The sequence below is a fragment of the Rattus norvegicus genome, chromosome 5 (assembly GCF_036323735.1).
Source record: "Rattus norvegicus strain BN/NHsdMcwi chromosome 5, GRCr8, whole genome shotgun sequence".
NCBI classification, from domain to species: domain Eukaryota; kingdom Metazoa; phylum Chordata; class Mammalia; order Rodentia; family Muridae; genus Rattus; species Rattus norvegicus.
The window spans coordinates 102,851,429-102,995,607 of NC_086023.1; the positions used below are offsets into that span (position 1 = coordinate 102,851,429).

At 42.1% G+C, this 144,179-nt stretch overlaps 3 protein-coding genes and 1 long non-coding RNA gene across 34 annotated transcripts in view; 3 read left to right on the forward strand and 1 right to left on the reverse strand.

Annotated features, from left to right (window-relative positions):
• Nucleotides 1-12,438: 12,438 nt before the first annotated feature.
• Snapc3 (small nuclear RNA activating complex, polypeptide 3) lies at nt 12,439-39,145 on the forward strand. Of its 4 annotated transcripts, none has more exons than NM_001013212.1 (9): nt 12,439-12,756; nt 13,386-13,463; nt 20,241-20,325; nt 26,850-26,954; nt 28,804-28,953; nt 33,900-33,982; nt 35,542-35,706; nt 36,758-36,865; nt 38,850-39,145. In NM_001013212.1, exons 1-9 carry the CDS (start codon nt 12,455-12,457, stop codon nt 38,995-38,997), a joined length of 1,224 nt encoding a protein of 407 aa, NP_001013230.1. In that variant the 5' UTR covers nt 12,439-12,454; the 3' UTR covers nt 38,998-39,145. The 4 variants fall into 4 exon arrangements, with proteins under 4 accessions (NP_001013230.1, XP_063144012.1, XP_038966191.1 ...); XM_039110263.2 differs by lacking the exon at nt 12,439-12,756 and adding an exon at nt 14,653-14,902 and having other exon boundaries at nt 13,398-13,463; XM_063287941.1 differs by lacking the exon at nt 12,439-12,756 and adding an exon at nt 14,720-14,902 and having other exon boundaries at nt 13,413-13,463.
• A 2,355-nt stretch (nt 39,146-41,500) lies between these two features.
• On the reverse strand, nt 41,501-73,763 carry Psip1 (PC4 and SRSF1 interacting protein 1). Of its 9 annotated transcripts, none has more exons than XM_063287634.1 (16): nt 73,623-73,763; nt 73,071-73,280; nt 69,567-69,643; nt 62,782-62,920; nt 60,489-60,593; nt 59,120-59,182; nt 53,423-53,516; nt 52,522-52,597; nt 50,603-50,828; nt 49,104-49,222; nt 46,822-46,877; nt 46,097-46,167; nt 45,795-45,896; nt 45,487-45,700; nt 43,990-44,101; nt 41,501-42,923 (listed from the first exon to the last, which is right to left on the reverse strand). In XM_063287634.1, exons 2-16 carry the CDS (start codon nt 73,140-73,142, stop codon nt 42,863-42,865), a joined length of 1,587 nt encoding a protein of 528 aa, XP_063143704.1. In that variant the 5' UTR covers nt 73,143-73,280; nt 73,623-73,763; the 3' UTR covers nt 41,501-42,862.
• A 1-nt stretch (nt 73,764) lies between these two features.
• Nucleotides 73,765-80,842, forward strand: Psip1l (PC4 and SRSF1 interacting protein 1 like). Of its 2 annotated transcripts, none has more exons than XR_010066541.1 (2): nt 73,765-73,904; nt 75,347-80,842. It is a non-coding gene; the product is annotated as a PC4 and SRSF1 interacting protein 1 like (long non-coding RNA). The 2 variants fall into 2 exon arrangements; XR_005504821.2 differs by lacking the exon at nt 73,765-73,904 and adding an exon at nt 73,912-74,313.
• A 33,492-nt stretch (nt 80,843-114,334) lies between these two features.
• Nucleotides 114,335-144,179, forward strand: part of Ccdc171 (coiled-coil domain containing 171) — a 483,978-nt gene continuing 454,133 nt past the window's right edge. For 14 of the 19 annotated variants that reach the window (XR_010066462.1, XR_010066463.1, XR_005504531.2 and 11 more), the window contains exons 1-6: nt 114,375-114,704; nt 123,528-123,671; nt 128,210-128,345; nt 131,371-131,545; nt 135,762-135,952; nt 138,865-138,996. Coding sequence is in view for 16 of the 19 variants with exons in the window: in XM_039110659.2 (XP_038966587.1) it covers nt 123,625-123,671; nt 128,210-128,345; nt 131,371-131,545; nt 135,762-135,952; nt 138,865-138,996 (681 nt within the window). In the remaining 3 variants the exon portion in view is untranslated. Of the gene's footprint in view, nt 114,705-117,092; nt 118,252-123,527; nt 123,672-128,209; nt 128,380-131,370; nt 131,546-135,761; nt 135,953-138,864; nt 138,997-139,697 lie in introns of those variants that run through there. The other 5 variants (XM_039110667.2, NM_001134641.2, XM_039110657.2 and 2 more) reach the window with 5 other exon arrangements.

The following is a 144,179-nucleotide window of genomic DNA, read 5'->3' on the forward strand; positions in this document are numbered from 1 at the left end:
AAGGTTACACTTCAAACTTAATGGCTAGGAGTATTAACCTTTAAATCTATTGGCCAGCAAACATCAGTCAGTACATTCTGAGAATTTTCTACTCAAGAATGCTCCTGGGGGTGGAGAATGGAACCTGGCCTAGCCTCCACCTAAGGCAGGAAGCTGGAACCTGGCCTAGCTTGACCTGAGGCAGGTGGGTGTAAGGCTGGTGAAAGCCCCTAGGGTCCTTAATTCCCATCTCCCTCACCCCCTCTCACTGATTTAATTTTTTTTCCTAACTAGTTCCCATACTTAACTCCAACCATACTAGAATGGTCAAGGGTCCCATCTTGTGGCAGGCCTTCTGCTAATAATCACACCAGCCGAAAGTTCAGGTCATGCGTAAAACATGATAGTTCACAACCACACTGACTTTTTTTTTCTTTTTTGGCCAAGTGTACATAAACTTTAGTCATCTGAGGGGAGGGAACCTCAACTAAGAAAATATCCAGCCTCCAGACTATCTGGGCTTTAAACAGACAAGCTTATGGGATACTTTCTTAAAAGGTGATGCATGGTGGAGGGCCCTTGAGATGGTGGTCCTGAAATCTATAAGAACACAAGATGAGCAAGCCTTGAGAAAGTTAGTAAACAGAACTCCTCCATGGCCTCAGCTCATGCCTCTAGAATCCTGCACTGCTTGAGTTCCTGTTCTGACTTGCCCTTACATTCCTCTGTCCCTCTTCACTGATATTCCCTGACACTTGCAGTAGGTAATACAGCTGTCTTATTTGTTTTGGTTTGATTTTGTCATTTTGGTTTGAGACAGGGTTTCTCAGTGTACCCCTGGCTATTCCAGAACTCACTCTGTAGGCCAGGCTGGCCTCAAATCCAAAGATCTGCCTGCCCCTGCCTCCTGAGTGCTGAGATAAAGGTGTGTGCCACCACCACAGTTGAGTGGAATGTGGTTGTCTTGTTTGAGACCATTATAATTGAGAAAGCTCACAGGCAAACTTAGAGGGCTCATGGGTATCTAGTCTTATTCACCTGTTGGTCTTTTCTTTGATAAAATGACCAAGCCAGCTCACTCAGTCTACAGGATTTCAAGGGAGGGAGTGGGGATTGAAAATAAAAAGTTAATTAGACATTATAACATGACTCCAGGGTTGGGGATTTAGCTCAGTGGTAGAACGCTTGCCTAGCAAGTGTTCAGTCCCCAGCTCCAAAAGAGAAAAAAAAAGAAAAAAACAAAAAAAAAAAAAAACAAAAAATGCAACGATAACATGACTCCAGCCAATGCTGAGACTGAAGTGAGTTTATTTTTTTCCCAGTCTGCTTTTCTATCATTCTAGGTACATACAAAGAATGTGGTCAGTCCTATGGCATAAACAAAGTAGTTTACAAACAAACAAAGCATAAACAAAGGTCCCACGATTACTGTATTCAGAGTCCTAACAAGACCCATCAAGATACAATGAACACAGTCCTCAGCTGTACTCATCTTGAGCCGACTTTCCTGTCCTTGCCCAATGTCAAATTCTTGCCAAATTTCTAGATGTGGCCCCAAGAACTCTCCACAATATAAGAGTTAGAAAATCAAGAGCCAGATAACATTCCATGACCTTCTTGCCTTGTGCCAGTACTCAGAACTGCTGACTCTGAATTCCACACCGTGATCACAACACAGTGGTTGGTTCCAATAGCCACAAATATGAGGTCATGAGGTTGGGTTTATTTGTTTTGTGGGTTTTTTTTTTTTTTTGTCCCTCCTTCCAAGTTAAGGATAAAGGCTAGATCAAAGAACTATAGGGACTAAAGCTATCCTGGAAGTGGGGCTCTTCCCACCTCGTTCTGGTATCATCTGGTCCTACTGCCAGGCTTCACAACCCTCTTTACCATAAGGCCATATGGCCAGAAGATGTCTTTGCTGCCTCTTCCTAGGAAGGGACAGCAACTGACTAAACCCATCTGGTGAACATGTGGAGTTTCCAGTGATGTTCATCATCAATCTTCTCGGCAGCTTCTCAAGGTGCAGCTTCCCAATAGGAACCTTGAAGTGACACTTTCCCCTGCTTTTCTCTGATGGCGCCCATGCTGCCACAGTACCGAGAACCAGGTGTAGGCCTGTGAGGTGTAAGAAAAAACACATACTCGGGTCATTCATGTTACAAGAATGTCAAAGCTTTACTGAGGTTCACAGAATATATACCCAAAGTCCACCAGGTGGAAAATTCCAGGAAGTAGTGGAAAACGGGTTTATGCCCTCAGGAACAAAAAACAGGAATTGATTCAAGGATGTTACCGCCCAGGCGTCAAACGGAAAGGTCAGGATGCTCCTTTGTTAGGAACAAAAGGCTTCCACATGCATCAGCAAGGCTCAGCAGGGGGCAAACATTGACAGGGCCCAGGACATCCGACATTTCTCATTCTGACCCTGCCCTCACCCACTTTTGTCCACTTCTCTGGTCCCTATTTCTGAAACAAATATTACTGTACCTTCAGATAATATGAAAGAATTCTACTTGAAAAGTATATCTGGAGTGAGAGCTCCCTCTGTTGAGAGATCTGGACCAAGTCTTACAGACCCTGAGATTAAAGGTATGTTCCACCATGCCTGGTTCATGCCCTGCTTTTAAGAAACAAGATCTCCAGCATATCCTATTTGTGTAGGGAAACCCTGTCTCAAACAAGAAAATCAACAACGAAACAGAATGGGAATATCCCCTTGAAAGATCTTTTCTCTTTTTTAAAAAGATTTATTTATTTATTATATATAAGTACACCGTCATTGTCTTCAGACACGCCAGAAGGGGGCATCAGATTCCCATTACAGAGGGTTGTGAGCCACCTTGTGGTTTCTGGGATTTGAACTCAGGACCTCTAGAAGAGCAGTCAATGCTCCCAATCACTGAGTCATCTCTCCAACCCCCTGGTTTTCGTTCTTTTCTTTCTTTTTTTTTCCCCTGGAGCTGGGGACCAAACCCAGGGCCTTGTGCTTGCTAGGCAAGCGCTCTACCACTGAGCTAAATCCCCAACCCCCTCCTGGTTTTCTTTTCTAATGAAGAAACTTTTTGCCACCTAAGGTATGTGAGCTTTTCTGCATGATCTGCATTCCAGTTTTCACAGTCAGCAGAAGTCCAGGTTTGGTCTGCAGCTTCCCTTTAGCCAGAAGCAGCTGAAGGAGTGAAAGACCCCCGGAGAGGACCTTTCCCTCAGGAGGAGTCCCAAGCGCCCAATGACTGAGCCGAGTCCACCCGGATGCAATCAGCAAGAGGGTTTATTGGAAAACACAGGTACCTGCGGGCACACAGTCTCTTCGGAGGACTTGCGTGCCCAGCAGCTCCAGCATGGGGCTTTTATAGGGTTTGGGGAAGCAGGAGCGGGCGTACAGAAGCAGATGCATAGTTACGGGGATTGGTGGATTCAGACGAGGCACATAGACATGTTCACATATGATTGGCTATTTCACATGATGAGGTAATAAGGTATAGCTACACACATTGGCAGATTTGAGGCGTCCTGGATGTCGGGGGCTGGGGGCTTATCTCTTCCTGCCAGGTGGCCTGTGAGTCAGATCTAGTACTCCTGGTCTGTTCTGCATTCCTTTCCTTTTATGGTCTGTTAGTTCTAGCAGCAGGGCGGGGCTGCCTGGACTTGCTTTTCACAGTGTTTAGTCCTGAGTCTGTGAACCCTGAAACACACTCTTCCAACTCCATATTTTTAAACCCCAAATCTGTATAATTTTCCCTTCATTCCCCTCTTCTTCTATTAAGTAATTCTAATCTTAGAATTTTGATATCAAGTCTCGTATTTGGTCTCACCAGTTGTCCTAACTGACTGGTACTGTAGTCTCAGAACCATCAACCACACAGCACTCACTCGATTTTTAACAAAAGCAATTAACCTGTTTGTCACGCAGGGTCCAAAAACTAAAACCAAGAAAATTATTAGTAATGGCTCAGCCATGTAGCAGAGAGTAGGGTAGTCATCCAGGGAGACTGAGTGAACCAAGACTCAAACCAACCTTGTTGAGCGTCTCTATCTTTTTGTAGGAGTCAAACCTATTAACTAGTTTCTTTAACACACATGGACCTATAATCAGAAGCAGAAGCAAAACTAAGAAGGGTCCCATAAGGGAAGATATCAGAGTAGTCATCCAAGGAGATCTACTAAACCAGCTCTCGAACCATCCCTGATGCGCTTCTCTGTCTGCCTTTTGTCTAACCTTTCTTTAAGTTTATTCATGGAGTCTTTAATTACTCCTGAATGGTCTGCATAGAAGCAACATTCTTCTTTCAGTGTAGCACACAGACTCCTTCTTTAAGGAATATCAGGTCTAATCTTTTCCTATTTTGAAGGACTACCTCTGAGAGGGAGGTTAGGTATTATTGGAGGTCAGCTAAAAAGTCTCTCACTCTTTTTATATCTGAGTCAATGGCAGTTCTGAATTCTCTATAAGCCTTGCATTGCAACAGCACCTAGACAGCCTTAGCCCTAAGTAATTCTCAACTCCTTTTTTGTGACTTACTAAGTCTTTAGTATCAGGATTCCAATCTGGATACTATCTGAACCTATACACCAAGGTCATGACTGTCTTTTAGAACTTCTAAACTTATACAGGTTGTGATCCCTGAGGCACAGTCCCAAGAACTGTTAGGAGTACTAACATATGCAATGTTACATCATTTGCAATAGGGATCAAGCCTATTCCCACACCTATCTCGATGGAACCCAGGGCAAACATGAAATTCTTGTTTCTAAAGCACACTTCTCAAGTGAGCATTATAGCAACCTCCCAGTCAGTCTCTGATGTATCCACTTATCTGATGTGCAAGTCTAGGGAGCTTTTTGAAGATCTGAGTGTCCCTCTAGGTCCCAGCTCTCAGCCCCAACAGCTAGTACGCGGCTGGTGAGGGCTGAGACTTGATGGCTGTCAGGGTGGTCAGCAGCACCAGGTATGGTCCTTTCCAGCGAGGCCCCAGTGTCTGGGCTCCGTGTCATTGTATGTAGCTGCAATCTCTGACCTGGAACTTATGAGATGTCTTGGGGGTCCCCGGGGCATAGGCTGCTGTCAGCTGTGAGCAGATTTCTTTCTGTATCACCTGTAGGTCTTTTAGCCTGGCATACAAATCATTATTACTATGACATGTTGGTTCAATAACATCATCTAATACAGTCAGGGAGGAGCTGAGGCCCCATATAAGATCTCAAAGTGGGTAAGGCTGAATCTGGAAGGAGTATTTCTTGCTCTGAAGAGAGCAAGAGGGAAGGAGTGTCACCCAGTCTGCACCAGTCTCCATGGTCAATTTAATTTGGTCAGGGTCTCTTTTAGAGTTTTATTTATTTACTCTACCTGTCCTGAACTTTGAGGTCTGTAGATACAATGTAATTTCCAATCAACCTCTAAATACTTGGCCACACCCTGGCTTACCTTGGCAACGAAAGTAGGGCCGTTGTCTGACCAGATTACCTTGGGCATTCCAGACTGGGGGAAGATTTCTTCCAGTATCTTCTTGATGACTATCGAGGCCATCTCTTGCAGTTGTTGGCTTCACCAGGGCATCCAAGAGATGGTAACGGCATCTGCAGTGCTGATGTGCTTCATTCATGAAGAGAACTGTTCCCGTCTGTTTCCTCCACCCATGGGCTTCTGCCAGTGCTTGACACTCATGTTACAGTGGCTCCAGGTCAGGATTGGGCAGCAAGGTGACCAGATTGCCCCCAACAGGTGGAGAATCTAGTCCATGGCAGCTGACCAGTGGTCCCATCTTTTGGGACACTCTATTCAAAGGCAAGACATCAGCCACTCTATCACAGTTTAAGTCCTGGATTGGGTGATAATTGTTAGTGCCCGGCTGGCAGGAGTGATGTGTTCCAGGCAGAAATGCACTAAGCCACACATCTCCCAGCATCAGGTACTGGTGCACTGAGACAGGTCTTAAGCTCCACATTCACAGTCTGCAGATATGCATACACATGGCCTCACCCAGCCATTTCAGCCCACGCAAGCCATTTTGGAGAGCAATTTTCTCATGAGCAAGGGATAGGGGCAGTCAGGGATGACTATGAACTAGTGGGTTACCCGGCCCACGCCAAGGTCCACTGTTCTTCGGGCAGTCCATAAGTATTGTTTGTTGCCAGTAGCCCCTTGCACTCAAGGTCTTTGGATATTGGCCCACTGTGGGGGCATAGGAGCACAGAGCATTGGGTCCCTGTATCCACACTTCCCTTCTATCTCTGTACATAGCCAGCACTCTAGGACCAAGAAGCTCTCCAGTGGCCCCTCTTGTTCTTTCTTGGGCAGTCCCTGACCCAGTGTCCTTTTCTTTGCATTAGGCACACTGATCTTTAGCCAGGAATTCTCTTCTGTTGCCAGGTACTATCTTCCTAGGTTCCCTAACTACTGTGACCAGTATATGTTCCTCTCTCGTCTTTTATCTCTCTTTAGCTCTCTAACTTCTTCTTTCCTAGCTTCCTGCTCTTTTTACCTCTTTTCTCTTTTAACCTTACTTTCTCTGTAACTTATACTAACTCTCAGCAACTTAGCTTAACCCTTTAAATTTCTGTAACTTTCTCTTCATATCCTTTCCTTATCTTAGCCAGATTGGTGGGGCATTTTCCAGCCCCTCAGAGACCCACCCCTGGAGCCGCGCGGCAGACCTGGCACTCCCTACCTTTAGGTGTATTGAATCCAACAGGCAGAAGTGAGGGCCTTCCATCCATGTCTGGAACATTCTTTCTGGCCTCCAGTAGGATTCCGTCTTTCCTCAGTGGTAAAGAAGACCTGTAACAGTTACTAACAAGCATCTCAAATGGGATGGTGAGAAAACAAGAGAATCTTGAGAATAGAGGTCTACTGAAGAGGGCAAACAGCATTTAGTCACACAGCTAAACCAGGAGGTTCTCTTGGGACAAAAAGGCCATTGTACAAATAAGCACAAGCTTTGTCTATGAAACAGAAAGGCAAGCAGAGAGGCAGCAGATCTGTTATCGACTATCTCTCTAGACTTAGATTTTCCCTCAAGGAGTATCTCTCTCTTCAGTGTCAGCTCTGTGGCTTTGCCTCTCAAGAGAACAAGCCTCCAAATGACACTAGGCTAACAAAAGGATGGAGAGATGGTTAGAACCTGGGTGCTAGATGCCAGGTGGCTGACAAAAGAATCGTAACCAGTTCACTTGGGGGTATCAGGACCTTAGTAGTAGCCCTTTACCAAACTGTCTCACTGGGTTTAAAGGCCCATGGAAAAGAAAACATTAATCCTGACCTTGGCCACCGCCAAAGCCTGAATTCTAAATCTTGACTGGCAAAACAAAGTTTTTCACAGTTTGTTGTAGATTCTTTGAAACTATTTTAGGGGCTCTTTTTGTCCCCCAACCTGGGGCATTTTGACCACAGGGGCAGGAACTGGCTGCTGTGGGAATAGGATCAAAGGCACTCTCCATGTTAATGATGACCAACGAGAAAAGTAATTTAATGCTGGAGACTGACTCCTCCCTTGGAATAAGGCCAGCAGATAAGGCAGGCTTCCTTAAAGAACTTCTCTTAATGAGCACTCTCCTTCTGTGAGCAAATGTCAGAAATTCCTTTCTTGTTCTTGTTTTCCTTATCTTTCCCAGTTCATCACAGCTGGCTGCGAGCACAAGCACAGATAAAACACTATGTTTTAAAAATTGACTTTGGCTATCAACCAACACACCGCCACTAGATCGGGGTCCACAAAATTAAGTTTCTTACTCACTAAGTGTTAAGGGGACCAAGTAAAACTCTTCGACGAACAAAGCAAACAGTTTCATGATTTCAAACACGGTCGTCGGTCCAAGATTTTAAACACAGTTGTCAGTCCAAATTCAAACACGAAACAAAAGTAAAAAGACACTCGACAATATCACAGAAAACAAACCAGAGAAACAAGACCAAAACAAAGCATCCTATAACCAATTCCCACAGATGCCTGGTATTTTCAGTACCTGGCCCAAACTGCAGCTTAACCTTAGTTACTTCTGGGATACCAAACACAGAAACAGAACCAAACAACAGACACCAACACGTCCAGAAAACCACAGTCAGGTCACAAAGAAGACAAACAATTCCAACAGTCAAACAAGTAACAGACACGCCGCGCGGCTTCGGTACCAAACTGAAACCAAAAAGTCAGACGGAGTCAGCGAGGGTCTTGGATCCTCTACTCCAATAAAATTCCGACGGAGTCATCAAGGGTACGGATCCCTCCGAAAACGGACGGAGGTGCCACGGATCCGGATCTCCCTCTCCTCCAACCACCCTTGGAACGTCTTCCAGGGCTGCGGGGGAGAAGTCCGAGCTTGTCAGCTCCTTCTCTGGCACTCCCAGATAGTCCCCAGATCTGAGCCTATTGATCGATCATTCACAGGTCAAGACACAACAGACAAGACAAACGCCGGCCGGCTTACCTCCCGGTGGGTGGTCGGTGATCTCTGGGTGGAGGATCTCCGAATCCCGGACGAGCCCCCATAATGAAAGACCTCCGGAGAGGACCTTTCCCTCAGGAGGAGTCCCAAGCGCCCAATGACCGAGCCGAGTCCACCCGGATGCAATCAGCAAGAGGGTTTATTGGAAAACACAGGTACCTGCAGGCACACAGTCTCTTCGGAGGACTTGCGTGCCCAGCAGCTCCAGCATGGGGCTTTTATAGGGTTTGGGGAAGCAGGAGCGGGCGTACAGAAGCAGATGCATAGTTACGGGGATTGGTGGATTCAGACGAGGCACATAGACATGTTCACATATGATTGGCTATTTCACATGATGAGGTAATAAGGTATAGCTACACACATTGGCAGGTTTGAGGCGTCCTGGATGTCGGGGGCTGGGGGCTTATCTCTTCCTGCCAGGTGGCCTGTGAGTCAGATCCAGTACTCCTGGTCTGTTCTGCATTCCTTTCCTTTTATGGTCTGTTAGTTCTAGCAGCAGGGCGGGGCTGCCTGGACTTGCTTTTCACAGTGTTTAGTCCTGAGTCTGTGAACCCTGAAACACACTCTTCCAACTCCATATTTTTAAACCCCAAATCTGTATAATTTTCCCTTCAGGAGTTCAGAGCAGAGAAAGTAGACTGAACAAGACCAGCAACTAGACAGGGACAGGGCTATCTTCGGTAGAAGGGAGAATAGCAGAGCATAGAGAACAGAGAAAACATGGTGATAACTCCAGGAGCAGAAGTCTAGAGAAAGCATGAGACTAGCAAAGTAGTAGGGAGAGTAGCTGTGGGGAGGAAGAGTCAAGAAGCGGAGAAATGTCTAAGTAAGGGAGCCTGAAGAGTAGCGTGGACCTTGATGTACTGATAGCTGACACTGGTATATGCTAATTGGAGAGCCAGATATCCTATTGTCAGAAGTAAGGGAAATGACTCCTTTGGTGACTCCTTTGGCAGACAGAAATGGCTTCAAAAGTTCCTGAGGAATGCTGGATTTTATCTAGTTGCCAGAGACCTTCTTACGGTCCAATTTGAGCTTATTTCTGGTTTAGACTGCCTTTTGGAGTTTGGGGAATTGACAATTGCTTTCGAGTTTCATTCTGACTCCATTTTTAAATTCTTTACTCTAAGAGACTAAGCCTATGAAAAGGCACTGTATCTCCCAGTGACAAAACCATACAAAACTTTGCTGGATGAATGCTGTTAGCCATTAGGTAAATGCAAATGAAAGGAGCAATGAGGTGCTGTTTCACACTTGCTAAGATGGAGATGATAAATTCAGATGGCATTGTGTTGGAAAGGTTATGGAAATTGGAACCCTCTTGTGCTGCTAAGAGGAATGTGAAATGGGGTAGCCATCTTGGAAAACCTTTGCCAACTAGGCCCTGCCAACAGGTTAGCACAGGGAGGGACTAAAGAATGCCCCTCACCCTCAAAACAGGAAGGAAAGAACAATAGAGGGTGGTGGCTGCTTCTCCTGGCCAGTTTAGTTCAAACTGGATCAGTTCAAATTTAAATCAGGGACTTCTTTCTGTAAGTCTAAAAGGAACTCAGGACAAACAGCTTACTGTGGGGCTTATTAGAATACCAAAGCACAGACTGGCCTTCAGGCCCTCTCAGGGTCTCAAGGTATCTGTAACTGAGTACGTGCTGACATCCAGGCCCCTCTCACCCTGAACCCTATCCTAAACTTCTCATTCCTACAGGCCCTACCATTTCCCCTGTGCCTTGGTCTCCTTTGCCCATATTCTTTTGTCTGTCCGCTTTTGTTCTTCCCCTGTGTCTTAGGGTTATTATTGCTGTGATAAAACACCATGACCAAAGCAACTTGGTCATCTGCAAAAGAAGTCAGGAAAAGAATGCAAGCCCGGAAGGAACCCAGAGGCAGGAGCTGATACAGAAGCCATGGAAGGGTGCTTCTTACTGGCTCACTCCCCACAGTTTGCTCAGCTTGCTTTTTTATAGAACTCATAACCAGTAAACCAGGGGTGACCACACACACACACACACACACACACACACACACACACACACACTCACACTCTATGGGCTGGGCCATTCCCCAACAATCACTAATTAAGGAAATGTTCTATAAAAGTAGCCAGCACCCCACCTGGTACCACCCTCTTCTTATGGCTCTCGTCAGTCTGTTGGTCATGTTTACTACTTTCTCTCCCTGCTCTGGACTCTTCGAGGTGCCCTCAGCTCTACTCTTCTTCAAATCTACAAGGAAAGCCTTCTTTCTTCTCAACCATCTTTTTGGAGCTGTCATGTCCTCACTTTCTGCACCTCTTTCTTTTTTCAGATACTTGTCAAAGCCTGGGCATATTTCCCATGATGCTCTGGGCATTTTTATTTTTTTCCAGAAGCAGCCCCCACTTCTCCCCAGCTCCGAAGAAAAGAACCAAAAAAAAAAAAAAAAAAAAAGAACTGCTATGTGGTTGCTAGGAACTGAACCTGGGTCCTCTAGAAGGTAGCCAGTGCTCTTTAGCCTCTGAGCCATCTCTCCAGTCCTGCTTGTTTTGGAGACAGGGATTTATGTACCCTAGGCTTGCTTCAAAACACTCTCTGAAGCTGTGTGACCTTAAACTTCTGATCCTTTTGCTCTCCCTTGCAAGTGCTGGGATTATTGATCCCAGGACTTCATGCACTTGAGCCCAATATTCAATCAGTTGAGCTGCGTCCCAGCCCTTCCAATGACAGTTTTAATAAATAAAACGTATAATATCCATGCGTTGCAATTTAACTCAACCAAAAAAGGAATAAAGCACCGAAATCTGCTGCAACATGAAATACTGTACAATATTACAGAAACCCATTGCAATGGTCATATTTGATCCCATGTATCTTCTTTTTTTTCTTTTTCTTTTCTTTTTTTTTTTTTTTTTTTCCGGAGCTGGGGACCGAACCCAGGGCCTTGAGCTTGCTAGGCAAGCGCTCTACCACTGAGCTAAATCCCCAACCCCGATCCCATGTATCTTAAATGCAAAGAATAAACTGCGTGTGATGCAACAAACTGTTAATTCCAGGACTCAGGAGGCAGAAGTAGGCAGTAAATTCAAGGCTAGCCTGTTCTACATAGATCCTATTTCAAAAATCTCAGGTAGCAAACCTTTACAGACGAAGAGTCTGTGAATTGTTGGCTAAAATTGGAAAGGTTTTAAGTCATAACTAAAGGCAACAGACTGATTTTTCAGGAGTGGTGAAAATGTTCTCAAACCAAAGGTTGCCCCATTGTGACTATAACAAAAGCCACTAAAGGAATAGCTCAAATGGGTGAATTTATACAACATGTGTTACAGAACAGTCATACAAGCCAAGGATTGTCCAGCACACCCTGCTATGATCTTTGGAACAGCTGAGCAATAGCAAAGCTTCAGAAGCATCTAGGCCCACTGGATTTCAGGCTACTTCCATTTCCTAGTTTACCGGTCTACTACTTTAACAGTCACATATGGCTCTTTCCCGGAAAAGTGGTGGGTGACTTTTCAAAATATACATCATGAATAGTGTGTAAGGCACAGCCGACGTTCGAAAAGCTCGTGCAGGTATACAGCAAAGCATGCATACAAACACGCACGGGCCTTTCAGAAGATTCTGGACGAATCAACCTCAGTGCCCCTGGTCCTTGTCCTCCAGGACTCTGTAGCTCTAGGATAGGAGGAACAGCACAGGAGGAACAGCAGAGCAGTTAGCAACACCAGTGGGCAAAAGTCCCGCCCCTACGAACCAGATTTGAGGAAACTCTGAGAGAAGGCCCAGTGATTGAGTCTTTAGGTAATTGTGGGTCACAGTGCCAGGTCAGCTCCGCACCCAGCAAGCGGCACCGCCCTCGGACAAGCCAAGAGAACAATGCACCCAGCCCTGCCCACAGCGACCGAGCCTCGCCCAGGCCGTAGCCAGCCTGCCGGGAGATGTAGTTTCTGAAGCACAGCTCACACAACCGCCTGCCGCCCGGGAGCCCCGCGAAACTACAAATCCCGTCACGCCCCGCGACGCCTGCTAGCCAGCTTTTGCCGGAAGGGATCCTGGCTGACATGGCGGAGGACCCGCAGGGCGGCGGTGCGGGTGGCCCACAGCACCCAGTCCCCAGTGGGAGCCACAGCAGCTTTCCAGAGTACGAGCTTCCCGAGTTGCACACGCGCGTGTTCCACGTCGGCGCTTTTGGGGAGTTGTGGCGCGGTCGACTAGGAGCCCAGGATTTGTCGCTGAACGAACCGCAGGCAGCCGCGCAGCCGACGGACGGAGAGGCATCCAACAACGGCTTTGAGGATGCTGCGGTAGCTGAGGATCTGGGTTGCAGTCTGGAGGCGGCGGCAGAGCTGAGGGTCGTGTGCGGGTGAGTGTGCGGCCTTGGGGACTCTGCGTGGATCCGGCAGGGCGCAGCCTCGTCCCTGCGCTTCCCGAGGACCCTTAACCTTCCGGAAGGCCGGAAGAGGTCCTAGGGTCCAAAAGCACTTTTCTGAGGGTGGATCTAGTAACGGTACACTACAACTGCACAAAAGATTTCTATTCTCTGGTCTTTAAGGTGCTTGTTGAAGTAACAGCGTCTATCTGTCACTGATATTTGGACAATGGAAGCACGTAAGGATGGAGACTTAACAGAGCTGGGTTTAAAACCTTTATTAACCGTGGCCTCTAGCGGTCCTCATGAATATGTTATTATTAAAATTTCCCCAAAAGTTCCTTCCCTGGGGGAAAAATTATAAAACTACTTTGTAATGGTCCTTCTTCTATTGGCAGTACTGGCTGTCCTCAGATGAACATAGATTCTTTTCAGTATAACATTGGCACAAAAACCATTGTCTTGAATTCTGGCCTCCTTTGAGCCGCCTGCTGGATTTCATAAGACTTAATTATTCAATGATGTATTTAGGACAAGCTCTGACCCGCTCTTGAAAAATGCATGGCTGATGATAAAACGTGGCTTTTCCTTTTTCCCTTTTCCAACCCCTCCCTCTTTCTAAGCCTTGATAAATTGAGATGCCTCGGTGAAGATGAAGACCCAGAAGTCATCCCAGAGAACACCGACCTAGTGACTTTATGGTATGATTTCGTTTTGTTATGTGCTATTTGTTTTGGTGCTGGAGGTGAAGCACGACCTCCCACTAAACCAAAGTTAGCCCTTCTCCTATTTATCTGAACACTGAATATTTTACTTTGGAAAGTATTGTATTGTTCTCCACATCTCTACCACTTAAGTTCAACCATTGGCTTAATGTACTGGCTTTTGGCTGTAGTCCCAGCACTCAGGAGGCTGAGTCAGAAAAGTTGTAAGTTAGAGGTTAGTCTTATCTACGTAGTGAGTTCCACGAGGATTGATGAGTGATTGCTGTTGTTTTAAACATTTGGACATGCTTTCTTTAGCTCTGTGAGTGTGGGATACAGTTGTGGGTGATAATTTACCCATTAGTATGTAGCTTCAAAAGTGCCATTCTACATAATCAGATGATAGTCTTATATCTAAAGAAAGACATTTAAGAACACAGAAGCCCTAAATCCCAATACATATTTGAATTTGCATTTATTTTTTAATGTAGACTTTATCTACTTTGATTTGGAATGCAAGCCAAATACTCGGATAGTCATTCTCAAAATACCTGTGGTAAGGAACCAGTTGTGGCTGGGAACGAATTCCTAATCTTGGGGTGGTGGCTAAGCACTCAGGAAGGCTGATCTAAACAAATTACCATGAATTCAAGGCCAGACAAAGTTCCAGGCCGGCTTGAATTAAATGTGAGATCCTGTCTCACATATAATAATAAAATAATATATCCTTCTTAAATATAATAATAACAATAAATTATTAAAGAAGAAAAAATTAAATCAAAATAATAGAAGTCCAATTTTTTTTTTAGAAATATATATTTATTAATGTATACAGTGTTCTGCCTGCATGTATGCCTGCAGGCCATAAGAAGGCACCAGATCTCATTACAGGTGGTTGTGAGCCACCATGTGGTTGCTGGGATTTGAACTCAGGACCTCTGGAAGAGCAGTCAGTGCTCTTAACCACTGAGCCATCCCTCCAGCCCCCTGGCTTTCTTTTCTAATGAAGAAACTTTGTCAGGCATTGAAGAGGGAGAGAAGACAAATGTTAGGAGTTGGCTCCTGCTGTGCGCCATCCCTTTTATCATAACAAGCTAAAGAACTTTAATATTTAAGATTTTTGTTAAAGATTGCTTTGGCTCGTTCTTTCTCTTTCTTCTTTCCCCTTGTTTTGTTTTGGAGACAGGGTTTCTCTGAGAGGACCAAGCTGGCCTGGACTCAGATAGATCCGTGTGCCTCTTTCGTCTCTGCAGCTCCCAGTATTTCCTCAAGACAGGTGTTAATTCCTGCAGGCTGTGAGGGAGTTGTTAATACCGCCCATGTTAGCGGTGAACTCTGTTCCCTCAAACCTTATACCTGTCCTCCTCACTGGTGTGGCTTGGAAAGCACTGTTTCCTGCTTCGACCACCATTTAAAGGGTAAAGGAAATAAACTAGGTGAGTTCTGGAAGAAAGAGCCACAAAACTGTAAAATTCATAACTGTCACCCAAACTGGGAATGTTTTTTTTTTTTTTGTTTTGTTTTTTGTTTTTTTTTCTTTTCTTTTTTTCGGAGCTGGGGACCGAACCCAGGGCCTTGCGCTTGCTAGGCAAGCACTCTACCACTGAGCTAAATCCCCAACCCTGGGAATGTTTTAAAAGTAGATTTTGAGCCACCGAGATACATTTGCCACTAGACCTAACAACCTTAGTTCAGTTCCTGGAGTCCTTATTGTAAAGGTAAGAGAACCAGCTCCCCATAAATCCTCTGACCTCCCTACGTCCATAGCATGAGGTCACATACTCGAGTCCACATAGTAAACAAAGAAGTGTAAAAACTAAAGTAAATCAAACCTTGGATTTTGTGGAAAAGTAAAACTTTAGCCTTTGTTAGAGTGACAGAAGAAAAGCACCATTGAAATAGGAATCTTGTAAACCAATCCAAATACCACAAAGAACAGGAAGAAATGAGGCTCCGAAGAGAATTTACTGCAGGAAGAGACTGAGATCGGCTGCAAGATAGATCTGAGTGGAACTTAAACTCACAGAAAGTGAAAAGAAATGGATAGAATGTTTACGTGGCAGAAGCAGACAAAAACACCCCACAGGAAAATGAGGGGAAGGGATATGAACCAGTAATTTACCTTTAAAAAAGTAAAAATATATTGTATGTGGACCACAATTACACCCCCTCTAGTTCTGAGAGGCTGAGGCGGAAGGACCATTGCCTGGACGATGGAATTTTGGACCCTGTCTTATAAGACCCCCAAATAAAGATGTAGTTGGTGGCAAAACTTGCTGAGCTTGCACAAGGCACAAGGCACTGACTTTGACCCCCTCTGACCATCTTAGGACGTAAAAACAAGAAGTACGGCCACAGCAGTGAGGAGTCGAGAATGCTACACGTTTGGTCCCTACTAAGCTGTTCCCAGTCCCTCATTTCCTACCCACTGACCCCTGCAGATAGCCAATCTCTCCAGCATTTGTTTAGTGTTTGTCCAAATCAGTGGACGCTTGTGCATTTTATCTCCTATGGCAGTCAGTCCAATCTAGAGGCTAAACCTGAGTCACTTTGATGGAGGAAGTTTAATCTAAAGGACTGTTAATTTTATGGCTGGGCATAGTAGTTCACGCCTGTAATCTCAGTACTTAGGTATGAGAGGCAGGAAGATCACTGTAAGTTTGAGACGAGGGAAGTTCCTGTACAGCCTGGGTTATTCATATAACTTAGCAATTTCAAAAACAACTAAACAAACAAACTTTCAGGAAGGATCAGAACAGTAAGGCACTGACAGAAACTACAAAGGGAATATGACTAAGTGGTAGAGCAGATAGAAGGAGCCTCCCACCCTGGGACTGAGAGTGCTGGAAGAGATCCTTTCTTCCCCTAGACTTAGACCCAGTGCCATTAAGAGAGGGCCTGCCTGTGTTTCACTGAGTGGCAGTGATGTTGCTTTGGTAGAAGTCCATGTGCCAGAAAAAGCTATTGAGGGAAGTGGTGGGAGGAAGCCGCTGGGTGCTCGGTGCAGCGAAGGAGCTGGGTACTGACACAGGCAGCTGTGCACTTTAGGACTCTGCTTCACTAGCTTGTTACTAGGAAGCAAAACCTTCCCTCAAGTGCTACATACAATACACGTTCTCTCCTGTATTTATACATTTAACGAGTGCCAGTTGGCAAAAGAAAACTTTTTCAACTGTAAAGGTTCATCTTTACAGAACAGGTTAAAACGTGTGTTTGCAGATATGAGCTGGTGAACTGTACCCAGCTTACCTCCTTCCAAGGTTACCATGGTGGCTTTGCTTTCTTCACTCACAAGTACATCTTGGAAACCACTGACTCATCCTTCATCACAGCCTCATTACCCACTGTGTGGACCTCCCATAATATATTGAGTACTCACCTATATGGATGTGTTTAAGATAAAACAAATATTTTGCAAGTTGAATGGGGTGGCTTACATCTGTAATGCTGCACTTGAGAGGTTAAGACAGAGACCGTGAGTGTTAGGCCACCCCGGGCTAGTGAGACTTCATCAGAAATAAAAATAAACTAAGCAGGGTGAAGGTGGTACATGCCTTGAATCCCATACTTCTGAGGCAGAGGCAGGGAGATCTTTGTGAGTTTCGGGCCAGCCTAGTCTATATAGTGAGCTCCTGGATGATCTAGAGAAACCGTGTCTCAGAAAACTAAAAAAAATAAAATAAAACTTAAAAAATGGATAGCTCCCGAGGAACATCACCAAAAAATTGCTCTTTGCCTTACACACACACACACACACACACACACACACACACACACACACCAACAAAGGACATGTATGCCTACGTTTGAGTACATAAACCTAAAGTAGAATACAAAAAAGCAGCAAGAGAGCCCATGTGTTTTACAAATGTACACAACACCAAGGAGGATGCAGAGAGCTGCTCTGAGTCTGCATGGTGGTGATGATGTAAGGCTGAAGGAAAAGGCCCTTCTCACCTATTAGTGTTTATCAGACTGTAGGTAGCAGCTGGGAAGCTGATGTACACAATTACTGCACTTGAATAAAGAACAGTTGCCAGTCCTCTGAGCCATCTCCTCACTTGCACAGAGAAGTTGAACACTATGAGTCTTGCACTTGGGTTTTTGGGATTTGAATTATCCAAATAGAAGGCTTCAGAGATGGCTCAGCCAGGAAAGTGCTTGCATGAAGACTGAATTGGGTCCCTAGCACCCATATTAAGAGGCAGCGGTGCACATCCTGGGGTGCGTGAAGCAGAGACATGGGCTCTTGAGAGCAATACAGTAGAGGGGTGGCTTGGGTTTAGAACATTGGCTGCTCTTCCAGAGGACTGCGTTCGATTCCCAGCACTTCCATGGCGCTTCACAGTCATCTGTAATTTCATTCTTGGAGAGCTAATGCTCACTTTTGGCTTCCATGAGCACCAGGCACTCAGGTGGTATACAGACATGCATATAGGCAAAAGTACCCATACTCACAAAATAAAATTTTAAAATAATAACAAGGTATAGTCAGGTGTGTTATGTGCCTTGAAGTGTAGTAACAGGTAGAAGATCTCCAAGTTCAAGGCCAGCATGGCCTATAAGTTCCAGGCTAGCAGAGCTATATAAGACCCTGTCGTGATTAATTAATTAATAATTAAAAGAATTAAGCGTGGGGTTGGGGATTTAGCTCAGTGGTAGAGCGCTTGCCCAGCAAGCGCAAGGCCCTGGGTTCGGCTCCGGGGGGAAAAAAAAGAAGCGTGATAAAGACCCCCTTTGTCAACTTCTGGCCTCCATACACAAACGTGTATCCACACATACACGCCTGTACCACATGTACATAAAAGTATCCATATCTTTTTTTTTTAAGATTTATTTATTTATTTATTATATAAGTACACGGTAGCTGTCTTCAGACATACCAGAAACGGGTATCCGATCTCATTACAGATGGTTGTGAGCCACCATGTGGTTACTGGGATTTGAACTCAGGACCTCTGGAAGAGCAGTCAGTGCTCTTAACCACTGAGCCATCTCTTCAGCCCCAAGTATCCATATCTTAAATGCACAACAAGCACACCAACAATAATAGGTGTTTGTGCATGCATGGTTTAACATCCATCCATCCTGCCTGCCTATCTCAGCTGAAAGGCTTAGAAGCAGTAACTCTGCTGATAACACGCTGTGCCTAGATACTGGTGAAACAGATAGACAAAATCTGTCTCCCAAGCTGGGCATGATGGTGTAATCTGTAACCCAACGCTTGGGATATAGAGGCAAGAGTATCAAGAATTCAGTGAGTTCAAGCCCAGATTGGGCTACCTGAGACCTTAGTTTAAAGTAACATAAACCCCACTCTAGAGAAGGAACTCAGGTTCCTTAAGTGTTAATGCCAAGGTTTGGATAGGAAAAGTAGAAAATGAATTTTGGGTGTCTGTGGTTCCACAAACCAAGAAGTGCATGCCCTACTTCCCTATCAAAAATAAAAGATCACAGCCTATTGCATGTTTGGAGCAATTTATGACTATTTGAGCAACAAAATAATAGATTTTAACCCATGGAATAAAATGAGTGAGTGGAATTTGTATGACTAGAAATGAGCAAGGGAGTAGGGACAGGTTATTTGACTATAGAACTTCTGTGGTGGGGAGGAACACCGTTAAGTACATACCATAGTAAATGGTGTTGGGGATGTCAAATGGGTGCTAAAATTCCTGCATGAAGAAGCTGTGTTTGCATGGTCTCAAAAGTACCTCCCTCCAAATCTTTATCCATTTCAGAGAAAATAAAATAGTGCTGTTTCTAGTTGAGCCCCTTGGCAGACAGAACTGAACTGAGGCTAACATCCTTAGTACCGGGGACTCATTAACCCTAGATTCCAGAGATGGGCGCGCCAGAAGGTCATCAGTCTTGTAGGCAATCATCTCAAGATGCTCTTTACTCCAATCTCATTTAAACTGGTCACCCAACTTAATGGGCATTCTGTAAATTGAATCAATTACACTCTTCTGCAGTGTCAGGATCATGAAGGGATCTAACAGGCTTAAAGAGACCAAGGGAAAATAGTCAGTGCACTGCAGAATCCTAGATAGAAATCTGGAACAGGAAAAAAAAAGCTCTAAATTAAAAATTGTGTGTGATGTGGAAAACATCTGTAGCTAATAATTATTGTGCTGATGTTAATTTCTCTTCATGATTTTGTGATCATAGAAGACATTAGGAAGAGGAAAGCTTGGGGAGAGATATAAGGAATATACTCTTCCCCACCCCCCCACCCCCCACACCCCCCGGAGCTGGGGACTGAACCTAGGGCCTTGCGCTTGCTAGGCAAACGCTCTACCACTGAGCTAAATCCCCAACCCTGTTTTTTTTTTTTTTTTTTTTAAATATATACATCTTTTTTTAGGAGTATACTCTTGATGTTATTTTTGTAATTTAAGTCTAAAGGAAGTTTAAAATGAGAAGTTAAACGATTGGGGCTGTTAGCATAGCTCAGTAGTAGAGTGCTTGCCTAGCATATATGAAGGTTGGGTTTGATTCCCAGCCCCTGTATGCTAAAGCTTAGAGATGGAGAGCTCAGTTTTTAGCTGCACCTGCCTCTCTAGACTCAGGACCTGGTACCCACATAGAAGCTTGCAACTCTGTAACTCAGGTTCCGAGGAATCCAGGGTTGTCTTCTGCCCTATAGGCACCAAGCACAGGTGGTGCAGACATGCATGCAGGCATTCACACATTTAAAATAATTTAAAAAGATATTTAAGTAACGATTGTAGAGAGCATGCTGACCATTTTATCTCCCTATGTCTCTGTCAGTGTGAGGAAGGGGCTCTTAGACTATCGGGAAGAAAACATCACGATAGATCGTGCCTGTAGACAAGAAACGTTTGCTTATGAAATGGTAAGTCTTGCCTTTCCACCCCTCCCTGAGTATGTCATTGACTGTTAGTGACAGAGTCTTACCCACAGAACTGAAGGGACCACTCTTCTGACTCCTTCGGCTCTCTGCCTGACTTTTCCCTTTAGTTCAGTCTCACTGTTGGCGGTAGACCAAATTTACACCTGTCTACCACCCTGTTCCTGGAACTCTATGTTCTGTTCCTGATTTTATTATCATATATTTTTGGGAGGCAGGGGTCAGATTTTGGAACTTGTTATGTAGACCAGGCTAACCTTGAATTCTCAAAGTCACCTGCCTCTATCTCCTGAGTGCTGGAACTAAAGGCATACACTACCACACCCAGCTTTTAAAACCATACTCTTAATCTATTGCTTCATGAGTGAAACGCCAAGTGAAAGTGACAGGTGTTAAAGAATGCGGTGGTAGGAGACATGATAGTTCAGAAGCAGTTACATGCCACTCTTCTGGGCACATGATAATGCCCAAGGGCAGCTGTCGGCTTCCACCTTTCACCATGTAGTAGAATTACATAACAAATACCACGTTGGCTGGTCATGGTTGTGCATGTCTGTAATCTGAGCACTCTGAAGATGGACTCTGAAGATGTCCCTGCAAGTTCCACTCTAGCCTTGTCTACATAGCCAGCCCCTGGGAGGGTAGGATATGGGGGTGGAACATACTCAAAGTACACTATACATTAACTTTGTTGAAAATACCCTAATGAAACCTAGGATCATTTATGAAAATAAAAAATATGTTAAAAATTAGTAAAATGAAAACATTTTTGCCTATTTCAAGAGCTCAGTAAAGTGATACTGGGGCTGGCAAGATAGCTCTGTAGTCAGAATGCCTGCCACTGAGCCCCACAATTTATCAGCTCCCCAGAACCCACATGGGAGTGAAAAAGAACTAATCTTCAAAAGTCACCCTCTTGCTTCCCCACTCTCACTGTGGCATGTTCTTGCACACATGCACACATGCACAGACGCACACACAAGATGTAGTAAATATTTGAGGCTATAGTGATGGCTCAAATGGACTGCTCTACCAAAGTACACAGATTTGATTCCCAGTACCCAGCCACATGGTGCCTAACAGTGGTTTATAACTCCAGTTCGGGATGGGGTGTAGGGGGAGTAGATATCCTCTTCTGGCCTCTGCAGGCATTACATGTACATGATACAAGGACATACTTGGTGGCAAAGTACCAATATATATTAAAAAAGAAAAGAAAAGGAAAAACAATGTAACACAAAAAAATGTTTTAAAGAAATTTTAAAACAAGGCATGGTACCTTTAAATCCCAGCATTCGAGAGGTAAAGGTGGACAGATTTCTGAGTTTGAAACCAAGCTTGTAGCAAGTTCTAGGCTAGCCAGGGCCACACAATGAGATACTGTCTCAAAAAAAAAAAAAAAAAAAAAAAAGTCGACTGACCAACTATTAGGTACATTCACCATGATGTTTACTGTTCATTATTTCCAGGACATTTTTATTATCCCAACACAAACTTTGTACCCAATAAGGAATGACTTATTCTCTTTTCCTGGTGACCTCTAGTCTGCGTTCTGTCTGTATGAAATTGCTATTCTATATATGTCACGTGAGTGAACCTACATAATATTTTTCTTTCTCTTTTGCTTTTCTTGAGACAGCGTTTTTCAGTATAGCTTTGACTGTCCTGGAACTAACTCTGTAGACCAGGCTGGCCTTGAATTCAGAGATCTGCCTGCCTCTGCCTCCCAAGTGCTGGGATTTAAGGTGTGTTTCTTTTTGTATGTCTCCTTTAACATAAAGTTTAAAGGTTCATCCATGTTTTAGCATGTGTTAGAACTTTATTCTATGGCCAAATGAAATCTTTTGTTGCATATACTCCATGTTTTATTTGTTAATATGCTATTGACTTTTTAGTTCTTTGAGTCTTTTGATTATTATGAATTACTGATACTGGAGTATAAATGTTTGGGTTCTGTTTTTGTGACTCTGTCTTAACACTGCTGTCTTCCATAAAAAGCTGCATTTTCTGTTCCCATTAGTGATTGGGGAAGCTTACATTTCTCCAGATCTTTTTCAATTCATACATTGTTTGTTTAGAATAACCCTACTACTTATTTTATAATTTTGATTTGTATTTCCCTAGTGGCTAATGGTGCTAAGCATCTTTTTATTTAATTAGTAATGGTTGTATATCTTCTTTGAAAAACATCTATTGTAATTCTTTACAATTAAAGTACCTTGTCTCATTATTGGGTATTCTGAGTGCTACAACTTTGCCATATTTTTGCCTTGAAAATATATTCTCTCCTTCTGCAGATTGTCTTTTTCACTCTTTTGATATTGCTAGGCATTAAACTTTGATGAGATCAAGAATATCAATTTTTCTTTGTTCACTGACTTTTGGAATATTTAAGAAATAGTACCTAACCCAGTACTGTGAAGATTGTCCTTTGATTTTTCTGTAGAGTGTTAGCGCTTTAGTTTGTAGGTTAGCTCTTTGATTCATTTTGATTTATTTTTATTTTATTATTTAAACTTTTATGTTTGGGTATTTGCCTGAATGTAGGTCTTTACAGCACGTGTATGCCTGGTTTCCCACGGAGTCCAGAAAAGGATGCTGGTTCCCCTAGAACTGGAGTTTTAAAGATGGTTGTGAATTGAACCCTTATATAGTTATTGGAAACCAAACCATGGTCCTCTACAAAAGCAGCAAACACTCTTTTTTTTTTCTTTTTTCTTTTTTCTTTTTTTTCTTCCGGAGCTGGGGAAAGCGCTCTACCACTGAGCTAAATCCCCAACCCCAGCAGCAAACACTCTTAACTGTTGAACCATTTTTCTAGCCTCAGTTTGAGTCAATTTTAATATATGATGTAAAATGGTTAGCCTTCATTCTGTTGTACATAGCAACCAGATGGAGTACAAGGCATCCTTGCCCCCCAAAAGCATGGTTTCAGAATTACATAGATATTGTGTGTGTGTGTGTGTGTGTGTGTGTGTTTTATTAAGACCTCAGGGCCTCACTGTGTAGCTCTGGCTAGCCTGGAACTTTGCAGACTGATCTTGAATTGAGAGATCAGCCCGCCTCCATCTTCTCAGTGCTGGGGTTAAAGGCCTGTACCACCCCACTGCCATTCAAAATGATACAGAATAATAATACATGGGAGCGATTCAATATTTCTCTAGCGTAGGCTGATATAAAGATAATAAGACACTTTAGAAACAGCAATTTCAGAAAAGGGTGACAAGATGAGTTATATGTGGCTAAATCAGTGGTTTAAAGATTCCATCCATCCATCTCTGTCCCATCTCCCTCCCTCCTGCCTATGTTTCATCCTAGGGGGCAGCATTGAGGGCCACATGATCCCTTTTGTGAGCAGTCAGTCAGGAAGGAACAGAGAGACAGATTTTGTCTGGGCTGAGTGCTTGCACACTGTGTTACGGGTTAGACTTCCACCTGTGAGGAATGGGATGTCTCACTGGAATCACCATCTCGATCTCATCACATACAGTGAAATAATTAAGACATATAGTTGCCCAGTCACCTGAACCCAAAGACTTTAGCATAGAATTGGCCACCTTTTTAGCACCTTCTAGAAACGCCCTTTCTGCTTAGCTGCCTTTCTGCTTAGCTGGCGTTTGCTGCAGTGAGGCTGTCAGCTGTCAGCTGTCAGCTGTCAGCAACAGTGCCTTCCCCCACTGAGCCATCTTTACAGCCCCTGCTTTTACTTCTGATTTTAGTAACTCAGTGTTTTTAAAGAATTAACTTTTGTGCTGAACCAGTGGTTCAGTGGTTAGAAGCCCTCCTTTACTTTTCCCAAGGATCTGAGTTTGGAAACCAGCACCCACGTGGGGAAGATCACAACCTCCAAGGAATCTGACACTGCCACAGATATACTCACTCAAAATATTGCTTTTGTTAACTTTTCTATTTTGTTTTTTCTACCTTATATTATTTCCTCTTTTCTGCTAACTTTGGAATTGGTTTGTTCTTTTTGTTATTACTTAACACAGTTATTTTATATGTAAATGTTTCCAGATATAAATTGCCTTTTTACCATAGCTCTTCTGTCTTTTAAGTATATCTAGGCCTCACAATGTCTTCTGACTTCCTCTGTGTATTTTTCGATGACTCACTGGTTGTTTTAAAAAAGGGTTTTTTGTTTAGTGTTGTGTTTTTATTGTATTTGTGTGTATATGTACGTTGTGTGGCTTTATGAATATGAGTGCTGTGCCCTTGGAGGCCAGAGAGGGCATTGGACTAGAGGAGCTAGAACTGTAGGCACTTGTGAGCTGCCCTACTTGAGTGCTGCAAGCCAAACCCCAGTCCTCTGCAAGAGCAGTACATATCTTAGCCTCTGAGCCACCTCTCCAGCCCATTTTGGTTTTGGGAAGGGTCTCTGGATAGCACAGGCTTTGAAATCTTCCTGCCCCAGTCTTCCCTGCCCCCACTTGTGACAGGGTAGCAGACACATGCCACCATGTAGAGCTGTACTATTATATTTCTAAGATTACCAAGCATTTGGGATTTTGAGCTTGCCTTGTTACTGATTTCTAGTTTTATTGGTGATCGGAGATACTTTGTATGATTTTAGTTCCTTGAAATTGGTGGTCTGTCCTATAGAGTGTTCCTCTGCACTTTTAGGATCTTTTTGTTCAGTGTATGTCTGTAATTGTATGTTCACTGTGTTTGGCAACATTTATCAGCATGCAAATACCCTTAGACTCATCTTAATGTAAAGTCTGTTTTGTCGGAGAGTAAAAGAGCCTACAGCAGTTTGCTTTTGTTACAGTATCATCTCCCCTTTTACTTTCAGCCTATTTGTATCTTTATATCTAAAATGAGTCTCCTGTAGATAACAAAGCTGAATAAAGTTTTTGTAATCGTCTGTCAGCCTTTCAATAAGAAAGTGTCCTCTATGTACAACCATACTAGTTACTGGGGAGAAAGGGCTTGCTTGTCGTATTCAGCTCTTTGGCTGTATTTGTTCCCCTGTTTTCCTGTTATCTCCTTGTTTAGATTCTGATTTTGTCCTGCATATTTGATTCCCACCTCCTTCCTTTTCTGCATATATTGAAAGTATCTTCTCAGTGCTTACGGATCTGTGCGCCTTCAGTCTGAGGGTCTGCTGCTGCAGGTGCTGCCTGTGCCTGTCCTCATCTCCTCTCCGTCCCTAGGGAGTACAGTCTTGCCAGATCTTGACAGAGTTCTGGGTAATGATTTTCTTCCGTGGTTTGAAGTGTTTCTGACTTATTTCTTGTCTTTTTTTCTGCTGAGAAATCTGCTGTTAAATCAGTTGAGGAAGCTGATTTCCTATAGTTAAAGGAACTGGTTTCAATTAGTTAATTGGCCATGCTTATAATAGCTGGCTTAGCATCTCATTTTATTTGCTTCTTGTCTTAGTTAGGGTGTTATTGCTGTGAAGAGACCATGACCGAGGCAACTCTTATAAAGGAAAACATCTAATTGGGGCTGGCTTACAATTTCAGCGGTTTAGTCCATTATCACCATGGTAGGAAGCATGACAATGAGTGGACAAACTTTGTGCTGAAAGAGCCAAGAGTTCTATATCTTGATCTGCAGGCAGCCAGGGATGAGAGTCTGGATCACACTGGCCAAATTTGAACATATTTATGAGACCACAAAGTCCTGCCTCCATAGTGACACACTTCCTCTAACAAGGCTATACCTCCTAATAGTGCCATTTTCCATGGGCCAACCATTTACAAACCTCCACACTTATTCAGTAGACTTGTATTTGTGTGTGAGTTTAGACTTTGCTTGTAGGAATAGTTAGTTACCATATTAGATTTCTTACTAACATTATTGAGAGAGTGTGTGAGACTGTTGGGCGGGGTGTACATGTATATGCATAGCGGCTACAACTTACACTTCTCTCCTTCCCTGTACAGGTCTCTGGGGTCAGGAACACAGGCTGCCAGGCTTTTCAGCAGGCTCTTTACCTGCTAAGCCTCTGCCAGCTCTAATAACTCTTTTCCTTCAAGACACTGTTTAGTTCTGCCTGTCCTGGAAGTCACCATGTAAACCAGGCTGGCAAGAGAGAGCTCACAGAGATCAGCCTGACCATGCCTCTGAGTGCTGGGATTACATGTTTTATATACACATTTTCAGGAACAGTGCTGTAAAGTATTTTCTGTTACTACAGTAGGTAAGACAGAGCATAAAGAGAGTAACTGTTCGCCCTCACCATCCAGGAAGCAAAGGCAGGTGGGTCTCTGAGAGTGAGGCCAGCCTTATCTACAGAACTAATTCCAGAACAGTCAAGGTTATACAGAGAAATCCTATCTCAAAAAATGAAATGGGGGGGAGGGGGCAGAGAAAGAGAGACAGACAGACAGACAGACAGATAGTCAGTCAGTCAGTCAGTCAGAGTCAATCCAATCAGCCATTCTTCACTTTGAATTAGACATCAGACCAAGGTTGACTGGAGTCCTCAATGATGGCTCTGTTATGTTGCCTCTTAACTGCGTTACAGTGGCTGATTTCAAGGTCTTGTTTTCTTTCTCCAGGAATCTCATGCACTAGGAAAAAAACCTGAAAATCCAGCAGACATGATTGAAGAAGGAGAGTCTATCCTATCTGTGAACATCTTATATCCGGTTATATTTAATAAGGTCAGTGGTGAAACCTTCTGGTTTTCATGGCTAAGTAACTTTGAGTATTAAGGATAGAACCTAGGACCCCAAGCATGCCTCCTAGGGAAGTACTTTATCACTATGACCCCACAAGTCCCTAAAAGGACCTTTGACAAAGCATTTAATATTTGAAGTCCTATCTCAGGCTTCAAACTAAATATTGGCATATACAGTCTGACATCGTATTTTTTAAGACAAGAAGATGTATTTGTGAGTCCTTTGTTTTAATAAGAAATGTTCTGGACTGGAGAGATGGCTCAGTGGTTAAGAGCACTGACTGTTCTTCCAGAGGTTCTGAGTTCAAATCCCAGCAACCACATGGTAGCTCACAACAATCTGTAATAAGATCTTATGTCCTCTCCTGGTGTATTTAAAGATAGCTACAGTGTACTTATATATAATAAGTTAACCTTTAAAAAATGTTTCAACAATTCCAAAAGTTAAATTTACATCTTTTTACCAATGAGTATTACATTTGTGACACTGGAATGTGTAGCTGGTTTTGTACTAGAAGCAACTGAAAGTATGCATACACTTCCTAGATTCTCATTCTGTGAATTAATGAGTTTTTGTTTATTGGTTGTTTTTGCTAAATAGTTTGCTGGTAGAGGAGTGGAATGAACTTTGTTCATCAGTTGAGATGCTAGAGACGTTCCTTTTTGTTACAAATACGTCACAAGGATGCCAGTGTTTCTTGTGTATTGCTGTGAGGCAGCAACTGTGATGGAGACAGTTCACAGTTCATGGAAGGGCTGGCTAGATTAGCTTCTGTATCAGAGAAGCAGAGGCAACAGGGAGCAGACATGGCTCCTGAAGCTGAGGGCTCACATCTCAGACAACAAACCAGAAGCAGAGAGGCTTGGGGCTGGAGAGATGGCTCAGCAGTTCAGAGTACGTACTAACTACTCTAGCAGAGGAAGTTCGGTGCCCAGCACACACATATCAGGTGTCTCACAACCACCTGTCCCTCTGGCACCAGAGAATGCAACATCCTTTTCTGGCCTCCAGACAACTGCAGTCATGTACGTACTCTGTAAAAATAAATGTACAAACATCGTCAGTGACACATTTCCTCCTCAAAGCCACACCTACTACCTCTCTTAACAGAACCAGCAATTAGGACCAAGCTCTCAAATGCTAGAGACCCTTGGGGACATTTCTCATTCAAGCCAGTAATTTCTTAGAAGTTCCTAATAAAATTATTCTAGCTTTACATGTATATATCCTTACTCCTCCCCTTCTTTTACAGGTGAGAATTGAAGGCCAAGCTTTGCACATGCTAAGCAAGTGTTAGCTTTTATATGTTTTTGCTTCTTCACAGAGGTGTGTCTGTGGAACTAATCCCATAGTTTATGTATACACATAGTTTGCACTTACATAGGCTTTTATGAAGCATCTTGGTATTACTTACTTAAGTGCATTGCTTGGTATCTCAAACCGCCAGTTTTTAAGAAGTTTTGGGGGTTTATAGCTTGGGTTAGGATGTAGATTGCTATCTTCAGTGATATGTAAGTGTCGACTTCTAAATGTGATTTGTTTGTTTTCAGTACTCCTGTACATACTAGGCAAGTGCTGTTTACTACTGAACCCTGACTCCAACCCTAAAGGATAGGTCAAATTAAGAAATTATGCCTGGCAACTGCACCTTTAATCTCATCACTCTGGAGGCAGAGGCAGGTGGATTGCTTGAATTTGAGGGTAGTTTGGTCTACAGAGTGAGTTCCAGGACCAAAAGAAAAGAAGAAGAAAATCAGTGACTTTATCAGGTCTTGGTGGGATTTGTGTTAACTGGTTTTTCAATGGGCACTTATTTCCTGTTTGCCTTTAGCACAGAGAACACAAGCCATACCAGACAGTGTTGGTATTGGGCAGTCAGAAGCTCACGGAACTGAGAGACTCAATTTGCTGTGTCAGTGACCTCCAGATTGGTGGAGAATTCAGCAATGCCCCAGACCAGGCCCCCGAACACATCAGCAAAGTAAGATGACCTCCTCTTCCTCCTTAAAAAAACAAGGGAGTAATAGAAACGGAGACAGTGACTGCTCCTTAAGTGAGTGTTGAATGAGTGTCCTTACTGTCTGTGTGCCGCACTTGTCTCTCCATCCGCCATCCATAGAGCCTTCCGAGGCAGGAGTCTGTTCATTCTCACTTCCCACCATTTACAGCTGTAATGACACCACCCTTCTGAGCTACTGCTGGCCATCTGGCTGTAACCGGTCGCTCTTTTCCCTTTTCTCACAGTCACAATGAAGTAGCACTGTAACTTCCTTATTCACTCATTTGTTGGTCGTAGGGATTAAACCAAGTAAGCACTTTGAACTGAGTTATAGCCTCAGCCTTATTGTTGCTTTGGTGGTGTTCTCCATTCTCTTCTGTTTAAAATGCTGTGAAAATTTCAGTCCACCTTTACTACCTCCAGGAAAAGTTTGGGATTGGCCAAGAGCCTTGGTCATTTGCACCTGTTATTCACTGCTTGTAGGGCTGAAAAGTACAGGGCCGATATCAGACAGGAGGTGGCACAGAGTTGATCTTTCCCGTTGCTTCCTGGTACTGGCACCCCCAGTGAGACAGATGCCTCCGTATTCTTGAAGAGGAGCTTCGGGCAGGCTGCCCAAAACATGTTTAAAATTGAGGGTTTACCTAAGCTAACAGAACCACCTGATGCTGCTGAATCTCAAGACAGGAAAGGATTGCTCTGGTTCTTTTTTGTGGTGCAGCCTTGGCAGAGGACCCTGGGTTTCCTTGCCCACTAAGGAGAGGGCATCTCTACAGGCCCATAAAAGGACATTAAAACAAGTAGGATGAAGGTAGAACTTGGAGAAGGATCAAGTCAGCCTCCTGGCTCCATCAGCAATGTACATTTTTAGTTCTTTGATTTTGAGTCCCATTAACTAACATTTCATTAGTGAATTTGTGTGTCTTCTCCATGCATTCCATGCTCCTGTTTCGAGCATTTCAGTGTGGTAAGAAGCATATCACCATGCATCTGGGATGGGAGTGGGAGTCATGGTCACATTTCCAAACTTGGTTGCAGGCATTTCGTGTCTGTTGTAGTGCGTATCAGAATGTCCTGGTGCTGTTTGTGTCTGCCCTACAGACCCACCATGTTCTGTTCTTTTTAGTCTGATGTCGAGATGAGCATCATGGCTCATGGAGAGATTAAACAAATCTCATGTGGTTGTGTTGAAATGGTTTTAAGATACCTAAACTCAACTGAACTGCCATGTCAGTGCTTGTGGAGATAACTGCAGTGCTCAAGAGAAACAAGTGGAATTTTAAGGAAATAGGTTTATATTTTCCTCAAGGAAGAAAGCACTGATCTTTTGCAAGCTTTCTTAATACTACCAAAAAGGAAGATATAGCTATAAATAAATTAATGTGAGCTGGGTGTTGGTGGTACATGTCTTTAATTCTAGCACTCAGGAGGCAGAAGCAGGCAGATCTCTGATTTCAAGACCAACCTGGTCTGTAAAAGTATTTTTTTAGGGCTGGAGAGATGGCTCGGTGGTTAAGAGCAGTGACTGCTCTTCCACAGGTCCTGAGTTCAAATCCCAGCAACCACATGGTGGCTCACAACCATCTGTAATGGGATCCGATGCCCTCTTCTGGTGTGGCTGAAGACAGTGACAGTGTGCTCATATATAATAAATAAACAAATCTTTTTTTTAAAAAAAGTATTTTTTTCTCTCTCCCAATGACGTAATGTCATCTCTGAGACTCACGGCCTCTGTCTGCTCTTGTAAGCCTTGTCCTGGAAGCTTTAGCCTCCGTGTAGTCTAGTCTAGGCCTAGAGTGTTTTTGCAGCCTCTGAGACATGCTACTGAGCACGTTCATCCTTTCTTGTTCTTTCTGATCTCTGGCTTGCTGTTTTGCCTCAGACTCTTCTCTAAGTTGACTGATTCAATCTGGTTTCTCTCTCCACCTCTGCTGAATGGCTGTGCCTGACCTCATAGCAATATGTTCTGATCTTCTGTCTCCTTGTCATTCTATGGCTCTTTCTGCCTTCAACTGTGTCTAGCTTATACTTTTCAACCTGTCTCTTTAAGACTTTCCCAGGAAATCTACCTGTTTCCTTTTCTGCATTGTCCCTTTCTTCCCTCCTTGTGAGAGGCAGACATATCCTATTCTGTCAGATCTTTCTCTGATATGTCACTTTGTCTGCCACTCACTTTCAAACATGGCTGCTTCCTTTTACAAGGAGGCTTCCTGTCACAGTTCTCAGTGAGCTGGACTGTTAAAGTCCTTGCTGATGTGCATTTGGATAACTCTGATGTATTTAATTAAGTCTCTCTGGCTTTAGAATGGAAAAGGATTTGCCAATAAGTCCTTCCTCCTCATCCTTTGGGATTAAAGGTGTGTGCTAAGGGCTGAGCCACACACAGCCAGTAATTTCCAGTAAATGACACAGTCTCAGGTTCACAGTGTGATCAAATATCCTGTAACACTGGTCTGCACAGCAGATTCCAGGAGAGCTAGAGGAAAAGAGATCTTTAAAAAAATTTTTTTATCTGAAGAATCCCTCTTTGTAGTAACCTATCAGCTTGGTTAGAGCAGTTATGAGGGTGCTGGGAATGAAACTCAGTTCCTCTGGAAAAGCAGTAAGTGCTTGTAACTGCTAACCCAGCTATCTAGCCCCTATTTATTCTCTTAATATTTACATATCTGTGGCTATTCTTTCTGTTCTCTACTAAAATAATAGTGTGATAATTGAGCACCTGCCATGTGCCTAGTATATGTTGGCCTTAAAAAGAATTGTCACTATTTTTATAAGAAAAAGCATAATCCTGAGCTGCTCAAGTTCAGCAGTCAGTGGTGGAGGCTAGAGTCAGATTCTTGTTTCCCCCTTCAAAGCCCACACTGTTTCTTTGCCCAGTGTGCTAGCTGTGGATGGCTTTGATGAATCACAGTGTGATTAACTCACCAGCAGGCTTCTAGCACAGGACCTTGTGGGAAATGTATCTGTTCAGAAATGTGTTTTGCTTTTTGTTCTTCAGCAGTGTCTTAGAAATATGTTTATGATGGTAAAAGCATTTAGAAAGGCAGATTCCTATGAATGAAGTATTGACTAAATTTAACATCTTTTTGTTGTTGTTACTGGGCTTTTTGTTTTTTGAGACAGGGTCTCTCTATATTCTTGGCTGTCCTGAAACTTGCTATGTAGACCAGGCTGACCTTGAATTCATAGAGACCTCAGTGCCTCACCTTCTCAAATGTTGGAATTAAAGGTGTGTACCACCACAGCCTGGCTTGAGCCTACCTTTTTGTTGTTTGTTTTGTTTTTTTCAAGACAGGTTTTCTCTCTATCAGTAGTCTTGGCTGTCGTGGACTTGGTTTGTACACCAACTGGCCTTGAACTCAGAGATCCACCTGCCTTTGCCTCCTAAATATTGAGATTAAAGGTATATACCCGGCTGAGGCTAACATCTTTATGAGCCTTAGAAAGACCATTTCACTGACATTTGTATTTTACAGTACTGTTGGCTGTTGGGTTTATTTTGTTCTCCTTTGTAAGGCTTCTGATGGAAACATTTCAGCTCTGTAGAGAGTATTATAATGAGCCTCATGCTCTCATGGCCTATGTCCAGTACTTTTTAGCTTTTTCCAAAACTGTTTTGTGTGTTAACACCATTGCACCCCAAAGAAAAGTAAAAGGCCCTGTGTTGATGTCTTTGTTGGTTCCATGGCACCCCACTAGCGGTCGTAGACTGGTTTTCCGGTGAGTAGCAGCTCTTACAGTGAGCTAGACTGTTATGTCACTGTTGACGTGCCACAGCCTGGATAACTCTGATGAAGCCAATCAAGTCTCTCTAGCTCTAAAGTAGAAAAGTATTTGCCAATAAACCCTTGGGTTTGGGGTTTTTAATAATTGCTTTGAGAATGGAACTGTGTTTTTAAAACAAACATGTAAACAGTACAAGTATTTTCTGATCTAGTATCAAAAACATTGTCTTCCAGTGTAGCCCACACTGCCTTGGGATTTGTGATTCTTCTGCCTCGACTTCACAAGTGCTGGGATTGCATGTGGGTACTACTGAACCTGCCTGTCTGCTATTCCTTGTATAGTGAGGAACAGTTATTAATTTTTTTTTTCCGAAGCTGGGGACCAAACTCAGGGCCTTGCGCTTGCTAGGCAAGCGCTCTACCATTGAGCTAAATCCCCAACCCCGTGAGGAACAGTTATTATTAGTGAAAACTACTTTTGTTCTAGCGTTTTCTTTGTAAATAAGCAATTATGTGAGAAGGCATTAAGTTGTGCAAGTCATTTCTAATGGGGGTTTATACAAGTGTTGTATGATTAACAAAACTGAGTGTATACCAAACTTGGTTTCCAAAATGAGGCAATAGTTAGTTAGAGCATGCATGCATTTATCTATCCCATCCATCCATCCATCCATCCATCCATCCATCCATCCATCCATCCATCTTAAAAAGGAGAGTCTCACTGTAACCTAGGCTTGCCCAGACCTCACTATGTAGCCCAGACTAACATCAAACTCACAGCATTCTTCTTGCCCAGCCACCTTAACAATAGGATTATTCTTAGGCATCGCTATGCCTAGCTCTGGATCATTTACCTTTACAGTGACTTTCTACCTTGAGTGCCCAGTGATCAAACCTAGGTACCCAGGCTTGTCAGCAGTCACTTTACCTCCTGGGCCGTCTCACTGTCCCTTTCTCAAGTCTTAGAACACACTTTAAAATCAAGAGTAATGATTAAAATAGCAGTAGAATAAAGCTGGAACAGAGCCATCTCTCTCCCTCCTCTGTGTGTGTATGTCCAGGAAGCAAGTTTTTATTGAGTGGTATCAAAGAAGTCCATATATCAGTTTTCTGGTTTGTATTCGAGTGGTCTTATGGTGTGTTGTGAATATTTGAATTATGAACAGGTTTTGATTAAACACTATATATCTTGTTTTCTTGTAGGACCTATACAAGTCAGCTTTCTTTTATTTTGAAGGAACGTTTTACAATGACAAAAGATACCCGGAATGCAGAGACTTGAGCAGGTACTACTCACAAAAATCTTTTCAAAGTTTTTAGTTTTGTTTTGAGGAAGGGATTCACTATATATCCCTTGATGGCCTACACCCAGGCCTGTGTCTGCCTCCCAAGTTAACATGTACCTATCTTAACTATACAAATGTCTTCCCTACCCATTTACCTCTGCCTCCTGAGTGCTGAGATCTAAGATGTGTGCTGTGACAGTTTATTTCTAACTCTTAAATTGGTATTTCCATTACTCTTACTGTATGTATGTTTAAGGATTCCATCCCCCTACCTCAAGGAACTGTTAACTTTGGATGGCTCATGCCTCTAGAAAGATTAGGCCCACGAAGGTACTGATATTCTCAGATAACTGTTCAGTAACTTTCTTCAGTTTTAAAGATTTATTACTTCCACCCAGCAGCCACCATTCTCTTCAGTATTTTTCTGCATGTCCCAGACATATGGATATGTGTGTGATGTTTGAGTATCTGAATATGAAAGTCTATCATCTCTAATAGCATTTTGTTAACATTGTTTTGTCATCAGTGACCATGTCCTTCCATGCACTGGTTCCAGCCATCTTTCATCCAGTTTGATTGCCGTTTTCACACTTGTTCCAAAGAGCTGTAGCTTCTGTGGGTCATAGTGCTCAGCACTTGCCATGAGTTGTGTCCATCGTCTTGTCCCGCCTTCCCCCAGTTTTTCAAGACAAGGTTTCTCTGTAGCACTGACTGTCCTGGAACTCACAAATCAGCTGGCCTCTAACAGAGCTCCACCTTCCCTGCTTCCCAAGGCGTGCGTCACTGATGCCACCACCCAGCACCATAACTAGAATTTGAAGCTAAGAAATACTAACACTCTAATCTCAGTATATGTTAAGTTTCTGTTTAAAAAAGAAAAAAAAAAAAAACCCTGTTGTCAAAAAATGAATGAAATGTGGCATTGTAGCCACATTTAGCGACTAATGTAGCATGCATCATACAGCCTTCCAAAAAACTGGCCTTATTGAGAGAATAATAGATCAATGGCAGACAGATCTTTCCCTAGTGGACCAGACTTTAAAAAGGAACCAGGCATGGTGGCTCTCACCTTTAATCCCAGCAGTTGGAAAGCAGAGGCAGATGAATTTCAAGTTCAAGGCCAGCCTGTCCTACATAGTGAGCTCCAGGGCAGCTAGGGCTATATATATAAAATGAGACCCTGTTTTAAAACACAAACATCCAAAATGCAAAGAATAAAAAAACTATTACACAGATGCAAAGTTCAGTGTCTAATCCTCCTGAAAACCCTCCCTCCCCACTCCTAGCAGAGGACATTTCTTTTCTCGAGAATTTGGGTCTATGTGTATGCTATGGCATGGGAGCAGAGAAGGCTGGTGGGAGACTTGCGGTGTGAACCCAGGTCATTAGGTTTGATGGCTACTGGTTTGAATTCACTGTTCCTGCTCCAATATTATTAACCACTATAAATGGCAACCATCCATTTAATTAGTAGGCCCGATTGTGTGTAATTGCACTGTCTTTTCTTTCCTGCTCAAGTTCTAATAACAATGCTTTATCCTTGCCCATCCCCAAAACAGAACTATAATAGAGTGGTCAGAGTCCCATGACCGAGGATATGGAAAATTTCAGACCGCTAGAATGGAAGACTTCACATTCAATGACTTGAATATTAAACTTGGCTTTCCTTACTTATACTGTCACCAGGGAGATTGTGAGCATGTTGTTGTCATCACAGACATAAGGTATGGGACACCATTCAGAATAGTTTACCTTAAAGCTGTCTTTAAAAAAAAAAAAAAAATTTAGTCGGAAGGGGAGGATACATGCTACAGCTGGAGTGTAGACAGAGGACTATTGCAGGAGCCTGTCTTTGCACCTTGTCAGTCCTGAGGGTTGAACTGAGGTAATCATGCTTGGCAGCATCGAACTACTTTTCTTTCTCTTTAATAGTACAAAAGTGTAAGTAATTTACTAATGTGGCTTAGCTTGGGTGCAACAAATATACTTTCTATGCAATTGGAAATGGGGACTTTTTTTTTTCCAGAAAAATCTAGACATGGTAGTGTGGGCCTTGTCTTAGTCAGGGTTTCTATTCCTGCACAAACATGACCAAGAAGCAAGTTGGGGAGGAAAGAGTTTATTCAGCTTACACTTCCACATTGCTGTTCATCACCAAAGGGAGTCAGGACTGGAACTGACACAGGGCATGCAGCAGGAGCTGATGCAGAGGCCATGGAGGGATGTTACTTACTGGCTTGCTCAGCTTTCTTTATAGAACCCAGGGACGGCACCACTCACAATGGCCTGTGCCCTCCCCCCTTGATCACTAGTTGAAAGAATGCTTTACAGCTGGATCTCGTGGAGGCATTTCGAGGCTCCTTTCTCTGTGATAACTCCAGCTTGTGTCAAGTTGACACACAAACCCAGCCAGTACAGGCCTATAATCCCAGCACTTGGGAAACAGCCTGGTCTACATTATCAATCTCCAAGTCAGGCAGAACTACATAATAATAAGAGACTTGTCTAATATATGTATATGAAAGTATTTACTGGAGGATTGAATTCTTAAGTATCTCAATTTAAACAAAATCATAGTCAAGCTGTCTGGGGAAAGTGTTTAGTGATGCAGGTGATTGCTCATTAGTAAGCAAGCCAGACAAGATCTCTACTGAGTTACATCCCCAGCAGTGGGTATTTTGTAAAATACTGCCTGCGTAAATGACAGGTGAGCCGTGCTCCTAGAGAACAGGTATAACTGCATTGTAATAACTCCATGTATTTTCCTCATAAAAGGCTTGTGCATCATGACGACTGCTTGGATAGAACACTTTATCCCCTTCTTACCAAGAAGCATTGGCTATGGACTAGAAAATGTTTTGTCTGTAAGATGTATACAGCTAGGTGAGTGACGCTTTTTTTTTCCTTTAAGAAATTCTGATTTTCACAGTATTTAGTACTCTGGAGATCTTTCAATTTTAGATTTCAGTGTTTTATCTACTAGAGTCAGTGTTCTAGTCAGTGCAGTTTGCTTAAAGTTAGCATGTTGTTTTGAATAAAGAATTGAACCCAGGGGGTTGGGGATTTAGCTCAGTGGTAGAGTTTGCCCAGCAAGTGCAAGGCCCTGGGTTTGGTCCCCAGCTCCAAAAAAAAAAAAAAAAAAAAATAGAAAAAGAAAAAAAAAAAAGAAATTGAACCCAAAGCCAGATGCCTGTTAATGAGTTTGTTTACATTAGGTGTACACATGGCATTTTAACACAAGGAAACATACATGAAGTCAGAACAGACTTCAAGGTTGTAAGGAACCATGCTTCTTGCCTGTTACAAAATCAGTTCCAGCCATAAAGCCAATTAAGCTTTTCTGTTTTGAGCAGTTATTGTGACATGGACCTGTAATTGTAATTACTCATGAGGATAAGGCAAGGAAAGTTTGAATTTAATGTTGGCCTAGGCAACTTAGCAAGCCCTTCCCTCCTGGATAAAAAGTGAAAAGGTGGGGGTACTGCACACGGTAAGCCTGCATGTGCAGGGTCTTAATCCACTCTGAGGCTCTCATGCAACCTGGGCTGACTGTCCTCCTCAAACCATCTGTGTAAACAGACTTGAACCTTGGATTCCTGATATTTTTGCCTTGACCTCTTGAATGCATCACTGTCCCCCAACTGATTCTTACTATTTTTAGTATTAGTTGGCTTTCAGTTTCTTACCACAGTATTAAAAGATTAGGAAGATAGAAATGAGTTACCAAAATGAAAATCCAGAAACTGGATCAGATTTTCAGAAAAGACTTAATAAAATAGAGAAACTTAAGAGATTGTGATTTCATGTGACCAGTGTGGCTTCCGAGGCATGAAACAATCTCAGGTGAATCTTATACTCCAACTGCTGTATTTTTTTTTCTTTTTTTCGGAGCTGGGGACCGAACCCAGGGCCTTGCAAGCGCTCTACCGCTGAGCTAAATCCCCAACCCCTCAACTGCTGTATTTTTATCCTCACATCTCAATTAAAAGCCTTGTGTTCTCCAAATGACCAGCCTTTGCTAAATTAAGGATAATATTGTATGGCTCCTGTGCAGGGATGAAATGCAAATTTAGGCATGTCTGTATTTTAATGGCACAATAAGGTAATGTCTCCATTCATCCGCTACATTTATTGTAAAATTACTGGAAGAGCATGGATATGGTCCCTCTAATAAAGAACACTGTATGTTATACTCTCCATATATTCTATACTAATGTGTAAATTTGCCCCATCTTAAAGTAAGTATCTGGGTATATGGACACATGTTTATAATCCCAACACTGGAAACTGGGGCAAGGGCAGGGTTAAGGCAACCCTGGATTACATCACTAAATTAAGGAAGTCCTTCAGGGTCTGTAGCATACGGAGTGGACTAATAGAAAGTAATTGAAGGAGAACTTAAGGACAGTTATCTGGGCAAGTGTGTGGTGCTTTCTAATAGATCAATTCCTTACCTTATGAAGAAATCTCAGATACAGTTCTGTAGCATTTCTTGTTGGTGTCCCTACTGTGTTGGTATAGTCTGTTGAGGCAGTAGTGAAAATGTTCTTTATGTATTTTTATAGGACAGTAGTTCTCAACCTTCTAATGCTGTAAACGTTTAATACACGTCTTCATGTGGTAACCCCCAACTATAAAATTTGTTGCTAAGTATAACTGCAATGTTTACTGATATGAATCGTAATGTAAATATCCGATCTGCAAGATAACTGCTATGTGACCCCTATGAAAGAGTCCTTCAAACTTTGCCTCCAAGGGGTCATGACCCACAGGTTGATAACCACTGTTAGAGAACACAAATTATACAATGTTGAAGCATTTAAAAAAACGCTATAATATACTTTTTTTTTTTTTTTTTTTACTACAGATGGGTGACAAACAATGACACCTTTGCACCAGAGGATCCATGTTTCTTTTGTGATGTTTGCTTCAGAATGCTCCACTATGATTCCGAAGGCAACAAACTAGGGGAATTCCTTGCTTATCCTTATGTTGACCCAGGAACCTTTAATTAATACCACTAAAATATATATACATATTTTTCCTACTGCAGTTTAGTTAAAATTACATTATTTATTACAAGGGGTTATGGCTTTTTACTTCAGTTGTTTGTTACTGAGATGTAGAAATGTTTTGAATATATAAACATTGTCAGAAACACAACTTCTGATTCTTTTCTCTTGAGTCCTATGCATTTTGTACCCTGAGTGGACTTTGCTAATGAAAGAATGCAGTTAATAATGCATCCTCTGGGGTAGTCTATTGAAAGAAATCTTTGAAGGATATAAGAGCTACTCCTTCTACTGTGAAGCTTCCAAGGTAAAGACCCTTTAAATATCTGTAGTAAGGAGGAATTACAAACAAATTATTTGATAAGCAACACAAAATCAAGAAGAGTTACAATTTAACATTGGGCTTTTATCTTTAAAGCAGACATTAGGCACACGAGATGACAAAATGAATCTAAGTCACACAGTATAAGTGAGGCCTCATTTCTTGAAAGAATCACAGAGATAGGTGCACCAAGTTTTGATTGTCATTTAAAGCCATGGCTGGAGAAAACAATGGCAGACTTACATTACCATGGACATGTCAAAATTGCTAAGAAAAGCTTTTTCCTGGCTCAGCTCCTCCATTCTTCTGTCCCCTTAGCATAGCAAAGGCTTCTCATTCTGAGCTATAGAAAAAGAACACTTCTAAACAAATCTAACAGAATATTTTATGGAAACTTTTGGGGTAGAAAATTATGTGTATAATAGTAATATAAAATAGACTTTGAACTATTACTTTCTCTGTCCTAGGTTTAAATTAGATTCAGCCGAATCCTTTCTCTGGATGGCTAAGAACAATTATCATAAATAAACCAATGAAGCCTAAACATCTGTTTAAAAGATTGTGAAGTTTAAAAGAAGGTGAAGCACGTTTCATGGATGTAAATGTTACAAATCCAGTTATGGCGACTACATGGAGCTGACAAGTTCCTGCTTGTGGTATGTCTAGAAGTATTCTCATTTAGTGCTGTAGGCAACACTGGGTGCCATCTACTTGCCAAGGCTAATTTACAGTGTGCCTAAGTTTCTTACTTTGTTTTGAACAGTGTTAAGTACCCTGAGAATTCTGCTTCATCATCACACATTCATGATGAATGGTTTTACTCAGTCCCAAGATTAAGATGGCGGTTCATGTGGGTCTTGTACTAATGGTCATACTGTCCTAAAGTAAATTCCAGCAAGTTACACCTAATGCATGTATAATGCCAATTACCCCATTTTATTAGACAAGGATGACAGATAAACATAACTCTATGGAATCCTTATTTATTTATTGAGAATGCTATTCTACTTCTTCCATTTCTCTGATGGTGAAAATGAAGAAAGGCTAATCATGTTATTGCAGGTATTTCTTATATATCAACTAGCTCACGTCAAAAGAATTTCACCTTTATACTTACAAGCTATAAAGTCCCTGACTTCAGTTTTTCTTTATGTCAGTATCAATCTCTTAAATATAACATATCAAATTTCATATGTCACTTTAAGGACAGAGGTAAATATGAATGGAACAGTTTTATCAGTTGCACATCACCTGCATGGAAAATAGCTGTTTCCTCAAGCTTCTTGCTTATGCTTCACAGTTCTTTTAAGGATGATTATACTTTGCAGTTTTACAGCAGGGGTCAGTCATCTCTAATATTTGTTGAAGAATTACACGACACAAATTTAAATTTAAGTATATTTTTTTAGTTAACTCTCATTTCTTAAGGGTCTCAAGCTACAATTTTGCTATTTTCATATTCTGACCATTGAAGCCCAGATCTGTCTTCACCTGCATCTTTACTCAGGTAAGTTAATGGACAGGAACATTTTTAGTGTATCGCACATGGCCTTGGTGACATCTATTATTCTATTGAATTCCTAACTAGAGTAGCAGATGTAGTCAGATGAGCTCTGATCAAATTGTTTATACATACTGGCTTAACACCAGATTCTCATTAGGGGCGATATCAGAAATTGATCCAAGCAACTGAGAAATCAAAATAGGTGTCCATACATGCACACGATACATGCACACTATACATGCATACTGGGAAAGGTGGCTATCTCACTGTAGCACTAGTTCGCTTAATTCAGAAAGTGTTTAACCAAGTAAGGTCTAAATAAGTTTGGTTATTAGTTTTGAAAGTGATAGCTTGTCTGTGAATAAGCTTGACAGACAGACTATTCCAAAATGAACATACATGGTCAGAGCAAGGCAGCCTCCCAAGTAGGCTCATAACTCAGAAGTGCCATTAATGTTCTGAGGTTGGATATTCTGTAGCTCACTGATGAAACTAACACCTGTGGTTAGGAAAGAAAAGGGAAGTCAACACGAGGCAAGTGACAGTTCTTTCTTGAGCTTACTACTATCGCATAGCTCCTGTCTCCCCTCATAGGGTCTCAATGAGAGCTAAGGAGAACACAATTACTTCCTCAGCAGGAAATCCACATTCCTTTAGTAATAATAATTTACTAATAAGAGTTTGGTAGAAAAACCTTTTAATTAAAACAATTTACACATTGACACTTATGGCTTAACTAGGATAATTTTTGTCCAAGTTAAAAATGTACTAAGGACAAAACAGAAGACTGGCGTAAATAATGTACAGCACTTGCTCAAAACAGTAGTGAATTGTAAGAGCTATCAAAGCAAAGTCCAATTGGAGTAATTAAAGTTTTACATAGGTAAAAATAACTATCTGAGAAATCAAGAACATATTTAATCGTATCGCACAGAAACACTGGTATTAAGTCACCTTCCTACAAAATTTCAAAGCATAAGGATAAACTTTTCTACCTACCAGAGACCAACAACTGACCTGATTACTCAGAATATCTTTGAAATGTTATGCCTTAATTTAACAGAGCAATAGTCCATGTTTGTGTATATGGACTATCTGGTTACTACCTTGGAACAACTGATGTTTGTTTTTTCTGTAATCATCTGATTATGTTTGATAGAGAAACAAAAATCCCATTACAATATGGCCATGTCTTCAATTAGGTTAATTTCCTTATTTATTACTTATAAGCATCATGGATTGATTCTAATTAAAAAAGAAAGAAAAAAAAACACACCTTAATGAGTATAAGATTAAAACAAACTAATTTTAGGTTTGTGTGATTAGTACCTTTATAAAGGATTGTAGATGGACTTCCTATATGTATATATAACCAGTCTGTTCTCTCTAGTTCTAACACCACTGAAATCCCAGTCCTAAAACTAAATTACTTTTAAAAGTAAACAAATTTGTACCTTCTATAACAACCCAATAGGCATCTAGCTGTCATACTACACATTATTACAAAGAGGCACGCTAATGTAGCACAATGGACTGAGGTTATAACTGTTGATAAAAGGGAGTGAGTACTTAGAAGTAACATTCATTTTATCATCCATAAAAATGCTCAACTTCTAAAACACCCACACAGTGAAAAGACAGTCTGGTAAATCCAATATTTGTAAAAACTATGCACAAAACGCACAGTATTTGGGAAAAGAGGAAAGATTTATACAAGTAGCAGTTTTAAAATGTAACTGCCCTACTACTAATTACACATTGACACACTAACCAAAAATTCACTACAGTCATGTCTATAAAGCAGGTTAACCTTTCTAAGTAGGTTTCCTTACTCAAACTAGATGGCGGAGCTGTTAATACTGCACACAGAAAATTAGCAATAATTGACTTTTACACAAATATAAAGGGTTTTTCTATCCCCCAACTACTTAAACATCAAAACCTATGCTTATAAAACTTTAAACCTTTCAGCAGCCTAAGTATTTCAAATGAAGCCACTCACAACAGACTTCTCACACTCTTTACATCTGAAGTCTGCAGACCTAGTTATCTAGGGTAGACTCCTTCAGAGATACTTCAGCCTCTCTCTCTTCTCCAGGTGTCCTAAAATAAAGGAGATAAAAGAAAGTCATTACAACTAGGCTTGGGGGTTTTTCTCTTGAGCAAGAAGGGCATTAAATCTGTGTCCTATTTAATTTAGAAATAGAAAAAAAAATCACAAAATTGCTACCAATGTAATGCACAGATCTGGTGAGATAATCTTAGGAAACATTCTAGATCTGGTGCTAACTTTTGTGATGCATAAAAATTGTTTCCTTCATTGTGTTCCCACCTAAATCCATTTTCCTGAATAAATAAATATACAAGCCAGCTGTGGCTGGAGGACTGCTACAAGTTCAAGGCCAACCTGTACAATACAGGGAGACCTTGTCTCAATAAACCTTTTTGGGGTGTTGGAGATGAGATGGGTTCTCACTCTGTAGCTTTCTGTCTTCTGATGATAGGGACTGAACACAGAGCCTTAGCCAAGAGCACTACTAAACACATCCAGTTCTTCCTCCTGCCTTTTTGATTCAAAGCTTTTTTAAAAATTAGTAAGGCTAATGATGATGCAGTAGCATGCACCTCTAATTCCAGCACTCCAGAGGCAGACATTTCTGTGGGTTAGGACTAGCCTGGTCTACATGCAACTTCCATGACAGTCAGGGAAATAGACAATCACAAAATACACAAGTGAGGTCTTGTCTAAAAGGAGTCTGGGGGTAAAGGCGAGTAAAACAAAAATCACTGGGTATAGAGCTCAGTGACAGAGTGTGACTACCATGATTGAGTCTCAGGGAGAAATACAAAATAAACACTGATTATTTTCTTAATACTAATAAACTTTGGGGCTCTATTGTGAATGATGAGCAAAGCACAATAAAAAGTACACTTCTGTAGGATGGCAGTTGCGAAAGCCAAGGTAGGAAGATGATCTCTAGAATCCAGGAGTTTGAAGCCAAATTCAGCACCAAAGCAAGAACCTTTACATTTTCCTATCATGTCTGAGTATATGCCACAGACGGCTATATGGTTGCTAGAAATCCAGGGAAGAGCTAGTACTTTTGCTGTGAGCCATCTCCAGCCTGCCTCTGGCTTAACTCAACGGGACTGTCATAACATGCCTTACTTTGTCTTACTGCCGGCCTCACGGCTGTCTTTGCTTTCTTCCGCACTGTCACCATTATGTTGTGGATGATTACTTTCCTGAGCATCAGATCCTCCATTTAGGCTCTTTGTACCTTTAGAATGGAAAAACTGTTACTACAATACAAAATGGTACACTGAATTATCTTAAAAAGTCAAAGCATGGCCCTCACGGTGCTAACGATTCAGCCTTTGAATGAGTGATTAGGTTGGAGCCATTTCAAACAGCAATGAAAAGATGGACTACTAATTCATACCATTCAAAGTCTACAACAGCACAATTAGGATTTTTTAATGGACTTACTACAATGAGGAACAACGTTAACTCTGTAGGACACTAGCATGTAGTTTTGGGGTTTGTTTGTTTTACTTTAGGAGAACCAAATTTTGTCTTAATAGTAGAGCACAATATGCTTAAAGTATCCAAATGACAAGACTAGGGAGGACAGTTTCCTGTAAAACCCACTAATACATCTCTTAAAAAAACACAAAACTATCAAATAAATGAGATTTTTTTTTTTTTTTTTTTTTTGCTGTTGTTTTGTCTTGAAAGATAAGTATAAGCCTGTTAAAGTGTTTTTTAACATTGAATCGGGAAGGCTGATAATGGTATTCTATCCTTAGGTACATTCTGAACCATTTAATGTACTTGGGTTGACACGAAAGCCATACAAAGACATGTACCACAACATGTACATACTAAGCAGCCCTTTACGCAACACCTTTGGAGCCTGCAGTATTGTATCTTGACTACAACTCAATTTAATATGCACCCCAAACTCCCTTCCTGGCAGTTTTATTCACTGACACAGGTGAATTATTTATTTATATCACAAAGCACAGGTGGGTGTCAGCAGCCATCTATTTGGATAATTTGTCATCACTGTTCCTCCTGACTATTTAGATGCTACCCATTGCTAACCAACTATTTTCTTATAGCACAATAGAAAAGTACAGCTTATATCAACAAGCACATAACCATGTAATTAAAAGTCATATATTTTATTAAAACATTGCCCAAAATGGCTATTGGCTATAAGAAAGAAAGAAGCATTTTTAACTGCCTAGGATGCTGCAATTCTGGTCATGTGCATATATAATAAAACCAAAGATCAAGGGAAGAATATGTATGTAAAATATATACATACTTTCCCCGCCCCCTCGCTAAAGCAAATTAAGGAGGGAATTGGTTGGTTCTCTAGGAAACATCCTGATTTTCCTCAGAAGTAAACTGTCATTAACAGTGTTTCTGCTAGACATTTCCTTCACAGTGCCCCTCTAAACCTTCTTATAGGTCTTAGACAAGTACTCTGAGCTAATGGCGTCCACATGGTTGTTTCCAGTCAATGACCATGCAGTGTCGCTTCACTAATGGTAGAGGCTTCTTCATTTCTAACACATTAACAAAACCATTTACAAAAGCAGTTCTGGCAAATAACTGACAAGCAGGACAGCAGCAGCTTACCGTATCACCACATACCTGTTTGTTCCTTTTCTAGCTTTTTGTTTGGCCCTTTCTTCCCTTGATCTTTGGTTTTATTTGCTTCCTCATGCTGTCTTTGTTCAGCAAGAGATTTGTTTAGCACTTGGGTGATGACGGAATCCCCTTCACCAACCAAAAACATATTCTTAAACTTGTTATACAACATTGTAGACTTCTCCATGATAACTTGACTGACTTTGAACCGCCGGATCTGAGAAAACAACAGTCACAGTTATTTTCCCTGGTTGATTTACACTTCCTTTAAAAGTGAACTGAGAAAAGACGTTACATTTGCAGGCACTTACTTTCTTCAGGGTTGTGATCATCTCTGTGTGTTTCTGAGCTTGTTGCATTGTTACCTGAAGTGAAGCGAGTTCATCCAGTGCCTCAATGCATCTGTTCACATCCTTCATGACAAAACAGCAATGTCACAACTGTTAATTACCACAGCATCTTGTACTCTACTTCTGAAGATCTAAAAGCTCTTACGGTGGTACAAAAATGGCCAGGTATTGTTCCTTTTATCTTAAACTTATACACTTAAGTCATGTGAGAATATATATAAAGCTGTTAAAGCAGTGTATTTTAAATGACGTTAAACACTTACTAGATTATCAATTTTGAGTGAATTTTTAATTTCAGCATGTATCCTTTGAAGTCGAGAATCCATTGATGTTTCTATAAATTGAAATATGTGAAAAACAGTAAATAGTTTTTCCCCACACCATATCTCTGTACATTTAAACACATAAAAGTAATGGTGTTATAATAATTCTTTCATAATCTTTAATAAACTCATAGATGGAATAGTGTAAAAGTTACCTGCTAATTTTCATATATGGTTTGGAGAACAAACATGCAGCATAAAAGCACACAATTACAGCATGCTGCATTTGTTCGATCTCAGATGATAAGCTTCTACTCCTACAAGTCAGCTCTTAAACTGCTGTTTCACCTCATGCATTTAACTGCAAGGTATTTATCAAAAGCCTCCAGCTCTTAGCTGGGCTGCACAACTGACACCAAATAAGTATTAAGCTGTTAGCAGGTTTATTTTAATTGCTTAAAATGCAATTTAATATAGAATCTAGTATGTTTGTGAGCTCTAAGAACACGAAATGGGATTCCAAGTCATTTTTAAATTTTGTGTCAATTTACTGTATTTTGTTTTTTTAAAGTCAGGATCCCACTTTGTGTCCCTGGTTGGTTTGAAACTTGAGGTTCTACTGGGTGTGCTTCCATAGATGCTAGGGTTACAGGCTTGTGCCATCTCATCCAGCTTCGGTAACTTTCTGTGTAATTCTGTGTGTCTTAGAAAGTAAAATAACTAACCTCGCTTCTTCTCCACTTTCTTAACTTCTGGCTTCTTTCCTTCATCTTTAGTCTGCCTATCAAATGTTAACACAAATATTTCAAAACACTGTAACTTTGTGACTGAGGTTAGCAAATGCCCATATTCCCGTGTAAAGGTTTAAAAAAATGTTCCTTAAAAATAATACATCAGCCTACAAAACAGGACGCTGATTAGTTGCTAGAAGCATATAATGCTGTATAGCATTAACATAAATACAGAAAAAACTCAAACATGCTAAGGTAGTCTTTCAGTCACAATGAAATATTCCAATTTCAGGATCACTGGATAATCCACAAAAGATGGTCTACAAACCTGTAATGAATTTTAAATTAACTTTCTTCACTACATTTTTTTAAAGCATATTAAAGTAGACCAGTTATGTTGTACCCCACATCTCCAAAGAACAGGTAACTCAAGGGCCTTATCAATTGGCTCCAATTGTAAATAGCCCTGCTTTAAGCTAACACTATATTGGTTTTGGGTTTTTTTAAGTTGTAGAGGAGGCCATTGTTTTCGAGGTAAATGACATCCACAAGTACCACTTTACTAAGATTAACAAAAAAAATAACCATTTGAATTAGAAATTTTACTTTCTAGTACCTTGGCTTGGCATTCAGGGCCTATTATGAACCAATTAAAATAGACAAGAACAAAAAATACCTAAAAATCAGGTTTTTTTTTTAAAAAAAACTTTATTTTAAAATTTTGGTTACAGTTTCATATTTTTACTTAACAAGTCTACTGTTTAATCTCTCAGGATTAAAAAGAAAAAAAAAAACAAGACTCTAAAGAACTTAACAACAAAAGAATGTCAAGGGAAGGGCACACCTGCCCCATTTTTCAAGAACGTAATAGCTATTTCAGTTTAATACCTATCTTCAAAACAAAATGAGTTTTCATATTTTCTAAATGAAATAATGTACAACCACCGACTTCATCTATGTTTGTTATAACTTCAAACACAAAGCTTCATTTTAAGCTTGGCTAAAAAAAAAAACAGGAATGATGGCCAACCTTAATATGTAGTGTGTACCTTACAGGATATTTTGTTAACAATCATAACACAGTTAATAATGCCATTAATAGTGAAGTCCTCAATTTAGAATCTGGAACATTTCTTCCATCAAGGGGGGAGGGGAAAATTCAGTCCAATGAGTCTGTCTCAAGATCTTCATCGCTTGTATGCTCCACTCGTATTCTCTTTTCAGTTACTGGATTAATGCTTTGAGCCCAAAATGAGATATATTTTTATTACTGTAGATTACATGTTGTTTGGCTGGGAATACAATACAATAAACTTTATTTTGCATAATGCATTTCACACAAGTTGCATCTGAAATGCTTTACAGAGCAAAACTGTCCAAGTACAAAGTTTGTAATAACAGGAGAAGGAAAGAAAACACAAATATTAGAATTTGAGAAAGTTACATTGGAGGACATTCAAAAGAAACTGAAATACAAAAAAGATAACTTGAGATTCTGAAGAGAATTGGGCTAGATTCACTAGGCAACCACTAATTTATGTCTGAATTCTGGGAGCACAAAGTTAAAAAGCAACAACAGTCACAGTATTCAGTGGAAAGAAAGGACAGGAATAATGGCATTTACAGATGTGGCCATAATTTGGCATTTTAATCACTTAAAAAAACTTCCTCAAGCAGCTAAATTGCTCTGTATCCTCCAAATAGCTACAGAAGCAGAGAAATGTTTATAAGTAACTGTCTCCTCACTACCAATAAAAAGCCCACAAAAGTTTAGAGTAGGACACTTTAAAAATGAGAAAAAGTGACAGTGATAAACTAGGAAAACAAGTGTGTAAGAGACATGAAGTCTAATCACTGCAGTGACCATTCCTTGCTGATAAACTATTTACTGTATAGGAAAGAGGAAGAACATCCTCGTGGTAAATGTACATATCCGAGTGTCAAAGGTGCCCTGTCAGCCGTGGGTTTACTCTCACTGGCTTCCAGGTTTCCAACTGGGGTTGCACTCTTTCACCACCAGCATATTTTCATAATTCTGCTTAGCATGTTACACAAAACCTAATTGTACTTTCATTTATATTATAAAGCAGTTCACAAGAGGATACCTCAGTGAATTTCATCCTCTTGAAAAGTGAATAGAGCATGAAATAGCACGTGTGTAAGGTTTTTTAATATGGGAATTCACTTCAAAAGGCTTCATCAACTCTGGAAAGTGAGAGGCTAAAGGCCACTACTCTTTAAAAGGATGCAGACTGAAAACTAAAAAGAATACTTACTGCTCAGTCTCCATTTGTTCCTCCTGCTTGCGTTTCCGATCTGCAGCTTCTTTCTCATGTTGGCCTTTTAGCATGTTCCTCCTGTGAGCAGCCTGGAAGTTTCTTCCACCCTTTCTCTTCTGCTTGAGAATGAGGATGTATTTGTTAACTCTCAAGTTAGTGGTTTGAGACTAATTACACTTATGGTAGGTAGGAAAAAAAGCAACTAAGCTTAAGCCCATGCTTGCTTAAACAAGAACACAGATCTAACTCTTCTGAGTACATAGGAGTCCATTACTCCCCTTTAGAAGTGAGCTGAGAAGCTAGCCAATTACAGTTTTTGGCTTTGAGCAGTTCATGGTGGCAGACACCTTTAATCTCAGCACTTGGTAAGCAAAGGCAGATAAGCCAGTCTGGTCTGCAAAGCAAGTTACAGGTCAGCCAATGATGAATAGTTAGACCCTGTCTCAAATCCCTCCACAAAGCTAGGTTTCTAAAATACTGAAAAATAATCAGAGAAGCCCAAATATACGACTCAAGGCTATTAAAAAAATGTATTTTTCCACAAAAAAGATAAAGCTAATAAAATTTAATGTCATCTAAATAAAGTTATACTTCACTAAAAAATTACAATAGGAAAAGATTTAAAGTTTAATGTATAAATGCACCTCTTGTCTTTGATCCCAGTCATCTGGATTATCTACAACCATTGTTTATATAGCAGGGGTACTGGAAGTATATCTAGTTTCTAGAAATTAACTATAAGGGGGCAGGATAAATTCAAAATATAAAAAAAAAACATTTCAAACAAGCCTTAATTGGAATTCTATTAGGAAAAATAAAGAAACCCATAAACCTTTAACAAATATTAAACATTCACTAAATAAGATTTTAAAAAGTACCTAAACTATCTAGCAAACAAACTTACAATGTATTTAGGGAAATAGTTCAGTGTTTTAAATGCTTCCTGTCCAAGAACTGCCTTCAGATCCCAAGCACCCCTACTAAAAGTTGAGTATGTTTTTGGGGTGGCAGGGATGGAGGGTAGGAACACAGGTAGATAAGCTAACCAGCCAATCTAGCTTCATATTCATGGAGAGCCTCGAAAACATAAATGTGACAGGGCCAAATAGATGACATCTCTTAGGCTCAGTTCCCAACACCCACATGGAGGGAAGGCCATCTCCAGTTCCAAGACATCTGTCTATACATTAGCATGAGGAAGAGGGCTCAGCAGTTATGAGGACCAGAGTCTGAATCCCGAAAACTCAAAGATTACACATAATTGTGGTGGCCCACCTATAATTTCAGCCATTGTAGGCAAATACACATGGCCTCCAGATCAAAGTTGCCACCAGGATTCACCACATGAGGAAATTGCTTGAGAGACACTTCAACCCTAGGCCTCTACATACTATATGCTGAACATGAACACCTCATACAGAAATACATGGGGAGAGGTCATTTTACCAGTGGGCTGATTTCCATACACAAAGAGGAAAGAAATGTCAATTTTCTACCTTTTCACCTTCTTGATCATCATCTTCTTCTGAATCAGAGGTTGACGTAACCCCTGGTTTAGCTAAATTTTTCCGTTTAGATTCGACTTCTTTCTTCCCCTCTTTCTTATCTGGTTCTTTTCTTGGCTTCTCTTCTTCCTTTTGGCCTTCTTCCTCCTTTTTAAGCTGCTTTTTGGGTGGTTTTTCCTCTGGCCCCTTTTTTTTACTTTTGTCTTCATCAATAACCCTATATTAAGAGTGCAACAGTGGAAGATTCATTTACACTGTTTTGAAACAATTACTAGTCTTTATTCACGTGGGTGTGAGGAGGTGAGCTGCTGGATGTGGGTGCTGAGAACCAAACTGGGCTCTACTGAAGGACAGCAGGGCTATGAACTGCTAAACCATCACTCTCTCCTTTACTAAACAAGCATTCCAGCCGTAAAAATCATGGCAAAATTTATGTTTAAAAAAAGTTTAGGGGTTGGGGATTTAGCTCAGTGGTAGAGCGCTTGCCTAGGAAGCGCAAGGCCCTGGGTTCGGTCCTCAGCTCCAAAAAAAGAACCAAAAATAAATAAATAAATAAAAGTTTAGACAGTTTGCCATCCATAAGATGGAATTTACATTATGTACAATTTTTGGATGTTTCTTGCAACTATTTAGCATATATTCCAACACTGAAGTATAACCCAAGAACCCCATTTAGTAGAATTGCATTGTAGATGTTTATAAAAATATTTGTTTTAGAAATAAAACCTGTCAGTCATTTGTAGGGATTGAAAAACATTAAATAAATAAATGTTTACCTTCATTAAGCAAATCACCATACAAGCCATCAAGTAGCAGCCACTCAGAGTAGTGACACAAATCTGTTTTCTCTGCTACAGTCTAGTGACTGTTACTAAATCTACATTTTGTTGTTTTTAGAGACAAGGTTTACTATGTTACCCATGCTGGCTGCAAATGCCAAAGGTAAACAGTCTTGCAAAACAAAACAAAAAAATCTTGTTTTGGTGGTGGTGATGGTGGTTTTCCTCTTTGAGAGTACCTGTAACAATTAGCTTGGAAAAAAAGCTCTTGAAAAGTTCTATTTTAGTTGAAAAGTACCATCTCTCAAGCAGTATTTCAATAATCAATAATCCTTCAAATTCAGGTGTGGAAAAATGGCTCAGTGGTGAAAAAGTGCTTTTTGCTCTTTTAGAAAACCAAAGTTTACTTCCTGAGGCTAACCTCAGCTGGTTCACCACTGTGCCTTTCAGGTCTCATACCTTTCTTAGACGCTAAGAGCATTTGTGGTGTACATGTGCACATACATGACCACAACAGATCCATTCCTAAGTCACAATCAACACAACAGTCTCTCCTTTTCCTGATTTATATCCCCACAAGTTTCTCAAAACAATGCAAGGTGAACAGATTTTCTATGTGGAAAAAGATAACTAGCCTAGGAGATGGCTCAGCAGGTACAGATGCTTGCCATTGAGGCATAATTACAGGATCTCAATTCCCAGGAGCCAAACTTTAAAATGACCATAGGCCTTGCACACATACACAAAATAAATAAAATGTAGTAAAAATGATTTATAAGAAGAAAAACAATACTTTCTTTGGTAACTAAGTATCATTCTAAAAATACTTAAAATTAATTTTTAAAATAGTATAAAGAACCTATTACACAGAACAGTAGGTCTCTGGACACTACTCAAATATAATCAGCACAGAAATTTTTTTAGCAACTTTGCCTAAGTTCACAAAAAAGCACAAATGAGCGGACTCTGAATCCCTTACACACAAATGCTGCTCCAGTCTCTCATCAGTTTTAGAATAGAACAGTGACAGAAACAAGTATCATATAAGACAAAAGAAAAAAACCTCAAAAACACAAACTAGTTTCTACTATGCACAGGTCTCAAATAATTTTGTATTCAAAGTAAACTCACATGTCACTTTCTGACGGACAGGGCTGTTTTACCACTTTAGGTCTGCCTCTTGGTTTTGGAATCTTGACTTCAGTAGCTAGAAAAAAGCACGATTTTTTTCTTGAATGCTAGGCTCATGTGGAATACAAGTGTTACAGGATACATACACCCTAAACACTAGTGTGACCCAGGGACAAACAAAGTGACTATTTAGTGGTTAACAAAAAATTTCCCTTTGTCCCTATGTTTGACAGAGACTGAAAAGTGGGAGGAGTAGAGGGAGTGACTGCAGTAGGGATGGATTGTATGAGAAAGAAGACATGTATGTATAGTATCACTCATCACCAATGTGTACTATACATCTTTGGAACTTTATTAGCATTCATAAAGATCTTTACCATAAAACATGTACATACATCTTTCTTTCCTATCTGACTATTCCTCTTTACAGCTTTCAGTAAGGATACTATTGTGATGTAGGAAAAAAAATATTCTCGTTGATTTTCAGTGTTTTATTCTGTATTAGGAAGAACAACTCAGTATTATTTACAAACTATGAAGGCAATATCAGAATGCGGTAATCTGAAAGTGAAAAAAGTAAAATAAGCCCACGAGTCATAGTATTTATAATCTCAGGAGATTAATTTTCAAGTATTTGGAGAGATTTTAATTTAACTTGGAGACAAAAGCCACAATTATTTCAAGCTTAATAGTAGTCACAAGCAGAAACCGATTCTCCTTTAAAACTGTTTTTGTATATAGCCGGAGGCCTACATGGCATTTTTCTCAGACTTGTAGCACAGTGGTAATGTCTTTAATCAATGTCTGTTAATATTATCCTAAACATTTGAGCCCACAGTGTTTTCATGGACTGGAGTATTAATCACAGGCCAAACAAGTACTTAGGCATGAATGACCCTACCTGCAGGCCGTCCTCTCTTAGGACTTGCTTTCACATTGGAAGCGGTCGCTGCAGTCACCACTCCTGCCTCTTCAGTGTCTACTTGTTTTTCAGCCTGAATCACAAAAAGTTAACTTATTTAGCAAAATTGTAAGCATAAAAGCATAATCTGTATTTTTATTACTTTTGATCAATAACATTAAATCATCTCAGTGTTTTCACCCACTTTTAAAAAGTTTCCTGGGGCTGGGGATTTAGCTCAGTGGTAGAGCGCTTACCTAGGAAGCGCAAGGCCCTGGGTTCGGTCCCCAGCTCCGAAAAAAAGAACAAAAGTTTCCTAACCTAAAACAATTATTTGAAAAAATAAGACTAACATTTTGGATACAACAGGAAAACTGAATAATGCAATTATATACTTTAACAACTCACGCTGCCACTTCTAACTCTGCTTCATGTTTCAACTGAGACTGGCCTTTGATGCTAGTACTTTTTTATTTATAAACTTTAAACTTGCAGTGTTATGGAAAACTACAAGGCTGAAAAGTTAGTGGCCCCAAATGAGAATCAGCTATTACTGACTTAAAGCCCTTCAGGAAAATATTAAGAACCAGAAATCAGATATAAAATTAAAACACAAGGAAATAAGTGGTAATGGTTATAATTGCAAAGGTATGAAGAAAACTGAAGAATGTCAACTGAGGCATGTAAGGACATTAAACAGCCACTTGGACTTCAGTATTAATGCACCACCAGAGCAAGAATGTTCACAGAAGCATGCAGAACCACATTCAATAAGTAAAAAAAAAAAAATTGTCAACATAGTTACAAGAAACAGCATCGCTTCGCTATTTGAGGGGCAGAAGTTTGCATCTTTCCATGTAGACAACCCAGACTAGCCTTAAAACTATCTTTTCCTGCCTCAGAGAGTCCCTCCCAACTATTGTGATTATAGTCATGCCTCCAGGCCCAGGTCAATCTACCTTTAATCAATGATGCCCAGGATGATAAAAAAAGATATCTGCCTCTAAGAATTTATGCACAATGTCAAGGTTACTATGTGACTGTTCTCAGAAACAAAATAAACTTTCTCAGGAGATCTCAGGTTAAGAATGTATGAGATCATGCTGCCCTAATTCCAGATCTGAACCTGCAACCCCATGTTAAAGAGCCAGACATCTGTATTTCCATGAAGCCCCAGAGATGCCAAAGGTTTTCTTCCTGATGACTAATAAATAGGTCAGAAGTGCTTTAAATATAGGTTTAAACAGATCGGCTCCAGGGCAAAAAGAACTTATTCACTTACCCTTTCTGCATTTGGAAATAATTCGAAAGCAAGTAAGAATTACAAGTACAGTGGATCATTTGAGAAGATACCAATAAACAGTGAAACAGTCATCAATAATACAGTACAATAATCAACTTAATATCAAATAAAGATTGGCCCTACAATGGATCATGTTTATGACTATTACTGCAAAATCATTTAAGTAAAAGCCTTTACTCATGAAAATATTTTATCCAGGGTAAAGACTAGTTATTTGAAATACATGCATGGATATATTTAATGTTCACATTATAGGTTGACTGTTAAAGTAACTTATTTGACTGAAGCCTGTTAAGACTGGATTTATTTCTCATTGTTACCCTGCTTTTCAACTCTATCCTTTCAACTCTTTCCATACCCATCCGAGAACCACCGTTCATATATATCCTTTGCCAAGCCCACAATCCTGGCCCTGCTGTACCTGTTTCACAATCTCCAACAAAGACTAAGTTGATAAGCACCAGGAAGATAGGAGGGATAGACACAAATATACAATCATTTTCTGTATTTCAGATTGGAATCTCAAATACATGATTAGTCCTTTGACCTTCTACTCCAAGTCCTGAGTAGCTAACATACTTTTTATCCATTTATTGATTGAACCAAAGTCAGAATGGGGAAAGGGAAATATAGCCAGAAAGAATTGCCTTGATTTCCAAATCCCTTCCTGAGTCATATATCTCTTCCTTCTTAAATCAACCCCTTCAAAGTGAGCATTGCTTTTACATTTACTTACATAACTATCATTTTTCATGCTAGTTAAATGTTTCCCTGTATGTATGTAATGCAAAAAATACACCCGCAACTATCATTAAACATTTATTCTCCAATCTACTTCTTTTCTGTCCTTAACGCCTAAACAAAACTAAAATCTCCTGAGTAGACTAATTATCAAGTATCTTTCTGGACTCTTTGCACTGGAACAGTACTGTTAACTCCCCCCTTTCTTAGCTAGATAACTTCTCATCTCTCTTGATGCTTCTTCCAAGCCAACATTTCAAAGAGGTATGGTTCTCTCATCTCTTACTATATCCTGTCTCAATTCTGGCTTCTGCATCTATAAACATTCTCTTGATCTCCTCTAACATCTTACCTTTATAGCAGTGGTTGTCTCTCTTCCCCCTTTTGTACTGTAATCACAGGTATCTTCACTATAATTCCCAAGAGTACTTAACTTTTTCCTCTGAACACAAACCAACATGCTCTATATCCCCACATCAAGTATACAGTCCCTGAACAACTTGACATCTTCCTATGTTCTGTTCCACTCTTTTTTAGCATCAATCAGTTATAAACTCAACTTACTGAAGTGTTCTAAATTCTATCTCACTAACAAAATAAGTAACTTGAGGTGAGGCCTGGGTCCCTGGAATTTAATGGTAAATCCTAAGGCCCTTCATGACCTACTCAATTACTAGGTCACTCTGATAGCCCTCATCTTAACTGTCATAGGCAATGGAGCAAATAAGCCTCTTGGCTCCCCTGTGTATATCAAAGTCACATGTGTATCTCGCTATTGTCTGAAAAGAACAATGCACATATCTCAGTTTAGGGCACTTAATTAGGAGGGCATGGAATTCAGCCTGGGACCTTGCCTAGCATGTGCAAGCAAGTACTGATAAAGCCTCAGCACCACAGAACAAAACACTGCTTGTTTAAAATGCTAGCACACTGAGCTTGGGGTGTTCACTCAGTGGTAAGGCTTAGCTTAAAGCACGTTGAAAGCTCCAGGTTTGATTAACACAAAAAACCCCACATACATCAAAATCATCTATGCCTTCAGTAAGACATAATGGTTGCCTTACCTTGGTGTTGATGGCTACAACTTATCAGCATGGTAGTTACTAAACGTAGGGGTACCTGTGGCAATTTCTTAAAAGGAAACAAAATGAAATCTATCCCATCAACTGATTTATTCCATGCACAGAAAGTTCTGTTGTATAATGCAGTATTTTGTTTTTTTAAGATTTCTTTCAAAATTGGGGTCAAATGTCTCAAAATCCAATGCTTCTTCATCAGCCACTTACATAATATGTGAAATCCTTTAATATCATTTCAATATTCATAGTACCTTCGACCAGGAGGAGGCTGTCAAAAAAAAAAAGTCACGGACTGCTAATCCACCAGTGCTGATGGCTTCACTCACAGGTATGACTATCCGCACTGTATGCGTGTACATTTCCAGCACAGCACAGCACCTGGCAGCAGGTGATAGTCAATGGGTACCTGGACAAAGGAGTCTTCCTGGGCAGCAAGACTGACTTCCTCCTAAACCATGCTGTCAACAGCCATCATCAGGGTTCATTTAGTGTAAGTCCTAAATGTCCTAGGATTTCCAAAGTGGGTTCATATTCAAGTCATTAGTAGTTTCCAGACCCTAGGCTTTGAATATAGAAACTGACTATTCCTAGCTGCAGCTTCTTCCAAAGTAAGGCTGTCTGCAATGAAAACTTCATAGTGTGATCACATTCTTCAGTTTCCTTAGCTCTGGACACCTTACTAGAACTTCTCCATCAGCACATGCTACTCCCTGCAGCTTCCTGCTGCACCCTCACCTGTTGACCCAGGAGAGCTCCATCTGTACCTTTTTTAAAAATCAAAACAAAAAACCTCTCTCAGCATTCAGAAAATTAAAGACAGGGCCTCGGCCTGCATTGGGCTTGGGCTCACACTACAGCAGCATTCTGAGTGGCTTTACTTCTGCCCTGACTGACCACTAACACTCTCTCCTCAGCAGCAGGGATCTGTTGTACTTTCTTACCATTCCAGATTCACTTGAGCAGCACTCTCCATTTTGTACAGGAGTTTCGCTCTGTATTTGCAGTTGCACCTTGGCTTACTGGCCCAAGCAGCTCAGTTTTCAGTCTACTTCAGCTTTTAACACACCCTCCTCTAAGGGTAATCATTTATACCTTTTAGTTTAAAGAGGCCTCGCTGGCTTTTCCCACCTGAAGACCTAGAGGCCTTTTGTAAACTGACTAATCCCAGTATTTTCCTAAGAATGGGAATGGCCTGTGGAAGAGGGGAGCAGTCTGAACATTTTCCAATTAAGGGTGCTGTCTACGTAAGCCGTTTGTGGTGGCTCAAGTATTACCAACAACCATTAGAATACCTTAATATAACAAAATCTATGAATAATAAAATTTAACAAAATGTGACAAAGTAAATACATACTCTTATAAATACTAACAAATGTTCAGTTTGTAAAACACTGTGTGGGCTGAGCATATTGTCTTTAATGCCCACCTCTCAGGGAGCAGAGGCAGGTGATTTCTGTCGGTTTAAGGCCAACATGATAAGTCCCAGGACAGCCTGGTGGTATACATAGAGAGACCCTGTCTCAAAACAAATAGACCAAGCCAAAAAAACAAACAAACAAACAAACAAAAAACCCCAAAATGCTGCAGTTGTATTGCAGAGTACAACACAAGCAAGAAAATAAGTCATTCCTGTATTTTCCTATTGTGGTTAAAAAAAAATTAACAGGAGGCCTTGTCTGCTTTACTCCCTGTGCAAGTAAGTCTACCTGTGCCAGTGCAGTCAGTTCTAAAATCCTGACTTTATCACTGATCTGTTCTCATTGTCCTAATAGTCTCCTATCATCATCATCACACTGCCGTGAGTCAGAGCATTTAAAACAGTGAGCTCCCACCCCAGCAGTTCTTCAGAAAACATTGTACATTCCCTCTAACCTTCAGCCTTAAAGCCTATCAGTGGTGAAATGCATCATCGTGTTCTGCATTTCTGTTTGTGCCTGAGTGTGCCCTCAGATGACCAGACCTGCTCCTTTACTTGCTCATTGTTTAACACTGTTAAAGTTATAAGGTCATTTCCCTCATACATACATCAGGGGACAAAAAGCAACTGCAATTGTTTTCTTTTACTTCATAAGACATTAAGTTATTGGCTTAATTTCTATCATTGGCATACAAATGATTAGGACATAATAACTAGGTATAATAATAAAAGGTGTGAACAAACCTAAACTCACATTAATTAAAAACCTACAAAATACCTGGCCCAAACTGTCGCTGCCCCTCTTGTCTCACATAACATTGAATTAGCACAGTGGACAACAGCCTATGCTAGTATTGAGGAGTCAAGATTTACCATAAAGATTTCACGTGTATTATATCATCAACAGTTTGATTATGTACTGTTCATTTTATAGAGAAGATGAGGCAGGTGGACAGGAGTAAAAACTGGTTCACTTTCTTTCCCTTCATCATTCACTTAACTTGAGGGTGCCACAGCTTTATCACCAATGTTTTACTAAGTAACCAACTTACCCTCTAATTCTTAAAGGGTAGAGGTCAAGTCTAAATAATATCTCTGTTCTTCCTCAATTTAAATAAAATTCCTTTGAAATTCCTATACCATATTTAAGAAATTACCTTTCTCTTTCTTCCTCGCCTGGCAGCTTTTGGAGTGGTTATGTCAGCTGCTTTAGTCACATCCTAAAATGCAAAACAGCAGACAAAAAAAACAAGAAAAAAGTCACAGAAGAAATTGAATAAATTATACAAGAAACAAACAAATTTTCATAAACAAAAATTCCTAATACCCGCTTCACTGAAAGTGCTGGGAGAGGTCTCTAACGCTGACCTAGTGAAGGCAACGACTAGTGTCTTCAGGACAAAGATGCCTTATGGGATGCCTGCTGCTTTCAGGTGTGAGTAAGAGCGGCCTCCATAGGCTCCGATCTGTACGTGCTCAGTCATCAAGGACTGGTACTACCTGAGGAGGACTACAAATTGGGGCATTGTTGGAAGTGCACCACTGAGGGTGCACTTGGCGATTTCAAAAGCCCACAGCTAGATCCAGTGTCTCTCTACTCCTGCTGCCTGCAGATCTGGACCTAGAACTCTTCAGCACCATGTTTCCCTTATAGTGATACTGAGCTAAACCTCTGAAACTATGAGCAAGCCCCAATTAAATATTTTTTTTTTTTAAATTGAGTTGCCCTGGTCATGGTATCTCTTCAAACCAATAGATCAGTGACCAAGCAGCCTATAATGGATCTCTACTCAGAGAATAACACAGGAGAAATAAGCCTAGCTTTAAAAAATTTCAGTTTAATACTTTTTAAGCACTTCCAGCCCATAATACTCTAAACAACTATTTAATAAACACTAACCTTATACCTGATTTGCTTATAAAAACAATTTCAAATAAAATATCCATCCAAGGGCTAAAGGGAAAGTTCAAGGGTTAAGAGCACAGAGGATCCATGTTTGCTTTCCAGAACCCAAATGATGGGTCACCACCATTTTTAACTCCATTTCCAGGGTGTCTGTCCAGCGCCCTCCACAGGCTTCAAGAATGCATTCAGTAGACAAGCACACATACAGGAAATTAAAAACTTTTTAAATCCACGCATCTTAAAAATGCAAACTGTAGGGGTTGGGGATTTAGCTCAGTCAGTGGTAGAGCGCTTGCCTAGGAAGCGCAAGGCCCTGGGTTCGATCCCCAGCTCCGAAAAAAAGAACCCAAAAAAAAAAAAAAAAATGCAAACTGTATAAACCCTATTTAGTAGTTGAGAAAATTAGCATGTTTTCATTCACTTTTAAATATTTTAAAGATTACCTCCTACTTTGCCAGTTAATTTACTTTATAATTCCTTTCTTGCAGTAACTGTGAAATTCACAGGCAGTACTTAAGATACCCAAGGCCTATTCCTCCCTTGCAGTATACTCAATCAACTACTATCTATAGATACAGTTTCTTCATTTCTTCTTACACCAGAAAAGATACAAAACATACTTCATTGCTGGCTTTTTCTTCCTGATCAGTATCTTCCTTTGAAACACTAGTTTCTTTTTCTTCCGCTTCAACATCAGATGATGCATTTGACTGTTTGGTTGATACCTATAAAGAATAAATTATTCATTTTTTAAGATATGGTTTATCTAACTTGAAATTTTTCTACACATGTAAAATCAAAAGCTTGTTATGTATAGATATGGGAGTGCCCCGATTTCTGTTGCAAAGGACATTTAATACATAGAATTGTTAGAGTTTTAAACCAGGGAGTGGTGCTGCTGTAATCCCAGCATTTTATGTAGTGGGATGCCTGCAAGTGTGAGGCAATCCTAAGCTAAAGAACTAGGCATAAGCCACGCTGGAATATGTAGTTAACACTTACCTTAAGGAATTTTAAAGCCATAAATTACAATAGTCAGTTTTGGCAAGATAGAGTACCTCTCAGGAAGAGTGAGGCAGATGAGTTCTGAATTTGAGGCCAGCCTGAGCTTGGTATCGGCCAAGTAAGAAAGATGGGGATTGGAGGAGTGTTATAACCTTAAGTGTTGAACATACCTAATCAGAAAAGTCAAATGTTTACAAAATCCAAAAAACTTTTATTCTTTTGTAAAGGAGGGAAAAAAATGTAAAAATCTTTAATATTATTAACACTACAAAAAGTTTTAAATCACAATGACCAGATTTGTTTTGAATTAATTTGAAAAAATCAATTACTGGTTTCTTCAACCTGTGCAGGCCTGGGAATAACACATCAGGCATCACTTTGATCACACTGTAGGTGAAGACTGTGGCGGTTCCAACAGTACACCATGCTGAGGACCATGAAGATCATCCAAGGCTGCACACTGTATCAAAGATTCCAATTGCACAGAACATCTGTCAGTGCCAAGAACAGCATGGTACTTGTGACATTACATAGGAATTTTGGTTTTTTTTTTTCATCTCCACCCTAGCCCAGACAGGGTTTCCCTGTGTAGCCTTGGCTGTGATGGAACTTGCTCTATAGAGCAGGCTGGCCTCAAATTTAGGTCCATGTACCTACCATTGCCTTGCTCTAGGGGTTCACCTTATCTAAGAGTTCTAGAACTTTCATACATTCAAGAGTACAAATGGCAATATAGAAAGCTAAGACACAATTAGAAAAACATTAGTAAAGTATCATCAGGGGACCACAAGATGGCTCAACAGGTAAAAGCACTTGCTAAAAGCACACTCAAAAACCAACCATGATAAAAGTAAATACAACTACAGGATGTTGTACTCTGACCACTATACACGCACTGTAGCACATGCACACGTTATGCACACCCAGATAAACAAAATAAATACAGCAAAAACTATTAGCAATAGCAGGAGAAAATAAAAATGAAACAGGCTGAGCATGGGCATGCATTCATGCCTTTAATCCCAGCATTTGAGTGGGTGAATCTGAGTTTGAAGCCAGCCTAGTCTACAGAGGGAGTTCTAGGGCACCCAGGGCAACAGAGAAACCCTGCCTTAAAAAAAAAAAAAAAAAGAAAAAGAAAAAGAAATGTAACAAACCAAGTAAAAACAGACCACTCTGAAAATATAATGCCATATATAAATTAAAAGCTCTGGGCAGGAGGCTCTTTAGAATAGGTGGAATTCCTATTGAGGATGTAAGTACTTCTGTTATATATCTAATTAATGAGGTCTATTCTAATACCATTCAATGAATCTGTAAAAAAAAAAAAAAAGGGGGGGGGGGAAGGGGAGGGTTGGGGATTTGGCTCAGTGGTAGAGCGCTTGCCTAGCAAGCGAAGGCCCTGGGTTCTGGGTTCGGTCCGCAGCTCCAGGAAAAGAAAAAAAAAAAAAAAAACCCAAAAGCAAAGAAAACAAACTAAAGGGCTTTAAATTTGCAAAACCATTAGTCCATTGAGATGGCTCAGCTCAGTGATACAAGCCTGCTGACCTGATTTTTATCCCAGAACCATGTAAAGGTGAATGGAGAACTAACTTCACAAAGATGTACTTGACTTACACACATGGAGAATGACATATGTCCCCACCCCTATCAAACATACAATAAAAAAATTTCAGGGCCCTGAATCTAACAAGACAGTACTTATGCTTTAAATTCAGTAATAGTTTAAATAAATTATTGAGATCTCTTTAGACATTCCATTAATAACCATTTAGACAGAAACGTCAAGGAACAACCTAAAAAGAACACAACAACCTAATATTGGTAAGGTCCTTCAGTTAGTTATGTACTTTCCAATGACAATATTTTTACTCTAGTGTTATTAATAAATTTTCTAAAAGGACTCACCTGTTGACTTGAAAATTTCACTTTTGGATTGTTATCTATCTCCCACAATCCTTCATTAAAACCTTTTCGTTTATTTGGTTTGCCATACTTTTCCTTATTTTCTGAATAAGGAAATATGTCCTTTGGTCCTAAAAAAGCACTGTAAGAGAAAGGGAAGATTTAAGTGCAAAGCAAACTCAATTAAATTAAATGTAACAAAAAAGTTTTTGGTGTGTTATTTTTTAAGATACAGTTTGTCTGTGTAGCCTGGCTGTCCTTGAACTCTGTAGACCAGGCTGGCCACAAATTCAGAGATTTGCCTGTCTCTACCTCCCGAGTGCTTAGGTTAAACCTGTGGCCCGCCACACCCAGCTCATTCAAATTACAGAATAGTTTTAAATCCCAGTGATCTCATTAGTGAGAACAACTTTGATGGGATAGAAAAAAGTCTGATAAGAGTGCTTGGTTTTTCTGCTGGAGAGATGGCTCAGTGGTTAAGAGCACTGACTGCTCTTCCAGAGGTCCTGAGTTCAAATCCCAGCAACTACATGGTGACTCACAACCATCTGTAATGGGATCTGATGCCTTCTTCTGGTGTGTCTGAAGACAGCTACAGTATACTCACATAAAATAAATTCTTCTTTAAAAAAAAAAGAGTGCTTGGTTTTGCTTTGGTCTGGTTCTGATTTCCAGTTCATATATCTTAAAAGTAACAGAGCTAAAGTACTATGCCCTCCTACCAAACAAGACCTTTATAAACCTAAGTAATTTATACTAACCATACGAAACATTAAGACTTCTGTTCTATTAGTACTGTGTATATGGGGGAGGCGGGATATACCTGAGTACAGTGCCCAGAGACCAGAGAAGATGTCAGATGTAGTACACGCATGTACTTGTGGGCAGTGGAAAGTAACTTGAAGAGCAATTGTTCTCTTAACCACTGATGAGTATCTCCAACACTCCCCACCCCACAAACAAAACAAATTTTGTTTTTGTCTTTTGAGAGTCTCATTAAGTAGCACTGGCTGGCCTGGCACTCTGTATGTGTATTAAGCTAGCCTAGAAATCACAGATATGCTTGTTTCTGCCTCCCAAGTGTTACATTAAAGCTGTGTCCCATTAGGCATGGTCCAAATTTTGTTTTATTTTAAGATTATTTTTATGTGCACTAATGTTGTGTCTGCATGTATGTCTGTGCATGGAGGCCAGATCCTTTGTACTGGAGTTGTAAGGTGACATGTGGATGCTGGGAATTAAACCTAGGTCCTCTGAAAAAGCAGCCAGTGCTCTTAACTGCTGATTCATCATCTCTCCAACCCCACCAAGATCTTTTTTAATTCACACAAAAGACACTCAACATCACTAACTAGTCACAGAAACATAAATAAAAACTGCACAGACATCACTGCAACCCACCAGCACAGCTATACTAAGAGTGACAGTGTATGGCTGGGATACAGCTCAGTTGTTAGCAAGCTTGCCTACAATGCAGCAAGTCCTACATTCAGTTCCAGTACCAATAACGTTTCTCCAGTGACTGGACAAGAAGATGTCATTTGAACAGGAATTCTGTTTCTACATAGGTGGAACCATCTACGCATACAAAGCATACACAATGGCTGACTGTATGTAATTCAGTAGTAGAGAGCTTGCCTAGGCTATGCAAAGCCCTGGGCTAGATCCAACATCATCAAAAAAATAATTGTGCAGGTTGGGGATTTAGCTCAGTGGTAGAGTGCTTGCCTAGCAAGCGCAAGGCCCTGGGTTCGGTCCCCAGCTCCGGAAAAAAAAAATAATAATAATAATTGTGTGTAAGTGCTCAGATCAATGTTATTCATGATAGCCAACAGTGGGAAACTAGATGTCTGTCTACCAAGTGATAAACACAAAACGGTAAATTGATACAATGAAATATTAGCTGGCACAAATAAGGGAAGCATTATCATATGCTACAGTATTAATCTTGAAATATCATGTTAAACAAAAAAATTAAGTGACAAAAAAATCATTAAATTGTTTCATTTTTATGAAGCATTCGGGAAAGTACTTTAAGGGTTGCTTCAGCTACAGCAAAAACATTGAACAGAAGGTACCTGTTATTATGTAATAGGTACATAATGGGTACATTTCTTTTGAAATGATAATAATGTAATGTGCTAATGTATCCACTACTTTCTACAACTGCAAAAACTACTGAATTTCTAAACTTTTAAGTGGGTGAGCTATATGAAATGAATCTCTCAATAAAGCTGCTGTAACTTTTTCTGGGGAGGGGGTGGGGGAGTGGGAGAGTGGGGAAAGGGTTGGTAGCATGAACTTGTAATGCTACTCTCAGGAGTTTGGAGATAACATCAGAAATTCAAGGTCACCACTGCCTATACATCCAGATCAAAATCAGGCTGGAGTACATGAGAACTGACTCAATTTTTAATTGTTTTTTTTTTTTTCAGAGAATACCATTTCCTACTCTCCCACCACTCTAAATGAACATACACAAAAGTTTTTATCTAAGGCCAAAAATGTTGGTGCACTTTAATACCAGTACACCAGAACCAGAGCCAGGGGACTGTGAATTCAAGATCAGCCTGGTTTATACAGCAAGTTCCAGGCCAACCAGAACTATAAATAAACTTCAAATATAACTCAGTTATGAATTAGTATACTTTTCCAAATTACTACTTTTCATATTCCTTCTTCCCCATCTAACTCCTGATCACTGCAATAGACTTTCATCTTTGAAAAAATCCAAATTTATTCAAATGAATAATTCCCCTCCCAAATTTTGGGAACAGGAAGGATCATCATACACCTATTTTTATCAATAACTTATTAAAAAACATTGTTTTGAAAAAGTTAGGCCAGGCCTTCTGCATATGTCATAGCTGCATAGCTTGATGATTCTGTGGGATTTCTAACTGTGGAAGCGGCAGCTATCTGGGACTCTTGCCTGCTTATAGGACCCTTTTCATTATGTGCCTGGTCTAAATGTAACTTGTTATGCCAAGTTTGGCTGATGTACCTGGGAGGCCTGCTTTTTTCTGAGGGGATGGACCTGAGGAAGAGTGGTGGGGAGAGACTGGGGGGAGAGGAAGGAAGGGGGAACTGCAGTCAGGATATCAGATATAAGAAAAGAAAAAAGTTCAGTGGTAGTGCAGGCCTTTAATCCAAGCAGAGGCAGATGGGTCTCTAGATTAGCCTACCAGGATTACACAGAGAAACCCTGTCTCCAAAAAAAAAAAAAAAATCACCAAACAATAGTAATAAAGCAATGTTGTCTTTCTAAAGGTAAATGGGGTGTCCACTGTGGATCAATATATTATAAATCCATTTTGAAATAAAAGTATCATTAACTTTAAAAGCCTTTTAATTAAACATATCCGTTTCTTTCCTGTTAACTCATTTTCTTCATTAACCACCTTTATTAGTATGGTGCTAGGAGTGAGCCTATAGCTTCCTGCATTATAGGCAAATACCAGTAATTGTACTCCCAGCCCAACACTGACAATGTCTTTTTTTCCCCAAATGTTTATTTTTATCTTATATGCATTGGTATTCTGCATGTATGTCTGTCTGATGAGGGCGCCAGATTCCCTGGGACAAGATTAAACAGTTGTAGGCTGCCATGTAGGTGCTGGGAACTGACTCAGGACCTCTTGGGAGAGCAGTCAGTGCTCTTAACCACTGAGCCATCCATCTCTCCACCATCTAGGGAGCTTTTCTTAAAAGTCATATTTTCATATACAAAATATATGTGAACCCAACTCAAACTGAATATTGTGAAGACCAATCCAATCTGAGATCCAAAACTGTTTTTTAAAAACTATGGGCCAGGCAGTGTTGGCACATGCTTTTAATCCCAGCACTCTGTAGGCAGGAGGATTTCTTTGAGTTCAAGCCCATCCTGATTTACAGAGCAAGTTCCAGGATGGCCAGGGCTACACAGTGTGAAATCCTATCTCAAAAATATAAATAATAACTAACTAAATAAAAAATGTATGTAGCCAGGTATGGAATGCCAGCACTAAGGAAGCAGGGGCAGGTGGATGTCTATGGTTTGAAGCCTGCCAGGCCTACAGAGTGATTTCCAGACAGAGAAACCCAGTCTTAAACCTTCAACAACAAAACCAAACCAACAAAAAAATGTAATGTCAAACAATATCATTAACACAAAATATCCGTAAGTGGCAAATCTACACTACACAGATGGTAGATTAGTGGCTGTGTATGGCTAGGAAATGGAGAGTGACCTTAGTGGAAAAGGGAACAATTACACTAAAATCCAATGAAATACCAAAATCAAATTGTGTAAACATTGTGCAATATATATAAATCACATCTCAGAAAATTTACCAAATTATGTGTATGTTAAGAAAGTAGAGAGCAGGGGTTGGGGATTTAGCTCAGTGGTAGAGCGCTTGCCTAGCAAGCGCAAGGCCCTGGGTTCGGTCCTCAGCTCTGGGGGGGGGGGGGGGGGGAGAGGGGGTAGAGAGCAGGAAACAAATGAAACCAAATCCAAATGCTGCCACTTTTATATCACTCTTAAGAACACAGAGTGAAAAATAACTAAGTAGACAGTGGGTAGAGAGAGCTGGACGCTCTGTCAGAGGACCCAGGCTCAATGCCTAGCACCCACTTGGGAGCTCTACTCCAGATCTGACACCCTCACACAGACAAAGACACAGGCAAAACACATAAAATTAATACATGAGAAAAGAAAGTTCAAAAAATACAGTGTTGGGCTGGAGAGATGGCTCAGCGGTTAAGAGCACTGACTGCTCTTCCAGAGGTCCCAAATTCAATTCCAGCAACCACATGGTGGCTCACAACCATCAGATCTGATGTCCTCTTCTGTCATGTAGGCATACATGTAGAAAGAGCATTCATACACATATAATAAAAAATACAGTGAAAATTGAGTTATTCACAACTCTGCTATGTGTCAGTTGAACATGAAGTTGCATTAAGTCCAACTCACGTGGATTATACAGTGCACAGAAGCTGATCAATTCTGGGTATCTAAGAATATAAGCTTTGGCAGTTAGCTGAGACAGCCTCCAAAGCAGTTTCATGTAGTGACGGGAAACAAAGCAGCTCAATGTGCAGCTGTGATCGCACACAGGATTAACCTCTGCCAGTCAGTTCTCTAACTATGCACATCCACCTGGGGCAGCAGGTCAGGTGGCTCTGGTAGTCACCACAGACACACAAAGGGCACTGTCTGGCTCCCTCTTCTGATCTTCCCACCATCTGTGTGGCTAACCTCAAACAGCAGCAGGCAGGCAGTCCTTATTTTACCAACAGGAATACTCAATGCCTGGCTACTTTCAGCCATCAATCAATCTTGGGAGTATTTCAAGCCTAACTTTTTTGATCATGTAAGCATGTATTCCATTAAATAAACTTATTTTTAACTTTTTTTTTAACCTTTGAAAACTTCATACATGTACACAACATATTTTGAACTATCACACCCACCCCTCATCCCTTGCCTCCAACTTTCCCTTTAATTCTCCCAAGATGTAGTGCTTTAAATAAGAATGAGGGCTGGGTAATTTAAAAAAAAAAAAAAAAATGGTGCCAGGTACCACAAGAGTAACAGAACTGTGCTGTTTTCTGGGGTTTTGTTTTTTTACTTTTTTTTTTTTTTTTTTTTAATGGAGTGTGCTGGATGTCTCTACAATTTTGTTCAGATGACCGCAGAACCTGGAAAAGCTGTTGCTGCTGTTGATGCATAACACACTGCTATTATTGGTCTTTTTATATAAATATAAATATATATATACAGATATATAATTTGAATTTTTGGAAACTTTAGCTGTGCTGTCAACTTTGGAAAAAAGTATCCCCGTTTACTGTGTTGAGTTGGCACTGTACAGAAATTAACAGCCATATTGGTCTAGAAATGTTGAACTTAAGTTTTTTCCATTTGTACAGGGGTAACGCACTGTATCAAATATGTAAGGTCTTATCTACGTGGGTTTGATTACAAAAACTAATAAAGTATTCTCTTAAAAAAAAAAAAAAAAAAAAAAAGAATGAGGACTGGGGAGAGGGAGTGTTGTTAATCCCAGCACTTAGGAGGCAGAGATAGGCAGAGCTCTTTGAATTTGACCAGCCTGGGCTACAGGGAGTAACAGAACAGACACTGTAGTTGTCTTCAGACAAACCAGAAGAGGGCATCAGATCTCATTACAGATGGTTGTGAGCCACCATGTGGTTGCTGGGAATTGAACTCAGGACCTCTGGAAGAGCAGTCAGCGCTCGTAACTAGTGAGCCATCTCTCTCCAGTCCCCTAAAAATTTTTAAATGAAACTTAAAAGGCTTATTCTAAGATTCAAAAAATGTTTTTTTTTTAAGATTTATTTATTTTATTTTATGTACAGCATTCTGCCTGCATATGTGACTGCAGGCCAGAAGAGGGCACCAGATCCCATTACAGATGGTTGTGAGCCACCATGTGGTTGCTGGGAATTGAACTCAGGACCTCTGGAAGAGCAGTCAGTGCTCTTAACCGCTGAGCCATCTCTCCAGCCCCAAAAAATGGTTTTTAAAGTTTTTTATTCCAACCTAGGTACATGGCATTTTCTCTCCAAACATGAGAGGCAATTAAGTTGATCTCTATGAGCTCAGACCTGCCTAGTCTGCACGAACATCCCAGGCTAGCCAGGGCTACCTGAGACTCTGTCCTTAACAATAATGAGTTTTTAATTTCATTGTCACATCCCCCTTAAAATCTGCTTTCTGTTTTATACCTAACTTCTGCAAGTTAACTGTAATTCAGCTTAAAGCCAGTAGGACTTACGTCTCGTGGGTTCCAAAAAAGAAAATGGGTAGTTTGTTTGTGGGTGGTTTTACAGCTCCATCAGGAACTTCATCTACCTATAAGAAAGAAAAGTCATTTTTTTTTAAATCTTACAAACCTTAGTACACTGGAGTGAATTCATAATAAAGCACCCCAAATGGATCTAATACAAAATCAAACCATTTTACAATCGATATTTTCCTCCCAGCTTCCAGCTCCCAGAATAACGACTCAGGCCAGCTCCCTGACTAGCTAATAATTTAAAATAACCATCTCTACTAATCTACGCTGTCCAGCCACATGGCTGATTACCTCTACTCAGGTGCCTTGTGTCTGTCTTCCTCAGGTCTTCCTCCCATGTTCTATCCCAGCATTCTTTCTGCCTCCAGATGCCTCACTTCTATCCCACCATTTCCTATAGGCCTTAGGTATTTTAATTGACATGTGATATATCCATACTATACACAAGATAGTCTCTCTACAACCCACAATCTCAAACAAGTTCTAAAAAGTAAGATCTTTTCCCCAGAATTCATTTGGTGGCAAAATCTGTCCTGACATCAAGACCCTTTTCTTCTATGTATCTAAAATTTTTATCATTGTTTCTCTGGAGAAATACAAAGGTTATCTACTCAAAATCATCCAGAAGCAAATCTGAAACACACCTACTGTAATTGGCTTCAATTTCTAAATCCCACAGTTACTTAATTTTTTAAAACAAATTTGGGGGCTGGGGATTTAGCTCAGTGGTAGAGCGCTTACCTAGGAAGCGCAAGGCCCTGGGTTCGGTCCCCAGCTCCGAAAAAAAAGAACCAAAAAAAAAAAAAAACCCAAATTTGACACCAAACATTTCACATAAGGAGTCTGAACGTGGTGTGCAGTCCTGCAGGAGAGCTGTTCAAATAGCAAGAGTAATGAGGTAAGAGAAATGGCTCAGTGGTTAAGAGCGCTTGCAACTCTTCCAAGAATCTGAGTTCAGTTCTCAAAGCCCCTTACAGTCACTTAACTCAGCCTCTTGGAGTGGGCATGGGGGAACCCACCATCTCTTTTGACCTTTTTGGGCAACTCATATACACGTGATATACAAGCATACACCATGCAAACATACACAAAGAGGGAAAAAAAGTAACATAAAAGCACACAGGATCCAAAATTTAAGGCATATTTCCCAATGTTGTAAGAACATTGAAAGGAAGAAAAGTATTAGGTGTCATTAACAATTCTACTTCAGTTTGTAGAAGTTAAAAATAATTGGATAAGTGATGTGACCCTTACAGCTGAGAGCTTAAATATTTAAATACTCTTACATTTTCTACAGCAAAGATAAAGAATATCTAAGACTGAAGTTTGGGGGGACAGGTTTTGAGATAGGAGACAGCATTTCTCTGTGTAACTGTGGCTGTCCTGGAACTCACTCTGTAATAATTTAAAGTATATAAAAACCAAATTCAGCTGCTTCTAAAGAAAAGAAAATGAGGGAGAAAAAAATGTCCTATCCCAATCCAAATGAACTCATCACAAGTAGAACTTGGGGCTGGAGAGATGGCTCAGTGGTTACGAGCACTGACTGTTCTTTCAGAGATCCGGAGTTCAAATTCCAGCAACCACATGGTGGCTCACAACCATCTGTAATGAGATCTCATGCCCTCTTCTGAAGACAGCTACAGTGTACTTATATATAATAAGTAAATAAATCTTTAAACAAGGAAGGACTTGTTTAAATCAAGAGAAAAATGACTCTCCAAGGGCTATTTTTACCTTTACCAGCACCAACTCTTAGTCACCTGGAACATACTGCAAGAGGTAGGAAAATAATATAAAAGAGAGCTTATTTAATTAACTGTAGGTGTGTGTACCTGCACAAGGGGGTGTGCACACGAGGAGGCACTGGCGCTGACACTGACCTGAAGTCACAGACAGATCACTGTAGTTGTAAGCTGTCTCAAATAGGTGCTGGGAACTGAAATTAGGTCCACTGAGCAGCAAGTGCTCTTAACCACTGAGCCATTTTTCCCCAGCCATGAAAAATAGAAAACTTCTAAAGTATTTCCACCTGGCCTCTAACTACACTGTGGCGCGGAACTCTTGAATATGAGTATCAGATAACCCTGATTTTTAACACCTCAAAATAAGGATACCTTGAATCATAAAGTGTCTCCTGGGGGGACTTCACACCTTCCCAAGCCCAGCAGGCCTTACCTAAGTTTGAAATGCAGTGTTGTACAAGTGCATGATTGTATAACTAAGAGCTACAGGATAAACAAAGGCAGCTTTAGGTCACTGCCCTAAAAGACGTTTGCAACATATGTAACAGTCAAAGCATACACAAAACAGTAAGTAAAAAGTTTTCCTATAGGAAAACAAGAACACCAATTATATAGAGAGACAAGGCTTTATGACTAAGGGCTGTCCAAGAAAGGCTCTACCAAACAAGTACACCTGAGGCCGATGGGAAGTTGGGGAAGCAGACTGAATCAGTGTTCGTACATGGCTGCCAGAGCTAACACTATGGAATTTATTATTTTTAAGTAATACCTTTCAAAGATTAAGTTAGTTATGTGCATAAAAAAACAATCAGGCAGTGGTTGTGCACACCTTTAGTCCCAGCACTCCAGAAGCAGAGGCAGGTAGATCTTTTGAGTTCAAGGCCAGCCTGGTCTACAGAGTGAGTTCTAGAACAGTCAGAGCAACTCTGTCTTGAAAATAAAAATAAAAAAATAAGTTGTATAAAAACAATAATTACAATTTTAGAACATCAGTCTATTTTTTTGAGTTTATCTAATCAACATTCTTATAAGTCTTATCTATCATGTTCTGAACCTTGACACCATTATAAACTAACAACAAAAAACCCCATATTTTTTTTTCTAAAAATGGAGCTTGGGTGTTTAATGTCATATCTTGAGTCCTTAGGACTTCTCCAGTTAGGTTAACCCAGTGTCTCTGATCTACTCCCCGCTTTGGCTATGGGGAACAAAAAATGGAAAACAACATCTTCAAGGTCATAAGCCAAAGAATGTGAACATAAAGGTCCCCGTGCATCACCAACTGCAAATCCTGTACTAAGTAATTTAGTTACATCTGACAGGCTTGTGATTTGCGTATTTGCATATTTCGTTGAAATTTTGTATTTTGTTCAAAATTCCAAAATTTAAGAAAATGTCATGATTTCACTCATTTTTTTAAACACAAAAATTATACTTGATGATTTCGCCTCAATGAAACATTAACTGAATCCCTAAATAGTCCTATATAGAACACCTGTCAGAGACTCAAAAAGCAAGCCACAGGAAAACCAGGGAAACCGCCGCGGCATGTATGCAGGAAAACCTAGAATTTTACAATTGCATGGGAAGAGTACTGAAAAAAACTAAAATGAAAGGTTCCAAGTAACGGTAAAGGGAAAAGGAGAGGAAGGACTGAGAGGAAGCCGAGAAGAAACGATGGGAAGCAGGCCTCAGGAAAGGCGGCCACACCGCTACACCGGGGCTACAAATCACTTACTCGAGCTGGCCAATGAGGATAACCTTTCATCTTGGCGAAGATGAGGTCTCCAGGTTTGAAATCGCGAGTCATGTTTGAGGGGCGACGCCGGGAGTCCCAAGACCAGAAGGGGGAGCAGCGCAGCCGCGATCAGTAGATGCGAGCACCGACGCGAGCTGGGACTGGCGGGCCCGCGGGCGGGGGAGGATGCCTCGGGGTGTCCCGACGCGCCTGCGAGGGACAGCAGGGAGGGCGGTTAAAGCGCAAACCCCAGGGAGGGGCCGCGGGGAGGAGGGCAGGGGGAGGGGAGACCGCCGAGGGGGAGGGGGAGCCGCCTGCGCGCCTCCTCAGAGCGCGGCCTCGGCCCTGAGCAGCGCCCCGGCCTGCGGTCGCGGCCACCTGAGGCAGGGATGCTGCCCGCCACCCGGCCGCCGGCCTCCCACCCCAGCGCTCCCAGGGCTTTTCCCACGGGCCGCAGCCCACGAGGGAGGGGCGCGGCGGGAGAGGAGGGAGGCTGCGAGCGCGGCCGCCCCGCTTCCCACCCGCGCCGAGCGGGGGCGGGGCGGCTCTCACCTGCCGGGCGGTGGCGCTGGGGCTGCGGGGCGCGCTGGCCGCTTCTGCCCACGTCCACGCCGGCCACCTGCGCCACCAGCTGCCGCAGAGGCGTCTCAACGGCTCCGAGCTGCAACCGCCACCGCCACTGCCGCCGATGTCGCTGCGCCGCTCCCGCGCGGCTCCCGCTCGGCGCCCGCTAGCGCTGGGCCGTACCAAGTGCTCGCCCAGGCACGGGTGGCGCTGCCGCCGCAGAGCGTCGCGGCTCAGGAACTGAGGGCCTGAAGCCCCTCGAGCTCTCAGGTGCCCCTCCTTACGGCTAATTGCAAGCAGATGCCGTGGAAGAGGAGGGAGGGGAAGGGCCTAGAGAGAGGCGCGCGGGAGCGGTCCCCCTCCTCCCCCCCATAGCTGGTACAGTGGTCGCACCCGGCCCGCCCCTGCTGGCTGCTCTGCGTGTGTGTATTTGTATGTGTACTGTATGTAAAAGGCGGGGAGGGAGGAAACGATTGTTGTGGACCCGGTTTGGGGGCGGGTATCCGGGCCTGTAGCCCACGGCTGCATGTTTCAGAGAATCTGGCAGCCCAAGTGCTTGTTCTCCCATCCTTCTCCATGGTGCGAGTGCTGTAATGCTCCTGCGCGGTTTACATCATCCCAAAAATGAAGAGCTGTGCGAAAACCCAGAGATGAAATTGGAATATGGAGCAGATGCAGGGTGTGCACCTTGTAGGCCTCTTACTCCTCGCAGAAAGGGCTTTGCAGTCTCCTTTTCCTAGGGACTGAAGCATGAGAAAGCCTTATTATTTCCCTGATATTTCAACCACAGAGAACCGTTAAGAAAAAAAAATGCAATCCTAATGAATGCAAAACGTCAAGGGTATAAGACAATGACAGAGAAAGCGCAGTTAGCTTGTTAGTTCGGATGTGGATCTGGGCCCAAACTAAATTTTAGCCCTGCACTTAAATGTTTATTTCTGTAGAAGAGTGGTATGGTAGTAGGTGGTACAAGTGAGAAGTGTTACACCTAAATATTTCGTCACGTAAATACTCTTAAAGGGTATTTAAAAGTGAATTTATTTTTAATCTTTTAGCCAGTGCATGCTTTTAATATTTTGTAATATACCTTATGATATAGATTGGCATTTTACGATCTTTACTGTAGCAGAACTATCTAATTTTATTTATCCATTAATATCCAGGTTCCCAATAAGTATAAGGTAAATTAGAAGATATTTAAGTATTTAAAAAATAAATCTGTTGTTTCATCTCTCACTGAATCTCTCCATAACCCTTTTTAGAATGAAGCACTGTTGAGTATATAGCCAGGAATAAGATTAGGTATTTCAAATATAAAACAAGCTAAAAACATTAAAGATACTAAGAATATTAAAATATGTAAGTATAAATATCTAATGCTTATAAAGACAGCTGAGAACTAAGAAGAGCTTTGTTTGAATAGGCAGACATTGAGGGTTTTATAAAAAGGGAATACTGCATGCCTTTAAAAGGAAGTCTGGCACCCCCAATGTTAAATGCCCTGCAAGGGGGGGTTCACAGTAGAGCTGCATTGTACAGGGGGTTCCACGTGGAGCTAAAAGAAGTAAAGGGAATTATTGGTGATATGTCTTCAAGCTTCTCACTGTGTATTTGAGGTGGTATGCTTTGGGGGCTATCCAAGGTTGCATGGTAAAAAGGGGGGGGGGGGTAACCTGACTACTTAAAACTGGATTCTTGCTATTTCAATGCAGACATGAGCAGAAGGAGCCCTTTGTGTGATGTTGATTTCTTAAGAAGAGAAGAAAAAAGGTGGAGGAGCACAACTTAAGTAATTACAGAAACAGTGGTCAGCTACATCATGGACCCGAAAGAGCAGAAAAAGGTCAGAAAGGGAAGTTTTTAATCCCAAGTAAAAAATATCAAAGCAGCACCTGGCTGTCATTTTGTGTGTGTGTGTCCCTCCCATTGTTCTCAACTCTGTTAAGTAAGGCCTTGGAACTCCAGTCGTGGTCAGACACCATAGCATGGGCTTCACCTGAGGCCTTGTGAACAGCTCAGCCCCTCCCCCACCTACTAATCCGCATTTTTAAAAAGATACCCCAGGTTGACTTGGGGGGGGGGGCACTGCCTATGGAGATCAGGAAACAACACCTGGATCTCTTTCCACCATGTGGGCCCCACGATTAAATTCAGGTCACCAGTAAAACTCAGCCTAGAGGATAGAAAACTAGAGAGCAACCTGTAGGCAGAGCCTTCTTTGAAAGAGAGAGACAGGCATAGAGAGGGAGAGATATCACACGAAGGTGTATATTACTATGAAAAGATACCTTGTGTTAGTGCTAAGTGGCCATGCCAACAACTGAAAGAGATGGGTACTGTGAGTGGGGATAACTGGGAAATCATTTTTCTTAAAAAGGAAAGTGGAAATGCACTTGATGTATTAGTGGTGAGGCAATGTGATATACTCACTAGCTCACAATTTCAGTTAGAAATCATCAGAAACAACTGGCAACACCTTTTACATCAAGGCAAAACATATCAAGGCAAAACAGGTAGTGGTTTAAGCCTCCAGAGAACAAAAGGCCAGGGTCCCAGGGAACAACAATCCTGAATCTAAGTGGGAGGAGAGAAAGGGGGAAAGGGAGAAGGGGGTGGAAATGGCTGGGTGTGTTTAAGTCACTGGCAAAGCTTTGCTCCTCCCCCACAGGAGAAGGAATACACTTTCTAGAACTGTAACCAGCTAGCCAGAGAGGACAGGCAAGCTTCAATGTTTGCCCCAAGCTACACTCTTCCCATTCTACAGATGAGAAAGCAGGCTCAGAGGCAGTAAGCTCTGAGACACAGGCACTTGGAGTAAAGAGGCCCGAGCCAACTTCCAGCCCTTCTGTTCTCTGCACTACACCCTTTTGTGATTTTCACAAGCCCTAGGTTGCACAGGAAGGTTGGAGGCTGCAGAAGAATGAGAACGGCCCGTAATTAGGAAAAGATGCCGGAAGTAGATACTGCCTAGTTCTCTTATTCCAGCTTCAAATCCCTACCAATCTCCGTAGACCCACCCCACTCCAAACATGCTGGTCCTCTCTACCAGCCAGCCCTCTGTTTAACTCTTCATGGGCCTAAATGACCTGACCCAGAAAAGCACACCTAGTATTTACAATCTTCTAGTCTTTAAACTACTTAGAACAAACACTGTCTTCCTCACCAGTGCAGGTACTCAACAACTTTTTTTTCCAAGATGGAGTTACTGAGTGAAACAGAGTAGACAGGGACTGGAGAGATGGCTCGGTGATTAAGAGCACTGACTGCTCTTCTAGAGGTCCTCAGTTCAAATCCCAGCAACCACATGGTGACTCACAACCATCTGTAATGAGATCTGATGCCGTCTTCTGGTGTGTCTGAAGACAGTTACAGTGTACTCATATATAATAAATATATCTTTACCAAAAAAAAGAAAAATAGGCAGATGGTGAACCCTGACAGTGCTCTAATTCCTTACAAGTCAGGGGCTGGAGAGGTAGCTCTGTAGTTAAGAGCACTGGTTGCTCTTCCAGAGTTCAATTTCCAGCAACCACATGTTGGCTTACAACCATCTATAGTGGGATCTAATATTCTCTTCTGTCATGCAGGCATAAATGCAAATTAAGCACTCATACGTAAATAAATTTTAAAAAAGAAAAGGAAACAGGTTATAGGACACATGAGGTATGTGCTTCTCAAATAGGTTGAGGCCTCAGCAGTTCTCAACCTGTGGGTTTGGTGCATGTACAGGGATAGCATATCAGATATCCTGCATATAAGAAACAGCAGCCAGAAAATAATTTTATGACTGGGGATCATCACAAAATGAGGAACTGTACCAAAGGGTCCCAGCATTAGAAGGTGGAGAATTATTGGGCTGAAGGATCAGAAGTTAGAAGGCAGCCTTAGCAGGCAAGAGGCCTGGGATTCAACCCTCATGGCAGAAACAAGAAAACCAAATGAAGATGTTCATATTTGATTTTATATTTTCATCATATACTTAAAAGTTGACCTTTAAAAACACTTTTTTGGGGGTTGGGGATTTAACTCAGTGGTAGAGCGTTTGCCTAGCAAGCACAAGGGCCCTGGGTTTGGTCCTCAGCTCCAGAAAAAAACAAAACGGGGTTGGGGATTTAGCTCAGCGGTAGAGCGCTTGCCTAGCAGGAGCAAGGCCCTAGCAAGGCCCTGGGTTCGGTCCCCAGCTCCGGAAAAAAAAGAAAAAAAAAAAAAAAAAGAAAAAAAAAAACAAAACACTTTTTTTCCTCTACAAATCATTTATTAGAAATAGATATGGCCCAGTGATTAAAAGTACTTGCTGCTCTCCCAGAGGACCTAGTCCAGGCACCTACATGCACATGTACATGCACATGCACATAAGCACACACAGACATATACATACATACATACATACATACATACATACATACATACATACATACTATTCTAAAAATAAAGTAGGGCTGAAGAGATGGCTCAGTGTTTAAGAGCACTGAGTTCCAGTGCTTAGGACTTCCAGAGGTCCTGAGTTCAATTCCCAGCAACCACATGTTGTCTCACAACCATCTGTAATGGGATCTGATGCCCTCTTCTGGTGTGTCTGAGAACAGCTACAGGGTACTCATATACATAAAATAAATAAATCTTTAAAAAATAAATAAATCTTAAAATATATGTCAGGGTTACAGAAGCAGAACACAGTAAGGTAGTCATAACAATGCATGGTTATAATAACTTTTTGAAACAAAGGTAGGGTTGTAAGATGGTCATAACAATGTTTTAGGGCTGAAGAGATGGCTTAATGGTTAAGAGCACTGACTGCTCTTCCAGAGGTCCTGAGTTCAAATCCCAGCAACCACATGGTGGCTCACAACCATCTGTAATGAGATCTGATGCCCTCTTCTGGTGTGTCTGAAGACAACTACAGTGTACTTATATATAATAAATAAATAAATAAAAATGTTTTAAAACCACGGCTGCGGTTTCCTGGAGCAGGCAGTACAGAACCACTCGTAGTTGAAGTCACAGGTGGGACCTATCACAATCCTTGAGAAACAGGTTTAATCATAATCATACATCCTAAGGTTTAATCACGTTAGGAATGAGCGTAAGCTGTCTCTCCTATGAGATGGCTTTAAAGTCTAAGACAGATGCAGACTGGGTCATCATTATGCATGGTGTGTCAATCTCGTGTCAAGACTGTAATGGGAAGTTAGCAAATACAGTATTAGTTTAACGCCCTTTATTTTAAACAACCAGCTAAGTAGTTAGTCAGAGATGCCCTAGATGTAGGAGAGGCTTTTCTCCCTCTTAAGGACAAATTTGGAAGTTCACCCTTGGGTAGAGAAAAACTAAAATGGATTAGCTTGTAGGCAATGCCTACGACTGACACTGAGCTGATGGGCCAATAATGATCAGAAGACAGATGCCTGTAGAGGGATGGCTAAGAGACGGTGGGGAGGGGTCTAGATGCTCAGTGATAGGCTGAAAAGAAGCTAGACTGAACAGGTGTTACCAGGTCACCTGTGGGAGCTACTACGAAGGCCGTGTAAGCTCTGCAGCTGACCCAGTGGGTTTTTTTTTTAATAACCTGGGCCAGGTATAAATGGCACGTGTCTTTTAATTCCAGCACTGTAGAGGCAAACGCAGGAGATCTTTGTGAGTTCAAGGTCAGCCTGGTCTACAAATGGAGTTGCAGGTCACCCCAGGTTGCATAGCAAGACCATACCTCAAAATTAATTAATCGGAGCACTCTCGTCTCAGACTTTGGGTTTGTTCCCTTGCTTCTCCATGTCCAACTTCACTTAACGATTTCTTGCCTTCACCTCCACCCACAGCTGCAAGTAATGATTCCCTCCGGTCTTTTCCCCCCTTGGTTCCTGCAGCCTTTCTCCTGTCCTCACTGGCTTCCTAATGTTGATACTTGAGAATTCGCTTTAGAAGTAGAGTCTTTTTCCAGTCTGCTCCATAGTCTGCTAGCCTGATGACGTCTCTCATTAAGTTCTTGTTCCAAAGTCTCCTAAGTCCGTGTGTTTTCCGATAACACAAATTAAAAATGTGTGAATTGAGTAAGGTGAATCTGAAAAATGGTGAGTCGAAGTTACACAACTATTTTAACCATAGGAAACCTTTAAAAAGCTATTAAGATAGTATTTTTTTCAGGGAAGATTGTGGTCATCCATCCAGTGATTTTATATTTGTTTTAGAGACAAAGTCTGCGTGTCCCAAGGTAGCCTTAGACTTACGATGCAGCTAGGGATAACCTGGAAGTTCTGATCTTCCTGCCTTCACCTCCTGAGTGCTAGCATGGCAGGCACGCACCACTGTGCCTGGTCTAGTTCTTAGTCCCTTAATAGTAGACCTCTGTTGTTTTCCTGGGAACTTTCCTGTAGGACCACTGAGGGTAGAGCACATTGTCACCCCTCACTGAAGGAACAGCACATTGTCACCCTCACTGAGGGTAGAGGATATTGTCACCACTCACTGAAGGAACAGCACATTGTCACCCTCACTGAAGGAACAGCACATTGTCACCCTCACTGAAGGAACAGCACATTGTCACCCTCACTGAAGGAACAGCACATTGTCACCCTCACTGAGGGTAGAGGATATTGTCACCACTCACTGAAGGAACAGCACATTGTCACCCTCACTGAGGGAACGGCATATTGTAGTACATTTTGGTGATATGCCTTCTTAGCCTGGTAATACATAGGACACAGACCTCTGAGCTTCTGTAGCTGAACACAAAGAGCTTTACGTAATTTTTAGATCTTTAATGTTTTTTCAGGGTGTGTTGGCACACGCCAGCACTCCCAGCATTTAGGAGGCAGAGTCAGATGGATCTCTATGGGTTCAGAGCCAGCCTGGTTACAGAGTAAGTTCCAGGACAGCCAGCTAAGTAGAAAGACCCTGTTCCTCTTAGGTAAATTCATTAGGTGACCAGATTAATAAACTGTGTTGTGTCCACATGAGGGAATGCCATTTAATGCTGAAAAGAAATGAGCTATCAATCAGTGAAAAGACAGAGAAAACCAACATCAGTTACGAAGTGAAAGAAGGCAGCATCTTGACCCTTCTTTAATTAGAACAAAACCCAGGGACTAGGAATACTAGGCCAATGAACTCCATCATCATCCCAATAAACCTATCTTTTTTTTTTTTCCTTCTGCAGCAAAGCGTTTATTGCATCTTGAAGAGGAGAGCACAATAAACCTATCTTAAGGGCTGTATACCATGATTTCAGCTATGTGATGTTCTGGGGGGGGGGGGTGTTAAAAAGAACAACCCTGGAGACGGTAAAGAAAGATCCATGATGGTCCACAGCTATAGAAATAAAGGATGAGCAGGGAATGCAGGATTTTTAGGGCAGTGACAGTTTCTGTGGTATTGCAATGGTGTCTAGGAGTCATTATAAATGTTCAGCACCCAGGGAGAGTCATAAGTAGTGTGTGAGCGTCGGGTCAGCAATCATAATTAGTAAACACTCTGGTGGGAATGTAGGTAGGAGGGTGCTTATGTGCATAGAAAATTTTGGTGAGAATGAAAATGTATTCGCAAAGAAGTGAAGTTGTAGGACCAGTGAGTGATATGGCTCCAGGTAAAGGCACTGCCCACTGAGCCCGATGAGTGACGAGGATCTGATGAGTCATTGTTTGGGGGGTAGTTTGGGGCAAAAGAGGGAAGGAAGGAAGGAAGGAAGGAAGGAAGGGAGGAAGAAAGGAAGGAAAGAAGGAAGGAAAGAAGGAGGGAGGAAAAGAAGGAAGGTTTTATTTTTATTGTTATCATTTGTTTTATGACAAGCTCTCAAATAAACCAGGCTAGCCTTATGCCCAGAGGCAAGATGAGCTTGAATTCCTGATTCTTCAGCCTCTACCTCCCAAAACCAGGATTATAGGCATGTTATCACCATACACAGCAACGGATTTTTAAGAGATTATCTGTTTTTATTTATTACTTTTAAATTGTCCTTGTGTGTGTGCACGCACGTGTGCTTTCAAATGAGTGGAGAAAAGAGGCCAACTTTCAGGAGTGGGTGGGGTCTCGTCTTCCATAAATCGAGGCTAGGGATCAGATACTCATCAGTGGGCAGTGCCTTCACCTGGAGCCATATCACTGGTCCTACAACTTCACTTCTTTCTGAATGACATTTTCATTCTCGGGCTGGAGAGACAGCTCAGTGGTTTGGTTTTTTGTTTTTTGTTTTTTTTTTTAATAAGAATTTTTTGTCTTTTTTTTTTTTTTTCCCAAGGCAGGATTTCAACTGCCCTGGAACTCACTCTGTAGACCAAGCAGATCTTGAATTTGAAGAGATTGTTTACCTCTGCCTCCTGAGTGCTGGGATCAAAGGCATGTGCCAGCTTAAAAAAAATTTTTTAAATAAAAATATTAAGTGAAACTCATTTAGGTGCTCTATAATTTCTTACCTAATTTGGGTGTTTTGCAATTTATAATCAGACAGGTGGGCATTTCTGTTTTATTTAAATATTTATTTTCTAATGTGTATGAGTTTTGCTGCATGTATGTGTACTACATGTGTGCTTGGTCCATGGAGGTTAGAAAGGGTTTCAGGTGTCAGGAACTGGTGTTGTAGACGGTTGTAATCTACAATATGACCGCTAGGATCAAACTCCAGTTCTCTCTAAGAGTGGCACGTGCTTATAACCACGGAGCCGTCTACATAGCCCAGTAGATGGGTTCTTAAACCTACATTTGTGTGTGTGTGTGTGTGTGTGTGTGTGTGTGTGTGTGTGTGTGCGCGCGCGCGCGCGTACACCCACAATGTTGTGTTTTAAAGTATCAGTGACAGGTTCTATCCTCCAGGACCACAATTAAATATAGTATTGGTACCTCTTGAGTGCCTGTGTAGTTTTGCATATTTTTGTTATTGTAACAATACATATTGTAACAATACATATTATATTGTGATAATAAAGCGTAGGTTTTCCTCGTTATTTTAAAATTAGCATGCTCTTCTCTGTACACAAAAGTGAATTTCACTGTGCCGTGTTCATATGTCTATACACACTGGTCCCGTTTTATCCCATACCCCTTTCTTACCTTTCTCCTGCCTCTTCTAACTCCTCTACTTTCAGATGGGTTTTGTGTATGAGCATATGGGTACTATATGCAAATGTACATACATGTTCATGAGGGAGGGTTCCGGTACATATGGCTTATGAAGGCCAGAGGTCAACTTCAGGTGTCTTTCTATATTGTTCTCCGTGTGTGTGTGTGTGTGTATGTGTGTGTGTGTGTGTGTGTGTGTGTGTGTGTGTGTCTGAGAGCACCAGCATATTGCAGTCAGAAGACAACTGTGAAAGTCAGTGGGTCCCAGGATTCAAACTCAGGCTGTCTGGCTTGGCAGCAAGTGCCTTTCCCACTGAGACAATGGAAGACTGTGCCTTCCACCGTAGTTTCTGAGACAGGATTTCTCACTGAATGTGGAGCTCATGAACTAGGCTAGCTAGCCAATAACCTGCAGGGCTTCTCTGGTTTGGTGTGCCCAGCACTGGGATTCCAGATGCACTTTACCCACCTTCGTTTTGTTTTGCATGTGTGTTAGGGGTCTGAATTCAAATCCTTGTGTCTGTGTGGCAGGAATGTCACCCCCCTGAGCCATTTCCCCAGTCCTTCAGGTGGGTTCTCAATAACACCTAGCCATATACAACTAATCAAGTAGTGTGGTGGTTTGAATGAGTGGCCTCCATAGCCTCCTGTATTTGAATGTTTCAGGGATTGGAACTCTGGGCGGACTACAAGGTAGGAGGTGTGGCCTTGACAGAGGAAGTGTGTCACTGGAGGTGGTTTTCCAGGTTTCAAAAGCCCACGTCGGACTCAGTTCTGTCTGTCTGCCTGTCTGTCTCTGTCTCTCCCGTCTGCTGTCTCTGACTCTTTCTGTGTCTCTGTCTCTCTGTCTCTCTCTCTTCCCTCTCTCTGTCTCTCTCTCTCTCTGCCTGCGGATCAGGATGTAGCTCTCAGTGACTCTGTAGTACATACAGCGTTCCCTGCCATGGTGATGATGGACTAACCCTCTGACACTGTAAGCAAGCCCTAAGTTCAATGCTTTTTTTTTTTCCATTTTTATAAGAGTTGCCATTGTCAGACTGACTGCTCTTCCAGAGGTCCTGAGTTCAATTCCCAGCAAACGCATGGTGGCTCACAACCATCTGTAATGAGATCTGATGCCCTCTTCTGGTTTGTCTGAAGACAGCTACAGTGTACTTATATACATAAAATAAATAAAGATATATTTTTAAAAATTGCCATTGTCATAGTGTCTCTTCATAGCAATAGAACAGCAACTAAGACAAATAACATATGTAATAGACTTTGATAAAGCCATTGAAACTGCTTCTGTTCAATAGCTGTGTTGGAACCAGTGAATAATATTAAGAAACTGAATCAAAATACAGTTTTTCATCTGTACCAGTCATTTGCTAAAGAGTGTGGGAAGCTGGAGCGATGGCTAAGCAGTTAAGAGCAGTTGCTCTTTTCCAGGGAACCCAGTTTAATTCACAGTATCAACGTTGGCAGCTTACAAGTGTCTATAACTCCAGCTCCAGAGAATCCGATACCTTCTGGCCTCTACAGGCACTGCACACATATGACAGACACATACATATGAAGACACATAGACACATACATAAACTTTAAACAAAAGTCCTAAAAATATAAATTTTATATTGTCCATATATTTAATTAAAGGCAAAGTGTGTGTGTGTTTCAGCCTAGCAGTTAGCATATATTTCAATTTTTTACCACGTATTAGAAGTGTTTTAACATGTTGCAAGATAAAAGTAATCTAAAGGCTAGCTAGAATATGTTATAAGTTTGAAATATATTATTATTTTACAATACATTTCATTTGACAGAATCACATTTTTACCCTGATTTGAATGGACATATTTGGAAATAGTAATCCTGGAAACTTCCCAAATATGTGTTAGAGTCACAGTTTGCTAAGTGAGAAATCAAAGCGCTGAGTAAAGAGAACACGGAGGGCTGGTGAGCGCCCAGGTTCAGTTCCCAGCTCCTGCTTGGCAGCCCACAGCTGTCTGCAGCTCCAGTTCCAGGGGGTCTGATGCCGTCTTCTGACCCCTGCAGGCTCCAGGCATGCATGTGCAAAATGACCATAACACCTAAAATAGGATCATGAGAAGAATTCTTTGTTTAAAAGGAGCGAGGAAACACTCTAATAGTCTGGATTTCTTGTCCGTGCTGTGTCTATTTTGTTCTACTCCTCTTACAGAATTCGAGAGATGGAAGAGACTACTGGGCCATGATCTGCTGTCCTGTTAGGCCGTAAGTGCCGATAAAGAGATAAAAATCACAAGTAAAAGTCCAATTCATACTGTCAGCCTAGATTTCACAATTTAGATTTTTTGAGACTAGGTCTCATGTAACCCAGGGTGACTTGTTCACACTTGATATGTCACCAGGGATGACCTTGAACATCTTTCCTCTTCCCTCCACTTCCCAAATGCTGGGATTACAGGCATAAGGCCACACAGGCACTTTTTTCATGCTGTGGTAGAAAAGGAACCCAGGGCTTCATTTGCCTTCTCTACAGGAACTCTACTGACCCAGTTACATTCCCAGTTCTACAAACTTTCATAACATAACGTCTGGAGCCAGATATGTTGTGGCCTCTGTCCACCATCCCAGCACTGAGGATGGTGGTAGGATCACGAACTGTAGGCCAGCCTGCGATATAAGGAAGAGACTGTATTTTAAAACAAATAGAGAATAAACCCACATAAAACAAGTTACTCTGACTCCAACAATACTGACTGCAGGAAATTCAGTCATACTGTGAGGTTCCCTTCTTCCTTCTAGAAGTTCATGAGAAGCCAGTAGGCTATGTGTGCACGAATACATGCAGAAGCCTTCTCACCTTCAGGTCAAAGTACAGGCAGTTCCCCGGGGGTGGGGTGGGGATTTACCTCTAATCTCAGCACTCTGGAGGCAGAGGCAAACAGATCTCTGAGTTTAAGGCCAGCCTGGTCTACAGAGAGAATTCTAGGACAGCCAGGGCTACACACAAACACCCTGTCTCAAACAAACCAAACAAAACAACAACAAAAGTATAGACAATTCAAACTCAATAAAATATCCTATTGCTTTCCCACTGAGCTCTGCTTATACTCAACGGACCATTCCTCCTTTTATTTTTAATTGTTTGTTTTTGCACATGTGTGTCTCTGTGCACACGAAGGTAGGTGTCTGCTAAGGCCAGAGCTTGGAGCTACAGTTATAGGCCATTGTGAGCTGCTTGATGTGGGAGCTGGGAACTGATTTTGAATCCTCTGCAAGAGTAGTACTCTTTCCTAACTCCTGAGCCATCTCTCCAGGCGCCACTTTGATCTTAGTTTATGACAAAAGGATGTTTTCCCAGAACCAAGACTTTCCCCATACCACTCCATCTGATGTCAACTAAAAGATAACATTGGCAACTTTTTTTTCCTTAAGGCTCAATGTGCACTTTGTATACAGACAGACAGACAGACAGACACACACACACACAGACACACACACACACACACACACACACACACACACACACACACACACACCCCACGGGGCGGGGAGGAAGGGAGAGAGAGAGAGAGAGAGAGAGAGAGAGAGAGAGAGAGAGAGAGAGAGTAGAGAGAAATGGAAAAATGAAAGAATAAAAAGGACTGTACTCCGATTTGTGGGGAACCAAGTTGCTACTTTCTAGCTGAGAAGGATTCTTGATCAGCAACGAAATTCTGGAATAAAGTAGCAGTCTCCACTTTCAGGAAACAGCCCCTGTCCTCTGCAGGAACTTGTCAGTTGTGTCTTCATCCTCCGCTTCAACTGAGTGGGCGTGTCTGTTTCATTGATTGGCTGTCCATCAAACGGGAACCTGAGAGGCCGAGTTCACTAACCTTGTCGTTCTCAATAGGCTTTCATTGCTTTACTAAGTGGTTCAAGCTTCTTGGATCTTAAATTGCACCACAGAACCATCCTGCCCCACTACCTTCAAAATAATATGATCGTTGTTCTCAGTCTCCGCTCCTCCCATAGGGTTCTTGTATAGCTGAGAGTATCCTCAGCTGCGGCTTCACAAAAGAGGTTGGAGGTCCTCACTGAGGGAGCACCGCAGCACTGAAGGGGAAGGGGGAGCGACGGTGGGGGGGGGGGCTGCAGCGGAGCGTCAGGCAGAGGGAGCTGCGATTCCTCCCTCCGCCCTGCGCGCATGAGCATTCTTTCCATTTTAAAATTTTTTTTATACATTTTAAAATCTTATTAGGAAAAGCGATGAAAATAAGAAGCACCACCACTGACATTTGGAATTTTTTAAGGGAATGATTTAATTAAGTGAAATATTCAACAATTACAATTTCCGGTTGATAGTATCAGATTCATGGGAAGGGGGGGTGCAAGGTTGTTGTTTTGTTTTTGAGACAGTTCACCCCCTAGCCCTGGCTGTCTTACGGGGTGTGTGTGTGTGTGTGTGTGTGTGTGTGTGTGTGTGTGTGTGTGTGCTTTGTCCTTATTGTTGTTGTGTTTCACTGTTGTTGTTCCCCTTTGAGACCTGCCTTATCTAGTAATTTGGCTGTTTTGATCACTGTATATGTTTGTGTTGTGGTGCTTGGAAGTAAATCTGGTGCCTTGCGTGTGCTAATCAAGCATTCTACCACTGAGCTGCATCCTCAGCCCTTTTGTCTACGTTTTTTATTTTGAGACAGTCTCAGTAAATTGCTCAGGCTAGTCTTGAACCTTCTCTTCCACCCTAGACAGGCCTGTGGTCCTTTTGCCTCAATCCACTGTGCGGCTTGGGTAGTAGGCTTTGGCCACTGACTCCAGCTTTCTGATTACGTTTTTTGTTTTTTCCTTTGTTTGTTTGGGTGTTGTTGTTGTTGTTGTTATTGTTGTTTTGAGAGGTAGCATTTCTCTGTGTAGTCCTGGCTGTCCTAGAATTACCTCTGTAGACTAGGCTGGCTTCAAGCTCAGAGACCTGCCTGCCTCTGCCTACGGAGTGCTGAGATTAAAGGCACATGCCATCGTGCCTGGCCTTCCTGCTTATTTCTGGTAAACACTTGCATGATAGGACTTTTTTTTTTTTGGCATTCAAAAAGCTTTAATTCAAACTTGTCAGGCATATCACAAAGACTCATAGATTACAACTGGATCGCATAACCCATTCTGGATCTGAACTCATGGCTACAATCTTACAGAGAACATGGGAACAAAAAGTATAAAGTTTATATAACATGGTCCTGGGGAAACCTCCTGGACCTCAAAAAGGAGAACCATGCTTCATTTTCACAAATCTAGACACAACCTGTATGGAAAATGCAATTGCCAGACAGAATTGAGTAGGCACAAAAGCTTGTCCAGCTTCCAAGGGATGAGGCCATAATATGGACAAGATTTCACCAAGCTGCATATAATTAAAAGGCCTCAAAGCCTTTTATCAAGTAAATCAACAGGCACCTGTACAGATAGATCCTCTTCTTTCCTCAATGAGTTCTTTGGGATCACTCATCAATTCTGCAATAGAAGACACTCCGTCAGTAAATTAAACGCTTAAAGTATGCAGACCCACCCCCAGATTGCGATTTAAGACTGTTTCCTGCAGGTTTGTCTCCTCAGTCACGGTCCACAGGACTCTGAGAAGTCGTAGGAATATGCAGGCGATGATAGGACTTTTCTAGTTGTTTATTTTTTAATTTGCTTAATGTGTGTGTATGTAGGTATGTGTGTAATTTGCTTAATGTGTGTGTGTGTGTGTATTAGAGAGAGAAAGAGAGAGAGAGCTTGACCATATTCCTTACCCCCACTATCCCTTATCCCTCTTATTAAACAAACTTGTTTATACATTTGAGGTATCTCTTAGAACCACACTGTATAATTGGGTCATATTTTTTTATGTACAATGCACCTCTCTGTCCTTTAGTCCATGTATTTAAATGGATTATATCTAATGTCGTCATTGATGACTTAGGACTTTATTTTGGAATACTGCCTTTTCTTCTCTGTTCTTTCTCTTGTCTCCATTATTTGCTTTTGTCCTACCTTCCTGCATGTCATTTCTCTGTCAGTATTCCATTTCGGTCTGTCCTTGAGCTGTAAGTCTCTTTGTTTAGTTTGTGAGCCTGACCACACTGCGGTACCAAAGGAGGCAGTAGAATGTGTTCCTTCCTCTCTACCCTACACTAGAGTTATGCTTCACACACGTTAGTCATGATAGCCTATTTGGTTGACGTTGACTGGTCCAAGTGAAGTACAGAAAACTTGTCTATTGTAAGTCTCTTTACCATTCCCACTGTGGTAGTCAGCTTTCAGTCACTCTGACAAAATGACTGAGACAATCAGTCTCAGTCAACGTATTTTTTTTAAAGATTTATTTATTTATTTTATGCATATAAGTAACTGTGGCTATCTTCAGACACACCAGAAGAGGGCATCAGATCTCATTACAGATGGTTGTGAGCCACCATGTAGTTGCTGGGAATTGAACTCAGGTCCTCTGGAAGAGCAGTCAGTGCTCTTAACTGCTGAGCCATCACTCCAGCCCGACAATCAACTTACAAGGAGAAAAGGTTTATTTTGGCTCTTGATTTCAGAGATTCCAGCCCATGATCACTTGGTCATCTTGCTTTGGCCAGTGAAAACACAAAGTAGCATGACAGGAATGCATGTTGGAGTACTGATCACCTCATGGTTGCCAAGAAGCAAAACAAACAACAAACAGAGATACAGAGCCAAGCAGCATGGCCACTGTCATCCCAGTACTTGGGATGCTAAGCAAAAGGATTTCTATGAGTTTGAGGCCAGATAAGCGGCTATATAATAAGACCGTATCTCAAAGCAGAGAAGGAAAGAGAGAGAGAGAGAGAGAGAGAGAGAGAGAGAGAGAGAGAGCTGGGCCTGTGAAGTCAGGGGCTTCTTCCGATGAAGCCAGACAAAGCAGAACACATCCCAGTACAGGCAACAGCTTTGGAGAGTTGTTCGGACCCACAGGAAGGTCAAGCTGCCCATCTGCTACATGTGTGGGGGAAGGCCAAGGTCCAGCCTCTGTATGTTCTTTGGTTGGTGGTTTAGACTCTGTGACCCTCAAAGGTCCAGGTTAGTTGACTCTGTTGGTCTTCCTGTGCGGTTCCTGTCCCCTTCGGGACCCACAACACTTCCTATTCTTCCATAAGAGTCCCCAAGCACCGTCCTCTGTTTGGCTGTGGGTGTCTGCATCTGTCTGAGTCAGCTGCTAAGTGGAGCCTCTCAGAGGACAACTTCCTCCTGTCTGCAAGCACAGCAGAGCACCATTATTAGTGTTAGGGATTGGTCCTTGCCCATGGGAAGGGTCTCAAGTTGGGCAGGTTATTGGGTGGCCATTCCCCCAGTTTCTGCTTCCTCTCCCTTGCCTGCATTTATCCTTGTGAACAGGGCTGAAAGTTTTGAGTGTGGGTTGGTGTCTCTATTGCTCCACTGGGGTTCTTGTCTGGATACAGGAGATGGCCTCTTCAGGTTCCATATTCCCAATGTAGTGAGTCACAGCTAAGGTCAAACCATTGATTCTTGGGAGCCTCCCTTGTCCCAGGTCATGTCTCATCCTGGAGATGCCCCTTACCTCCCCACCCTGTCGGCTGCAGATTTCCATTTATTCTCAGGGCGTCTGGCCATCTCTCCTTCCTTCCCTAAAACTGACCCTGCGTCCTCCATTCCCCTCCCTGCCCCCTTCCTCCTTCTTCCCTCCCTTCATTTGCCTCTTATGACTATGCTATTCCCCCTTCTAAATGAGATTCAGTTGTTTAGCTTCTTTGGGTCCGTGGAGTGTAACATGGTGCCTGTATTTTATGGCTAATATCCCTTATAAGGGAATACATACCATGCGTGTCCTTTTGGGACTGGGTTACCTCACTCTGGACAATATTCTCAAGTTCCATCCATTTGCCTGCAAAATTCATCATATCTTGGTCTTTGGCTGAATAGTACTCCATTGAGTAGATATACCACATTTTCTGTATCCATTCTTCACTGAGGGACATCTAGGTTGTTTCTAGCTTCCGGCTATTACAAATAAAACCAACCAGTCGAGCGAGTGTCTTTGTGAGATATTGGAGCATCTTTTGAGTATATGCCCAGGAGTGGTAAACTGGGTCTTGAGGTAGAACTATTCTGTTTCCTGAAAAAATGCCAAATTGATTTCCAAAGTAGTCGTACAAGTGTGCACTCCCACCAGCAATGGAGGAGTGGTCCCCTTGTTATCCTCCAGCAATGGAGGAGTGGTCCCCTTGTTATCCTCCAGCAATGGAGGAGTGTTCCCCTTGCTCCGCATCCACCAGCAATGGAGGAGTGTTCCCCTTGTTATCCACCAGCAATGGAGGAGTGGTCCCCTTGTTATCCACCAGCAATGGAGGAGTGGTCCCCTTGTTATCCTCCAGCAATGGAGGAGTGGTCCCCTTGCTCCGCATCCACCAGCAATGGAGGAGTGTTCCCCTTGTTATCCACCAGCAATGGAGGAGTGTTCCCCTTGCTCCGCATCCACCAGCAATGGAGGAGTGGTCCCCTTGTTATCCACCAGCAATGGAGGAGTGGTCCCCTTGTTATCCTCCAGCAATGGAGGAGTGGTCCCCTTGCTCCACATCCACCAGCAATGGAGGAGTGGTCCCCTTGTTATCCACCAGCAATGGAGGAGTGGTCCCCTTGTTATCCACCAGCAATGGAGGAGTGGTCCCCTTGTTATCCACCAGCAATGGAGGAGGGGTCCCCTTGTTATCCTCCAGCAATGGAGGAGTGGTCCCCTTGCTCCACATCCACCAGCAATGGAGGAGTGGTCCCCTTGTTATCCACCAGCAATGGAGGAGTGGTCCCCTTGCTCCACATCCACCAGCAATGGAGGAGTGGTCCCCTTGCTCCACATCCACCAGCAATGGAGGAGTGGTCCCCTTGCTCCACATCCACCAGCAATGGAGGAGTGGTCCCCTTGTTATCCACCAGCAATGGAGGAGTGGTCCCCTTGTTATCCACCAGCAATGGAGGAGTGGTCCCCTTGTTATCCACCAGCAATGGAGGAGGGGTCCCCTTGTTATCCTCCAGCAATGGAGGAGTGGTCCCCTTGCTCCACATCCACCAGCAATGGAGGAGTGGTCCCCTTGTTATCCACCAGCAATGGAGGAGTGGTCCCCTTGCTCCACATCCACCAGCAATGGAGGAGTGGTCCCCTTGCTCCACATCCACCAGCAATGGAGGAGTGGTCCCCTTGTTATCCACCAGCAATGGAGGAGTGGTCCCCTTGCTCCACATCCACCAGCAATGGAGGAGTGGTCCCCTTGCTCCACATCCACCAGCAATGGAGGAGTGGTCCCCTTGCTCCACATCCACCAGCAATGGAGGAGTGGTCCCCTTGCTCCACATCCACCAGCAATGGAGGAGTGGTCCCCTTGCTCCACATCCTTGCCAGCGTCTGCTATGTTATCTCTTAACTGTTTGATCTTAGCCATTCTGGGTGTAAGAAAGAACCTCAGAGTTGTGTTGATTTGCATTTCCCTGAACTAAGGAATTTGAACATTTCATTAAGTGCTTCTTGGGGGGTGGGGGACAATCTTATTTAAACCACCACATTCCACTCCTTTGCTCCCATAGTCTTATAGCCAGAACATAATGCAAAATGCGTCCTGTCCAACTTCAAAAATCTCATAGTCTGTAACAGTCTCAACAGTTTAAAAGTCCAAAGTCTCTTCTGAGACTCAGGGCAGTCTCTTAACTGTGAACTCCATGTAAAATAAAAATTAAAAAGCAGATCAATGTAAAAAACCCAGTTGTGTTGTGTGACTATGGTTCTGTTTTAATCCCAGGTGTGGAATACGGGGCTGATTGAGAAGATCTATAACCTCTAACTATGATTGTCTCATGCTCTAGAAGGGATGCGATGTTTGCCAGCTGCAGATAGTTTAGAATTCCGGGAACTCTTGAGAAGGTATAAACTGGAGAGCCTCAAGAGGGACTGTGGCAGCTACTGCTTCCCCTGCTGCTGGTGGTCCTGGCTTCTGCTGCTGGTGCTGCTGCTGCTTCCGGTCCCTGCCACTGCTGCTATTCCATATGACTGAATTGCTGGATTGCTTGTTGGTTTGCTGGTTGGAGATATTCTGATGATGAAGATTGGACTTGCCCAAGGGAGCTTGATGCCCCTAGTCAGCAGGAAATAGTCTAAAAAGATCCATTCTGTTCTAATCTCTCTCTCCTACCTAGTGCTGGCGGTTTGGAAGGGATTAGGGCGGAATAAAGGTTGAAAGGGTGGTAGATATAAGAACCCAAATAAGGAGCCTGAAAAGTACGACTACGGTTCACATACTTCTAACATACAAATGGCACAGTATATACATTACCATTCTGAAAGGGAAGAAAGGAAGCATAGTGAGTGTCCCGGCCAGCCGGGACCCAGTTATTCAGGGTCCAGAAGAGGCTTTCTACCTGTGGGCCAAAATGGGGGTGAAGAGAAGAAGGAGACCAAGCAAAAGTTCTGTTGTCAAGGTCTCGTTTATTGGAGTGAACGTTACAACTTTTAAGGCTTTCAGGTAGGGGGAGTGTCCTTTGTGAAACACAGAGGAGGGGGAGATGAAGATATAGACAGTGATAGCTGGAGGCAAAGAGGTCAGGCAGTAGAGGTCAGGCGATGGAGACACCGGGTGTTGACTCAGGAGATAACTGGCATCTGCTCGAGCTGAGGCATCCCTTGAATGTTATCTTCCTGTGCCGTAAATTCATGGGAGAGGCTTTGTCCAACAATCTTAAGACTTATGGCAGTCATCTTAGGGGTGAATATCTGTGGCCAAAGAGCCCAGAGTCACCTAGCCACTTTGAGCCATGCAGTCAAAAAGCATCTAGGCCCAAATCCAATATGGCTCCGTACAAGTGAGGAAGGAAATACCGGACCAAAGCAAGACTGAAAACGAGCTGGGCAAACTCTGTGTTGCACATCTCCACGGCTGATATTAAAGCACTCTTCAGATCTCTAGCTCCTTTCAGCTTTGTTGACTGCAACACACGTCTCCCTCTTGAGCTGGTACCACACCCAGTCTGCAGCTTTACCGGACAGTATCCCTTGAATCTGGCATCTCCAATATCTTCGTGTCTCCAAGGCTTCACCTTCACAGCTTTACATAATGGTCTCTCTGGGCCTTCGTGAAAGGACACATTTCTGGCCTCAGCGGCTTTCCTTCACCATAGAGGGAGATTTCTCAGCCCCTTTCTTGTATCCTTGCATCTAAAGCCAGAACCACATGTAGTTGAAGTTGCCAGGTTCTCCTGCTTCCTGAGGCCAGAACTTGCCCCTTCCCTCCGCCCTCAGATAGGGCAAAACCCAGGATGGCATAGGAGAAGAGCTGCTGCTTGACAGACGGGTTCCTGGCATAGCCAATAATCAAGCTACCAAATACTGTGCCAGTGCCAGCCCCTGACCCAGCTACACCAACTGTGGCAGCCCCAGGACCAATAAACTCAGCTGCTATGTCGTTGTCCCAGGAAATAGCACAGGTCTGGAATTCCTGTCTGGCCACCTGGAGAGGGGAGCTGAGGCAGGAAGGCTTTTAGATAGGGCCTCTGGTCTACCCAGGAGGGAGGCAAACACTGGGCTGATTAGACCCCTTGTACAGGACCGGATCAGAACTGGAGAACAGAGCAGTGCCTTGGCGGTCTGCATTTTTCAATGTCGCAGCTTTAGCCCTTGGTCTCTTGGCCCCTCTTTCAATGACATCTGCTCCAGCTGTCTGTGGCTGATGGTTCCCTCAATGCTTCTGGTTTCCCTTAATTCCTTTGTCCCAGTTGGAAGCTTAGCTGATGCGGTCTTGCCCTGAGGCCACCACTCCTTTTATTCCACTTAGCATCAGGCTTTTCTTATATTTTTGGTTGTGAGCCTAGCCTTTAACGGCTGAGCCCTCTCTCCAGCCCGCATCAGACTTTTCATTAACCTTCATCTCCACCACTGGTCTTGGCTCCAGCACTAGTTTTCCCTGCACTCCTTTTCTCCTGAGCTCTACGTTCTGTATTTCTCCTGGCTCCATTTGCCCCTTTCCATTGTAGATCTGCATAAGAGTGACTACCAATACCCAAGGAACACAGCCAATACTAGACTGTCTTGAAATCTCTGCTAATGCTATAAATCCAAAACTCTTCAATTCAGTCTCAGACAAAATTTTAGGGTCAAAAAACAGCCATAGTCTTTGCCAAAATATCACAGGAGTGATCTCCAGGCCATACAAAATTTCTAAAATACTAAATTTTAATTAGTGCTGGAATACTAAAAGTATTCCCTTCTGAAACCTTTTGAGCTGGGCCACATAAGCCTCAATACCACTGTCTACTCCTAGTAGGATGGCCAAGTAAGCCCCTCTTCAACTGTTCAACTGTTCTTCTGTCCAGAGTCCCAAAGTCTACATTCCTCCAAACAACAACATGATCCGGCCTATCACAGAGGACACCTGGTGAAGTTAAACGTATTTCCCATGTTGATTGTCGTGTGTATACACATATTTCATCTTTTGAGGACTAGTAGCCCATTTACTGTCTAGGCTGTTTGAATCTTTCTTTGTTTTGGTTTTCCTACATAGTATATCTCTATGTATTCTCAGTTGTCCTGGAACTCACCCCATACATCAGGCTGGTCTTGAACTCAGAGATCTGCCTGTCTCTACTGGGATTAAAGGCATGTGCCACCACCCCTGGTGATTGTTTGCTTCTTGGTTTTGTTTGTTTTGTTTTGTTTTGTTTTTAAAGTATATTTAACCAGGTAGTAGTGGTGTCCACCTTTAATCCCAGAATTCAGGAGGCAGAGGCAGGAGGATGTCTGAGTCTAGACTACAGAGAGAGCTCCAAGTGCAGCTTGAACTCCACAGAGAAACCCTGTCTCAAAAAACCAGGCCAAAAGCCTGGCATGGCGGCATATGCCTTTTAGTCCCAGCTCTGTGGAGGCACTGGCAGAGGACCTCTGAGTTCAAGGCCATCCTGGTCTACAGAGTGAGTTCCAGGATGGTCAGGGCTTCACAGAGAGACCTTGTCTCAAAGAAACAAAACAAAACAACAAATGCTGTTTTTTCTCCAATTTGTATATTTGGAATCTTCCCTCCAACCCCACCTCCAGCCATAGATACTGCTGAGATTCACCCTCAGACAAGACAAGCTGCAAAAAATGACTCAAAAAAGTCAACCTGACAAGAACACTCTGAGACCAGCCCAGCCTGTGCTGCCTGGAAAAGGTTTAAGACCAGAGTTATTTCAAGAGCACACTGGCTGATGTGTTGAGTTGCCTCAGGCGTGCAGTGTGTTCCAGGTGCCCAGGTTTTGTGAGCTGTCACCCGTACTGGGCTGGGTTTTGGTGATGCAGCTGTCTTTGAGTCAATTCTGTTTCAGTAAGTCAACCCTTACCCATATTCCTGTAAATAACCTTGATAAGACTCACTCACTAAGTCACCAAGCTGGGCTTGGGTGGTATCGTACTTCGATCTGTCATGGGCTCCCTACTACAGTGTGTGCATGCGTGTATGTGTGTGTGTGTGTGTGTGTGTGTGTGTGTGTGTGTGTGTAGCATCTCCTCTGGAAAAGTTTGGTCACATAATAGCTCCCGCAGAACTGGAGTTACAGGCAGTTGTGAGCACTGTGGGTGGAACTGAAAAGACTGCAAACATAGCCAGGGCTCTTGACCTCCCCAGCCCCAAGTTACAGACGTGGGGCAAAGAATACAGAAAGCCTTATGAAAAATAGATACTTATATAGAATAGATTTGAATATCAGAATTAATTCAAAAGCCTTTCAAAGCAACCAATCAGAAAGGAAATATCTTGAAAAATAAAAAATAAAAGCATGCAGCCCAAATTATCAGGTCTCTGGGGCCAAGCACAGAGATCTGGTTTCACAAGTCTTGGATGAGGTCATCATCCAGACATCTTGATCTGACCAGTGTAAGTAGGACCTGTTTACTCCTTATTTTGTAGTTTCCGGTCAGTAAGATTTTCCAGTAATTTAAGGCTGACTACACCTCTAAACAGCAGAATTTGGAAACATTTCTGGAGCATTAGCGTTTAAAGTAGCTGGCATGGGCTTTTCCTTTGAGAGCCACATGCCATTTACCTAGGCGATCTCCTCTCTAACATGAAACACTTCAGAACATTATCAGAATAGAAGACAGCGTTTCAACACTTATTTTTAGATGTATTTATTTGCATGAGTGTTTTGCCTGCGTGCATATGTGCACCTGGTACTGTTCCCTGAAGCGAGAGTTCCATTACAGATGGTCTTAAGCCACCACGTGGATGGATGCTGGGAACCAAATTTGGGCTCTGTGAGAACAACGGGCGCTCTTAACTACGACCCATCTCTCCAGCCTTAGAATCTTGAAGTTAAAAATAAATTGGTTGGTAAGGCTACACTCAGTAATTATCCTGGGAATGTCTATGAACAGAGAGGAGACTGAAGCTTTAATGACTGTACTAGGTGTATTACAATGGTCCTTGATGGAGAAAGGCATGGCAACTTAGCCAAGATATAACATTCTCCTAAAGAAAGCTCTGTCCTAATCGTTTGTACATGGACAAAGGTATGTTTCTACAGCATGACATTCAGGCATCACTTAGATTCTTTTTTTCCCCTTTTGGACCATGTCTCACTATGCTGCTCAGGATGGCTCCTACACTCAAGCAAATCCCCCTGCCTTAGCTTTCAGAAGTAGCTGGATTTATAGGAATAACACTGGGCTTGCCTTTCTCCACCCCCACCCCCCTTTTTGAGATGTAGTCTCACTGTGTAGCTCTGGTTATTATGTAGACCAGGCTGGTCTGAAGCACACAAGAGATCCTCCAACCTCACCCTCTCCCACATGCTTGGCTGTAGGTGTGCACTACCACGCCAGACGCACATCCGCTTTGGAACAGAGTAATTGTACTGTGAAGGATTCTTAGTTAAGTTAGAGGTAGATAAAAACTAATAGAGGTTTATGGGGACACTGAATGACACAAGAGCAGCTAGTGTGGAAGAACAATGACTTCCTCTCAGGGATCAGGCAACTAAGGAAGAAGAAAGGAGCTATGGCATACCCTCAACTGAGATTGAGACTCCGTGAACGAGAACACGTCTACTCCTAACACAGCTGCCCACCCAGCCAGTGGTAAGGAAACTCATTAGAGCCGACTGCAAAAGTGGGTCACCACAGCTGGAGAGAAGAAACAGGCAGAAGTAATCTGTAGAAATGTCGGTCATATGTAAATGAACAGATCTGACAGAAAGCAGCCTCGAGGAGTGGGAGGTTAGCCTAAGGGTACACTTAGGGCTCCTGAGTCAGTTTCCTGTGCTGAAGAATAAAAATAGGTCCAGGAGGAGTGTACATGCCTCCAATCCCTGTACCGGGCCTCAGAGAGAGGCCAGCCTGGTCTAAACAATGAGTTGCATGACAGCCAGAGCTACATAGTGAGACCCTGTTCCATAAGAGCATGCATTATGTATCCATAAGGATCCAGGTTCAATTCCTGCCACCCACACCAGGCTACTCACAACTGCTTGTAATTCCAGCCCCACAGACTTTCTTATTCTGATCCCTTTGGTCTTCATGGGTAGCCACACATTGGTGGCATACACACATACATCTATTCACGATGAAAAATAAAATAAATAAAAATATATAGGTCTAAAAAGAGGTGGAGTACGTTAGCAGATGACACTGATGTCAGCCTTCACCTTGGATGTGCACATGAGCCTGCATATCCACTTGCACAAAAAGGCACACATCTAGACTGCACATTCACTAAAGGAAAAGCTGTAGCCCATGCAGTCTTCCTGCTGTTGCGTCATGCAGTGTCACTCCACTGCCCTCTGCTGATGAACAATAACATTTCGTCCAGGAGAGAAAAAGGATCCTCAGGTTCAGTGCTAGACTCACGAATCAAAAGGGGTAGATTTATAACAACAGTATTAAATTAGTTACTGGCATAGTTCAGGATTACAGAAAAATGCACATGCTTTTATTTTTCTCCTAAATTTGTTCCCACCACAGTTCTAAGTTAATTAGAAGTTGGAGAGTGTAGAAAGGCCCTAATCGGTGGTTGGAGAGATGGCTCAGTGGTTAGGAACACTGGTTGCTCCTAACCCAGAGACCCTGGGTTCAATTCCCAGCACCCATAAGGCAGTTCACAACTGTCTGTAATTCAAGTTCCAGCGGATCCAACATTGTCACACACATACCTGCAAAAAAAAAAAAAAAAAGAAAAAAAAGAAAGAAAAAAGAGGCCTTATCGAGTCTGGCTCAACTTGTGGCTATCTTAACAAATTCAAAGAAAGTTTTGATTTGTAAATAGTAATCTCAACCATCTGACTACTTAGACTTCAGTGCTCACATTTGGGAGATAACTGAGAAGAGCTCTCTGGAGGCTGTTTCTTTCAAAAGCAAGAGACACTCACAAAAGAGTCTGAAGTACATCCCAGATAGAATATCAGCTTAGCATGTGTGAGAGCCTTGGCTTAATCTCCAGTTCCCAGTCCCCCCAGTTTCTCAACTCTTTAAAAAAAAATCTTGCCAAATGATTTAAAAGTCTACCAAAGGTCTAGAGAACTCATTTGGTTGCAGGAAGAGAACTACAAATTCCAGTTTTTCAAATGGCAAATTGGGGTCTGTAGCGATGACTCAGCAGTTAGAGACCCTGGGGTTCAATTTCCAGCACTCGTGCATGCACACACACGCACACACACCACAGCTCACAAACATTTGTAACTCCAGGTTCAGGGGATCTGACATCCTCTTCTGGCCTTCATGGGCACTATGTAAGCATGGTGCACAGGCCTACATGTAGGAAAAACACCCATACACACGAAATGGAAACAAGGGAAACACATGGTAAATTACATGTGAGCTGAGCAAACATAAGAACTCAAAGCTTAAACCAACCCATCGAGTCATTGATAAGAGTACAGAACTCCTCGATCCTAGATTATTTAAAAAGAGCGTGTTTCTGCACATGGGTGTGTGTGTGCGTGTGAGAATGCCAGGCCCCACGTGTAGAGAACAGGAACACTTCAAGGAGGTGGTTCTTTGCTCCTATCTTATGTGTTCTGAGGATTGAACTCAGCCTGTCAGGCTCAGAGGCAAGAGTCTTTACTGGTTGAGCCATTTCACTGGCTCAGACCCTTCAAAGGCATCACAGTTCATGCCGACATCTCTGAGGATAGCTGCTGTTCATTTTTTGAAGCGTTGTGTGTGTGCATGGGTGTGAGCAGAAGCAGGAGCTACATGCGTGTGGACACCCCCACCCCCACCTCGTTTGAGAGTCTCGTGCCCACTGCAGCATACACTAAGCTCTCAGGCTCTCGCACCTCCAGAGACTCTTCTGTCTCTGGCTTCTGCTGCTGTTACAGATGCCCACTTTAATGTGGGTTCTGGGGAGCCGAACTTTGGTCTTCACACTTGTCCAGTAAATACTTTACCCAGTAAATACTTTATTAGTAATTGTTCAGTTGCTGTGAAGAGACACCATGACCATGGCAACTCTATGAACAAAAGCATTTAACTGGGGTGGGAGGGGGTGTTGTTCATAGTTTCCGAGGTTTAGTCCGTTATCGTCATGGTGTGGAACATGGTAGCATGCAGGTGGGTGCTGGAGGAGCTGAGAACTATATTCTGATACATAGGGAGAGAGAGAGAGAGAGAGAGAGAGAGAGAGAGAGAGAGAGAGAGGGAGAGATTTAGAGACTGGACTTGGCACAGGCTTTTGAAACATCAAAGCCCACCCCACACCTCCTAATCCTTGTAATCCTTTCAAAGAGTTGCATTTTCCGAAGACTAAGCATTCATATATTTGTGCCCATGGGGGCCATTCTTATTGTAACTGTTATTTGTAAGACTGAAGGGAAAGGTTTTCCCCATTGGAAGTGTTACAGCTCTGAATGGAAAGATACTCTGGCGTTCAGGAGCAATGGATTACCACAAAGTCCCACTATACAACAAGCCTCACACAGATTTTCCGGGAGAGACAATAAAGTGCCACCTGTTCTCTGGAAGAGAACTGCAGAGCCGTGCAGGAGGCAGTCTCTTGGGAGCAGGGTTTCCCAGGGTACAGATTGGTAGGATTTCAAGCCCTGATCTTGGGGTGAGCCCAGGGATAGGGTTTGGGTGGGATTCAAATCCCAAAGTGAGCTTGGGCCTTTTATGCTACATTATTAAAACCAACACACTCACTGAGCCATCTCTGTAGCATAGCTTTTCCTCTAGTTAACAAAGCTACACTCTAAACTGATTTCAACAGTGTCCCCAAATAAGAAAGTTAGGGAGAGCTCTTTCACACGGTGATCTTTAAGCTCAGTTCTGTTAGCAAGGGACTTGGGGTGGTTAATCGTTGGATATAGAATAGAATTTGGGATGGAGAGATGGCTTAGTTGTTAAAAGCACTTACTCCTCTTCCAGAGGTCCTGTGTTCAAATCCCATCAACCACATAGTGGCTCACAACCATCTGTAATGGGATCCAATGCCCTCTTCTGGTGTGTCTGAAGACAGCTACAGTGTAACTTGTATGTAATAAATAAATAAATCTTAAAAGAAAATAAAATAATAGAGTAATTCTCAAGGCAAGTGTTTTTTGTTATTTTTTTGTTTGTTTGTGTTCTAGATAAGGTCTCACTATGTAGCCCTTTCTGTCCTGAAACTCACTATGTAGACCAGACTGATCTCAGACTCACAGACATCCCCCTGCCTTTGCCTCTTGAGTGCTGGGATTAAAATCATGAGCTGCTATGTCTGGCTTCGAGGCCAGTCTAAAGACCATTAGAGCCAAGGGTGCAGCTGAGTAGGTAGAGTGCCTACCTAACACTGCATAGAGCGTAGTAATAACTGTGCCTGTAACCACAGCTCTGGGGAGGTGGAGTCAGGAGGATCAGAAACTCAAGGTCATCCTCTCCTTTATAGAAAGTTAGAGGTTGGTACATGAGACATTGTCTTAAAGAAAAGAAAACTTGGGGTTGGGGATTTAGCTCAGTGGTAGAGCGCTTGCCTAGGAAGTACAAGGCCCTGGGTTCGGTCCCCAGCTCCAGAAAAAAAAAGAACCAAAAAAAAAAAAAAAAAGAAAAAAAGAAAACTTTAAAAAGGTGGTGTTACTTCATAAATGAGTTGCTAAGTCAGTTGTTTACAACCTTACCTCCAAGAATAGGTATCTCCTGGAGTGAACAGGGTATTGGTTTCGGTTGGTGTCAGTATTCTTTAGCATAAGGGTAAGAAAACACAGTTGGTCTCCCAACTGGGTAATGTGCAGATGGTTTCGGCTCTCCCTGGAGACCGCCGCTAAAATGTTCCATGGAAGCAGAGATCTGTGTGTCCCGTGTTACTTTCCTATGTCCCGAACTTCCACAATCAAGCAAAAAATAGTTGTTCGATAAACTTTTTAAAAGAAAAAAAATTTTTGAGACAGGATCTCACTCTGTAGAACAGGCTGGCCTTGAACGTAGCCTTCCTCTGCCTCCCGAGTGCTGGGATTAAAGTTGTGAGCCACTAAGCCTTGCTCAGTAAATACTTTATGACATATTCAATCAAGCATTATCATAATATATATGTTATAATGTAATCATATATATCATAATGAATACATTATCAGAGACAAGAGAAATTGAAGTGAGGAGATATTAGCAGTAAAGAATCACACTATAGCTTCTCTTCTCTTGCTCTCTTACCCTCTTCTCCCTCTGTCCCTTCTCCCCTCCCCCTCTCTCCATGTGCTCATGGCTGGCCTCTATTCCTCTATTCATTCTCTCTCTCTCTCTCTCTCTCTCTCTCTCTCTCTCTCTCTCTCTTCTAATAAAACACCACACCAGCTACTTCTTAGCAACAGTCTGTCAAAGATTAGTCTGATTGCTTCAGATGTCCTTTCAGACTGTGACTGCTCAGGGCTTTACTCCACAGTACCCACCTGACGGCTTGCAGCAGTCATACTATTAGATGCTTGCCAGACTGAGCCCCCTGGCGTGCTTGCCATTTCCTATAATGGCTGGTCCGGCTGAGAGCTTGGAGCTTACCCTCCTGTTCTGCCGCATTAGAGACAGCGGTGCTGCCCAAGCTTGGGCTTGTGTAAAGCATTGAGTCAGCTCCTTGGTAGCCTCAATCAAAAAGAAGAGGCAGAAGAAAAAAAAATAAAGGCATAACATAAAAAAAAAATCACACTATAAAAGTGCAAAATGAAAGTGCCCTTAACCACTGAGCCAACTTTCTAGCCCCTCAATTATATTTTTAAAGAGAAATTTTTTCCCCTCGGAGTTGTCTGCAAATTGACCCCTGCTTTTCTGTTTCTGAACCCCTCAGTATTCTCTCTTCTGGTAGTACTAGTAACAACCAAGAGGTACTGCATTCTCTAGTGGCAATGTTGATGTCTTCACAGTCTACAGAAGACCAAAACGGGTCTTATACCATGGGCCTGGTATAAAGTTTCACTGTCAACTTTAACTACAAAGCTGTTAGTTTCTCTAACAGGAGTTACGGTAGTTAAACCCATCTTAGTTACTTTTCTGTTATTGTTAGATACCATGACTAAGGCAACTTATAAAAGAAAGTGTTTAATTTGGGCTTATGGTTTCAGAGAGTTAGAGTCCATGATGGTGGAGCAAAGGCATGGTGGCGGGAACAGCTGGGAACTTACCTCTTGATCCACAAGTAGGATGCAAAGAGGGTGAGACACACTGGGAATGGCAGGAATCTTTTGAAACCTCAAACCCCACTCCCAATGATACACCCTTTTTTTTTCTTTTTTCTTTTTTTTCAGAGCTGGGGACCGAACCCAGGGCCTTGCGCTTTCTCGGGAAGCGCTCTACCACTGAGCTAAATCCCCAACCGCTACACCCTTTTTAACAAGGCCACATCTAGTCCTTCCCCAACAGTTTCACCAACTGGGGAGCAAGTATTCAAACATAGGGGCCATTCTCATTCAAACCACAAAGGACATACACTGAAATGTAACTTTTCCTAAGGCTGGAAACAAACATGGTTGAAAGTAGACTTACATGATTCCCAAGTTTCTCTCACTGCTGAGGACTGTCTTGTTATGCACCATTGTTTCCTTTGTCCTTTGGGAAATCCTGCCTTCTGAGCACCAGAAAAGGTCTTTCCATGGCAGACAATTTTCCTTCCTGGAAGAATTTTTCTATACATTTGAGCCTTAATCAGAAAGACTGCAGCGAGTTTTGGGAGAGGAAACACGTTGAGTAGGACCATATCTGCATATTTTCAGATCTTTATAGCAGAATAATCATTTGTTGGAGAAGCTGTAATGTCTAGATCTCTCTCTCTCTCCCCCCCCCCCCCCTCTCACTCTGTCTCTCTCTCTCTCTCTCTCACACACACACACACACACACACACATTTGGTTTTTCAAGTCAGGGTTTCCCTTTGTCACCCTGGCTGTACTGGAACTTGCTCTGTAGACTAGACTGATCTCAAACTGAGAAATCTTCCTGCCTCTGTCTCCTGAGTGATGGGATTAAAGGCATGTGCCACCACTGCCTGGCTGACATATACATTTTTATATCACTTAGGAATATATGTGTAGGGCTAAGGATGTAGCTCACTTCTTGCCTGGCTTGTGTGTGTGTGTGTGTGTGTGTGTGTGTGTGAGAGAGAGAGAGAGAGAGAGAGAGAGAGAAGAGAGAGAGAGAGAGAGAGAGAGAGAGAGAGAGAGAGAATATCAAACAGAGATACACAGGGAGAATGCATATATTTAAACTTAGAGGAAGAAAGGCTAGACCTGTAGCTCAATAGTACAGAATTTATATAGTGTGTACAAGGTCCTGGGTTCAATCCCCAGCACTGGAACAAATAAAACAAAAGTCATTACTACTCATACTGTACAAAAGTATCATCACTATGCACACATCAATCTAATTTCTTTTCTCATTGCCTTCACTCTCACCCTTTCTCTCTCCCCCGTCTCTCTCTGTCTTTCTGTCTCTGTTTCTCTCTGTCTCTCTGTCTCTCTGTCTCTGTCTGTCTCTCTCTCTGTATCTCTGTCTCTCTCTCTCTTTGTGTGTGTGTGTGTGTGTGTGTGTGTGTGTGTGTGTGTGTGTGCACATGAACCAAAGATCAACCTCAGTATCATTCCTCAGGAGTCTTCCAGTTGATTTTTCTGAGGCTAGGTCCCTGTGATCTGTCTGTGGCTTGCCGGCTGGCTAGGCTAGACTTGTCAGGGATACTCCTGACTCTGCTTCTTCAGGGCTGTGATATAAGCATGTGCCACCACACCCAGATGTCAGAGACGAACTCAGGTCCTCATGGTGTATATGGTAAGCAGTTTATTGATCAGTTTACTGAGCCTCTTCCTAAACATCTACTTTTTCTCTTTTGTTTTTTTTTTTTTCTCTTTTTTCTTTTTCTTTTTTTTTTTCCGGAGTTGAGGACCGAACCCAGGGCCTTGCACTTGCTAGGCAGGCACTCTACCACTGAGCTAAATCCCCAACCCCTTTCTTTTGGTTTTAAATTTGTGCTTTCTATAGAAATGCAAAGAATAATGATAAACGGGTCAAATAATTTAAAGGACACCACTACCTTACCAAGAACATTTTATTATTCTCTCTCTCTCTCTCTCTCTCTCTCTCTTTCTCTATTTCTTTCTTTCTTTCTTTCTTTCTTTCTTTCTTTCTTTCTTTCTTTCTTTCTTTTTTTGACCGAATTGTAAGATATAATTGCCCACCTAAACATACAAAGCCCAGTACCATCCATCCCTTAAGAACATTAATAGCACCTATAAATACACAGAGCGGAATCTTAACATCACCTGCCATGGCTTCTCTCCCTCTCCCTCCTCTCCTCTTTCTTTCTTTCTTTCTTTCTTTCTTTCTTTCTTTCTTTCTTTCTTTCTTTTTTTATTAACTTGAGTATTTCTTATATACATTTCGAGTGTTATTCCCTTTCCCGGTTTCTGGGCAAACATGCCCCTAATCCCTCCCCCTCCCCTTATTTATGGGTGTTCCCCTCCCCATCCTCCCCCCATTGCCGCCCTCCCCCCAACAATCACATTCACTGGGGGTTCAGTCTTAGCAGGACCCAGGGCTTCCCCTTCCACTGGTGCTCTTACTAGGATATTCATTGCTACCTATGAGGTCAGAGTCCAGGGTCAGTCCATGTATAGTCTTTGGGTAGTGGCTTAGTCCCTGGAAGCTCTGGTTGCTTGGCATTGTTGTACATATGGGGTCTCGAGCCCCTTCAAGCTCTTCCAGTTCTTTCTCTGATTCCTTCAACGGGGGTCCTATTCTCAGTTCAGTGGTTTGCTGCTGGCATTCACCTCTGTATTTGCTGTATTCTGGCTGTGTCTCTCAGGAGAGATCTACCTCCGGCTCCTGTCAGCCTGTACTTCTTTGCTTCATCCATCTTGTCTAATTGGATGGCTGTATATGTGTGGGCCACATGTGGGGCAGGCTCTGAATGGGTGTTCCTTCTGTCTCTGTTTTAATCTTTGCCTCTCTATCCCCTGCCACAGGTATTCTTATTCCCCCCCCCCTTTTTTTGGTTCTTTTTTTCGGAGCTGGGGACCGAACCCAGGGGCTTGCGCTTCCTAGGCAAGCGATCTACCACTGAGCTAAATCCCCAACCCCCTTATTCCCCTTTTAAAGAAGGAGTGAAGCATTCACATTTTGATCATCCGTCTTGAGTTTCGTTTGTTCTAGGGATCTAGGGTAATTCAAGCATTTGGGCTAATAGCCACTTATCAATGAGTGCATACCATGTGTGTTTTTCTGTGATTGGGTTACCTCACTCAGGATGATATTTTCCAGTTCCAACCATTTGCCTACGAATTTCATAAAGTCATTGTTTTTGATAGCTGAGTAATATTCCATTGTGTAGATGTACCACATTTTCTGTATCCATTCCTCTGTTGAAGGGCATCTGGGTTCTTTCCAGCTTCTGGCTATTATAAATAAGGCTGCGATGAACATAGTGGAGCACGTGTCTTTTTTATATGTTGGGGCATCTTTTGGGTATATGCCCAAGAGAGGTATAGCTGGATCCTCAGGCAGTTCCATGTCCAATTTTCTGAGGAACCTCCAGACTGATTTCCAGAATGGTTGTACCAGTCTGCAATCCCACCAACAATGGAGGAGTGTTCCTCTTTTGCGCATCCTCGCCAGCATCTGCTGTCACCTGAGTTTTTGATCTTAGCCATTCTCACTGGTGTGAGGTGAAATCTCAGGGTTGTTTTGATTTGCATTTCCCTTATGACTAAAGATGTTGAACATTTCTTTAGGTGTTTCTCAGCCATTCGACATTCCTCAGCTGTGAATTCTTTGTTTAGCTCTGAACCCCATTTTTAATAGGGTTATTTGTCTCCCTGCGGTCTAACTTCTTGAGTTCTTTGTATATTTTGGATATAAGGCCTCTATCTGTTGTAGGATTGGTAAAGATCTTTTCCCAATCTGTTGGTTGCTGTTTTGCCCTAACCACAGTGTCCTTTGCCTTACAGAAGCTTTGCAGTTTTATGAGATCCCATTTGTCGATTCTTGATCTTAGAGCATAAGCCATTGGTGTTTTGTTCAGGAAATTTTTTCCAGTGCCCATGTGTTCCAGATGCCTCCCTAGTTTTTCTTCTATTAGTTTGAGTGTATCTGGTTTGATGTGGAGATCCTTGATCCACTTGGACCTAAGCTTTGTACAGGGTGATAAGCATGGATCGATCTGCATTCTTCTACATGTTGACCTCCAGTTGAACCAGCACCATTTGCTGAAAATGCTGTCTTTTTTCCATTTGATGTTTTTGGCTCCTTTGTCAAAAATCAAGTGCCCATAGGTGTGTGGGTTCATTTCTGGGTCTTCAATTCTGTTCCATTGGTCTATCTGTCTGTCTCTGTACCAATACCACGCAGCTTTTTATCACTATTGCTCTGTAATACTGCTTGAGTTCAGGGATAGTGATTCCCCCTGAAGTCCTTTTATTGTTGAGGACAGTTTTAGCTATCCTGGGTTTTTTGTTATTCCAGATGAATTTGCAAATTTTTCTGTCTAGCTCTTTGAAGAAATGGATTGGTATTTTGATGGGGATTGCATTGAATCTGTAGATTGCTTTTGGTAAAATGGCCATTTTTACTATATTAATCCTGCCAATCCATGAGCATGGGAGATCTTTCCATCTTCTGAGGTCTTCTTCAATTTCTTTCTTCAGAGTCTTGAAGTTCTTATTGTACAGATCTTTTACTTGCTTGGTTAAAGTCACACCGAGGTACTTTATATTATTTGGGTCTATTATGAAGGGTGTCGTTTCCCTAATTTTTTTCTCAGTTTGTTTCTCTTTTGTGTAGAAGAAGGCTACTGATTTATTTGAGTTAATTTTATACCCAGCCACTTTGCTGAAGTTGTTTATCAGCTTTAGTAGTTCTCTGGTGGAACTTTTGGGATCACTTAAATGTACTATCATATCATCTGCAAATAGTGATATTTTGACTTCTTCTTTTCCGGTCTGTATCCCCTTGACCTCCTTTTGTTGTCTGATTGCTCTGGCTAGAACTTCAAGAACTATATTGAATAAGTAGGGAGAGAGTGGGCAGCCTTGTCTAGTCCCTGATTTTAGTGGGATTGCTTCAAGTTTCTCTCCGTTTAGTTTAATGTTAGCAACTGGTTTGCTGTATATGGCTTTTACTATGTTTAGGTATGGGCCTTGAATTCCTATTCTTTCCAGGACTTTTATCATGAAGGGGTGTTGAATTTTGTCAAATGCTTTCTCAGCATCTAATGAAATGATCATGTGGTTTTGCTCTTTCAGTTTGTTTATATAATGGATCACGTTGATGGTTTTCCGTATATTAAACCATCCCTGCATGCCTGGGATGAAGCCTACTTGATCATGGTGGATGATTGTTTTGATGTGCTCTTGGATTCAGTTTGCCAGAATTTTATTGAGTATTTTTGCGTCGATATTCATAAGGGAAATTGGTCTGAAGTTCTCTTTCTTTGTTGTGTCTTTGTGTGGTTTAGGTATAAGAGTAATTGTGGCTTCGTAGAAGGAATTCGGTAGTGCTCCATCTGTTTCAATTTTGTGGAATAGTTTGGAGAAAATTGGTATGAGGTCTTCTATGAAGGTCTGATAGAATTCTGCACTAAACCCGTCTGGACCTGGGCTCCTCTTTCTTTCTTTCTTTCTTTCTCCCTTTCTTTCTGAGTCTATGTCTCTCAACTTAACCCTGGCTGCCCTGGAATTATGTAGACTAGCTTGTCATTGCACTCACAGAGATCCCCTTACCTCTGCTTCCGAAGTGCTGAAATTAACAAATTGTAATTGTTAGTGTCATAAAACATCTAGTGTTGTTTAAAGTAGCAGGAAATAGACGTTTTCATACTATTCCATGCCAGTGCACTCTCCCTGCGAGGCAGTCTGGTCTGTGTAAGTAATTGCCATCAAATCCTTCTCAAGATTCTCAACATCTCATCCCAGAAATGGTTGATCAAATGTAAGTGCCTTACTTTTGCTGCTTTAACAAAGACTGTCACAGCGAGTGTCTCAAGTAGAAAATTAGAGCCACTGACTCTATGGTTTTAAAGTTTGAGGTGAGTAATGTTAGGGAAGGCCCTAAAAGCCAGAGAAGCAGCAGGTTGTTTGTGGTCACAGCAGGCAGTTTCCTGCAGGGTACAATTCCTCCATTTCTCTCTTCCCTCCATCTCTGAGATATGCTCTTGCCACATAGCCAAGGCTGTACCGGGAACACACTTTGTAACCTAGAGTGGCCTTCAACTTGCGGTTCTGCTGCTGTGACCTCTGGAATGCTGGGGCATCAGGCCCAGGGCACCACGCCTTGCTCTTTCCTTGTTTGGAAAGCTCATCCCTTTTTTATTTGAATACCATCGGTTCACCTCTCCACTCCCCCAGGGAGGATATCTTAGTTGCTTCCAAGTTTTGTGTCTTGAAGGGAGCTGCTAGGAACATTTGTGTGCTGTACTCTGTGTGGATATGTTTCCCAAAGCCCAGGATTGTTTGATTACATAATAAGGGTATGTCTAGTCTGATGAAGCAAATGAAGTAAAAGTAAAACTGAGTAAAGTGTCTTTCAAAGTAGCTGTAGCATCCTGTTTCCTACCAGGCTACCATAATGTAGCCTCGGTTGTCTTGGAACTTGAGAGATCCGCTTGCCTCTGCCTCCCGAGCGCTGGGTTGGTAGTATTCCAGATTTTTGTCATCCCGATAGGTGTGTAGTGATTCCCTTCTCATCTGACACAGGATGTAGAATGTCTTTTTATATAATTGTTTCTACATATCTTCTTAGGTGAGGTCTCCATTAAAATTTTTGTTACAAACATATTTTTTATTTTTATATTTTTATCAACTTTTTATATATTTATACCACATGCCTGTGGAGGCCAGAAGAGGGTGTGACATTCAGAGCTGGAGTTACGGATGTTTCTGAACTGCCGTGTGGGTGCTGGGAACTGCTTCCCAGGTCCTCTGCAGCAGCACATGTGGCTGTCACCACCGATCACTACCTCCAGCTCCCTTAGCTCCATTCCTAATCATTTTCTTTAAACTTTATTATTATTTTTTTAAATTTTTGATTCTTTTGAGGTAGGGTTTCTTTCTGTAGTTTTGGCTGACCTTGAACTCACAGAGATCCACCTGCCTCTGTCTCCTGAATGGTGGGATTAAAGGCACGTGACACCATTTCCCTGCCCAAACTTTCTTATTATTGAGTTGTTAAGTGTTCTTCTTATATTTTGGGATACTAGAGATTTGCTTGGTTTTCTATAGTTAGCCTCATTTTAAAAAAAATCACTAGCTATTATCAAAACAAATGGTAAAGATGTATTTACATTCATAGGAGTTACTTATCAGTGGCTGTGAAAAAAATACATGTCCAAAGGAAGCTTATGGGAGAAAGAGTTTACTTTGGCAACATGTGGTAGGCATGGTGGAAGGAAGTCACATCGTTGTCAAGGGCAAGCACAGCAAAGCTCTCAAGGGCAGAGAGCAAAGTGGAAGGTGGACGGTGAGGCTTAAGCCTGTAGCCTTCTCACAGTGGGGCACTCCCTCCGGCAACGCCTCAGCTCCTAAGCATCCCCAAACAGTGCCATCAACTGGGGACCAAGTGTGTACGAAACTTTAGAGAGGACATGTCCCATTTAAGATGCCGCAGCACTGTTCAAAAAAGTGGAATAAGCCAGGCGTGGTGACACAGGCCTTTAATCTTAACCACAGCACTCAGGAGGCAGAGGCAGGTGCAGCTCTGTGAGTTCCAGTCCAGCTTGGTCTACATAGTGAGCTCCAGGAGAGCCAGGGCTCTGTAGAGAGAGCCTGTCTCAAAATAACAACAAAAACAAAAATCGGAATAAATGCGAAGTTTACTTAGCACCCAAGTAGGCACATAGTGTTTGCTTTCTAATGTTACTTGCTTTTAAAGCCTTCGTATTGAACTGTGTATGTTAAGACTTCATCTAAGCCTATGCGGACATCTTTTGATAGCTATGTCCCCAGTTGTATGCTTTCCGTTCCCAGTATGAATGAGAAGGAAGGTTTACTGTGAACCCGGAGGAAGCATTGCTGGAAAGGTAACATGAAACTGATAAGTGGCCTTTGATTGTCACAGGAGAAGTTTGAGTTTTATCATGGTGCCGTTAGACTTAATCAAGATAGCTACACGGATGAGCTATGCTTCAGAAAGGAAGTTCTGTTACAGCATATGGAGGGAATAAAGGGCCAGAGCCACCCAGAGCAACAATTATGCCAAGGCTTTTGATTCTAAGACCTGATACCAAACACCCTCCTAATGAAGCACCTGGCGCCTGAGCCTTCTGCGGAGGTTACAGAGGGGTCAAGGGGAGTGAATCAGGGCTTAGCCTCGAGGCTCGCACAAGGAAATCTTCTTGACACTCCGCTGTGGCTGTGGCATAGAAACACACATGTGCCTCTAGGCCTCCTTTTGATTAGTTTATGTTTTTCCATCCTTTCACCTATAGTTGTCATTTTAAAAATGCCCCCACGTGTTCATTGCTAAGTGCCCAGGAGAAGGGAATGAGTGACCGACTACAAGGAGGGAACAGGCACCAGACCCAGCGTTTGGCAGTAGGCACAGAGAGAAGATGGAAGGCAGAGAGGGAAGGCAGGATCTTGAGTGTAGGAACTGAAATCTTAAAGGCAAAGAAAAAAAAAAGGTATTCTGTATGCTTTTTTTTTTTTTCCCTGAGAGTTTAAGCTCTATGAACAGGCAGAAGAATAGTTTGGGCAACGCATGATAAACTGAGAAAGTTTATCTAAGCTGCTAAGAGCAGCATCATGGCACAAACCTTAAGTTCAGCACTGGGAGGCTAAGGCACAATGATCACCAGGCCAACTTGGGCTGTGTAGCAAGACCCTATTACCAAAACACCACAAAAACAAAATACTGCCTCGCATTAAAGCAGAATTGTTGAAATAAGAATTAAAAATTCAGGGGCTGGTGATATGGCTCAGTGGTTAAGAGCACTGACTGCTCTTCCAGAGGTCCTGAGTTCAATTCCCAGCAACCACATGGTGGCTCACGACTTATCTGCAACAGGATCTGATGCCCTCTTCTGGTGTGTCTGAAGAAAGTGACAGTGTACTCATATAATAAATAATCGAGAGAGAGAGAGAGAGAGAGAGAGAGAGAGAGAGAGAGAGAGAGAGAGGAGAGAGAGAGAGAATCTAAGAATTCGAATTCAGATATAAATACTCAAAGTTCAGGACTTAGCATTCACTTCTGCGGGACAGAACAAGCTTACCAGGTACCAAGTGAAGGCTGAGGGCACTTTCACGGCAGTATGACAGTAAGAGGCAAGAAAGTGAGTTCTGATCCTCACACATGTGGGAGAGAAATCTGAGGAAGGCTAGGAAAGCCAAGGGGTCTTGGACTTGGTACTGAGGTAATTACCAGGTCATAAGCTGCTTTGAGGGAGTGGTGAGGGTGGATCTAATTGTCTTTCAAAAGGGTGGGAGAAACGGAACTAGATGAAGTCGTAAGGCCTTTACCCAAACAGGAGACAACAGAGAATGGACCTGTAACCACCAGGGAAATACAGAAACCCTCAAAGTACTCCGAGGTGATCGGATTTGTTGTGTAATTTCTGTAATTTTCGTTAGCTTTGTTGTTAATATGACCTGAAAGGCCCTCTGTGATCCAAGTTGAGCATATTTCTCTAGTAGATTTTTTATCTTTTTCTCCCCCGTACACAAGGTTACTATTTTTTCAAAAGCTTCCTGCTTTTTCTGTCCCAATTTGCTGTTACTTTGGTGAACCTATTACTCTACCTTTTACACTAGACTTTACATTCTCCGTAAACTACTTCCATGTACTCAAGGTTGACTTTAGCAGTTCCTCTCTCTGATCCCCATTTCACTTTATATCTTGTATTTCTATTATCTCGAGCCATGTTGAGTACATGCACTGTATTCTATAAACGCTAAAGACCAAGTAAATGACGTTTGTAAGGATTCATGTCACCCAGGTTTTCTTTAAAAAGTGTACAATGTAACATTCTCTTCTGTGATGCTTCGAAGACATGATGTGTGACCCCAGTTTTGTAACCCCAGTGCTCAGGAGGATAAGGCAGGGGATAAGAATTTGGGGTCTGATTGGGCTACAGAGGGAATTAAAAATATCTATCCAAACCAAACCAAGAAAACAAAACAACAAAAATCACCCCCCAACAAAAACCTTTCAAATAACAAAATTAAACTACATATAATCTTTAAAAAACGCTAATCTTCTAGGACCATCAGGACTTGGTGCTAGTGGTTGTAATCTTATTTATTGTAGTTCGTCATCTGACTCCTAAGTAGAGAGGGCTATTTTTGTTTCCTTCGGATTGTTTTCTAAGCAGTTACCTTTTCTGGCTAAAGCCTTGAGAAGCAAGGAAGGTCTTTTAAAAACCAAACGACTGACCTCGAACCAATTAAAGTTTCTCAGCAGTCAAGAATCAGAGTTTTAATCTATTTGCTTTTAGGACTGTTGGCTTCCAGAGGCAGAGCGGGCGAGAACCCTAACACCTGGTTCAGGCTGATTACAACTAACCCGGGACAAGTTTAGCATAAAAGGCTCATTTTGTATGAACATTTGTGGAAAGAAGGTAGTGGTGGTAGGATAAAAACCTTTCATCAAAATCCCGCCATTTTGTATTGTTCTTTAGGGAATAGGCTTTCAAAAGCTAAGGAACAAAAGAGGATTTGCTTTCCAATCCTCTGAAGCGGCTACAGGGAGAACCAAAGCGCTTTATAAATTGTGGGCGAGGAAGGGGGAGGGGCTGAAATCTAGCAGAGATGGAGCACAAGGGAAGGTTCCAAGGCCTTATTTGCCAATGAATCCGGTTCTGCAATATTTGTAATCAAAGACGCTCAGCTGTAACCAGAGGACCGACCTACATTCTTCCCACCCAAGCCGAAATACAAAAGAAATCGATGGGAGGAGGAGACGTTGTGCAGGCGGAGGGCGCTGAGAGTCTGCCACCTGTGCTGAAGCCCGGGCAGCCTCTCCCTTGGGTCCCTTGCCCTGGCTTCGGTCCTAGGAGGTTTCCCGAGCCCTGAGAGCCAGCTAGGAAGCCGATTTACAGAGCGGGAATGGTTGTCACCCTCTGTTAGCAGGGAAGGGTCCGAGGCTGGAAATTTGCACGTCAATCGGTTACGGTTGTTAGGAGACAAGGAGTAGGCAGAGAAAACAGGCGCTGGAGCGCGCACTGGGCAAAACCCGCACCCAACCATTCGTGCGGTCCGCGCACGCGCACCCCACCCCTGGCGCATGCGCACGCCTGGCGCGGGAGCGCGCACGCGATTTCGGGCCCGCCCTTCTAGCGCGAGCCCGCGTTCTCTGAGTACGCGGGTATCCTGGAGCTGGGGCTCGGGCGGCGGGCGGGAGGGGAAGCGGGACGCCGGGGACTGGAGGCGAGAGGCGGGTCTGTCGGGGCGGGGCCAGGGAGGCGGAGAAAGTCGCGGCGGACCAGAGTCCGGTCGCGTGTTCCCAGCCCCCGGAAGTGGCCGTTGTAAACTTCACCTTGTAGTCTTTCTCCATCCTGGCCCTAGAGTCCATCGGCTTTCCTCAGTTGTCACTCTTTCTCCCGAGGGTTGCCTGGCCTCCCACCCCGAGACCTGAAGCTGCGTGGGGGTCGTGGGGGTGCAGGCTGGACCACGCGAGTCCGAGGTAACCGCGGGCTGTGGGTGCCTGGAGACTAGCGCCCGGGACCGGGAGGTGCTGAGAGGAGACTGGGCTTGCAGTGAGGACCGACCGGGTTTAGGGCTGCTAACTGGTGCGGACCCGCCTCCAGCGCAGTCGCCTAGGCTCTCCGCCTACCTTGAGGAACACGAGCATCCTTGCTCTACTACCCTGAGGACCGGTGGGGACTAGAGTCCTCTGAGCTCTATGGGATCAGTACCCAAGGATCACGCCTTTTTTTCGTGTTTTACCTCCCTTTCATGAAAATGCTAGCCACGCATTAGGCACCCTACAAACGTTTGATAAGCAAAACAACTTCTGCCTACCCACCTTGACGCTTAGGAAAGTCAGCTGTGAGTTTTTAAAGCTGAAATTTGCGTACAAGTACCCTTTTCTTTTTGACTGTTTAATTTTTTTACGATATTCATCTTAGGCAAATACATAACTTACCAAAAGTCGATATCAAACAGCTTCTAAGACTTTATACGTTGATGTTTTATACTTCTCATGGTATTGGAGAAAAGAAACTACCGTTTTGTTATTTGTGTTTAACAGTGCTTAGTAACGACCAAACAGTGATAGAGCCAGAAATGAAATACTTTACAGTTAAAGGCAGGGGAATGAAGCCAATGCAACGGGATACTAGGAAAAGTGAAGGCAGTTGTCTTAGCCTGGAGCTTTCTGTGTAAATCCCGGCTCAGCCGTTTATTAGCTGTGACAGGCAAATCACCTAACTCCCGGACCTTTGTTTGCTTCTTTATATCGGATAAGCAGAATGGGTTTAGTCTTTCAGGTTCCTTTTACTTTTTGTTTGTTCGAGTTTCTTTGTCTTACTTAGTCTTGTTTTATGGAAAGAATCAGGTATCTCCTTCACCTCTCTCTCTTTTTTCAGAGATGGGATGAAGGGTGGTTGAAGTTGAACAAGAATGATAGACACAAAAATGTTGTGCTATTGAGCTGCGCTCAGCTCTTAAGTGCCCCCTTGCCAAGTGAAACGTGTAACCGCAGACACTCCCACACAGGTGTCACGACTAATGAACGCAAAACTGTGTAGAAAAAGAAAGGAGATGGATTTAGTATTAGGGATTCCAAGCCCTTTCCTCTCGGCTTGAGAGCAAGTAGATAGTTAAAGAAAACAATATTATTTGGTTAGACACCCAGACTAAGAAGGTAATGGAACAATGTCATGAACACAGGTTGTAAGTTCCTTTCATCAAGAGAGAAAAGGGTGGAGGGGCTGACTTAAATACTTGATAGAATGATGGAACCTGTTGCTTGTTGGTGAGTTGCTGTGTATCAGTCTAAAGGGGGAGGAAGGAGAGCTAGGCTGTGGGAGCCCAGGGAAGCATAGGCTTTTCCAGATGAACATAAGAAAGCTTGGAGGCTGCGGGCTGTTTTCTTGGTATAGAATCATTAGAAGTCATCAAGATATGAGTATGACTTTTAATTCTTCCAGTGACTATTTTGGTACAAATCATTCAACCTCTGGGAAACTCAGTTTTCTCCTTTGTGAAACGGGCAAACGGTCTGTGGAGATTAAGGGGAGGATGAGAGCGAGCATGGTCAGCTGCGTGTATGGCTCACAGTAAGTGCTCCATCTGGGGCTCTGGGCTCTGACGCTCACCCACCCCCTTTCCCTCTGAGCCTGACTGAGGTGAGCATGCAGCAGAGGACAAGAGGGGGTCTTGAACAGGACGTAGGAAACCCTGTGCCAAGATGATTAACGAGTCGGGAAAGGCTGTGTTGATGTTCTTAGGCACCCGCTTTGCTCTTGCAAAATGTGGGGTAATTTTTTTTCTTCTTTAAGGACAATTTTCTTGAAGTGCGGTTTAATTGTTTTGTTACCTTGCTTGAGTTGTCTTTTTTTTTTTTTTTTTTTTTTTTTGTGGTGCTGAGAAAAGAACTTAGATTTCCCTATTCGAGGACTTGTATTATCCCTAACTGATCTATTTTTCATTCCTTTTCTTGTTTCTTTCACTTTATCCTTAATTGATTATTCTTTTCTTTCAGATTTACTTTTATTCTGTGTACATGAATGTTTTGCCTACCTATATGTCTGTACACCAGGTGTATCCCCACAGGCCAGAAGAGGGCTTTGGATCTCCGGAACTGATTTACAGATGATTGTAAGCTGCCATGTGGATGCTGGGAACTGAACAGGGTGCTCCTTAATGGCTGAACCATCTCTCCAGCCTCCTCTTTAAAAAAAAATTATATATATATATATATATATATATATATATATATAATTTTACGTTTTATCAGGTATGAGTGTATGCACATATACAGTGGGAGGAATGCTTCTGCTACTGAGTGCATGTGTAGATCAGAGGTCAGCTTTGTGGAGGTGGGGTCCTCTTCCTTCATGTGGGTTCCAGGGCTAGAACTCATATCAGTAGGCTTGTGTAGCAATCACCTTTATCTGATGAGCCGTCCTGTAAGCCCTCTACTTGGTTATTCTTAAAAAGAAAACCTGTTTCATTGTCATTATTAATAATTCATTATTATTAAAATTATGTGTATATTTGTGTTTATTGTATATATATCCGTGCATATGAGTGCAGTCAGAAGAGAGTGTGGGGCCCTCTAGAGCTGAAGTTACAGGCAGTTGTGAACTGCGGTGGGTGCTGGAAATCAAACTTGCATCCTAGATGAGAACTTCACGCTCTTTACTGAGCTATCTCTCTCTCCAGCCCTTGGTTAGCCTTTGCTTGTATTCGTTACATCCTTTTGAATCCTTTTGCTTACTTCCTTCACCTTGAAGTTTAATGCTTTTTCACATGGTTTATTTTTTTAATTTTAATAGTGTTTGCATGTATATTTGTGCGGGAGTATGTGCACGTGCTTGCATGTTCCCTCAGTGGTACCTCAGTGGAATGGCAGGTGGTTGTGAGCTGTGAGCTGCCTGATATGGTGTGGTTGCTGGAACCTGACCCAGTCTTTTGTAAGAACAGTGTGTACTCTTAACCACTGAACAATCCTTCCAGAACTCATTTCCTCTGTTTTTTATTTCTCTTTTGGGGCATTTTTTCCCTATTAGCTTTTATGTTCCCCTCAATTTAATTTTCATGACTTAAGTGATGTTTTCTTTTATTCCTAGTTCTTTCTGATTCTTGTCACTGTACCATTTAAAATATTTTTTCTTTGTCCTCAGAGATAGTGTGTCGCTATATAGCTCTGGGTGGCCTGGAACTTGCTGTGTAGACCAGGTTGGCTTAAAATTTATAGAGATCCACTTGTCTTTTCCTTTCAGGTACTGGGATTAAAGCCTGTGCCATGTCTGTCCGTCCTTCCTTCCTTCCTTCCTTCCTTCCTTCCTTCCTCCCTCCCTCCCTCCCTCCTTCCCTCCCTCCCTTCCTTCCTTCCCTCACTCTCTTCCTCCCTTCTTTCCTTCTTTCCTCCCTTTTGTTTTCTGACAGGTTCTCACTGTGTATTTCTGGCTGCCTGGAACTTGCTGGGTAGACCAGGATGGTCTAGAACTCACAGAGATCCCTATACATCCACCTGTCTCTGCCTCCAGATTCTGGAACTAAAGGTATGTGCCACGTTTTCTGGTACTTTTGTCAGTTTCTTTCCTCCTCTCCCTCCCTTTTTCCCCAAGGCAAGGTCCCCCTGTGTAGCCCTGGCTGTCTGGAACTCTGTAGACCTTGCTGGACTTGAACTTGGAGATCTGCTTGCTTCTGCCTGCTGTCTCCTCAGAGCTAGGACTAAAGGTATGCACCACCATAACCCTTGCCTCTTTTTTGTCTTTGCCTTTCCCTGATTTTTTTAAAAGTTATTTCGAAGTAGTTATACTTTCATCAGTCTTGTGGATATATCTTTCATACATACATAGGGTATAGTTTTGTTTTTTTAACTCTGTGACCATACTCTATTTATTTTCGTTTTTTAAAGATAAGTTTCTCCCTGTAGCTATTCTGTAACTCATTCTGTAGACAAGGCTGGCCTCGAACTCAGAGATCTGCCTGCCTCCGCCTCCCAAGTGCTAGAATGAAAGGCTATACCACCACTGCCTGGCTCTTTTGCTTGTTTTTATGGGAGATAGGTGGGCCTACAGCTTGAGAGTGAGGCAGTGCTCAGGTAAACTTCTCTAAGTTGATAGAACAATTCCACACAGCCGCTTCTCTCTGTATAGTAATGCTACGGGGGCTTACCTTTGAGATTTTTCCTACTGTTTCCTCCTCAGTTTGGTTGGAAGATTCCCCTTCCCTCCCTCCCTCACCTCCCTCCCTCCCTCCCTCCTTCTCTCCCTCCCTCCTCTGCTTAGATTCCAGACACAGAAGTTTCTCTTCAGTGCAGGAAGGACCTTACTTAGGAGGCCACTCTGAGAGTTCACCAGGCTGAGCCAGCTCTTTCATGGCTGTTTTACGATGTGCATTTCGAGGGCCCACTGTTAGAATGGGCACAGCTCTCCCACTTTGATCTACTGTTCTCAGATAGTCTGCAATAAATATTGGTTTCCTCCCCAGGGTTCTGTCAGATGCAACCTTGTCCCTTTGTTCTCTAAGGATTCCCACTGCTTCTCTGTGACTTTCTTGGCTGATGGTGTCTTGCTTAGTGTTATTCAAGGTTGATTGCATTCTCTAACTGGTTACCTTCATTTTTCAGACTCCCTTCTTTACATTAATAAGGAAATTATGCTATAGAAAAAGAAGCCAAGCATGGGACTCACACCTGCAAACCAGCCCTCGGGAGATGGGGTAGGAAGATAGGAGTTGAAGACCAGTCTTGATTACAGAACAGGTTTGAGGGCAGTGAGCTTCATGAGGCTTTGTCTCAAACAAACAAACAAACAAACACCGAGGAGGGGTGGCTTATCCTTTTAATCCTAGTGCACAGAGGCAGACAGATCTCAGAGTTCAAGGCCAGCATGGCCTACATATTGAGACTCGCTAGGGCTACACAGTAAGGACCTGTCTCAAACAAAACAAAACAAAACAAGCAAAGCAAAATCAACCAACCAACCAAATCTCCCCAAACTGAAAACAAAACCAAAAACAAAAACCAATGAAAAATAAACCAAGAGCCTTAAATCAAGATACATAGGTGGTTTGAGAACACATTCTTCTACTGTTCTCTTGTCTTAATGCTGTTCACCTTGAAAAACTTCTACCCTTGTCTGAATATTTTCAGACTGTCAATGTTAGCTTTATACTGTTGTATAACAAGTTTCCACAAAGTCAGTGTTTTAAAACCATGCACACTTTGAGCATTGCTTTATTAGGTAATATTCATGGGGGTGGGTGAAGATGTGCTGGCTTTCTGCTTACCACACTATCTGTGTGAATGATCTGATCTGGATACTGGGGGGACTCTCTGTGGGGCTCTGTAGAAGCCTATGTCTAGAAGACTTTAGACTGGAAGATGTTTGGTGACTAAATACACAGAAAAAATGAGTTCTTTCAATTATCTTTTATTGAAACAAACTCAATAAATTTCATAAATTGTTTCTTTCCCCACTTTTCTTCCCAAGACAAAGAAGAATAAAAAAATATTTTTAAGGTTGTTAGTTTCTAGTGTCTGGATAAATGGCTCAGGGGATAAGAGCATTGAATGGTCTTCCAAAGGACCTGAGTTCAATTCCCAGCCCCCAAATGATGGTTCACAACTCAGGTTCCAGGGGATTTGACTTCCTCTACTGACCTTGGAGGAAACAGGCACACATGTGGTATACAGACATATATGCAAGCAAACACTTATAAAAATAAAAATTTTAAAAATTAAAGTTATTTTTGTTATTTGTGTGTGTGTGTGTGTGTGTGTTTATGAAGAAATTTAGGCCCCTGTAATTGTTAAGCAGGTGCCCTACCCTTGTCTCGAATCCCTTGTTCCTCTCAAATTCCTTTCCCATAGGGTAAAACAGAGGTCTTTTTATGCTGTTAGACTACATAAGTACACCTGCACGTGTGGAGATTGTGTGTGTATGTATTGTGTTTTTTTTTTCCCCACTCAAAAAAATGAAAACCCATGCTGGATTGGAGAGATGGCTTAGAGCACTTGTTGCTCTTGGAGAGAACCTAGCTTAGAGTCCCAGTGTCTGCTTGATGACCACAACTGTAACTCCAGTCCTAAGAAATCTCACAGCTTCTTTTAATATCCACAGGATGTACATGGTGCACACACATAACTCTCAGACAAGACATTCATACACATAAAGTAAGATTACTTTTAAATAGTCCTTTGCTGTGTGTGCCAGTGATCCCTGGATGTTACTGAGTACAGAAGAGTCTGTTTACTAGATTCCAACTCCTCTCCTAAATGTTCTGAAGATGGCTTGTTTGGGAGTCTAATCGTTGGGAATATCCTGGTAGTGTGAAAAGATTTTGGGGGGCTGGAGAGATAGCTTAGCAGTTGAGAGCACTGGTGGTTGTTCTGGAGGACCAAGGTTCAATTCCCAGCATCTACATGGCAACTCACAACTGTCTATGACTCCTGTCCCAGGGATCCAACATCCCTCACACAGATATACATGCTGTCAAATCACCAATGTACAGAAAATAATAAATTATTAACAAATTTTTGGACTTTTGGATCTGGGGTAGGGAGATACAAAAACAAAACAGAGCAAAAAGCCAGAATGAACAAAACAAACCAAAGCCCTAAAATGTGGCTAACTGCTGGTGTCTTTTTCCTACATTCCCTTATTGGGTGACTGGTCTTGGGCAAGCCATTTAGTTTTTCTGCCCCAACTTAGGTTCTTTAATGGAAGCAAGGGATACAAAGGCAGGGTAAGGTCATGCGGTATGTCACTTTCTGAACCATCTGAACCTTGCAGGAAGTGCTGGGGCTTTGGAATCTGAGTTATGATTGGGGGTTTGTTCCTTTATCTCTGTTCCTTTCTTCAGGCTATTTCTATTCAACCGTGTGTCTTCATTTTGTCCTTGCAGTGCTGTAGGGAGCAGAGCTCTAGGTGCAGTTGTGGATGTTTGAAGTGCAGTCCTGGATGCTGCCATGGGTGCTTGGTAGATGAATGACAACAACCCTTGTCACAGCTCTTCTCAAACTCACTTATTCCACATACTGGAGAGATTAGATTTGTCTTTTCTGAACTTGGCTAAAATTCCATCCTGTTTTCCCAGAACCAAAGTATTCCTTCAGCCACATAAGTCACTGTTTGCTGGGTCAGTATCTCTCAGCACTAGGGCTTTGCTTTGGTCTTCATCTACTTGAATAGCTTTCTTTCATGGTTTCTTCCGGGCCTTGGTTAGTGGGGGGAGAGGCAGAATATGTTGACACCTTTCTTGTCTTGTTTTTCTCTCTTGGGTTCCTTTCTATACTCACATATCACTAAATGCTTATTTTATTATATCCTTTCCCAAACCAAATGACTCAGCCATTCCCCTTTATTGGGGATCATTAAGCTTTTCAGAGTTCCATGACAGTAATAAAAAGGAGTAGTGGCTGAGCCTTGGATTTGTTGTTTTTCAGAAGGCAGAGCTTGCTGTAAACTTTTGGGCAGAGGAAGGATGTTCAAAGATTCATGTGTTGCCTGAGGCCATATACTTGAGAGGTGCTGGTTGGATCTTGCTTCAGGCCTCCCAGTTTAAAGTTCAGTCTTTCTTAGTTAGGACACTGGGTTTTAGGTACTGTAAGGAGGTATTTGTGGGACATTGATAGTTGCCTAAAATATTCAAAACATCAAGTATTCAGAGGGAATTAAGGGAACGCAGGGAAAGTGGCACCAATACTCGGCTGTGTTTACCCCCACCCCAATTTTTAAAAAATAATTTCTTGTACATTGTTGATTTGACTGTCTATCTGTGTGACACAGATATAAACAGTTATAACAGTCTATAACCGAAAAGTAACATGACTTACATGCTTGGAGCCGTATAATGTGGAATATCTCCTATAAGAGGTTTCAGAAATTTGCCCTGAGTTAAGTGATTCTTGCTCCCTCTTTGGAGGAAATGGGTTAAATTATTACATTAATTTATGAATGAAGTCCTTTTGTACAGATGTGTAAGAAATGTTTTCATAGTGATGTTGATGTGGTTTGATCTCTGGGTTAGTTTTTGTTCTGCTTATAGCACCACAGATTTGCTAGTGGTAACTTACTGCTCTGGTTGAAGAAAACGGTGTAGTTTTTCTTTCCTAGGATTTAATCAAACACCAAAGCCATTTCTAAATCGTATGTTTGATTGGGTTATTACCTATTCTGTTTTATGTATTTTGAGTCTTTGAATAAAAATGTCTGGAATTAAGAAACAAATGATTACGGCAGCTTTTGTTGGGGGTATGTTGGCATCTTCAGTGGCAACACTGCACTACAGTGAATATCCTCTTTATTTTACCTGAACTGTGTCCCAAGCATTGGTACTATATCTTCCTTTCTAAGTGCAAGAATATAATTTGTCAAAGGTTGCTGCTGTGACGCATGCCGTTAATCCCAACAGGGAGGCAGAGGCAGGTAGATTCATGAGGTCTACAAGCAAGTTACAGGACAGCCAGGGCTACACCGAGAAATTCTGTCTTGAAAAAACAAAACACAAGCAAACAAAGGATAAAAAGCCCTATAGTTTTATTATCATTGCTAGTGTTTGAGACTGAGTGCCTTGTGTCCCAGGCTGGCCTCCACCTTACTAGTAGCTAGTAGAGAGTGACCTTGGGCTGGATCCCACCTCCCTCAGGAGCTGGGTTTATAGCTGTGTGAACCACACCCAGATGTATACTATAGATTTTTGGAATTATCTGTGTTCTAGTCTATATAATAATTACAAAATTAGCAAGCAGGTTTATAGATCAAAATAAAGCTCATCTCCAGATTCAAATATAAAACTGCTGTTGTATTGTTTATTATTATGTTCACAGACTTTAGCCCATCTAACCCGGAAGCCACAGACATCACCATAAGGAAGTATATTTTTAAGAAGCAGTGAGGTGTTTTGAAAAGGGTTGAAGACTTACCATGAGTTTAAGCACGTCAAGTAATGCCACTGCTGGGGACACCCAAAGGTAAGCTCCAGTATCTTCCTTTGCTTGGGCAATGTTCTGGATTGCAAGAACCAGGGAAAATTAAGTGGGTGATGAAGCTAATTGCAAGGATTCTCGATGGGATGGTTAGGGAAGTAGGTTTCTTGGACTGCAAGAGCAGTGGCACCTTCTAAGTATAGAATTGGCTCTCAGTACCCCTGTGTTCCTTTGTTAACTTGGATCATAAAGATCTGTATGTCCAAACTTTTCCTCTCGCCAGAGACTTGCTTAGTCTGCATAATTCCCATTTCTGCCCCCATGTTTCCATGTTTCTATTTGTGCTGGCCATTACTCTCCTTGCATAGCCTCTGTGCTCTGCCTCAGTGCAGCAGCTCTGACTTGACCGCCTGCACGCTCCATTAGTGCCGACTGCTGCTCTCCAGAAGGCACCTCACTGGCACTGTTCCGCTTTTGTGTGCGTGCCGTGATACCCGTCCATCCTCGGGAAGATGCTTTAGTACACTTACCTCTGATGCCGGAGCCCATAATACAAAACAGACCGTTCTGAAGGGTGCGATTTTTTTTCCTAAGTGTGTCTTTCAGGTAAATAAGTCCAGTAATTGAAAGTAGGCTGGCCTGGTGTCTGGTATGTGTGGTCTTAGCACTTGGGAAGCAGAGGTGAGTAGAGTTGATGATTTCAGGCGGTCTACTATATAGAGCAAACTTCAGATTAGCCAAGACTGCATGGTGGGACCCTGTCTCAAATAACTAAAGAACAAAATGGGAAACTAAATGTTTAGAACTTTTGTAGTCACAGAACAGAGAACGGCTACAGAATGTAAAAATTGAACATTTGGCATTGTCTGTCAGTTGCCTCAAGTAAACAATTTAAAATATATTCTGCAACAGACTCACACAGGTTTGCTATGGATAATTCTTTTCTTTTTTTCGGAGCTGGGGACCGAACCCAGGGCCTTGCGGTTGCTAGGCAAGCACTCTACCACTGAGCTAAATCCCCAACGCCTGGATAATTCTTATCTAATTTGTTATTTTTGTTTTTTGAGACAGGGTTTCTCTGTGTAACCCTGGCTGTCTTAGAACTAGGTCTATAGTAGATCAGGCTGGCCTCAGATTCAGAGATCTCCCTGTCTCTGCATCCTTAGTTCTAAGATTACAGGTGTGCACCGCCTCCCACCCAGCCGAAGCTATGGATAACTTCACAATCTGAGCAGGATTGGTAGAGACTATGTATGCATGTATATGTAATCTTACCTCTTAGAGTTAACTATGGATAATTTTGTCCAGATGAAGTTGCAATATATTATATAAATATATACTTCAGAATTATAATAATACCCCACATTATTTATTATGCCTTTTCAACTTATGGAGGAAACATCAGTAGTCATTAGACATCCATTATACATGTGTGTGTGTGTGTGTGTGTGTGTGTGTGTGTGTGTGAGAGAGAGAGAGAGAGAGAGAGAGAGAGAGACAGAGAGAGACAGAGAGAGAGAGAAGAGAAGAGAGGAGAAGAGAGGAGAAGAGAAGAGAGAATGTGTGTGTGAGGGTAACCAGGGAAGCCAGAAGAGGTTGTCACGCCATTGAACTGACATAGGCATTGAGTGCTACACAGTGTCAGTGCTGGGATTCAGACTCAGGTCTTCCAGAAGAGCAGCTTGTTCTCCCAACTGCTGAGCAGTCTCTTTGGGCTCCCTATATTTTTATTGGAGAAATCTTTACTCAGAGTTCTAGAATCTGAAGGAAGTTATTTACCTAATGTGCTCCCCATGTGTGTAGCTTTGTCCTTCTGGATTATTCGTGTCAGTGGACTCATGCATCTTTTGTGTCTGGCTTCTTTGAGTTTATTCTTGAGATTTATCACATTGTAGCACATATGGCCTTTGCTTCTTTACAGATGACTAACATTCTATTCCTTTGGAAGGATTTACTATGTTTACTTGCCCATCCACCCGTCAGTGGGAATTTGTGTTGGTTCTCTTCTTGGCTGTTATGAGGAATCCTGCTGTATGGAAGCATTACATTGTCATTGTTTCTGTTTCTCTTTGCTCAGGTTCACAGGAGCAGCACTGTCTGATCATATAGCAAATTTATGCTAAAGTTTTTAAGAACTCTAAAGACTTGGTTTGTTGGTTTCTTTTGTGGGGTGAGGGTGCTGGGAATGCAGTCCTGGGCCTTGCCTGTGAGGGGAGGTGCACTGCTCCTGGGGCGTGTGCCCCCCCTCATTCTCCTCAAGTGTGCTGGGAAGTTAAGAGCATTTGCACTTTATGAGGGTGGGACTGGAAAGAGAGGAGGGTTGTGATGGGGGTGTAAAGTGAATTAAAATAAAAACCAGACTTCCAGGGCTGGAGAGATGGCTCAGCGGTTAAGAGCACTGGCTGCTCTTCCAGAGATCCTGAGTTCAATTCCCAGCAACCACATGGTGGCTCACAACCATCTGTAATGGGGTTTGATGCCCTCTTCTGGTGTATCTGAAGACAGCAACATTGTATGCATATACATAAAATAAATAAATCTTTAAAAAAAAAACCAGACTTTCAGTCCAATATGCGTTTTTTCCCCTCTCTTCCGTTCTTCCTCTTTTTACCATTTAAGACTTCCAAATAAGAGTTCTCATAGAGACAGACAGTGGTGGTACTTGTAGTCTTAGGGCCTCACACAGGCAAGGCAAGTACTCTACCACTAAGTACCACTAAGCTATAGCCAAAACTTCGTTTAACTTTTTGAGACCAGCCTCACCCTTACAAATCCCTCCACCCACTGCTCCCTTCCCTTCTCCTAAGAGAAAAGGACCTCCGCTTGGGCACACCCCACTCTTGAGGCATCTAGTCCCAGCAGGTCTAGGCACCTCCTCTCATACTGACGCCTAACCAGGCAGTCCAGGTAGGGGAAGGGGATCCATTGGTAGGGAACAGAGATGGAGATGTCACGTCAGAGCAGCTCTGGGGAGGCTGAGGCAAGTGGATCTCTGCGTTTGAGGCCAGCCTGGTCTACAGAGCAAGTTCCAGGACAGCGAGGGCTACACAGAGAAACCCTGACTTAAACCCACCCCCACAAAAAAATCTTGAATAACATTGTGTTAATAGCTGTCATCTTTGCTCCATTCTCTCTGTTAGAGGAACCTTTCAGTCTTTGACCATTATATATGCTAGGGGTATAGGCTGTCTGTAGATGTTCTTTATGAAGTGGATGCTTTGCTTGGTCTGGTGGTACAGGACTATAATCTTAGCTGATGAGGAAGCTAAGGCAGGATGATCACACGATCAAGGCTTGCCTGGTCTACAGGGTGAGGTTAAGACTAGCCCGGGCAGCTTGGCGAGGCTTTTCTCAAAAAGTTAAAAGAAGGCTTGGCTCTAGCTTAATGGTAGAGTGCTTGCCTGGCCTGTGTGAGGCCCTGAGGTCAGTCCCTAATACTGCCGAGTTTCTTCTTCATTCTTCTTTGTTAATCTAGGAAAGGTTTATCAACCTCATCTTTTCAGAGACCTAGCTATTGATTTCATTGGTTTCTATTTATTCTGTTTTAGTGATATTGAAAGAAATTAAAATTGTATATACATATTATTGAATCCACATCCCCCCCCCTCAGGTCTTATTGCTGTTGGAGAAACACTTAATTTCTTGGCGACCAGTCTCTCTCTTAATTCCTGGAAACCATCACGTTTAGCTCTCGGAGATGGTTTTCTTCTTTATTGGAGTGATTGGACATCTTTACAGTGTTACTGTTTGGTTTCTCAGCTCCACCTCACATAGTCATAATGGAGTTTCCAGTCTGCTTCCTTCCTCTTTCCACCTGTGAAGACAGTCTTGCTTAAGTCTGTTACTCCACATCATATTGTTATAGTGAGGTCAAGCTTCAGCCGGGTCAGCAGCCGCAGGTGTAACAGGTCACCGTGCGGAGCAGCAGTGACCTGCAGTTCAGATCTCAAGTCCTACTCCATCACTGAGGGAAGTGAGGGTAGGAACTGAAGGCAGGAACTAAAGCAGTGTCCCTCTCCCCATAAATCATTAAGAAGTCATTTTCTCATAGACTTGCCTACAGGCAAATGTGACGGAGGGAGTTTCTTAATTGAGGTTCCTTTTCCAAGAGAACTCATACATGTGTGAAGCTGACACACATTCAGCAGGGCAAAGGTAAACAACCGATACCTCAGTGTTCTGTGCTTTAAACCTTCCCCACCGCCTGCTTTGAACTCTTAATCAGTTATCGGCCGCTTGCCACCTTCTGCTGTTCTAGCTGTGACTTCACCTTCACATCCCCTGGTGCTCTACCAGGGAACATGTTCAGCAGGAAGTCTCGCTCTTCCAAAGCACCCAGCTATTGATATGACTGACTGGTTTAAATACAAATCTTGAGCAATGTGATGTATTTTCAGTGGACAGTATTTTGTTTCTAGTAAAATATGATGGCGTTTCCCCCAAGTCTGGTGGTGGACACGTTTCTCTGGATTGTGAATTTGTTATCCTAGGATCTTATATTCTGTTTTAACAATAAGCTATAAGAAGTATCAGAATTTTTTATTGCATTGAGAATTACATTTTACTATGAACTTACTTTGTAGGGTGAAAAGTGCCTCATTGGATGTAAAACAAATGCTTAAAAATGAAACAGAGTCAGATATCACTGCTGATCTCAGAAAGAAGCTCCACCGGGCTAAGAAGGAGAAGTTAGAGATGACAACAAAGCACAACGCAGAGGTAGAATTTATTTTCCTCCCACAGAATATGAAAAGTTGAGTTTTCAGCTGTGTGTGTTGGCATGCATTCCGTTCCAGCTCTTGGGAGGCAGAGGCAGGGAATTTGTGAGTTCAAGGCTATCTTGATCTACAGAGCGAGTTTGAGGACAGCCAGGGATACATAGGGAAACTCTGTCTTGAACCCTTCCCCTCCAAAAAAGTTGAATTTCAATTTTTTTTTATATTAAAAACCACATTTAATCTTGGTCACTATGTCGTTCTTGTGCTTCAAAGAAAATTGCAATAAAGAAAACACTTTTATACAGCAGAATTATATAGGGATATTAAAGTTGAACTTTAGCTAATTATGTTTATTTATATGTTGTCTTAAATGTATTTTAATTAGTTAATTCAAACATTTTATTCTTTTTTTTGTATGTGGGAGTACATATGTCATAGCACTCATGCAGAGGTTAGAGGATAATTTGTGTGGTACCTTGTTTTGCCGAATAGTTTTATGTCAACTTGATACAAGCTAGAGTTATTTGACAGTTAGAAAATGCTTCCATAAGATCTGGCTGTAGAGCATTTTCTTAATTAGTTATTGACGGGAGGGGAGGGCCCAGCCCATTGTGGGTGGGATTACCTCTGGGCTGGTGGTCCTGGGTTTCATAAGAAAGCAGGCTGAGCAAGCCATGGGGAACAAGCCAGTAAGCAGCACCCCTCCATGGCCTCTGCATCAGCTCCTGCCTCTAGGTTCTTGCCCTGTGTGAGTTCCTGTCCTGACTTCCTTCGATGATAAAGAGTGGTGTGGAAGTGTAAGGCAAACGAACCTTTCCTTCCCAACTTGCTTTTTGGGTATGGTGTTTCACTGCAGCAATAGAAACCCTGAGTAAGACACTTGTGGTACCAGGGGCTGAAACAGAGATTGTCAGATGTGGCAGCAGGCACTTTTACCAGTTGGAGCATCCTGACAGCGAGATGCATTTTATTTAACAAGTTCGACACAACCAGACACCTTATTTGATGGAAGTGTTCAATGACAGAAGAATTTATACGTTAGAAAAGTGTTTGTTAAGTAACCCAGACCTTCTTCAAACTCAATCCTGCCTCAGCTTCCCAAGTGCTGTGGTCTTATGTGTTATTATTGTACATGGCTTGAACCAGTCACACTTTTTGAATTATAATGTAGATTCTTTTAGGATGTGAGTTGTGGAGCAGTCTTTTTCTTAAGTACGTTTGTATATAAAGTTTTATTTAGTTTAATTCAGAAGTTATCTTCGTTTTTGTTCTATTATAGCATATTAGTGTGTATGTATTTCATAGTGTGTATATTTCATGTACAGTATGTTTATTCCCATTTTAAGAGAAGTCATAAATTATATGTGTATATCTCTGCCTTTTGTATTCTTACTCTTCATTTCTATATTTAAATCTTAATATCCTTTTGTGTTTATATGCTAGTGAGCTACATTCTCAGGTTTTTAAAAAAAATTTTTTTAAAGTACAAGGTTTTTTGGTTTAAATATTTAGCATTTTATTTTTTTAAAGATTTATTTATTATATATAAGTACACTGTGACTGTCTTCAGACACACCAGAAGAGGGCATCAGATCGCATTACAGATGGCTGTGAGCCACCATGTGGTTGCTGGGATTTGAACTCAGGTCCTCTGGAAGAGCAGTCAGTGCTCTTAACCACTGAGCCATCTCTCCAGCTCAGCATTTTATTTTTTAATTGAAAAAAAATTCTACAGTATATTTTGATCACTTTCTCCCCTCCCCAGCTTCTCCCAGCTCTTCCTGACCTTCCTTCCCACCCAGCTCCGCTCCCTTTAAAAAAAAAAACCACTTTAAAAACAAAACCAAATTCATAGTATTTCTACTCTTCTTCAAACTATCAGAAAATTTTATTTTTATTCCTTTTACAAAATTTGGTTCATATACTTTTCTGTAGCATGTAGGCCCTTGACCCAAGAGCTCTATAACATTTATTTTCCTTATTCTACTTGCCACATCACAAATATTAGTTATTATTTAGTATACAAGTTATTTATAAATGATAAATTATATATTCATTGACAATATAATTTTTGAGTGAGAACATTATAGATCATTACATTCTAATTTCTTTTTAAAATATTTATTATGTATACATCATACAGCTTTCTGCCTGCATGTATGTATGCCAGAAGAGGGCATTGGATCTCAATACAGATGGTTGTCAGCCACCATATGGTGGCTGGGAATTGAACCCAGGACCTCTGGAAGAGCAGTCTGGAAGAACTCTTAACAGCTGAGCCATCTCTCCAGCCCCTGTCATTGATATTTTAACTAAGAAAAATACCACATTATTCACTAACTTGTACTTTGTTGCCATTTGCTTCTTTTAAACATTTTTTATTTAAATATATGTGTTCATATGTGACATGTGTGTGTGGGTTACCCTGGGAAGCCGGAAGAGAGTGTTGGATCCCCTGTAATTGGAGTCCCAGGTGGTTGTGAACTGCCCCTCATGATGCTTCGAACTGAGCTGGGGTCCCCTGGAAAGGCAGCCAGCACTCTACACTGATGGGCACCCTCCTCAGGCCTACTTGCTTCTTTTTTTTCTTTTTTTTCCGGAGCTGGGGACCGAACCCAGGGCCTTGCGCTCGCTAGGCAAGCGCTCTACCGCTGAGCTAAATCCCCAACCCCAGGCCTACTTGCTTCTTGAGTACCTTTAGGAGAGGACTACATGAAATTTTAAGTGTTTGTCATGTGTCATGCCTTTTTGTTTTCTAGGCATGATTTTGTGATTCACATGCACAATTTCTCCTTTGTTTATTTAAAAAGGCTTTTCTTCTAGTGGAGTCTCTGTAAGGCGCTTATGATTGTCACCTGGTAAAGCAGTGTTTCTTTCCTAGTGTTTCAGAAAATGTCAGACTATGAATTCTGGTAAACACAGAGCGAGGTTTCCCTAAGAAATGTAAATGCGAGCGTTATGCAGTCTCATCAACTTATAGACGTGTTGAGTGCCAGTTCATGAGCTCAGGAATCTGCTGTTTTTAGCTGTCCAGCCATGAGAGCCAGATTGCCAGGCTGCGGTCTGAGGTGGAAAAAGGAGAAGCGCTGCGGCAGCGTCTAGAATACGACCTGGCTGTCGTTAGGAAGGAGGCTGGTCTGGGAAGACGGGCGGCGGAGGAGAGACTGGCGGAGGCTCAGCGGATTCAAGAAAAGCTCTGCGGTAAGGCAGCTTCTCCTCCTCCAGTTCAGGGCAGAGCTTTGTCCCCTGTCCGTGCTTGCTGGTGTTCATCCATGCTGGATCTTGTGTGGAGTTTTTCACCCATGGGGCTAAATGTGTGTTTGTAAGATGTTTACATTCTTCTGTTTCCGTGTTGGGGGTTTAACCCAATGATTCCTGGGGAGCAGGCAAGCACTCTGTCACTGAGTTGGGCTTTTATTTCTATATTAATTTATTTTGATGTGTGTGTGTGTGTGTGTGTGTGTGTGTGTGTGTGTGTGTGTGTGTGTGTGAGTGTGATATGTCCCAGGATGGCTCACACTTCTGTGTAGCTGAAGATGACCTTGAACTTGTGCTCTTCTTGCATTCAGATATTTTCCACTGTTCCTGACTGATGTAGTGCTAGGGTTGACTAAACACAGTGCTTTGTGAATTACTAGTCTAGTAATCTACCAGCTGAACTATATCCTCAGCCCAGTTAATATTCCGTATTCTTTCATGTATAGAAAAAGAATACAGAATTCTGCTACTCAGGGATTTAGGATTCTAATTCTTTAAGCAATATGCAAAATCATAAAGCAGGTATATGTGTGTGTTCTATATATACTCTAGGCCCCTTTATAATATATAATTTGAGTCAAAATTTCTAGCCAGTCTGCATGTTCAAGAAACAGTGAAAGTGACTGTTGATTCTGTAGGTTTCTGTGTCACTGCATTAGATTGTATGCCTTGAAAAGAAAGATACTAAATTTAACCCTCTGAATCCTGTTATGTAGGATTTAGTTATAAATATGTAAAAATGCATGCAGATTCACTTAGATTACCATATAGCTAAAGCAAGCACCAGATCTGTTATAAACAAGTACATAAATGTAAGGACTGTGTTGTGCTTATATAATGAAATATTACTCAGCCATAAAAAGAACCAATACTAATACATTAAAGTTAATGCATCTTAGAAATATATTAAGTGAAATTTTTTATACATGAGGACATCTCATGTGATTTTTTTTTGTACATAAACTTCTATACCAGGAAAAGCTAATTGTTAGTGAATAAAGTCTGAACAGTAGTTTTCCATGAACTGAGTAGGCAGTAGGCAAAAATATGAGGGGGCTTGGGGCTGGGAAATGACTCAAGAGGTTAAGAACACTGATGATCCTTCATGAGGACCTGGGTTCAATTCCCAGCACCCACAGAGTGGCTCAAAACAGTTTGTTAACCCCAACCAACTCCTAGGAACCGAACACCCTCTTCTAGCTTCCATAGGCACCAAGCATGCAAGTCGTAAACATATATGTATGTAGGTGAAATATGTTTCTATATAAATAGAAATTAAAGAAATACAAAGGGGTTTTAGGTTAAAGGATTTTTTTTTTATATATTTTGATAATGGTCTGGATCACGTCGGGGTATGTATGACATTTAGGTAAGCTAAGAGAAGTGTAACCTAAAAATCTTACATTTGTAGGATCCTAAATGGTAGAGATTTGCTCATCTCAGTATACGTGAATTTACTTACAATAGTAAGACCGTATTGTATCCAGTTAGCAGTCACATTAGCAGTTTTTCTACTGATGAATTATATGAGTGAGCTGTCCCGCTGCTGTCTTTGTGGTTAGAAATGCATACACAATATGATAGAGTGCCCGGTATAAATGGGTGTGTGCATAGATGGATGAATGTCTGATAAAACAAATTTAGCAAAAATGTAACCATTCCCTAGGGCAGGCTGGATGGTTTTAAACATTTTCTGTGCATCGGTGTTTCACCTACAAGCTTGTCTGTGCACCACATTGGTGTCTGGTGTGTGCACATGGAGCCTGCAGCTGGCCTCGGATTCTTAGCTTTCTTTCAAAGGGCATATTGCTTGGGAACCACTCCCATTTCCTAGCAGAAGATAGAGTGCTTAAGCTCTGCACATGGTCGAATAGAGGGACCTGGCGAACCCAGGAAGATCACAGCTCTAGTATAAGTGTATAGGAACCATCTCCTTCAGTCCTCTTTCCTGCTGTCTTTCCAGAAGGTGCTACCTCGGTCCCTATACCTTAGGTAGGAATTTGGAGGCCTTTTCTGTGAGTGACCTCATCAAGCCAAGAAGAAAAATCTAATGATACCATGGTGTGGGTATCTCAATAAACGATACAGTTAGATTATCCACCAGTGGGGCTGGAGAGATGGCTCAGCAGTTAAGAGCACTGACTGCTCTTCCGTAGGTCTTGAGTTCAATTCCCAGCAACCACATGGTGGCTCACAACCATCTGTAATGAGGGGATCTGACATCCCCTTCTGGTGTGTCTGAGGACAGCTATAGCATAGTCATATACATAAAATAAATAAATCTTTAAAGACAAGATTTTTATTTTCCAGGAAAGACCACAGTTCTGAGCTTGTCACTCACAAGGTCAGAATCTAGGCAATGGGGATATTGTCTGTAAAATACATGTGGAGTTTCTTTACTCTTCATCAGACATGTGAGGTGGATTCGGCTGGCTCTGTGTCTGTCCTTGGAGCATTCAGACCCTGTTGTGAGCAGGAATGAGAGAAAGGAAAGGCTTGTCTGGGCTGGTGGCCTGGAAGGAACTCCATTTGTTGTATTGAGAGTGCTTGGGGTGTGAGGGGGGTGGAGGGACAGCCTACTCTGAGATGGTTTTCAGTGTTCCAGCTCTTTATTGGGGCAGGGTTAGAGGCTATATAAACCTTGGGGAGTGGGTATGGGTTTGGGGGTGTACATTGTCGGCTGAGGCTGAGGTGCTGGGAATGAACGCTTCATTTGAATGGGGGGGAATTCCAGGTGCTTCCTGGACATGTCCTTATAGGGAGAGAGGAAGTTAAACCTTTAATTTTGTCTTGAGGCTACATCGGAGCAGGTAAAAGTGGAGGTTGATAAAAAAAAAAAAAAAAAAGTGGAGGTTGAAAAGATACTTGTATGTGGCATGGAGACCCAGAGCAAGGAGAGCGATTCTTACTCTTGCTGGTCTCAAGATGAGATTTTTGGGGTTTGGACAGGTCTCTACCTCACTCTTGCTCCCTAGTTAAGAGCACTTGTTGTTCCTGTTTGGTTCCCAGGAAGCTCCCCATCATATGTATCCAGTTAGAGGGAATCTAACAGCCTCTTCTAATCTCTGAGGGGGTCAGACACACATGTGATGTTCATATGTACATGCCGCAAAAGACAAAAATCTTAGAAAAAATAAAGTAGCTCTAGATGTCACTGATTTCTACAAGACAAACATGGAGCTGGAGTGATGGCTCAGAGTGTGAGAGTCTCAGGCATGTACGTTCTTAAGCATGAGGGCCTAAGTCCCAATACCCAGCACCGGCATAAAAAGCCAGCATGGCCAAGCATACACATGCACCTCCATATTGTAAAGTCCACTTCAGTGTTGTCAGGCCACAGACAGGACGCTCGTCTGGCCGTGCTGGCCAGCAGCAGAGCTCCAGATTTAGTGAGCAGCCCTGTTTCAGAGGAATGTGGTGGACGATGACAGAGCAGGGCCGCTGACACCTTTCTGTGGCCTTTGCACATACCACACACTCATACACACGCAGCCTGTGTCTGTGTGTCTGTCTGTGTGATGGGATGCATGGGGGAGGTCAGAAAATAACCTTTTCAAAGTTAGTTCTTCCATTTAGGAATCTGGGAATAGAGCTCAGGTTATCAGGCTTCTGGGGCTAGGCTAGTGATTTGACCCACGGAGCTAGCGATTCGCTATTGCAGGCAAGGATTTATTTACTTATGTAGGTATAGATGTCTCTCTTTGTTTCGGAAAAGGGGTTTCTCTGTGTGTAGCTCTGGCTGTCCTGGAACTCCCTCTGAAGGCCATGCTGGCCTTGAACTCTGATCTGTCTTTGTCTGTCTTCAGAGTGTTGGGATTAAAGGTGTGTACAACCACACTGGTCCAGTTTTGTTTTCTTGAACAGAGGAAAAGCTAGCACTAGGTGCAGCTGGGGGTGGAAGTACGTCTAAACACCCACACGCCTTCCAGAATGTGCCATGGCTCATAGCAAAATCAAGTCCATTTGATGGAAGGGAGAGAATGAAAAGTAGTGCAGGCAGAGAGCTTTCCTAGAGTTTGCCGAAGGGAAAAAGTTCAATAGCTTGTCCTAAAGATCATGTTGTAAATAAAGTCAGCCCCACTGTTAGGTTCTTAGACTTTTGATGAATTAATCTGTGGTTATAAATAATATGTTAATTATTCTATTATATTTTTAATAGCTCAGAATTCAGAACTTCAAGGAAAGGCAAATGAGATTGAGAAAACACTTCAGACTTCCCAAGAGAAATGGAAAGAAGAATGCAGGAGATTTGAGCATGATTTGGAGGAACGAGACAACATAATTCAAAATTGCAACCACGAATATGAGTTACTTATGCAGGAAAAAAACAGACTACAAAAAACTCTACAGGTAAATACTTGCATAGTGACCATTTCTTCATATATTATCCATTGAGGTGGCTGTTACATTGAACTACCCTTGGTTTTCCCCTCCTCGTTCCCTCCCTTCCCCTTCCCTCGCTTCTTTCCTCCTCCTCCCTCCCCCCTCTCCCTTTCCCCCCTCCCCCTCCCTTCCTCCCTCATCCTTACACATCCCCATGCTGTACGCTCTTTATTTTGTGAAAAGTTTGAGATCTCTGATCTCTGCGGTAGAGTCCTTATCTTGACTGGCTGAGGCCTTGGGTTTATCCCCTGCACCACATAAGTGGAAGGAAACCAACAAAACCAACCAAACAAAAAACAAAAATGATATTAAAAAAGAAAGCAGCAACTGCTTCTCTGGATATACTGTGAAATTAAGACACATATTCCTTCTGTTCTGGCAACATTAAAATGTGAAATTTAAAAGTGTGGGTTCTAGATTTCAGTTTGAATATGCAATAAATATAGAAAATTATGTGTTTTATAATGCCTTTTTATGTAGAACACATTTTATATGAATTGTGAAATATAAAACATCTTACTCCAGATATTTTGAGTTGTATATTTTCTTTTCTCATTTCATTTTTTTAAAGATTTATTTATTATGTGTACAGAATTCTGCTTGCATGTATGCCAGCAGGCTAAAAGAAGGCACCAGGTCTCATTATAGGTGGTTATGAGTCATCCCGTGGTTGTTGGGAATTGAACTCAGGTCCCCTGGAAGGGCAGCCAGTGCTGTTAACATCTGAACCATCTCTCCAGCCCTATTTGATTTTTTTTTTGAACAGGGTTTCTCTGTGTAGCCCCGGCAGTACTGGAACTCACTCTGCATACCAGGCTGGCCTTGAACTCAGAGATCTGTCTGCCTCTGCCTTTTGGATGTGGGATTAAAGGTGTATGTCACAACTCCCCAGTTATAACAGTTTAATTTTTTTTTAAAAAAGAAAAATGTAAAAATGTTCCATATTTACCTTAATTATGTATTACTTTCCTACATTGCTGTATCCTTTCGTGGTCTGAGGGACTTGACCGGGCTGAGGAGGCAAGGGAATGAAGAAAGGACAGACAAGAGACGTAGACCAGCTGGTGTTGCTCCATCCGGGCTCTGATGAAGAAGCCCCAGTGTCCTGGAAGCTCAGCACGTTTCTTTTTATAGTTAAACAGTGGGGCAGCTTAACCACATACAGCTAGACAAGGAGGCAGGGATATGCTGTACAGGTGAACAAGGAGGCAGGGGCAGTCTCTGTAGGGAGCAGTCTTCAGGTCATCAACATCTAGGGAGGAAGCTATGGTGGACATTTTCTGCACACACTGTCAACATTTGCACTTGGGCCCTTTCAGAAGGCTTTGCCATTCTTCTAAGCCTCAACCTGGGGCAGGCTTGTGCACTCCCATGGGACTGAGGCATTGGTCCTTGACGTGGCTGTTCCCACGTCAAACAACATCTGTTCATTCAGGGCTTTACTTGCACCCTATACTACATCTTTGCTAAATATGATTTTACCAAAACATTTAGTGCATGTAGAAGTTTTGTCACAAACGTCTCCAGATCTCTTTTATTTTCTCCCTGTCAATTATCCTGGCCTGTGTGTTGGTTACCATTGCACTGCTCAGCCCAGGTATTTGGTGGTGGATGTGTACGTAGGTATGGTTAGTCTCTAAGTCCTTGAGTGAATGTGTGTTGCTCTGCCTGCATAAAGTGTGACACCAGGAGGAAAGAAGGGTGATGGTGGCAGTTCCTTACTTCAGCTAGCCCAACCTTCAGGTATGAAATCTTGATATGGTCTTGTCAACTGCTTTGGAAATCTCTGCTTTGAGTTTAGGCTGTTGTCTTAGAGCATCCTGCACTGAGATCCTCCGAGGGCTCTGGGTTGAGCTGGAGTCACTTTTTAGTCCTGGGGAGAGGGGAAGGGGAAACCTCAGGCTCTAGAGACTTTGCTATGGAAAGTTATGAGGGTCATACCTATAAAACAGATCCCCTTCCCTCACGTGGACCATAAACCTTGTCTCATGTTAAAGAAGACTTGGTTTTAAACCTGTAGGCTAGAAAACTGATCTGCACAGGGAACCTGTGTTAAGGTTTTGAACCTATATTAATTAGATCTTATAAATTTGGTGTACTTAGGAAAATTAAAAGGAAAAGCCTTTGAAATTATTCTTTATCTGTAGAACTCAAAATTTGTTGTAATCTGAACTGAAATGAATATTTGTATTTTCAAAGTTTTAACATTTAGGAATTTTCTTATTCTGATTTATTGAACAATAGTCTTTCTCTTCTTTTCACACTACCGTTTTCCTTGGCCAGGTTTGCATATACATTTTAGGGATGATACTGTTTACTCACAGGTAAAGATGTCTGTATTAACTAGAATTTATTTTTGTTTCTTTCATTTTATCCCAACCTCTGATGTTAAATTACTCAGATTTATATTCTGACAAAATAGTACTTTTTTTTTTCTTTTTTTCGGAGCTGGGGACCGAACCCAGGGCCTTGCGCTTGCTAGGCAAGCGCTCTACCACTGAGCTAAATCCCCCAAAATAGTACTTTTATTAAGATTTTAAAATGTGACTTACTAATTTTTCTGAGACAGAGTTTCATGTGTTCTTGGCTGTCTTTGAACTCTCAGTGTAGATAAGGATGGCCATGAACTTCAGATTATTCTGCCTCTACTTCCCAAATCCTGAGACTATAGGTGTGCACCACCATGCCTGGTGCTCCACACAGCCGGCCGTTGAGTCCAGGGCTTGACTACTCATAAGACATCCCCAGTCCCAGATTTTAACATGGATTAGGAGCTTCTGACGGTCTTTTGTGTCCCTTTGCACATTTAAAGTATGGTTAAAAGATAAAAGGCAACCTTTGTCGATGTAACAGTAAAGCGAGATTTTATTCGTGTGAAGGAGGCCCTGGAAAAGCATCAGCAAGAGAAGGATGAGATGGAGGCTCATGTCAAGGAGACCGCATTGGACGACTTTAGATTACAGGCAGAACAATGGGAAGCAGAACGGAGAGAGTTACAGCTGATAGTACAGGTATTTAAAATTCTGTTTCTAAAATATGTTTCTTGATGCTTATGACATTAAGGTTTTGTAAATAAGATAATGTATTAGCTCACTCAACGTGCAAAACAATCCCACATCTTTGATTTCTGGACGGCCATGTTCACTTGTAATGACATGACAGTAGTGTAGCTATTGTCTATAGATGCATTTAATATTGCAGTGGGTGGTTTCATTATATAGTGTATATAATTTTTTTAAGGCTTTATTTATTTTATGTAGGTGAGTTCACTATCATTGTCTTCAGACACACCAGAGGAGGGCATCAGATCCCATTACAGATGGTTGTGACCCACCATGTGTTTGCTCAGGACCTCTGGAAGAGCAGGCAGTGCTCTTAACCATTGAGCCATCTCTCCAGCCCTGAATAGTGTATATGATTTATAGGTTTTTCTTTATTAGTTTTTGAGACAGGGTCTCATGTAGACCAGACTTGACTCAAACTTGCTGCATATCTCCTGCTGTCCCTGAAGTACTGATTCTCCTGCCTCTACCTTCTGAGAGCTGAGCCTGTAGGCATGAGCCAGAGTGCTCATATGCCTAGAGTGTGTGATTTTCATTAATGTTCATTGGGACACATAAAGTATGCATAATGATGGACTGTTACCATGACAGTCTTATCCGTGTATACAGTATGTTGGTCATAGTCACGTCATTACCTTTCTTCTTCCCAGCAGCAGTCCTTCCTCTTCAAGTCTGTCTGGGGTGGCCTATTGTATGGCTGCCCACAAGAGCATGGATGGGGATTATTGCAGGAGCTTGGGCAGCTCAGCCGTGGCCATATCACAGAAGATAATGTCCCTTCTTCCCCTAGAACCATGAGCTGCCTGTAGATGCTGTAGAAGGTGGGGCTGCATGAGGGCTTCCTCCCAGCATCCATTAACTGCCTACAAATCCTCTGGGATGAATGTGGCCTCAAGAACTCCTTCCCCTCTCCATGACAGCGTGTTGACAGGTGGAATCTTATACAAGTAGGTGCTGAGAGCTGAGAATAAATAAGGCCGTGGCTTGCCTGGAAGACAGCTCCGTAGCACTCTGGAATCCACTGCTTCTTCCGTCCGCTCCCTCTCATGGCCCAGACCACGGAGCGACTGATACAGATGCCCCACTTAGGGCTAAGCCATTACAGTCGATGCTCTTTTTCTCTTGAAGTATTTACTATGTGTATGAATATTTTCGCTTGTTTGTATTGTATGTGTACTGTGTGTCTAGTGACTATGGACTGTAGATCTGGAATCTGGATCTGGTACTGGATCTCCTGGAACTGAGAGTTGTAAGCCCCTGTGGGGATGGTAGGAAGTGAATCTGGGTTCTCTGGAAGAGCAGCCAGTGCTCTTAATCAGGGCCATTTCTTTAGCTCCTATAGTCAGTTATTCTCAACACTTAACAGTAGTTATCATAATCTGTAGTAACTGTTAACCACTGCAAAAAGATGCTTTTCTGCCTAAAGCTCTTAGCACCATTAATCTGTGGGCATAAACGTAAATATTTAGTTTTTCATTTTATTTTGTTTTGAGACCAGGTCTTGCTATGTAGCTCTGGCTATCTTGGAACTCACTGTTTAGACCAGGCCTGCCTCTGCCTCCTAAGTGCTGGGATTAAAGGTGTGAGTTACTACTACACTCAGCTATACACATAAATACTTAGAAGGCAACATTTTTAATTACTAAAACTTCATTGTAAAGAAGTTGCAAATGAGAAAACAATCCCTCATTGAGATTAGCCAGACCCAAAGCTTGTACACCTCAATGAACTTAATATACAGTTAGAATAGCCATTCTGAAGCTGTACAAACGCTCATATTAGGTTCACTGTCAATTATGTTTTTACACACACATACACACACACACACACACACACACACAATGCCTTGAAAAATCGATGACAGAGTTAAACTAGAAGATAATTAGCTTTGTATTCTCTTTCCCGACTTCAGGTGTCCTTGGTTATTTGACAGGCACATCACATGCGCGTTTAGTCATATAACAGCGCTCGCTGTCTTCCACAGTAGTGCCTGTGTCCTTTCTAGCTTTTGTCTTTTTTTTTTTTTTGGTTCTTTTTTTCGGAGCTGGGGACCGAACCCAGGGCCTTGCGCTTCCTAGGTAAGTGCTCTACCACTGAGCTAAATCCCCAGCCCCTAGCTTTTATCTTTTAACAATTCTTCAATACCAGATGTGAATTCTTTCCCGTAGAACAGGCCTCAAATCCAATCAGAGAGTGGTTGGTAGCCCTCATCAAAGGTCATGCCGTCATTGCACCAATGGCCATGTTTTGCCTGGCAACTTGGTTGTATAGTATGCAAGGTCCAGGTGCTGTGTACAATGGCCAGCAGGGAGGAAGCTCCAGCTCGAATTCTCTGTAACCTGCAAAGTATGTGGCTTCTTCAGCAATAGTTGTCCTATCATGCTGTCTTAGGGTTTTTATTGCTGTGATGAAATGCCATGACCAGAAAGCAAGCTAGGGAGGAAAGGCTTTATTTGCCTTACATACTACATTAGTCCATCACTGAAGGAAACCAGGACAGGAACTGAAACAGGGCAGGAACCTGGAGGCAGGACCTGGTGCAGAGGCCATGGAGAGTTGCCGCCTACTGGCTTGCTCTCAATGGCTTGAGAGCCTGCTTTTTTATAGAACCCAGAACTATGAGCCCAGGGATGGCATCTTCCATAATGGGCTGGGCCCTCCCATATCAATCACTAATTAGGAAAATGCCTTATAGGCTTGCGTGCAGCCAGTGTAAGGAGGCATTTTCTCAGTCGAGGCTCCCCTCTTTCTGATGACAATAGCTGGTGTCAGGTTGACAGAAAACTATCCAGCACACGTGTAGCTCTGGTGGGCAACCAGGAGTAGGAGAGCCAGTATTATTTTGGGAACTTGAGAAGCCTCTCTGACCAACAGCTCATAGGGAGGAAGCCAACCCCTGGGTCTACAACACTCATTTAATAATGGTATGGCTTTGGGAATGGTACCTTCAGTTCACACCCCCTCCACTTAAAGACTTCTGCAATTAGTCTACAAAGTAACAGGTTCTTTTATACCTTTTCATCCGAGTGTAGCTTTGGCTGACTCTCCCCTCCCCCAGTGTCCTGCAGCATTGCTTCCCACCCTGCCTCTCCTTCCCACCTTCACCTCACATGAGTTCTGCTAACCCTCCCCCTTAGTCAGAAGCTAAAATCTGCATGTGAGAGAACATCGCTGTTTGTCTTTCTAAGCACAGGTTACCTGAGTTAATATAGCATTCAATCCCATCCTTTTTCCTACAGGTTTTATCATCTCCTCTTTCCTAGCTGCCAAGTATAATTTGACTGTGTATATGTGCCACATTCTCATTATCCAATCATTGGCCAATGGATGGCTATGCTGTTCTGTGTCCTTGCTGTCGTGAATAGAGTCGCAGTAAATATGGCTGTGCAAGTATCTCTGTGGTAGGAGAAGACTCCTTTGAGTGTTTGCTCGGGAGTGGTATAGGTGAGCATATGGTAACTTATTTTTAGTTTTTAGAGAAACTTCCATAGTGATTTCCATAGTGGCTACACACGTTTACACTGCTACCGTTAGCTGTGAATTCAGGTTTCCCCTTTCCACAGACTGAAGGCCATTGTCATCTGTCATCTCTTGATGATGACTGTTATGACTGGGGTGAGATGGTCTCTTCAAAGTATTTTAATTTGCATTTCCATGATTGCTAGGGATGTTAAACATTTCACAAATATTATTTATGGTCTAGAGAGATGGCTCAGAAGTTAGGAGCACTGTCTACTCTTCCAGAGGACCCAGGTTCAATTCCAGCAACCACATGGTGGTTCATAACCATCTATAACTCCAGTTCCAGGGCGTCTACCCTTTCTGTGGGCACCAGATATGCATGTAGTGCATAGACAAAACACACACATATATTTATATTTAATAAACACATAAATATATATATTTAATAAAAGTAAATAAATCTTAAAATAAGAAATATTTATTGTCCATTTGTGTTTCTTCTTTTGAGAATTCTGTTCAGTTCCTTAGCCCCATTGTTTGATCGGGTTGTGATCTTTGTTAGTGTTTGAGGCTTTTATTAATTCTAGATATTACTCCTCTGCCAGATATATAGATGGCCAAGATTCTCTCTCACGCTTTAGGTTACCTCTTCACACAGCTAACTGTCCCTTTGCTGCCCAGTAGCACTTTACTTTCTGCAGGTCTGTCACCATTGTCTTTATTTCTCTAGTAACCAGAGTCCTGTTAGAGTTCTCACATGCCCATTTCCAGAATGGTTCCTGCTAGCAGTGTCAGTGTCAGGTTGTGTTAACGTCTTTGAACCTGTTAGAGTTGATTTTGTACAGATTGAGAGATGAGGATCTAGTTTTATTTTTCTGTGTGTAGATACCCAGTTTTCTCAGTAACTTTTGCTAATGAAGAGGTCTTTTCCAGTGAGTATTTGAGGCAACTTTGTCAAAATCAGGTGTCTGTAGCGGCGAAGATCTCCATTCTGTCCCTTGCAGTTCGTGCCTGCTTTTGTGTTTTACCATGCTGTCTTTGTTACCGTCAATATCACATATCTTCAAGTTCATTTTGGTGATACTTTCAGTCTTGTTTTTAACCTCACAATTGCTCAGGTTAACTAAGATCTTTTGTATTGTCAAATCAATTTTAAAATTGTTTTTTTTTTCTGTTTCTGTGATGAATGGTGTTGGGGTTCTCATAAGGATGAGTTGAATCCGTAGGTTTCTGTTGATAGTCAGTATTACAATATCTATTCTTTGAGAATGTGAGGATGGGAAGTATTCTATCTTCCTTGCCTTTTTAAATTTCATATTTTATTTTTAAAAAGAATTTAAATTTTACTTACATGGGTGTTCAGCCTCTATGTATGTCTGTGGGAGAGTGTCATATCCCCTGGAACTGGAGTTATAGACAGTTGTGAACTGCCAAGTGGGTACTGAGATTTGAACCTGGGTCCTTTGGAAGAACAGCTAGTGCTCTTAACCATTGAGCCATTTCTCTAGTCCTAAATTTCATATTTTAAAGTTTTCATTAGAGAAGTCTTTCACTTTCATTGGTAGGCTCGCTCATTCATTCATTCATTCATTCATTCATTCATTCATTCAGAAGCAGGGTTTCTCTATATAGCTTCGGCTGGCCTGGAATTTGCTCTGTTCAAGACCAGG

Excerpts from the sequence above, each read along its gene's own strand:
- Snapc3 (NM_001013212.1), top strand. The coding sequence starts at position 12,455 with ATGGCGGAGGACCCGCAGGGCGGCGGTGCGGGTGGCCCACAGCACCCA. Across the intron at positions 12,757-13,385 it reads GAGCTGAGGGTCGTGTGCGG|CCTTGATAAATTGAGATGCC; the intron begins GTGAGTGTGCGG and ends CCTCTTTCTAAG. Across the intron at positions 33,983-35,541 it reads GAATGCAGAGACTTGAGCAG|AACTATAATAGAGTGGTCAG; the intron begins GTACTACTCACA and ends TCCCCAAAACAG.
- Psip1 (XM_006238353.5), bottom strand. The coding sequence starts at position 73,142 with ATGACTCGCGATTTCAAACCTGGAGACCTCATCTTCGCCAAGATGAAA. Across the intron at positions 60,594-62,781 it reads TGAAATTTTCAAGTCAACAG|GTATCAACCAAACAGTCAAA; the intron begins GTGAGTCCTTTT and ends TATTCTTTATAG. Across the intron at positions 53,517-59,119 it reads GGCGAGGAAGAAAGAGAAAG|GCTGAAAAACAAGTAGACAC; the intron begins GTAATTTCTTAA and ends TTTGTGATTCAG.